The sequence below is a fragment of the Emys orbicularis genome, chromosome 1 (assembly GCF_028017835.1).
Source record: "Emys orbicularis isolate rEmyOrb1 chromosome 1, rEmyOrb1.hap1, whole genome shotgun sequence".
Lineage (NCBI taxonomy): Eukaryota > Metazoa > Chordata > Testudines > Emydidae > Emys > Emys orbicularis.
In genome coordinates, this window is record NC_088683.1 from 152,138,834 (window position 1) to 152,278,852 (window position 140,019).

At 51.1% G+C, this 140,019-nt stretch overlaps 6 protein-coding genes across 12 annotated transcripts; 1 reads left to right on the plus strand and 5 right to left on the minus strand.

The window, feature by feature from the left end:
• Nucleotides 1–10,704: 10,704 nt before the first annotated feature.
• TPI1 (triosephosphate isomerase 1) lies at nucleotides 10,705–18,063 on the minus strand. Its single transcript, XM_065407553.1, has 7 exons — nucleotides 17,865–18,063; nucleotides 13,158–13,281; nucleotides 12,969–13,053; nucleotides 12,713–12,845; nucleotides 12,299–12,384; nucleotides 12,085–12,172; nucleotides 10,705–11,375 (listed from the first exon to the last, which is right to left on the minus strand). The coding sequence occupies exons 1-7, from the start codon at nucleotides 17,974–17,976 to the stop codon at nucleotides 11,257–11,259; spliced, it is 747 nt and encodes a 248-aa protein (XP_065263625.1). The 5' UTR covers nucleotides 17,977–18,063; the 3' UTR covers nucleotides 10,705–11,256.
• A 2,036-nt stretch (nucleotides 18,064–20,099) lies between these two features.
• Nucleotides 20,100–44,632, minus strand: USP5 (ubiquitin specific peptidase 5). Of its 5 annotated transcripts, none has more exons than XM_065397410.1 (20): nucleotides 44,438–44,632; nucleotides 41,676–41,801; nucleotides 41,298–41,364; nucleotides 35,623–35,756; nucleotides 35,250–35,395; nucleotides 34,709–34,893; nucleotides 33,334–33,428; nucleotides 31,840–32,033; nucleotides 28,996–29,067; nucleotides 26,681–26,768; nucleotides 26,358–26,483; nucleotides 25,697–25,850; nucleotides 25,068–25,242; nucleotides 23,622–23,710; nucleotides 23,240–23,362; nucleotides 22,461–22,604; nucleotides 22,159–22,304; nucleotides 21,872–22,025; nucleotides 20,917–21,001; nucleotides 20,100–20,691 (listed from the first exon to the last, which is right to left on the minus strand). In XM_065397410.1, the coding sequence occupies exons 1-20, from the start codon at nucleotides 44,543–44,545 to the stop codon at nucleotides 20,598–20,600; spliced, it is 2,505 nt and encodes an 834-aa protein (XP_065253482.1). In that variant the 5' UTR covers nucleotides 44,546–44,632; the 3' UTR covers nucleotides 20,100–20,597. The 5 variants fall into 5 exon arrangements, with proteins under 5 accessions (XP_065253482.1, XP_065253481.1, XP_065253485.1 ...); XM_065397409.1 differs by having other exon boundaries at nucleotides 23,171–23,362; XM_065397413.1 differs by lacking the exon at nucleotides 41,676–41,801.
• Nucleotides 44,596–50,992, plus strand: CDCA3 (cell division cycle associated 3). The gene is made up of 6 exons (XM_065397417.1): nucleotides 44,596–44,656; nucleotides 45,543–45,722; nucleotides 45,992–46,127; nucleotides 46,619–46,903; nucleotides 49,827–49,948; nucleotides 50,535–50,992. The coding sequence occupies exons 2-6, from the start codon at nucleotides 45,603–45,605 to the stop codon at nucleotides 50,676–50,678; spliced, it is 807 nt and encodes a 268-aa protein (XP_065253489.1). The 5' UTR covers nucleotides 44,596–44,656; nucleotides 45,543–45,602; the 3' UTR covers nucleotides 50,679–50,992.
• A 1,663-nt stretch (nucleotides 50,993–52,655) lies between these two features.
• GNB3 (G protein subunit beta 3) lies at nucleotides 52,656–65,976 on the minus strand. 3 transcript variants are annotated; one of them, XM_065397415.1, is made up of 9 exons: nucleotides 65,920–65,976; nucleotides 64,742–64,780; nucleotides 64,436–64,542; nucleotides 64,103–64,166; nucleotides 54,943–55,105; nucleotides 54,767–54,830; nucleotides 53,734–53,935; nucleotides 53,139–53,355; nucleotides 52,656–52,762 (listed from the first exon to the last, which is right to left on the minus strand). In XM_065397415.1, the coding sequence occupies exons 1-9, from the start codon at nucleotides 65,974–65,976 to the stop codon at nucleotides 52,656–52,658; spliced, it is 1,020 nt and encodes a 339-aa protein (XP_065253487.1). The 3 variants fall into 3 exon arrangements, with proteins under 3 accessions (XP_065253487.1, XP_065253486.1, XP_065253488.1); XM_065397414.1 differs by having other exon boundaries at nucleotides 54,764–54,830; XM_065397416.1 differs by lacking the exon at nucleotides 64,742–64,780 and having other exon boundaries at nucleotides 54,764–54,830.
• Nucleotides 65,977–75,281: 9,305 nt separating this feature from the next.
• Nucleotides 75,282–103,322, minus strand: P3H3 (prolyl 3-hydroxylase 3). Its single transcript, XM_065408272.1, has 15 exons — nucleotides 102,891–103,322; nucleotides 98,006–98,158; nucleotides 97,051–97,234; nucleotides 96,767–96,898; nucleotides 95,391–95,524; nucleotides 95,026–95,115; nucleotides 94,535–94,587; nucleotides 94,207–94,265; nucleotides 93,256–93,380; nucleotides 92,038–92,133; nucleotides 91,221–91,371; nucleotides 90,866–90,983; nucleotides 77,054–77,129; nucleotides 76,390–76,530; nucleotides 75,282–75,500 (listed from the first exon to the last, which is right to left on the minus strand). Exons 1-15 carry the CDS (start codon nucleotides 103,320–103,322, stop codon nucleotides 75,282–75,284), a joined length of 2,163 nt encoding a protein of 720 aa, XP_065264344.1.
• A 3,334-nt stretch (nucleotides 103,323–106,656) lies between these two features.
• On the minus strand, nucleotides 106,657–111,112 carry GPR162 (G protein-coupled receptor 162). Its single transcript, XM_065408283.1, has 4 exons — nucleotides 110,246–111,112; nucleotides 108,872–109,061; nucleotides 107,435–107,586; nucleotides 106,657–107,187 (listed from the first exon to the last, which is right to left on the minus strand). Exons 1-4 carry the CDS (start codon nucleotides 111,110–111,112, stop codon nucleotides 106,657–106,659), a joined length of 1,740 nt encoding a protein of 579 aa, XP_065264355.1.
• Nucleotides 111,113–140,019: the final 28,907 nt, after the last annotated feature.

A 140,019-nucleotide genomic window follows, 5' to 3' on the forward strand; every position in this document is an offset into this window, starting at 1 on the left:
ATGAGGAAGATGAGGAGGAGGAGGAGGGTAGCGCACAGCAGGCAAGCGGAGAAAGCGTTCTCCCCGACAGCCAGGAACTGTTTATCACCTTGGAGCCAATACCCTCCCAATCCTCCCAAGGCGGGCTCCCGGACCTTGAAGGCGGAGAAGGCACCTCTGATGAGTATACCTTTGTAAATATAATACATGGTTTAAAAGCAAACATGATTAATCTGCCCTGAAGACTTGGGATGCATTCACGGCCAGTACAGCTACTGGAATGCATTCAAGCAACATCCGTTCTTTATCTCTCTGTGTTATCCTCAGGAGAGTGATATCATTCATGGTCACCTGGTTGAAATAGGGGAATTTTATTAAGGGGACATTCAGAGGCAAAATGCAACCTTGTACCGAAAGCACATGTGCTATGTAATGTTAACAGCTTAGTTCACGATGAAAGAGTTTACCCATTGTTCTCTAAAAAAATGTCTTTTTAAGTACTACTCTCCCTTTTTTTTCCTCCCGCAGATGCAAATGTTTCAACGCTCCCCCTATCATCTCTGTCCCAGAGGCTAGTGCAGATAAGAAGGTGAAAAAAACGCACTCGCGATGAAATGTTCTCTGAGCTCATTCAGTCCTCCCGCACTGAAAGAGTTCAGCAAAATGCGTGGAGGCAGACAATGTCAGAGTCCAGGAAAGCACAAAATGAACACGAGGACAGGAGGGATGCGCGAGAGGCGAGGTGGCGGGAGCAAGATGATGGGTGGCGGCAGCGTGATGAGAGGAGGCAGGATGCAATGCCGAGGCTACTGGAGGATCAAAATGATATGCTCCAGCGTATGGTTGAGCTGCAGGAAAGGCAGCAGGAGCACAGACCGCCGCTGCAGGCCCTGTGTAACCGACCGCCCTCCTCCCAAGTTCCATATCCTCTTCACCCAGGCGCCCAAGAACTCGGGGGGGGGGGGAGGGGCCTCAGTTTTGAAGTGCAGTGTGGCCTTGTCCTTCCCTTCTCCTCTCCTCCCCCACCTCTCCCGGGATACCTTGGCAGTTATCCCCCTATTTGTGTGATGAATTAATACAGAATGCATGAATTTGAAACAACAATGACTTTATTGCCTCTGCAAGCAGTGATCGAAGAGGGGAGGTCTCGGTTGGTTTACAGGAAAGTAGAGTGAACCAAGGGGACGGGTTTTCATCAAGGAGAAACAAACAGAACTTTCACACCGTAGCCTGGCCAGTCATGAAACTGGTTACACTGCTCTACGGCCAAAATGCTTCTGAAATAAATGTAGTCAAACGTTACTAATTCTGGGTCATTGAGAACAAAAATGATGCTTAAAATTGTTGATTGGCTCTAGTTTTCAAGATATGCTATTGGGTCAGTATATACGACCCTTGACTTGGGAATGGCGGAGGATAAGTGAGTTATAAAGGGAAGGGATCTCAAGTTAAACCAGAAATGACTAAAATACATCTTTGACTGGATCTATGAATAAATCTATGACTGGGTTTGGACAGTACTTGCTTTTTAGGCAAAACAATGAATGATGCAATCTGAAGCTGGTATTGCGTCATACATGATATGAATTGCATCATGTTATTCCTAGAAGTCATGGATGATGCAATCATAACGAAGCTTACATCACTCTGCTGAACAAATTGCCCTATATCAGCTCTAGAAATCATACAGTGTCGTGCTCTTATTTGTCAGTGTTTGATTTTGCAAAGGGACACATTTCTGTTTAGCCAAAGTGAGCAGAGATGCCTCGTACTTGTGTGAACAGTGCAGATAACTTCTGCTAGGTTTGTGGTGAAGTGACTTTTGCATCACAAAAGCGCAGTATAACCACTATGGAGAAAGCCTATCACCTTTATTTTGGCTGCAAAATTGGAGATCAGGACAAAAGGTGGGCCCCACACATATGCTGCAACACTTGTGCAACAAATCTTCGCCAGTGGTTGAACAGGAAAAGGAAATCTATGCCTTTTGCAGTGCCAATGATTTGGAGAGAGCCAACAGATCATACCAGCAATTGTTACTTCTGCATGGTGCCTCCAGTTGGGAAAGGTGTGTCAAAGAAGAAAAGGTGGACTGTGCATTATCCAAACATTCCATCAGCTATACGCCCAGTACCCCACGGAGGAGGACTGCCGGTTCCTGATGCACCAGAATCATTCTCACTTGGGTCAGACGAGGAAGAGGATGAAACTTCTGGTCCTGAACCATCAATGTCACAGGACCCACATTTTCTCCCATCCTCCTCCTCTGAACCACACCTCATAACACAAGGTGAACTGAATGACCTTGTCAGGGATTTGGAACTACCCAAGAGTAAGGCAGAGCTGTTGGGCTCCAGACTACAGCAGTGGAATCTCCTGGCAGGTGATGTTAGGGTTTCCATGTTCCGTGACCGTCAAAAGGATCTTGTCCCATTCTTCTTCATGGAAGGTGATCTTGTAGCCTACAACATCATCGATGGTGTGATGGCAGCCCTCAACATCGTTCACGATCCAGATGAGTGGAGACTGTTCACTGATTCATCGAAGACGAGTCTTAAAGCTGTTTTACTGCATAATGGCAATGTTTTGCCATCAATTCCAGTTGGTCATGCAGTCCATATGAAGGAAACCTATGACAACATGAAACAACTTTTGAGGTGCATAAACTATGACTAACATCAGTGGCAGCTTTGTGGTGATTTGAAGGTTGTCGCTCTCTTGCTTGGTCTGCAGACTGGATACACAAAGTACTGCTGTTTTCTCTGCGAATGGGATAGTTGTGCAAGAGATTCCCACTACATCAAGAAAGATTGGCCACTCCAACAGTCATTGGAGCCTGGGAGGAAAAGTGTTCAGCATCCACCACTTGTTGAATCAAGGAAGATTTTGTTACCACCCTTACACATCAAGCTGGGTCTGATGAAGAACTTTGTCAAGGCCATTGACAAAACACAAGCAGCTTTCAAGTACCTCCGTGGAAAATTTCCACGGTTAAGTGAAGCTAAGATAAAGGAAGGTGTCTTTGTTGGTCCTCAGATTTGTGAACTTCTTCGAGATGATGCATCTGACCATGCACTGCGTGGCAAGGAAAAGACGGCATGGAAAGCCTTCCAGTTAGTGGCAATAAATTTTCTCGGAAACAACAAGGCAGACAACTACAGGTTGTTGGTGGAAAACCTCCTCAAGGCATTCAAAAGCCTTGATTGCAACATGTCACTAAAGATACATTTTTTGCACTCTCATCTAGATTTTTTTCCACTGAACTGCGGAGCAGTGAGCGACGAGCACGGCGAGCGATTTCACCAGGACATTGCAACAATGGAGAAACGCTATCAGGGCAAATGGAGCCCATCAATGCTTGCAGACAATTGCTGGACAGTGACAAGAGATGCTCCATTTAATGAATACAAGAGACAAGCCAAGAAGCGCCGAGTAGACACTGAATAGGACTAAACTATGTACATAATAGTTTTTTGCCTTTTGTTTCATAATAAATTTTATTTATATAACCCTTTTGCTGATTTTTAAAGTGTTACATAAACAGGACAGGTGAAATATTATCATGTAAAGCAACCATAAACACATGAAAAGACCTAGGTTTACAATTTATGATTAAAACTCTACTATCTACACAATATACATAGACATAAAATGTAAAAACTTAAATATCTTAGAAACAGTAGCCAATCAGTTGTTTTGTCATATTTGAATTCAGCACATCAAAATACATAATAAATAGCACATTTTATCTCTGAAGCAGACGACTTCTCAAAAATTGTAGACCAGTGTTATCAAAGCTTCTTTGATGCGCAGCACACCCTGTTGTGCTCTTCTAACTGCTCTGGTGTCTGGCTGTGCGTAATCAGCGGCCAGGTGATTTGCCTCAACCTCCCACCCCACCATAAACGTCTTCCCCCTTACTCTCACAGATATTGTTGAGCACACAGCAAGCAGTAATAACAATGGGAATATTGGTTTCGATGAGGTCTAAGCGAGTCAGTAAACTGCGCCAGCGCGCTTTTAAACGTCCAAATGCACATTCTACCACCATTCTGCACTTGCTCAGCCTATAGTTGAACAGCTCCTGACTACTGTCCAGGGTGCCTGTGTATGGCTTCATGAACCATGGCATTAAGGGGTAGGCTGGGTCCCCAAGGATAACTATAGGCATTTCAACATCCCCAACGGTTATTTTCTGGTCTGGAAAGTAAGTCCCTTGCTGCAGCTGTTCAGACAGACCAGAGTTCCTGAAGATGCGAGCGCCATGTACCTTTCCCAGCCATCCCACGTTGATGTTGGTGAAATGTCCCTTGTGATCCATCAGTGCTTGCAGCACCATTGAAAAGTACCCCTTTCGGTTTATGTACTGGCTGCCAAGGTGGTCCAGTCCCAAGATAGGGATATGCGTTCCGTCTATCGCCCCACCACAGTTAGGGAATCCCATTGCAGCAAAGCCATCCACTATGACCTGCACATTTCCCAGAGTCACTATCCTTGATAGCAACAGCTCAGTGATTGCGTTGGCTACTTGGATCACAGCAGCCCCCACAGTAGATTTGCCCACTCCAAATCAATTCCCGACTGACCGGTAGCTGTCTGGCGTTGCAAGCTTCCAGAGGGCTATCGCCACTCGCTTGTGTACTGTGAGGGCTGCTCTCATCTTGGTATTCTTGTGCTTCAGGGCAGGGGAAAGCAAGTCATAAAGTTCCATGAAAGTGCCCTTATGCATGCAAAAGTTTCGCAGCCACTGGGAATCATCCCAGACTTGCAACACTATGCGGTCCCACCAGTCTGTGCTTGTTTTCCGGGCCCAGAATCAGCATTCCATGGCATGAGCCTGCCCAATTGCCACCAGGATGTCCAAATTGCCGGGGCCCGTACTTTGAGAGAAGTCTGTGTCCATGTCCTCATCACTCTTGTCACCGTGCTGCCGTCGCCTCCTCACCTGCTTTTGCAGATTCTGGTTCTGCACATACTGGAGGATAATGCGCAAGGTGTTTACAATGCTCATGACTGCTGCAGTGATCTGAGCGGGCTCCATGCTTGCAGTGGTATGGCGTCTGCAGGAGAGAAGAGTTGCAGCGGAAGCGGTGGATGACAGAATAGATATTTACGGAGATGCCACAATAATAGATATTTATAGACAACGACGAGAGGCCCTGTGAGGTGTATTCATGAGATCAGGAAAGCAGAATTGCAGTGGCGGCGGTGGATGACGATGGTCATATAGAGGACCTGCGAGGTGGATTCATGGCACCAGGAGAACAGAATGGCACCAGGAGAGCAGAATGGCAGCAGAATGGTTGGATGGCCAGTTTTGCCGACCTATTGCACCGTCTGCTGCCAGCAGCACCAGGACACAACAGCGGCGGTGTCCCTTAGCTGAGCTGAGTGGGCTGTACGCTTGCCGTGGTATGGCAAGACAAGAGCAGGAGAGCAGAGTTGCAGCAGATGCCACGAGAATAAATATTTATTCAGAATGACGAGAGGATCTGCAAGGTGGATTCATGGCACTAGGAGAGCAGAGTGGCAGCGGAAGCGGTTGTTCGATGACAACGGTTAGCAGTCCTACTGCACTGTCTGCTGAAAGCAGTATGGCTGTGTAGTGGGGCGGCTCCCCCACTCCAGCAGAAAAAGGGTTAAGTCAGCCCTGGGAGAAGGTTGTGGCTGAGAGCTGCTAAACTGGGCTGATTGGGGAAGCCGCTGCAGCTGGGCCACGCCCCAATCAGGCCACAGCTGGCCTGTATAAAAGGGCTGTGAGCCAGAGGCCCAAGAGAAGTCTCTCTCCAGACTGGAACAGAGCAGGGCCTGGCTGCCTGCAGAAAGGGTACTGGGAGTGCAGGGCCACCAAGAGCGGGTTCGGTCCCCGGTGAAAATTTTTTTTCGGGCCCCCCAGCAAGGGTGGACCGGCTAAACAGGGCTGACGAGAGGGGGGGAAGCTGGGCCCCCTTCCAGACCGCTGGGCCCCGGTAATTTGTACCGGCTTCCCTCCCGTCGGCCCTGTGGGAGTGAAGCAGGGCTGGGGAGAGCCAGAGGAGCAGGGGAGCTCCAGGCTGGCAACTCCCCAGGCTGCAGGGCCTGGTCCAAGGCCCATAGAAGTACTGGGACTCTGGGAGGCAGAGGAAGGCAGCAGGTCTGAACCCCCTTGCCTGTGATGAGTGGCTTTTACACTGCAGTCTGCCCCAGGGAGTGGGGGCTTGGTGATGACTGGCAGTAGCCCAGACTGAGGCATTAGAGGGGATTAGAGGGTTGGGGGTTTCCCAGAGAGGGGAGACCCATAGAGACTGGTGGGGGTATTGCCAGGGGGGCAGCCCTTGGGTAAAGGGGCACCAGGGTCCGAGAGGGACACGGGGCCAGCTACAAGCGGGACTCCGGCCTGCAGAGGGCGCCCAGGCTGGAAAAGAGCTAATTCCCTGAGACGACCAGCAGGAGGCACTGCAGGGGTGAGTCCCGCAACTTTACAAGTGCCCACATGGAAAAAAGACACAAAACGATTGTCTGCCATTGCTTTCACGGAGGGAGGGGTGACTGATGACATGTACCCAAAACCACCCGCGACAATGTTTTTGCCCCATCAGGCATTGGGAGCTCAACCCAGAATTCCAATGGGCAGCGGCGACTGTGGGAATTGTGGGATAGCTACCCACAGTGCAACGCTCCGAAAGTCGCCGCTAGCATCGGTACTGTGGACGCACTCCGCCGACTTAATGCGCTTAGTGGGGACACACACAATTGACTGTATAAAATCGTTTCCTAAAAAATCAACTTCTATAAATTCGACCTAATTTCGTAGTGTAGACATATCCTCAGCCATAACTACATTTTAACTTAGATTTTGCCTGGGATTTCTCTATCAGTGGTTGTCATTTTTCCTCTCCAGAAAGGCCATTCATTGTGTTGGTTACTAAAAAGAGGAATAAAACTTTTCTTCAGCATTCCCACTCCCCCCAATTTCCCTCTTGAACCAGCTGTAGTGCGCAGTGATAAAGGGCCCAAGTCTGCAAGCTGCTGAATGCCATCAGTTCTCATTAAAAACTGCGGGAGTTGAAGATGCTGAATATCCCTGGGGTGCGTTTCTGAACAGTCCAGCAAGCAAAGACATTTTCTTTGTAGATTTAGAGAGAGCAGAATGCAAAGGGAAGGCCTGAGCCAGCTGGGTGAAGCTGACTCTGTCTATTCATAGAATCATAGAATAGAATCATAGAATCATAGAATATCAGGGTTGGAAGGGACCTCAGGAGGTCATCTAGTCCAACCCCCTGCTCAAAGCAGGACCAATTCCCAACTAAATCATCCCAGCCAGGGCTTTGTCAAGCCGGGCCTTAAAAACCTCCAAGGAAGGAGACTCCACCACCTCCCTAGGTAACGCATTCCAGTGCTTCACCACCCTCCTAGTGAAATAGTGTTTCCTAATATCCAACCTAGATCTCCCCCACTGCAACTTGAGACCATTGCTCCTTGTTCTGTCATCTGCCACCATTGAGAACAGCCGAGTTCCATCCTCTTTGGAACCCCCCTTCAGGTAGTTGAAGGCTGCTATCAAATCCCCCCTCATTCTTCTCTTCTGGAGACTAAACAATCCCAGTTCCCTCAGCCTCTCCTCATAAGTCATGCGCTCCAGACCCCTAATCATTTTTGTTGCCCTCCGCTGGACTCTTTCCAATTTTTCCACATCCTTCTTGTAGTGTGGGGCCCAAAACTGGACACAGTACTCCAGATGAGGCCTCACCAATGTCGAATAAAGGGGAACGATCACGTCCCTCGATCTGCTGGCAATGCCCCTACTTATACAGCCCAAAATGCCGTTAGCCTTCTTGGCAACAAGAGCACACTGTTGACTCATATCCAGCTTCTCGTCCACTGTGACCCCTAGGTCGTTTTCTGCAGAACTGCTACCTAGCCATTCGGTCCCTAGTCTGTAGCTGTGCAAGGGATTCTTCCGTCCTAAGTGCAGGACTCTGCACTTGTCCTTGTTGAACCTCATCAGGTTTCTTTTGGCCCAATCCTCTAATTTGTCTAGGTCCCTCTGTATCCGATCCCTACCCTCTAGTGTATCTACCACGCCTCCTAGTTTAGTGTCATCGGCAAACTTGCTGAGAGTGCAGTCCACACCATCCTCCAGATCATTAATAAAGATATTAAACAAAACCGGCCCCAGGACCGACCCTTGGGGCACTCCGCTTGAAACTGGCTGCCAACTAGACATGGAGCCATTGATCACTACCCGTTGAGCCCGACGATCTAGCCAGCTTTCTATCCACCTTACAGTCCATTCATCCAGCCCATACTTCTTTAACTTGGCAGCAAGAATACTGTGGGAGACTGTATCAAAAGCTTTGCTAAAGTCAAGGAATAACACATCCACTGCTTTCCCCTCATCCACAGAGCCAGTTATCTCCTCATAGAAGGCAATTAGGTTAGTCAGGCACGACTTCCCCTTGGTGAATCCATGCTGACTGTTCCTGATCACTTTCCTCTCCTCTAAGTGTTTCATAATTGATTCCTTGAGGACCTGCTCCATGATTTTTCCAGGGACTGAGGTGAGGCTGACTGGCCTGTAGTTCCCCGGATCCTCCTTCTTCCCTTTTTTAAAGATGGGCACTACATTAGCCTTTTTCCAGTCATCCGGGACCTCCCCCGATCGCCATGAGTTTTCAAAAATAATGGCTAATGGCTCTGCAATCTTATCCGCCAACTCCTTTAGCACCCTCGGATGCAGCGCATCCGGCCCCATGGACTTGTGCACGTCCAGTTTTTCTAAATAGTCCCGAACCACTTCTTTCTCCACAGAGGGCTGGTCACCTTCTCCCCATATTGTGCTGCCCAGTGCAGCAGTCTGGGAGCTGACCTTGCAGTGTTACTCCCTGTGAAGCCCAGAGCTCTGTTGCTTCTGGAATCATGTTTTTGGATTGAATTGGAGCTTTACACTGAGATTCGTGTTCAGGCCCTACCATCCATGTGGAAAGAAAGGCAAGGGGCACAAAACCTCCTAGGTAGAAGTCACAAACAGGTCTCAGTTACTGCCTCATTGTTGGCTCATGACCAAGGGGAAGCTAAAGAACTGTATGTGGGGAGCCCAGCACTGGGTCACAAATGGGTATGAATCAGACACTACCTGCTTTGTGGCAGAGGGGGATGGGTATAGAATATATGAAATTTGCTTTGTCTGCTTATTGGCCAGCCAAGGGCGCTCCAAGACAGGCAATCATCAGCCAGTTTAGGTCCAGACTGGAGAGCCCATAAAATGGGGAGTGAATATAAAGATGCAGCCTGTGTACGTACTGCATTCCCAGCCCCTATTGAGCGGGCTGGGGAATGGGACGTATGTCTCTGACATGGCAGCACAGTCTCCTAACCCCCAGGTGGGAGATCCAGCTTCTCAGGGAATAAGAGACCAGGACAGGGAATGGAACCTGGGTGTCCTGCACAGCAGAGCAGAATACCAGCCTCAAGGAGTGCTGGGTCAAACCACTGCAGCACGCCCAGCCCCCAGCTAGCAAGAGCCTGGGACAAGGGATGGAACTGGGGTTTCTTGCATGCTTCTGGGCATAAATACCCTCTTTCAAAAAGACCCATTGGGGTGGGGTAGGGAAGGGGGAAATCTTATTGAATCGTGTCAAAACCTTGAAGATTTAAGTAGACACCCCTTGTGGAAATGCAGATGGCAGCAAGAAGAGAATCAGAAGAGGGTGAAGGAGCATACAGAGGTTTCACATCAATCCTGACCCACAGAACTGCCTCCTATTCCAGGCCTGGGCTTCCTCCCACCTCTGCTAAAGCCCCCAGCCCTGCCCTGCAGCCCCAGATGCAGCTAGTGACTCCTCTTAACATAATGGTGCCTTCAGGATCTGCCACCAAAATGCCGCCGAAGACCCGGAGTGAGTGAAGGACCCGCCGCTGAAGTGCTGACAAAGACCTGGAGCGCCGCCGGGTGAGTACAAGCAGGCGCAGCGGGTGGCGCCTTTTTTTTTGTCTGCCCCTCCCTGTTCAGAGTAAAAATTAAAAAGGCGCCACTTGTGCTCAGTGGGGGAGTGGCTGCTCCCCCTGCTCCCCCCCTAGCTACGCTACTGGGTGCCTTCCAAATTCAGAGACAAGTCCAAATCTTTTACTGAGGGCTTGACTACACTACAGGTTATAGCAGTATAACACATGTGGTGATCAGAGACAGGAGGTGGCACCAGAGGAGCCGGGGGTGAGTGCAGGGCTGGGGGCATCCCACAGGCTGGGACCTCCCAGCCCCATCTCATGGGGGGTCAGTGCTGCCTTCCTGGGGTCCCCAGCCCAGGCTGCTGGCAGCAAGGTCACGGGAAGGCCCCAGCTCAGGGATCCTGAGAGAGGCCCCTTCATGGCTGGTTATATCTGTGTGGGGCTGGTCCGGCCCACCGGGCCCTGGCTCATGAGCTCCCGGAGGGGTGTGGAGCGGCTCAGGCACTGGCCCCCACCTAGGGGATCCATGCACAGCTCAGACGGGTGCCTGAGCTTCCCCAACAGCTGTGTCTCACCCAGTGGCAGTTCCAGCACTGGACACTTCTCACAGCAGTGCCTAGCTCACTGGGGAAGGAATGCAAGGGTGTATGAAAGAGCTCAGCACACTGTCCCTACCACATTCATCCTGCAGGAAGCCCACCCCCTGAGCTGTGGCCTGCCTGAGGGAGGCACTCCATTTCTGCTGCACACTCCTTACTCACCCCCCATCACCACAGTAATAACTGCACTGGGACACAATCCGGTGCCACATGTTTATTTCTATTCAGTGTTTGTTAAGGGACATGGAAAAGCTACAATGTCTCACAGGGATGTCAGCTGCCAGGCACTCCCTCCCATCCGGTCAAACCACAGGCTGCCTGGTGCAAGAGGCAGCCTTTCCTCCTCTCCTCTCCCCAGCCCAAGTGACCTCCTTATTGCAGCACTGGCACCACTGCAAAGGAAGATGGATGGAAGGGAGGGACAGAGACAGGCCATGGACTCTGATTGGTTTACCAGGCACATGGGCACAGCCAGCCAGACCCACCCACAAGCTTACACTGAATTTTGCCCACTTAAGAGGGTGGGAGGGTAGGCAAGAGGTGGAGACTAATAAAACCCTGCCTCTGGAAAAAGGCTCTCTGCCAATCAGAATCCAGCAGGGTGACAGCAGCTAGCAGCAGGAACAGTTACAGTGAATGGGGGGAGAGGAGTCATGGGTGAAGGGGCAAGGGGTGAGCTTCCTTATAGTTTCTTTATTTCTCCTTCCTTCCCCTCCATGACAGTTTTCCCTTTTGGGATCTATGGATCGGTTCAGTGTTTTGCGTTGATAATGTCCAGGAATTCAGGCTTGAGGGAGGCGCCACCAACGAGGAAGCCGTCTATGTCATGCTGGGAGGCCAGTTCCTTGCAGGTACCACCTGTGACTGAACCTACAAAGGTGGGAATGATTCCAAACAAGGGTTAAACACTCATGGTCAACACTGGGGGTGGGATGGGGAAAGGGACTGGTTAGCTAGGGGGATGGGGCATAGGTAAAAGCTCTTGTATCCTATCTATAGGGCACCAGGCTGAGTGGCTAGTTCACTGCTGCCCCCCCTTACCCAAAAGAGGGGTCTTGCAGATCAGAACAAGAATGGGGGGGTGGGAGTGGGGAAGGGAAGCATTTTCCTATCATTGCAGTTCAATGGAAAGCTAGTTGAGATATTGAAGAGTCCTTCAAAGAACAGGGGGGCAGTTAATGATACAAGCTGGACTCAGAGTGTGCACTAATATGTAATAATAATAATATCCCTACCAAGCTTGACTGCACTTTTCATCTGTATATCTCAAGTGCTTTCTAGAGGCAACAAGTTTCATTATCCCATTGTGCACATGGGGAAGCTGAGGCATGGGGTGAAGTGACCTGCCCAAGGTGACCCAACAGACCAGTGGCAGAGTGAGGAATTGAACCCAGGTCTCCTGAGTCCTAGACCCTCTGTTTACTAGGCCACACTACCTCAAGCAGCACAGTGGCCCCATCGGCCTGGCAGAGAACAAGAGAACAGCTGTACAAGTGAAGGAACAAAAGGCAGAAACGAGCAGGGGGAAGAGGGGGAATGACCAATGTTATGCACTGGAAAGGTGCCAGGGGCTGTTTACCTCCATAGATGATCCGAGTGGACTGAGCGACAGCTTCAGACACATGACTTTTTAGCCACCCCCTCAGCTTCTCATGAACTTCCTGAGCCTGTAATGAAACCAGAGCTGCATTACTGGAACACCAACCCAATTGAGGGAAGAGTGGTTTTTAGTTAGAGACCCTCTGAAAGGGGATGAGAGAGATGGACACCTGGCTCCTTAACCCTGTTCATACCTGCTGGGGAGTTGCAGTTTTACCGGTTCCAATTGCCCAAACTGGCTCATAGGCAAGAACCACCTTGCTCCAGTCCTTCACGTTATCTGGGGTGGGGAGAAAGAAGCAAGTGTTATTTGGGAGATGAGACATAGCACCACCTACTGGGGAGGGCAGAGCAGGGAGGCTATCCAGCACATACAGAGCTGTCTGTTATTGGAGGAACAGTTGGGTATTCAGACACATCTGATGGTGTTCACACAGGCCCCCAAACAAGCGCACACAAAGCCAGCTCTGTTGCCCTCCTGGAATAAGTTACCAAGGAATAATAATATACTTCCCAGGATATACTTCCTTCTGAAGCAGAGGGAAAAGCGACAGAAAAAAATATTTGGTTCCCCTGTGAACCAAAGGGAAAACCCCCACCACTCTTACCAGCAATCACTTTGGTCTGTTCAAAAACCACCTTCTCTGTGATGCCAGCTTCTCTCTCATCCAGTTTCTCGCCAATGCAGGCGATGACACCAAGACCCTCAGCCAGGGCATGGGCCACCTTCTGCCCAATCAGCTGGAAGGGGGGAGGGGAAGAGTTAGCCAGACACTCACAGGCCCACCTTGGAGCTCAGTCCCCCACCATGGGAATGTTAAAACCACTAAAACTGGTTTTTCCCTAAATCCCAAAGTAGCCCACCTCATCAGACTCCCCAAAAACATGTCTTCGCTCTGAGTGGCCCAGGATCACCCAGGTGGCTCCAATGTCTTTTATCATTGCTGGGCTGGAAGGGGAGAAAAGAGCAAGATTAGGGCCTTGTCCCTGTCCTGGGAAGAGCCCCTAAGGACTCTAGGTTCATTTAGCTCCCTCACCCCATGGTGGGCTCACCTGATCTCTCCCGTGAAAGCTCCCTTTGGCACCTTATAACAGTTTTGTGCTGCAACCGCAATCTTTGCATCAAGCTTCTGACGCGTGAAATCAAGGTAAATGGAGGGGGCTCCGCAAATAACCTCTGGAGGGCAAGAGAGGGCATTAACCTCATGGGGGTGGAGCAGATGTCACACGTGTTCCTCTCCCAACTGCTGAATCTTCTCTTCCCCCCCTTCATCCCCGATCCTTCCCTCTCCCTCAACTCCACCCCACCCTAAGTGCTCTGCCTAGCTGTAGGAACCCTTCCAAAAAAAAATAAATAAATAAATAAATATCACCCTTACTGAAACTTGGGGACCCACCAACACAGCAGGGACGTTTCCACTCTAGTTTAATCTTCTCTTAAGGGACCCATGGTGAGTATCATCAGAGGAAACTCAGTTCATTGTTTGTATAGACTAGAGGGGAGGGCACAGCTCCGGGGTTCTACACCATAGTACAAAAGCAGAGCAAGGACCCCACGGAACTTTCAGACTGAGAAATTGGACATGGATTCTGTTCTTGTTGGAGCAAATTTAGATTAGCTGGGAATGAGAGGGGAGCAGCAAATTAACTGAGTTTGTAACTGGGTAGGGCGCAAGGTAGGCCAATGCAATTCTGTGGACTGCAGACCCAGAGGCCAATTCCCACCTCACATGATGTACTCAGCTCTGGGCTCCTCACTCCCAGAGAAGAGCCACAGAAATGCTTAGGGGGCTGCAAAGATTAAGCCTTAGGCTGTGTCTACACTAGACCTTATAGCAGCACAGCTGCACCACTGTAAGGTCTCCTGTGTAGCCACTCTATTGCTTTTGTTGGTGAAAATTGTGTTGGTCAGGAGTGAGGTTTTTTTTCACACCACCGACTGACAAAAATTTTTTCCAAACAAAAGTGCTAGCTTAGACAAAGCCTTAGGGCAGTAGTCCCCAAACTTTTCAGGGTCATGCCCCCCTCCTTACCCGTCTGCACCCCAGAGCCAGGGTTCATGGGAGGACGGGAGGAATGTGGGCAGGGGTAAGGGAACTGAGGCCGGGGCCACAGCTGGGCCACGGTCAGGGGCTGAGCGCAGGGCTGGGAGCAGAGCGCAGCTGAGTGGCGCTCCCTCCCCACCCCCCATGGGGGCTTGCTCAAGCCCTGCCGCCCCCTACCCCAAAACGTTCCTCTGTCACCCCCTAGGGGGGCACGCTCCACAGTTTGGGGACCTCTGCCTTGGGGTAGATTCAAAGAGCTAAATCTACCAAGTTCATAAAACCCACTACTGGGTTGTGTGTGCACGTGAGAAATTCATGAAGTGTCTGAGAAGGCAAGAGACACAGTGAGGAGGGGGATTGTTTAGGAGGAGCCGTGATAGAGACAACTAGGGAGACAAAGGAAAGTTGCTCAGGTGCTATTCCCCAGCACTGAGAGGTCTGGGAGCCTGGGGGTAATTTCCCCATGAAAAGGACTTGGAATGCCACTAAGATCACCAAGAACTAGGGACCCAGCGTATTGGCCCCTAGGGAATAGATTAGAGAGAACCTTGTTAGGCTACTTCACCAATCTTATAATTATAGGAGGTATCCACCATGGTGATGTGACAAGATACTGAGGAAATCAGCCTGGGAGCATCCTAGGCATCAACTGAGGGCTTGTCTACACTACGGGGGCTACAGTGCCACTGTGGCTCCATAGCTTAGATGCTTCCTAAAGTGATGGAAGTTTCTCCCATCACTGTGGTTAATCCACCTCTCTGAGCAGCAGTAGCTATGCCAATAGAAGCATTCTTCTGTTGACCTAGCCACAGCTACACCGGGGGTTAGGTCATCATAGCTACAGCTCCCAGTGGTATTACACTGCTGAGCAACCGTAGCTAGGTCAATCTAAATTCTAAGTGTAGCCCTCAGACACACTCAGTTCTGGGCATCCTCTGCACCCATCCTAGGCAGCTTGCCTGCCTGCCTGTCTGTCTCTGTCTTGGGCATGGCCAAGATAAGGAAGTGAGGGGACAAAAGTGATGCTGCCAAGTGAAGGAAAAACATGTAGAGATTAGGTGCAAACCAAGGCTGCTGCTTCCATTGAGCAGGTCTGGTCACGTCCACTAAATGTACAGGCTTCCAAGCACCATTCCAGGCAGCTTAATCTATAAAGCCCTAGGGACCTGGATGCAGTAACCACATCATAAGAGCCTTTATGAACACACTCTAGGGCCCTGCCATCCTATTTGTGCATTGGGACTAGGTGAGAGACCCCTCCTGGAGGGAGACTTTGCAGTCTAGCTAATGGCCTCCATTTGGAAGGGTACAGGACAATTTTAAGTCAAGAGGTTTATTTAGTTTGTTCATTTATCTGGTTAATGATTATGTGGGAAGAATTGTTGCATACTTGGTATGTGTGTGTTACTGAAGCTTTACCCTCTCTGCAGCAGGGAGCATTGTGACAGCAGAGGGGAAGAAGCCTGCAGCTGCCTAGTCTTGCCTCCCCAGAAGGGGCCACTGTTGTAGCTACTGGTACTCTCCCCTGCACATAATAATTATCCCATGACCTGGAGCTAAACAGGGATATATATGTGTGTGGGGTGGGGGGGGGGCGGGCGGCACAGAGGGGCTGCCACCAGCACCCCTCCTCTCCAAGGCCAACCCCTTGATCTTTAGTAGCCAAGGGAGATCTGGTTTCCAAAACCAAGTACAGTAACTGGTATTTTTAGCCCAGTCACCACTGGATATATTTAGGTCTCAGCCTCCTGAGAGACCTTTGACATTTCTTCAGAGCACTTCCCCCAAAATAGCAGTTCCCCCTCCCACCTGCAGGACCTTCCTAGCCCTTTCTGAGGAGATGGGCAGCAGAAGATCCAGAGGCAGAGGATATTTCAATGGTGGTGGTGGCCAAAGGACAGCAAGGAGATGATGGTGGAAGAGACCAGCTAAGCTGCTGCTGGAGTACACAGATACCAGCTGAAGCTGCCACAAAGGGAAGTTGGTGAACATGAGATCCATCTGTAGGAGTACAAACTCTGAGGCAAGGAGAGATAACAAGGGCCTGGTCTGCCCAAACAAAAAGCTACACCAGCTAAAATAAAAGTGTGATTTTAAACTAGTGTGTATCTCATGTTAAGTCATGTTAAGCCTAGTTTAACTCAACTTGTGCAGCGCCCTTTCTTTTTCATCAGTTTTTAAACCTACAAGTTAAACCAGTGCAACTTGTGTGTTTAGACAAGCCCAAGGGGAAACTAAGCCACCAGAAAGGAGCTCAGGGTCCATATCCTAGTACCTAGGTTCAGAGGTGCCTAGAAGTCATTTCACCTAATGACTGACTTGGAGGCCTACTGCTTGGAACCTAGGAGCTTCAGGGAATGGATAGAGGTGTCTTCCTCTGCTGTCTGGCTCAGGTGGGGTGGAAGACCTCAGGTTACCCCCTCCAGGTTCCAGCTGGGAATCTCAGGAGGAAGGATCTCAGGGACTGTCACTTGCTCTGCCCCCCCCCCGTTGGGGAGTAGCCATAATACACACAAACTTGACCTTTCATACTCACCAGTGGGGAGCAGAACTGAGACAGAAGAAGCCTGGTGGCAGACCAAGCAGTGGGGAGCACAAATGGGACAAGTGAAGCTTGGGAGACTAGATGGAGGCAGCATGTGGGTGGGGGGGGTCACTTGCCAGGATTACTTGAGTATACCTCACTTAATCACATCCCTGTCATTGCGGGGGGCCTCGAGGCATTAGCGCACCTCAGTCCCTCCATGTGGCATACAATAGTCCTGTCTCCTGAGCGCTGTAATGCTTTGATCTCATTTCGGTGCTGGGTGGCGCTAGTGGCCCATGATACCCCGGAGGGCAGAGTAGATCTGGTGGGTTCTGACTCAGGGGAGAGGGAAGAGATGCAAGGGCTCTAACAAATTTCCCACCCCACTGTCTGGGCTCCTCAGACAAACTCCTCTCCCATTTCTGTTGTCTCCCTCCTTCCCTTCCTTGGTGCCTCGGGAAGTAATCTGCACCCCATGGCCTCACCACGCGAGCAGCCACCTCTCCCCCCTCCTTCCAGCGAGGCGGGGATCCCAGGCTGCAGCAGCCGCCCCATCCACATGACGCTTCCCGCTCGGCAAACGCAGGCAGCAGCAGGAGGAAACGAGTCATTAGGTACGTGCGGGCGGGCACAACGGGGGGGGGGGGGGGGGAGGGAGGGGGAGATGAGCGGGGAGTGCGGGCAAACGACACCCGCCGAGGGCTCCCAAAGCCCTGTCCTAGGCGTGTGGCGCCTCCTACCCCCACCCCCCGAGCCGCTAACATCTCAGACGGCTCCACATGCGACTCCGCGTACCTGGGCGGCCTGTGGGGCTGCTGCAGAACAGCCTCTCGTTGCCCCGTCCCCTAGCTTCCCCCACTTTGGTTAGCGGATTAACTCAGCAGCCGCTTGTCCCCGCTCCTATAGCCTTAGCACGTCAGAGTCCGGGGTATCGGAGGGGTCGGGCAGGTGGGGGCACGTGGCTGCCGTAGTCAAACAGTATGCGCTAGCGGGGGAGGAGAGGGGGGCACTATGCTCAGGGCTGAGCCAGGCTCCCACAACCTCCCTCATACAGATACCAACTAGGACAGCCAATAGCAATGTCCACAGCAGGCAGAGACCCCGGAACAACCCCATGGAGACACTCTCCTACCAGCCTACCTCCCACTCCTCCAGTCCCGGTCTACACCCTTGCCCCCCTCCCCTCACCAGTGTCCACCGGGATCTTGCCGCTGTTTAGGGTGTGGATCAGCTCGCCTAGGCTCTTCTTATCCCCGTTCATCTTCCAGTTCCCCCCCACGAAGAACTTCCTTGGTGCCATGATGGGACGAGTACTGCTCTCTAGCGCAGACCCGAAGGAGACTGAAAGGTCAGTACGTCAGTGCGCGCAGCCCCCAGCTGAAGCCTCTTTATAGAGAAGTGAGCCGGAGACACGCCCACATCTGTCTGAACGTTCCACATGCTCCGCCCCTAGAAGCGTCTCCGCGTTGCACTTGCTCCACCTCATGGAGTGACAACGTTCCTCTAGCTACACCCCTCTATGTGTCACCGTTCTGTTGGTAGCGGGTCAAAGGGGGGAGGTCAAAACCGCAGTTGCGCTACCTTTACCCTCGCACCGCCAGGGGTAAAGGGACAGAGCAAGGCCACAATTGTCACTATCCTCCATGACGCTAATAGGGAGGGCAAATAAATACCTAATTATCTTCAATACCTGGCACCAGAAAGGGTCACAGCTGTAGGGTGACCAGACAGCAAATGTCAAAAATCGGGACGGGGGTGGGGGGTAATAGGAGCCTATATAAGAAAAAGACCCAAAAATCGGGACTGTCCCTATAAAATCGGGACATCTGGTCACCCTACACAGCTGCCAAATATAACTTGCCATAGGGCCACCTACTGCCTGCTATTCCCCAGGTAGCCATGGTGAAGGGGCTGAGTAAGAAAGGACAGCCTTCCCCATCCCACCCTTTGTAAAGGAGCCTCCCATGAATTAAGAGAGAGAGGTGAGGGACAGGAAAGGGGGCTCCTTAACTTCCATCATTAAAGCAGCCATGGATATTGGGAAGTTAAGGGGGGCTAAGAGGTTAGGGCAGGGAACCCAGCATCCAGGCTTGGATTCTGCACTCAGCTCTACTACTGCCTTGCACTAGTCCGGGTCTGTTTCCACCACTGTGAAGGAGGACAATGACACGGTCCCTGTCACGCTTATTACCCCAGCTAGAAAGGCTTAATTATTTCAGAATTAAAAATATTTGAGCTGCTGTGTTCCACAGGCCCTGGAGCACTATCACCTCCAATGGAGCTCATGTTCCCTAAGGATGGAAGAGCAAGGAGGGTATCTTAGAGCAGATTAAGAGACTGTGATTTATGATCAGCTGCCTTAGCAATTCTTGCTGGGAAGCTGGTCTTTCCCTTGATGCCATGATTAGAATCCAGAGAGTGGAATTAATCCCAACTCTGATCCCAGCCATTTGCCTGCAACATAGAGAACAGGTCCCAATCTGCAGGAGATAAACAGCCTCTGTCTCTGCTCAGTGGGGCGTACACAAGAGGGCACAATGCCAGGAAGGAGAGGATAGCCTCATGTGACTTCCACAAGGACAAGAAACCATCCAGTATGTACTAGGCCGGTAGACCCATGACATTACGGGTAAGTAGAACACAGGAGTCCAGAACAAGTTCCCAGCTCCAAGTGCCTAGACCTCACGCCCAAAAAAGTAACCTGACTTTTTTTGTACTTTATTACGTGCACGCACCAGCACACAGATAGCGCTTTCATCCTGTAAAAGGAGGAACAAAACAATCATGTACCACCCCCAGCAACTGGTCAAGGAAGGGAAAGGGAATTGTTCAGGCCCATCACATATAGGACTTTAAATGAGAACAGAGGTTGACCTGGACCCTTTTCACTATCGCACCACTACAGAAAACAAAACCAGAGCTGTGTTCACCAGAAAGGCTGCTGCATTGTGCACCCAGTAATTTCTTAAGGGAACGCATTGTTACACCAATAATCAAGTGTGGAAAACATAAGTGAGTGGATCATCATAGCCAGAGCCACATAGGGTGGTTAGGCATGAACAACCCTAAGAGTTGCAAACTCACTGAACAATCCAGGGGCAGATACCTCCAGTTGATGGGATATTTATTAGGCACAGGTAGCACAGCCATCTTTAACCTCTGCTTTAACAGATACATCTCCTGCATCAACGTCACTGTCCACATGCTAGGACAACAGGTGCTGACACAGACAGGAGAGCATCTAGCTTTACAGTGAGGTCTCCCATCCAAGCTTCTTAGCACAAGGGCTCATATGCCAAAGTAGAGGAGAACTGCCATTGGCAGGGTTACACTGATCACTGCATTAGATGAGGAAAGAGTTCAGATACCCCCGCTGACAGGGCCCTCCACTAACATATGGGACAGACAGAAGCCAGGGGGTATTTAGATTTTTATTTTATCCTTCGTGTATTTTGGCATTTAAGGGGCACACAAGGAGGAAGTGGTGCTACTTATGGCCCACATTATTTCCTGCACGGCCCCCTTGTTTGGGAGGGGGCACAAGGGAGAGAAGCCACCCACCCATGATACACGAAGCCACACACACACGCACGCACGTCCCCCCCTTCTCCCCTTTCAGCTTGAAAGGGGATGGTATAATTACACCAAGCAGCAAAGCACTAGAGGCTGTGCCTTGGAGTAGGGAGTATTGAAACAAATCCATCTGCCCACCCCTCTTCACTCATGTCCATGGGGGCCCCAGCCCCCAGTTTTATTAACCAAGGAACGCCTGCCCCCAGAGTTACAGCAGTGGCACAGGTGGAGACACAGTGGGGAGTGGGGTGAAAGAATGTGCACTGCTTCTCTGTATTTATTGTCACTGCCTCCCCCTCCTCATGCCAGCAGCCTGCTTCCCCCCTCCGCACACAGTAGGAGGGGGTTCTAGCTGGGAATCCGCTGATAGAAGTAGATGTAACCGAGATCCTTGGGTGGCTTCTCAGAGGCGCAGACTTTCTGGTCATTGTAAATCACCCACCTGAAACAGAGAGGGAGAGATAAGGGCCACCAGCTTGCAGCTGACCTAAAAGTCTGTCCCCACCATGTGGCACAGTGGCCTGTTCCTCTCTTTTCCCTCCCCCCGTGACAATGGGTCCAGAGGGAGAATGACACTAGACCACTGAAGTAAAGGGGGAATTATACTGGTTTAATCTTAGAAGCTGCTGCCTTTAGGCTACTTCTTGTCCCCTCAAGCCCTTCTTACCTGCCATCCTTCTTGATGTGGCAGACATAATGGCCACACATGGTGGAAGTGCCCATGTGGCTGATGAAGGCAAAGAGCTGATACTCTGAGGGAGAGAGGAAAAAAGAGGTGGTCAGAGAGAGACAGAGGTAGAGGTAGGGAGGGTTACATACCCTTGGATAACCCCATCCCCCTGAAGAGCTCTCTAGAGAGGAGCTATTGTCCCATGACTCCCCTAGAGAGGCCTTCAGGGGTCTGGGCCCCAATAATGGCTGAGAAGACATGTTTCATGGTGGAGTAGGTGGAACAAGGCAGCTGCCTAATCACAAGGCCAAGAGAATTTTAGATCCAAGCTCTGTGGAGATACTGGTGAAGCAAACAGGAGGAGAGATGATCGCTCCTTTAAGGCGGCCCTACCTGCTGCCTACCTCCCAGAGCTTGACGGGGGAAGTAGATGAGTGAGGAGGCCCTGGTTCACACATCTGCTGTGTGGGGCTTTCCACATTACAGCAAGTAGTGTAGCAGCTTGGGCATGAATTCCCACAAAGATTTAGCTGGCTAGAGCCAGGTGTTTTGATAGGGAGACCAGAAAAGAACAATCTCCGAGGCAACACAGAGATGGGGTTCCAAAGAATGGGAGCAAAGCCCTCCTTACCTCCCTGGCAGGACACCCTTATTCCTCTCCTCCATCTGACTAGACACCACATCCCATTCATCCCTCTGATGATTCCCAGTGGGCACAGACCCTTTCCCCTTCCTCTCTGTTACATTGCCCCAGCAGCCAGATCAACTCTTGGGAGGTGCTAGAATCTCACGGATCAGTGAGAGACCTGAGAGTTTAGGGAGGCTAAAGCTCTGGGGAAGGCTGGGGCCCAATTGGTTAGAAACCACCACCACCACCATCCCCGGGAACTAAGCTGCCTCTACAGAAACCAGAGGAGGGCAGAACTCATGCCCTCCAGTGTCTGGGACTCACTTCCAGGCCCATCACGCACTTTGGGACCCACAGGGACAGATTCAGAGATGGACTCAGCCGCCGAGCGCCCCTCTGAGATGTCCATGGCAGCCTCTGCGTCCAGGTCATCAATGTGACTGAAGATCCAGTCCACAGCCCGCTCCAGACTGTTACTCTGCAGGGAGAGGAGGAAACTGTCAGGTCAGGAACCCCTCATCAATCTAAGCACCTCCCTTCCCTGAGGATGCCATTCCCAGCACAGCCCTATAAGGCTGCAATCCAACTGTAATCTCATCCTTGCTCCTCACCGTGGCTCTTAGGGCTTTCATAGCCTGATCTCGGGAGAAGCCCATGGAGACAATGGTGGCCACGCTGTCTTCTGAAGGGGGGTCTGGACAGATGATGGTGGAACCTGGCCCACTAGATCCAGAAAGAACCAGAGGGTTGGCAAAATCTGTAGCAGAAAACAGAACATAGTTCAGAGGAGCTAGCTCTGGTGGTGGGGAAACATTTTAAGGTCTCAGCCCTGGCTTCTCCAGCAGGCAGCGCTGTAGCGTATAGCACATTGAACTGGGTGGGAGGGCTTTGTCATGGTCATGTGTTCTCATACCTGGATCATCCATGTGCGACATGATCCAGTTCATGGCAGCCTCAGCCCCGCTGTTCCCTGTGTAGTACACAGCTTTGCGGCAGGCATCCATGGGAAAGCCCATCTCCACCAGCTGGATAATCACCGATTCATCCAACATGGGGGCTGTGGGGGGACAGAGATTAGAGGAGCCTTGGCAGCCCTGCTCCCACCCACCCCTTTAGTGTGATTTCTGTCCCCTCCCTCCCACACAACCTTATGCAAACCTCAAGCCTCCCTCCCTGGCTGAATCTCATGTGAGCCTTGCCCCTCCCTTGGCTAAGTCCTTACCCCCATAGCACGCAGGCCTCATGCAGGGGGTGGAGAGATGAAAGTCATGAGCCAGGCACTCCCTAGCAATGGCTCAGGAGCTTTGTCTCCTCTTCACCTCTCACCATGCCGCCAATCTTTGTGCACCAAACCTCTCTCCCAGCTAGACATTCTGGATCCATTGTGCATACCCCACTTCCCACTCCTTCCTAATATGGGCCCACACAAACCTACAGCTGAAAGAGCTACTGGGGTCAGCAACATCCTCGCACAATGAGCATGCAAGGGGGCACAGTCACTGGCAGAGGGACAGGAAGCGAGAGACTGAATGAGGAGGAAATCATTAGCCAGGGAGACAAGTCATGAGGAGAGTGAGGGAGTGAGTCAGGCACTAGGAGGAGGAGAGGAGAAGAGTCACTAACATGTTGGAGAGGAGAAGTGAGGGGAGCAGAAGGAGTCGTCGTCCTCGTTGCCATAGAACCCCAGGCTACCTTTGGGCTCGTCTGGCGTCACCAGTGGAGGCGCAATGTCTGGCATCTCCTCCTCACCAGCTTGCAGCCCTGTCCCCTGCAGCGCAGAGATGTCCAGCTCCTCTGGCATTTCGATAGAGACATCTGTAAAAGAGTCTGGATCAGACCCTCAGGGACGTGTTCAGTGAGCTCAAAGAGTGTGGATGAGTGGCCCTCAAAGATAAGCCGTTTGGGGTAGAGAATGCACATGGGATGTTCTGCAGCAGCAGTATAGCAACGCAGTATGGAATGCTCTCCCCTGTCAGTAGTGACCCCAATGCCTAAGCATGGGGGCGGTGCTACACAGAGCAGCATTGGGGACTCATTGATCCCGATGCTTCGTGCTTCACCTCACTCTCCTTACCGAGCTTTTTGGGTACCCAATCCAGGCCAAAAGTGAATTTCTTGATCTGGATCACCAGATAGTCTGGGAAGGAGGCAAACCGGGTTGTCCTGAAAGAGAGTGACACGTCATGTCTGGACAGGTTACCCTGTTGCTTTGTTAATGGGGGAGGGGGAGGAGGAGGGCTAGGGGAGACTGGCTGGCTCGGGGAGAAATCAAGGAAGGGGATGTGGAGTCTTGCACATTCCAGAGCTACTGCTGGAATACAGAGGGAATAGTCTGTATGGCTCTGGGTCTCCCCACTGTACTCAGCACTGAGCCTGCCAAACCCTGAACAATTCCCAGAGGAAGTGCTCTGACTGGAGGACAGCTTAACCTAGCATTTCCCAAACTTTTAAGGGTGGAGACCACCTCCAGGAAAATCAAACACTCCTCCCTCCCCTGCAAACCCTGCCATGTGGTACAGGCCACCAGAGATTTTAGAATTCTAATTAAATACAGGTAAAACAAACACGTATGGATGCATTTTAAACTATAGTTGAAGGAATGAGGTATATTCAGCATTGGATGTGAGGAAAGGTTTGACTATAAGTCATTACTCCAAACTGCAGTAGAATGTTAATAATGTCAACTTGAAAAGCAACATTTCTTTAGACCTGTTATTGCTAAGGGGTATCTTTCCGTTTTTCTGTAACAAAATATCTCCCCTCATGGGCTCTGCTAGGCTTCTTGGGCTTGAGTCCTTCTTGACTGGGAAAGGAATGCCAGTGGCAGCAGAACAAACAGCCACTCAGCAGACATTGTAGCTCTTCATTACTGCCTTGAGTTACTATGATCTGTGTTTTGGACAGTGAAACAGTTAATAAATCTGACATTCAAAGTATCACGACTGGCATTCGAGTTAGCCCTGCTGAAGTGACTGGGGCAGCTCATCCTTCACAACTATTGTTTCAGTCTTTCTGTAAACTCAAGGAAACTTTGGTGCACCGGTTGCGCTCAATTCATGTTTTGAAAGTTTTGTTCAACTTTAATAACTAGAGACTTCTTTTAAAACGAAAGTTAGGGCTGGAGAGAACAACAGAGTGCTGTCCACATCTCCCTCCTAGGCTAGGGAGTTAAAACATAACTCAAATTAAGAATGTCAGAACGCTGATAATGGGGCATCAACACCACTGCCAATTTTTCTGGATTTCCATTGCTTTGTTTTCTGTACCACCACAGAATGCAGTGTTGAGGACCCCACAGCCACCTTAACTCTGCCCACTGTAATCCCCATGGAAAATGGGACAAGACTGAGCCTAGAGGCTCAGGAACCACCCCCCAGGGCTGACAAGTCATGGATTTCTAATTGGGGAACTAGCAGCCCTAGGAAACATCCCTGCCCAGCGTACTGTAGGAAAGGGGTTCCCAAGAGGGCTTTTCACACTCTGATCTCTATCCTAGATAGCGCCTCCAAACCACACTCACTTGAGAGCCACAGACTTGGCCTGCAAGGCTGTGCTCCAGAAGTCATCCACCTGCTCTGGAGCCCCGTAGGCCTCTAGACAGGAGCTGAAAGGCACCTTGGCTCGGACCAGCTCAGGCAGCGGCTGCTTCTCCTCTTCTGCCTGGTGCTTCCTCTCCTCATATTCCATCAGCTCATCTGGGGACAAGGCAGAGGAGTCAGGTCCAGATTCCGGGCGCTCACAAGGCACCTGCTGTTGGCTACCTCCAGAGGCAGGACACCAGGCTAGATGGGCCCATCGGGACATGTTCCCTAGAGTGGTGCATAGGGCACACAATCTCCTCCAGCCATCAGGATGGTTTCATTATGCTGAAGTCCCACAGGCTAAGTCACAACCCTTGCCTTGGGTGAGGCAGGGGAAAGGTTTGATCCCTAACTTGAGTGACTGATACCTGTCCACAGCATCTCTGAGTAAATCCACCCTGCCCAGCTCCATGGGGTGATGAAGGAGAAGGATTTGGCTCCAGAACACCTTGCGTCTTCAGGTCCTTGAGGGATCCCCTCAACCCCAGTAAAGGAGCACAGTAGGTAGAGTTTCCTCACTGATCCCAGTGCCTGCTGCCCCTTCCTCAGTCACCATCAGGCCACTGACCTTTGTTGAGTGCAGCATCCATGGGCACGGGCAGCTGCATAATGTAGTCCACACGCTGGGTGTATTTCACCTTCTCTGTGGCCAGGCACTTGAGCTTCTCCTCCACCAGGAAACGGAAGACCTCATTGGGATTTTCTGAGCTGCGGCAGTTCCTCTGGGAAGGGCAACATGGTGAAAATGTGTCATATCAAGGTGGCCAGATCAACCAATCACAGGAGCAGCAGCCCCATGTGCGACACAGACAAAGAACTGTCTCCACTGTCCCTGGTCCAAGTGTAGAAGCTGGAGCCCTTCAATCAGCACCACCAGTCTCCAGAAACCAATCCCATTCCCACCCCAAAGGAGAGGGTTCCATTTTTAGGGGGAGCTCTGGGTAACTCCAAGCTCCCCCAAAGTTTACACACAGCAATTTCACAGGAGCTGGGGGTGAGCCCCGAACAAAAGGCCCTGCAGTTGGGCGCCCTCATCCCCTTCTCCCGAAGTGGTCACTCACTGGTATCCCGAACGGTTAGTTCTGGTGAACCTGGTGCTTCAAAATACCTGCATGCTGGCCCCCTCCCTGCATTTCCATCCAGCCTAGGTGCCAACCCCCCACTTGCTGGAGCTCAGAACAGGAGCTGCCCCCTTCCCAGGATTTCAGAAAGTGTGGATCAGTCATTACCTCCACCATGTTGATGAAATGCAGGAAGAACTCCTGGGCGTCTTGCTGCCTGTTGGTGGAGAATTCCGGGTGCCCTTTGCCAATGAGAGATTTAAACATGCGTGGAGCAATGCCATCCTGCATGCCCTAGAAGAAAGTAGGGAGGAGAGGAAGGAGTGAGCATGGCCTCCCAACAACTCCGCCCTGGGGTATATCTTTCCAAACCCTGCCTCTATTTAGGGTCAACGCCCTGGACAGTGTCTCCATAGAGGATCCCCCACACCATGACAGACATGCTTTAGTGCATTCCCTCCCCATGAGGGTAGTGGGGCCCCAGTCCTCACCTTCTGGTTCTGGTCCGGTTGCTGTTCCCCGTCTCCAGAGGCTGGCTTCGAATACTCCCCAGAGAGTAGCCCATGGCCCAGCTTGGCTCTGGAATAGCAGAGGATTCACCATCAAAGCTGTACCAAGCTGCTTCCAACCCAAACACTCCTGTCACTCCAGGAGCCAGTTCAATCACTCCAGCTTTGAAACTCACGTTGACTTGCCCCAGCTGACCTCAGCTCCCTCTTCCTACCCAGCCCCGACTCCTCTGTCTCATCCTGCTCTGCTGCCCCCAGCCCTGTCTGATATCTTCCATTTGAACACCTCACAGAACTTCAGAACTGAGCCTCAGCTCCTCCCTAGCCAACGGGGAAGGATTGTGGAGGGACAGCCTCAGCCATTCACAGAAAGGCAGCCAGCACTGGGCTGCGACAGTCGTTTACCAGCCACATCTCGCAGCAGCTTGGCACAGGAAGTGAAGCCCCGCAAGTGACTCTATACAGGAGTCTGAGGGAGGCAGAATGCAATCCCTCCAAATTAGTGATGGCTGCAGCCCAAGTCATGGGATAGCAGGAAGCAGACTACACCCCATTCCCACCAGCAGGTTGAACAGATTTTCCAAAGTGAGAGACAGACACTTTACTGCCCAGGGCGGGCAGGAGATAACATGAGATACCCACTATCAACCCTTCACTGTGCTCTCTTGGGCCCAACTTCTCCCCCACCACCTTCCTCTACTCCCATCTCCCCCACGCTCACATTCACACAGCCTCAGTCACCAATTCACTCCCATTCCCTTGCACACAACCCTGCCAACCCAAGCCAGCACATCCCCCTCTCATTTTAGCAATTGACCCAATCCCCACCTGCTCAGAAACATCCACATACCTATTCCTCCTCACCCCTAGATGGAGAACCTCTCCAGAGCTCACTCACCCCCTCCCCTGCCCCCCACAGCCTTTGAGGCTCCTACTCAAGACTGGGCTCAAGAATCACTTTTAATTGTTGCTGGCTCTGGAAAAGCAGAGGACACGTGCATACAATTAAAATATTCCCAGATAAGTCTGTATTCCCTGCTCCTCACACAGTATGCAGCCTCTGTGGGACTAGCCCAGCGTTTCTCAAATGCGGCCACCAAGGGGTTTTCCTGCAGCCACGACAGCCTCCTGGGCAGAGATGGGGGAGGGGGCAAAGCAGCGGCCGCTCCCTGCAGCCCTCTGCCCCCAGCTTCAGCTGCGGGACTCCGGTGGCAGGTTTCAGTCCAGGGTGGCGGGGCTTCAGGAGGGCTGGCTTTGCTGGGTGCGGTGGTCAAGAGGCAAGGAGCGGGATGAGCTTGGGGTGCGAGGCTGCAAAAGGGAGCTTAGAGCAATGGCGTGGAGCAGCAGGGCCCAGGGACAGTGGGGGTCTGGGGAAGGCAGCAGGGGCTACAGGCGATGGGGGGAGGAAGCAGGGGCCAGATGCACCAAAATACAATTGTACATGATTTTTATTACTGAATCTGAAAAAAGCGCCCTACGTAAATCAATGACAATGATTTGAATGTGCGTATATGCATATTTATTTGTTTTTCCTAAAGTTAGTTAAGTATTTCAGAAAAATTTGTCAGTTGGTGGCCGCACTCTCAGGCCACCACAATTTTTGTTATGAGAACCCCTAGACTACCCCCACCTAAACCGGTATACTCTTCTCTCAGGCTAGGTCTACACTACCCGCCTGAATCGGCGGGTAGAAATCGATCTCTTGGGGATCGACTTATCGCGTCTCGTCAGGACGCAACAATCGATCCCCGAATCGACGCGCTTACTCCACCAGCGGAGGTGGGAGTAAGCGCCGTCGACTGGGAGCCGCGGCAGTCGATTTTGCCGCCATCCTCACAACAGGGTAAGTCGGATCTGATACGTCGAATTCAGCTACGCTATTCGCGTAGCTGAATTTGCGTATCTTAAATCGACCCCCCCCCTGTAGTGTAGATGTAGCCTCAGACACCTCTCTCTGGCTGGAAGTCTGTGCTGCAGAGCCAGACACCCTCTGCTGACAGCTAGGGGTACTACACCCACCAGTGGCAGAATGTCCCTGCAGGACATTTGCCACTCTATACAGTTGTGAGATTGAGGCTGGGGCTTAGACCCTTTAGCCCATCAAGCCCAATCTCCTGGTCAAACCTCAACTCTTGGAAAGTTCCAGAGATCTTTAATGACTACAAGGGATTGGAATCTCAGAAGAAGTGGGACCTACTTGCAACACAATGCAATTTAAGAATGGGGTGGGACATGGGGCCCCCTACTGGAACACCCCAAATCTATACCACATCCCCTTTCTTCAGAGCACTACATACACTTGGGTGCTGAAGTCCTGTGTGGGGTCTGAGGGAGCACTTTGGAATATCTTCTCCAGCTTGTCCACATACCTGCAAAGCAAACCAGAGAGGCAAAGAGAGCTGCAGACAGAGCACCAGGCTGCATCCACAAAAGTTAAGCAGGATCTGGCCCTGTGTTTGTAAACTGGAAATTTAAGGATAGGTACAATATTTGTCATACATCAGTAAATAACTTTTAATAATTTTATGTTTTATTTTACCATCTGTACCTATTGGGCTTCAGGAAGTGGGCGGGCATAAGCCCGCCCACTGCTAAAGGATCCCCCCCTCCCAGCCTAAGGGGAGGACCCACAGGGCCTAAAACCCAAATGATTACGGGGGACAACTAACGTAAAAACAGGGACAGGAGTGCGGTCAAAAGAAGGGAACCTGACTGGGACACCGAGCAGAGAACCCCGGACAGCGCCCACTGCTCCTCAAAGGTGTCAAGGGAGCCAGTGGACGCCGCCCAGAGGAACTCTGCCCGGATACGTGAACGGACAGAGGATCGGAAACAGGCCCCACAGTCACAGGAACCTCCATCGGCCAACCTCCTCTCCCTGGTTTTATAGATGGCCTGTTTAGCCAGGGCCAAGAGGAAGTTGACCAGGAGGTCCCGTGACTTTGTGGGGCCACGGATAGGGAGTGCATAAATGAGAAGGTGAGGGGAAAAGTGTAACCAAAAACGCAACATAATGTCGGTGAGGAGCCGGTGTAGGGGCTGCAACCTGGCACACTCTAAGTAAACGTGAGCCAGGGTCTCCCTCATGCCGCAGAAAGGACAGGTGTCTGGGACAGGGGTAAACCGCGCCAAGTACACGCCCGTGCTCACGGCCCCATGAAGGAGCCGCCAGCTGATATCCCCGGCGGGCCTCGGGACCAGGGTGGAATAGAGGCTGGCCCACCGGGGCTTCTCACCCTCAACAGGTGTCAGGAGGTCCCGCCACTTCGTATCGGGGTGGGACACGAGGGTGAGGAAGTGAAGAGTGTGGAGCACGAGCGTGTATAGATGTTTCCTTGGCGCGGTCAGGAAACGAACCGGCTGCAAGTCGTGTAGCCGGCTCACGGAGAAGGGGCGGAGGGGCCGGTTGGGTCCACGGGGCAGGGGCCCGATAAAAAGGTCCGGAGGACCAGGGGTGGAGGGTGGGCGGGGCATGCCCTCGCGCAGGACCTGGTCGAGGTAGACCCGAGCAGCGGGCGGCAAAGCGGCCCTCACCTCCTGAAGTACGCGCTGGGGAGTACAAGGCCTGGAGAGCCCCATGCACCGAGCGAGTGTCAGGGGATCCAGCCAGACTCCCCGGTCGTAGTCCAGGAGGTCTCCGACTCTAGTGAAGGTAACTGGCTTATACAAGCAGCAAAGAGTCCCGTGGCACCTTATAGACTAACAGACGTATTGGAGCATGAGCTTTCGTGGGTGAATACCCACTTCTTCGGATGCATGTAGTGGAAATTTCCAGAGGCAGGTATAAATATGCAAGCAAGAGTGAGTCAGGCTAGAGATAATGAGGTTAGTTCAATCAGGGAGGATGAGGCCCTCTTCTAGCAGTTGAGGTGTGAACACCAAGGGAGGAGAAACTGCTTTTGTAGTTGGCTAGCCGTTCACAGTCTTTGTTTAATCCTGAGCTGATGGTGTCGAATTTGCAGATGAACTGAAGCTCAGCAGTTTCTCTTTGAAGTCTGGTCCTGAAATTTTTTTGCTGCAGGATGGCTACCTTTAAATCTGCTATTGTGTGTCCAGGGAGGTTGAAGTGTTCTCCTACAGGTTTTTGTATATTGCTATTCCTAGTATCTGATTTGTGTCCACTTATCCTTTTACGTAGGGACTGTCCAGTCTGGCTGATGTACATAGCAGAGGGGCATTGCTGGCGTATATTACATTGGTGGACGTGCAGGTGAATGAACCGGTGATGGTGTGGCTGATCTGGTTAGGTCCTGTGATGGTGTCGCTGGTGTAGATATGTGCCCACATATCACAGGACCTAACCAGATCAGCCACACCATCACCGGTTCATTCACCTGCACGTCCACCAATGTAATATACGCCATCATATGCCAGCAATGCCCCTCTGCTATGTACATCGGCCAAACTGGACAGTCCCTACGTAAAAGGATAAATGGACACAAATCAGATATTAGGAATAGCAATATACAAAAACCTGTAGGAGAACACTTCAACCTCCCTGGACACACAATAGCAGATTTAAAGGTAGCCATCCTGCAGCAAAAAAATTTCAGGACCAGACTTCAAAGAGAAACTGCTGAGCTTCAGTTCATCTGCAAATTTGACACCATCAGCTCAGGATTAAACAAAGACTGTGAACGGCTAGCCAACTACAAAAGCAGTTTCTCCTCCCTTGGTGTTCACACCTCAACTGCTAGAAGAGGGCCTCATCCTCCCTGATTGAACTAACCTCGTTATCTCTAGCCTGACTCACTCTTGCTTGCATATTTATACCTGCCTCTGGAAATTTCCACTACATGCATCCGAAGAAGTGGGTATTCACCCACGAAAGCTCATGCTCCAATACGTCTGTTAGTCTATAAGGTGCCACAGGACTCTTTGCTTTTACAAATCCAGACTAACACGGCTACCCCTTTGATACTTGGCTTATACAAGGCTCCCAACCCCAGAAGGTAAGATCCCAGCATTAGGGATCTTTCATGCTGATCCCTGGCACCCCACAAAGGATGGAGTGAATTAATTCCTCTCAGAGTTCAGGTAGGATTGGGGCAATTGGGATGGAGACCAGGACTAAATGGCCTAAGTAACCCACAATCCTGGAGCAGTGGTAAGTGGAGGGGACCTTCCCTTAGCTCACTTACTTTCTCTGGAAGTCAGGAATGCTGAACAGCACCTGCACCACAGAATTGAGGTAGCAACTATTGCCCAGGTTTCGGATGCCAGTGTAACCAGGGCCATAGAGGGGTTTGAGCTGCACCCCAGACTCCTGGATCAGCTCCCACTCCCCAATGCGCTGATTCATGTCAATCTCCAGCTCGGTCATTGTCTTGTCTGTCTGTGGAGAGAAGAGATGGACCGGGGGAGCTCAGAGAAGAGCCACAGATACACTCTGGGCCATCCTGTTTGGTGAAAACTATGATGGGGGGGGGGGGGGGGGGAAGAGAGAGAGAGAAAGATATGGAAAGGATGTGCAAATGTCTAAGGGATTCCAGTTCCGAGGGGAGAAATATTTTTGGGCGGTGGGGGGGAAGAAGGGGAACAGGGCAAGTCTGAGCCAAGGAAAAGGAGCTCAGGAACCATCCCCCAGCACTGAGGTGTCAGAGTCTGAGGAACCATCTCCCCAAGGGAGGTCCCGTTGCTTGGAGTACAAATAGGAGCCACAAGGGAATGAATCTGGGGGGGTGGAGGAGAAGAGAGGGAAAGAAGTCAGCTCTCTGCTTGAGAGGAAGTGGGGGCTGTGTACCCAATGACCACTGCATAGTAACTGAGTTACAGCCCCACCCTGGTTGGTGACTGGAGACTCGGATCCAGCTGAGGACTCAGTGTGATAGAGGACAAATGCCTGCAATATCCTAAACAAACCTTATTGAATTAGGTTTAATACATTTGGGGGGGTCCATTGTATTAAAAATGTAATTGATAGTGTGTTATTGTAGGATTGTCTGTAGCTTGGGGAAACATTAGGAACTTCAAAGAACTGTTTTGGACAATATGTGAGAAGTGGGTTTTCTAAAAGGTACTTGGGTGTAGCTTCAAAAAATCTCCCTAGGGAGAAAAAAACCATTGTCTGCTGATTACCTACTCCTTGAAACTCAGAGACCTCTGAACCGTATAAAGGCTGGACTAAATTTTTCACGAGTGTGCTAGTTCTGAGCTGAGGTTGTTAAGAACTTGTGACCACAGATGAGACCCCTCTGCTAGGTCTGAAGGGCTAATCACTGCCAGAACCCATGTCAGAGTTGGGATGATCTCTGGTAAGCTTATTAGCCTGCGTACTGCTTCTTTTAGTGTTTTCTGAGTAATGCTTTAGCCCTAAGAATAAATAAGCTTGCATAGAAAGAGCTTTGTGGTATCTTAAATGGGGCAGTCACATTTATTAGTCTCTGAAGAGAAACCAAGCAGGTCTGCTCAAGCAGTTTGTTTTATGCTGGGAATAACACAGTGAAGGCAGGGAACTGTTCAGCCTGGAGATACCCTAGTCAGCAGGGAGAGAGACACGCATCTCCACCCAAGAGAGGTGACAGCTGGGGAGCCGGAACCCTGAGAGTGGTGCCCTTGCTGAACACCTGAGGGGAAATACAGGTGCAATTGTGACATTCAGACCCCCTTGTTTTGATTGGGAGTTTCCCTCTCACCTTCTGCATCTTGAGCATGTCAATCCCAAAGTGAGCCAGGTGTTCAGCCAGGCTGGGATCCAGCACCATATCATCCTCATCATAGGAGTAAACGTCTGTGGGAAAACAGACAGGAAAGGGAAAGAAACTAGCTTATACCCCAACCACTCCCAGATCCCACCAACACCCACCTGTTCTTCCTCAAACAACCTGCTGCTAGGGGGAGGGAGCAACATAAAGTTCTCAGAGCTTTAAGGTCTAACAGACTAACTGTCTGAGCCAGTAATTTTCAAACTGCAGGTCGCAACCCAATACTGGGTTGCGGTGGCTCTGGTCAGCATCGCCGACCGGGCTGTTAAAAGACCCGGTCGGCGGTGCTGCCCGGCTAAGGCAGACTAGTTCCTACCTGTTCTGACACCGTGCTGGGCCCTGGAAGCGGCCAGCAGCAGGTCCGGCTCCTAGGTGGGGGGCCATGGGGCTCTGCGTGCTGCCCCCACCCTGAGCACAGGCCAATGGGAGCTGGGGGTGGGGAGCAGTGCCTGCGAACGAGAGCCGCGTGGAGCCGCTTGCGCACCTCTGCCTAGGAGCCAGACCTCCTGCTGGCCGTTTCTGGGGCGCAGCATGGTCCACGGTGCCAGGACAGGCAGGAAGCCTGCCTTAGCACCCCCGCTGCACCGCTGACTGGGAGCCATCTGAGATAACCCCATGCCCCAACCCCCTGCCCCAGCCCTGAGCCCCCCCCCGAAACCCAGAGCCCTTCCTGCACCCGAAGCCCCTCATCCCTGGCCCCACCCCAGAGCCTGAACCCCCAGCCAAGAGCCCTGACCCCCTCCTACACCCCTCATCCCCAGCTCCGTTGGGTCACGGTCATTAACAATTTTCTTCAACTGGGTCGCCAGAAAAAAAGTTTGAAAACCACTGGTCTGAGCAGTACTGTCCTAAGGTGGAAAGAATGGGGGACCCAAGTTCCCCAGAAGTGTGGGGTAAAGAAGAGGAGCAAACAACTTTGCCTTGGATTCTAGTACAAAGGCCCTGTGTGCCTGGCTAACAGAAGGGTGTTGCGCCATCCACCCCCCTTCCCTGTCCCAGACCACTAAAACAATGAGCACCCCCCATCCCAGGCTGGAGGGAAGAGGGAATACAGATAGCCCTTTCAAAGGCCCTCAAATTCCAAGGAAGGGGGCAGGGGAAGCACAGGGTTTCAGCAATTAGCTCATTGCCCCCTCCCCACAGGAAAGCCCAGTTGGTGGTGGCGGCAGCTAGTTGGTGGATGTCCTAGGCCACAGCATTGGCACACCCCAAAATCCCCCTCACTTGTTCTGTCAGGGGACCATGGTGCTCAGATTCAACCCATTCAGACGCCTGGCATCTGCAACTCCAGAGTCCCCCATCTCACCAGCCCCATCGGGGGTGATAGTTCCCAGTTTCACAGCCAGCGGGTAGCCAGTCTCCCGATAATGCTCAACTGCGTGGTTGTTGCCGCCACTGCCGTCGAAGTAGCGCCGGCCACACAGGATGGATCCATCAGTCATGTTGAGCCACAAGTTCTCACGCATGTCGCACTTGTTGCACTTCCAGCCACTGCCAGTAGGGGGAGAGAAAAGGAGCAGTCTATTCCCTGAAAGTACTCGCCCACCATGGCACAAGTAAAGGCTTTCGGGATTCCACCCCCCTCCTACTCCAGGAAGCAGAGGACCCGGGGAGACCTATAAGGCAGGAGTCAGTTGCAGTCAACCCCCCAGCCACAGAGTATCCAGGAATTTACCAGCTTGTATCACGGGCCACACCTTGATCAGGGAGAGGCCCACAGGAGAAACCCCCTCCACTGACAGAGCAACAGTCCCATCACAGCCCCAGAGAGGAAAGTTGTGTTGTGAAGTGTCCAGGGTGAGAGGGAACATGGCCAGGCTTGGTGCCAGACTTGGTGCCAGACTCACCACGGAGGGATGCGGACGCTGTTCTGTAGCTGGTGCAAAGAGAAAGCATGTTTGGAAACACGTCGAACTTCTCCATCCCATGCCTGTACCTCCTGCTTTCGCGAGGCTGAATCTGCTGTCAGGATAGCCTCAACCGCACTGGCAATCTGGAATTGGGGAGCAGGAGAAATAGGGGGATAAGAGCTCCACAACACCTACCCTTGCTATTCCAGACTTGGGCTCCCCACAAGGCTCTGCTAATGCCACTCCATTCTGCCCAGCCACCCCCTGCTATTCCAGTCCAGTCCCACAACATTACTGGATCCAATTTACAAAGTAGGAGAGTTCTACTCCATAAAAGCGCGCTTCCTGCAGACAGAAAATAAAGACCTACCCTGTCTTGGACCATGTCTGGCAGCCCCTCCAGCCCATCCCGTGGGATCTCCAGGTGCTCTGGGAAAATAACTATTTTTACGTCTTCATCATATTCAAACTTCTCCTCTGGGATGTCAAACCCACCTTCTATGCCTACAAGAGAAGGAACACTGCAGTAAGGAAAAGGCAAAGAATCTATAACCTAGCCAGCTTTCTTGCCTTATGGATGACAACCTGAGGGACGGGCTTTCCAGCCTTGATATTATGTGAACTAAGGAACTGTAGAGCTGTGACTAGCTCTGTCTAAGTCTATAGCAGTGGTTCCCAAACTGGGGTTCATGAACCCTTGAGGATTCACGAAATGTTACAGGGGGTTCTCGGGAAAAAATTCCCTAATGGCGGACAGAGCTGTCCCTAGGGACCCCGGGCAGCACGGGGCCAGCAGCCCAGAGCCCCTGGACTTCCAAAAGCTAAGCAGATCAAAGCAAGCACATCACACTGAGGAGATTTAAACTTCAAGATGCCTTATAAGAAATGGAAAGGAATGTAAAATTAAATAGGCAGCTAGTATTGTTTTTAAAATTATTATGAAGAACAAATTGAAGCTTTGTTGTAACGTGCGTTGTTTGCCTGGACTGCTCAAGGCCTGAATGCTTGTGTAGGAGGAACTCTTTGGCTTCTTAAATACCTTCATGCTGTTTCACATCTGATACTCTTTGATGAAACATAGGAGCCTTGTCTTATAACAGGCTTATTCAAAGTGATACAAGCTACAAAAGTGAGATCTTGGAAGAGTGTTGCCATTTTCATAATGTAATAAAAATACTGTAATGATAAATAATAATTAATAATAAATAGTGTGTAATAAGCATGTCATAAAACAAACTTTATTTCCAAGATCACTGCTTTTATAATTTATACTCAGGTAAAGGAGAAAATTCCTGGAAATATTCATTTTTAGGAGGGGTTTCACAAGACTTGACATTTTAGTGAAAGGGGTTTACAGGTTGTTAAAGTTTGGGAACCACTGGTCTATAGTGACATTAGCTAGGACAGAACCACTGGGGGGCATTCCTGCTCCTGATTCACGGATGTAAGGACCACTAACTGTAATTGGGGGACACAGTAAGAAATCCTTCCAAACCCAAGGGCCAGTGCACTCACTACCACTTCCAAAACACTTGGGTAAGGCAGAGTGCTCACTGCTCCTTGCACCTGCCACAAAGGGAGGCTTCCTGCTGTTCCAGTGTTTGAGGGCAGGATGTGGAAGTGCTTAGTTCAGGTCTCCCCCAGAAACGTTAGAGTTAGAAGAAGAAACCTCACAGACTTAGAGAAACTGGGAAATGCACAGTTCAAGTAGTTTCCCACACCCTCCCCTTTACTCCGTCCCCTTTGACATGTCAGCAGACAGGCACAGGCACTCTGCATAATGGAGACTCCAGTGTTACTTTCGAGCAGTCACTATCCACATATCAAAGAACAATGTTTGTGTGACTGAAAGCACCCCTGTATTCACCTTACACACTACTGTAATAATCTTTGTACAAAATATGCCCTGAGATATTTAAAAACTAGTAACACACTGATCATCAATATTCTTATGTAATGTATGTACAAAATGCATATTAAGAGTTATGCACATAAGCTGAAATTATGACTACAATGTGTTTACCAGACAAGTTGGGGGAGGGGGGCAAACTGGTTTCTCTAAGGACAAGATGATGCTTCTAGCCAGTTGTCATCAAAGTTGACTGGCAATCACTTGTCAACTGACCATTCTTTGGGGGCCAGGAACAGATTGATCTGCATTATAGCAAACAACATGGAACCTCTTACACCACGAGACTCCATGTCTCTGTCCACACAGCTGGAATGAACTTTATCTAGGAGTAACTGCAAGAAAATATTTTTCAAAGAGTGACTGGACTATAAAAGTGAGGGGCAAAAACACCCTGTGTGTGTGCACATTTTTTCTCTCTCCCCTCCCGCCCCCCAAGATGACAAAGGAACCAGCCCTTTGACTTTTTTGGGGGGGGGGGGGGGGAAAGAGAGAAGAGAGCCTGACTTGAGGATTTGGTCAGCTGTGTTGCTGGGAACCTGTGGTACAGATTTTACCTTGAACCAATTCTAGCTTGTTAAGTTTTAGCTAGGAAGCGTTTTATCTGTGTCTTTTGTAACCATTTCTGACTTTAATACTTTATAGCTGTATTCACTTAAAATCTCTCTTTGTAATTTAATAAACTTGTTTCTAATCTAAACCAATCCGGTGCTGTGTTTAAACTCAACTGTTTGGTAACGCCAGTTAAAGTAGCAAACTGTTGAATATTGACCCTTTACAGGGGCAACGGACCTTTAATATCTGAACTGCCCAAGAAAGGGCTGGCCAAACACTTTTGGGAAAATTCAGGACTGGTAGTGTGTTTGCGTCACCTGCAATTAGTAACCAAGGCTGGTGGAAGCCAGAGTGCTGACAGGCTGCTGGGGTCAGACCCACTGGATCAGGACTGCAGCTATACACAGACACTCAGGGTGTGACCTGCATGCAGTTAGGCTGTTTGTGAGCAGCCCAGGTTGGGAGCTACAACAGCAAAGCATTATGAGGCACCCATGGTTGCAGGGCACACAGTGACAACTCCTTACTGGTCTGAACTGCACCCTGGAATGTGACAGTTTGTTATGGAAAGATCAGATAGCCAAACTTTGACCTCAGCCCCCATGGGACTGTCATGAGGAATGTGCAGTTTGGACAAGGGTGGTGTAAGGGAGAAGTCACCCTAACTGAGCATTTCCTGGTTTTCTAACATTGGAGTTTGGGGATCTAAAGTCCTACATTCCCGAAGGGTACAGGGAGCAGACAGCACTTGGTTCAGGAACAACCTTAACCTGACCTTTTTTTGTAAGTGAATTTCCTTTGTTGTTGTTGTTTTTTTTAAAAGGCAAATGGTCAGGTTTCTAATGTCTCTCTCTGTCTCAACACAATGGTTCACTCTATTGTGGCAGGGGTGTCTAGTCTTTGCAGTCAATACTAGTTGTTACTTTGCTTGCCAGCAGGTTCAACTTCGCATCATCCTTGACCAGGACGGATTGATACAAAAAAAATCAAAGTGATTTAAATCAGCAAGCAGAAAACCTTGGTTGAAAATCATCCATTTTAATCTTGTTTTTACATTTGTATTTTTTAGTTAATTTCCTAAAGAAAGATTGATTCTCATTGATTGGTAACCATTAGAAATATGTTCATTTGTAACTAAATATAACCTTTACCCTGAATTTGATACTTCTTTTTGCTAACCAAGAGAATACACTGTATCTATACATGTTTATTTAAGCAGTTATATAGCTTAACAGTTATTCAGAGTCTTAATTTTTACATTATGCATCATTCACCATTTTTAGCTTCTCTTTTTTGGTAGATTACTTTTTTGCTTGTGATTTCTGTCAAGCTGCATTTGGATGGAAGTTGGAATTCAATTTAATGGGTACAAAACCAGCATTTTAAAACTATTTTATGCTAGTTAAATACAATTACCTTAAATGGATATATAAGAAAAAATAGGAAGTTTATCATAACACACTTTGCCTTTAAAACTGATTAAAGAAAGGAAGGATTATCTGTAGTTAATGAATTGAATGGACTGTTTTTGGTCGCCATGTATAAGATTTTAGAACTAGTAGATCTCATAGACTTTAAGGCCAGAAGGGACCATCATGATCATCTAGTCTGACCTCCTGCACATCACAGGCCAGAGAACCTCACCCATCCACTCCTGCAATAGGCCCATAACTTCCGACAGAAATACTGAAGTCCTCATATCTTGATTTAAAGACTTCAAGTTACAGAGAATCCGCCATTTGCTCTTATTCAAACCAACAAGTGACCCACCGTGCCCCATGCTGCAGATGTAGGTGAAAAATCCCCAGGACATCTACCAATCAGACCTGGGGGAAAATTCCTTCCCAACCTCAAATGTCCTCTCACACCACATTTTTATTCGTAGATTGGAAGAGAGGAAACAAATTTTCTTGCTTTTTCAACTCACAATCAGTTTTTAAACTTTACATGAAGTAGTTATTGAACTGGACTAGTTGAATAAATTGAAATAAAGAAAAAATTCTCTCTGCACCTGCAGAAGAGGCTACCGTGTCAAAAGCTGGTTTAGCACTTCAGCAAACTCTGGTCTAGGTGCTTAGCCAGTGACTTTCTCCAGTTCAGTGGTACGACTTTCTTTAAAACTTCAGCAACAAATACACAGTGCTTGAATATTTTTGTAATTTGAATTAATTTAAAAGATTATCGTACATTTAAGTCTTAACATAGGTTGCCAATTTAAAATTTAATTTGTAATAGGCATATTTTTTAAAATAACAAAATATTTAAATAAAAATCTGATTTTTTTTTTTAAATCATCCATTTTTACCCACCCTGTGGGGCAGGCCCTTTTACCCAGTGTTCTAGAAACAGCCACTATCTAAAAGAGCCTCCATTCCACAGCGCTTCCAAGAGCCATCGCCTGATTAAACAGAAGAGCCTAATCACTACTGACAATCAAAAATATACATTACAGTACACCAAGCACAATGCTTTCTCGCCCTCCACCTCCTCCAAATACCCCCTGAATGCAATGATATGATGATGCTGTTACACCAGCATAGTGACAGAGAGCTACAAACCTTGGTGGGTTCAGAAATACCAGGAACATAGTCAACTGAAAAACACAAGTCAGCACACTATCCCCAGGCTCTCCACATTCGCAAACATGCCTTCTCAGTATCTCTCCTGATGTATCCTTAGGGCTCCCAGTCCCTACAGAGAGTGCCATGCTCTTCCCCCACAAGGAGCGATTGGGAATGGGGAATCCCCAGAGCATTAGAAGTCCCTGAACCCTAAAACAAAATAGGCTACTAGGGTTTCAGGGTGGCCTTTCAGAGCTTCCTAAAGCTCTGATGGGGTGGTGGACCCCCCCTGTGAGCCTCAGGCTCGACAGGTGGGAGTGGCCCTCCAACAGCGTACCACAGGGATCCCAGTGATCTACTGAGGTGCTTATAAGCCCCCACTTCAGTACTGAACACCTCATAAACACTGATGGAATTATCCTACCCCCACTCCGTGAGGTAGAGAAGTCCTGTTGTCCCCCTGTAACAGATGGGGAATAGAGGCACAGAGACTAAGGCCTTGTCTACACTACAGGGGGGGGAAATCAATCTAAATTACTCAACTTCAGCTACGTGAATAACGTAGCTGAAGTCGACGTACTTAGATCTGCTTACTGTGGGGTCCATACTACGCTATGTCGATGGGAGACACTCACCCGTCGACTCCCCTTGCGCTTCTTGTTCAGAAAACCTTTTAATCAAGCGACCTCAAGGTTTCCCCAAACTCTACCCTAGCCCCTAACCTTGCATAGCAGTGTTCAAGCTGATCTATGTATGCAGACTTTAGAGAGGATGCAAATTCCAACTGTCAACAGAACTCCATTGTTACAGACTTGAACATAAAGCAACTCTCATCACTGCAGCAGGTTTTTAAACAGCTATCCTTCTTGGCCATTCCCGGATACGTGGACATTGGACTAGATGGGTCTCATCCAACACAGGGGCATGAAAGGAGAGAGTGAATGGCCGCCGGGCTAGACAGCTGTAGAGGTCTGATCTGGCACAGCAGGGAAACTGGGCTAGATGGAGTTGTTTTCTTACCAATAGCCAAGCGGGTGGGTTTCTTCCTGGGGGGGTCTCCAGCACTGGAGCTACTGTCTTCCTCCTTCTGTTTTAGAGGCAAGGAGAGAGAGGAGACAGTCAATAAGGAGGCCCAGCAGTATGAGGGTAGCCCAAAGCCTGTGGAACTGAGGCAGATACTGCAGGTGGAGAGAGATGGGGCAGGCAGCCAATACAATAACTAATTGAGTCAGAGCTCCAGAGTTGGGGTCCCATCGGGGGGGGACGGGACACCAGGTTGTGTTTCAGATGAGGGAAAGCCTCAGGTCTGAATGAACATGGAGCTGGATCCCTCTTCTCAGACTCAGAGCAGGTTTGGCAATGCAGTGTGTCCCCCAGCTCCAAGCACCCCATTCTTACCAGCTTGCGTGTTCTCTTGAGGTGCAGATAGACCCGATGGCCTGTTTTCCCATAGTACTTCTCTACATATTGCTTCCCGAAGCCCAGGAACGTGTTCATACAAATATACAGGCCCCCATCTGACTCCTAGGGGAGAAAGACAGACTGATAGGGAGACACGTCTCAGAGGGGCCAAAGGAAGGTGTTCAACAGAACAGAATAGACTTTTATCTTTAGTACGCTGGTTCTAATCCAGCTCCATTCAATGACTGCAAATCATGCCCATGTGTTAGCCATTCAGTGGCTGGTCTGAAAGGAGTTGTCAAGTCTCACTCTAGTTGCCAGCAAGATACGTATCTCCCACCACTATGAATGATTTGAAAATCCACTTGCCTGTTTATCCATAGTAGGAAGCTGAATCAGGCCAGACCCATAAACTTCTGAGGAGCTGTAGCCTCATTTAAAAAAGACTTTAGCACTTACAGTTGCAAAATATGACCCAGGCAAAACTGATGCAGCTACATCAACCTGTCTCTGCAGCTAGACGGATCTAGCGCTACTAATCTAGCTTTGCCAAATTGTTGCAGAGTGAAAGTTAACTAGAATCTTGTTTTTGGAACCTTGTGGGCAGCTGTGAAACAGACCAGGACAAGAATCAGGTCAGTCTCACGCTGCTGTGCTTGGCAACCTCCCAGCACCTACAGCACTGACGCTATTTAAAAGTGGTGGGCGAGGGCATGAGAGACACCTAAACATGGAGGCCAGGAAAGAGACAGAATAGCAGAGAATACCCAATCTGTGTCTCAGCAATCAGAAGGCTGAAATGGAGATAGAGACAAAAAATGGGATTCCCAAACAGAATTCAAATGCAGGGCTTGTGGAGGAAAAGAAGAGTCTTTCATTTCCTATTGCCTTGGACAGTGGGACCCAAAATCTTTTCATGTCTGTCTTTGATTAGTAGGTCTAATTCTTGTAGTGAAGTGAAGAGAAAAATAGACACTGAAGACAACATAAAAAGATCTAATTATATGAAAAAAAAGTGGAGTGAAGTCAGGAAGAGAGAAAAAAGGTAAAACAAAGTGAGAGACTGGCAGTAAGTTACATGTTAAGGGTGTTAGAAAATTGGTTGACAATGTTACAATTTGATACAAGAAAACATATCATACAACTGTACTCATCCATAGAAACTGCAATGACAGTGGCAATGCAGGTATTTTTCATCCTGGTTAGTAGGCTTAGCTCTTGACCAGTGGTGTCAAGTAATTTTTGAAGCCCTGATAGTGGGCACAAGTAAGCCTTATAGCTGGAAGCCTCAACAGTGAGTGTAAGGATTGAATGGACCACAGAGGCTGAACTCCCCTCCCCAGGAAGTGTTTAGCACTTTATCAGGGTGTGTACAGGGAGAGAAACTTGTTCTACTGCTACTCGGGCTGTCCCCAGTCAGGTGGGATAGAGACCTCCAATTCCCAGGGGCTGCCAATCAAGCACTTTAACCAACACTAACTTCCCAATGAAAAAATTGAACCATGTTTAAAAATGCCTGAGGCTGTAACTCCATTGGGTGAATGTGGCTGGAGGGAAAGGGAGGGGGAGAAGGGACACTGTTCTTTTAATCAAGTATCAGAGGGGTAGCCGTGTTAGTCTGAATCTGTAAAAAGCAACAGAGGGTCCTGTGGCACCTTTAAGACTAACAGAAGTATTGGGAGCATAAGCTTTCGTGGGTAAGAACCTCACTTCTCCCAATACTTCTGTTAGTCTTAAAGGTGCCACAGGACCCTCTGTTGCTTTGTTCTTTTAATGACACGGTACGGGGGTATCCCCCAGCTTTTGGGGCCAGGGAGAACTTTGTGTTCCAACCTAAGAGGATATAGGGTCCCTAAGACAACGTGAGCCCAGGGAGGTTCTGAGGGACTTTTAATTTTGGACCTTAGGGCTGGTTCAAACCCTTCAATTGCCTGGATGTATGTTCCACACCCTGGGGAAAGGGCTGGTTGTGCCCCCAGGAGATGATGGAGACCTCCCCCGCAAAGTGGGCCGGGGGTGTGGGTGTAAGGAACAGCAATAACTTCCTCCCCTCAAATCCCAGGAAGGAGAGCGTGCGCGTTCAAACCCGGCCTCCAGAGGGTGGGCAAGGGGATCAAGAATGAGGTCACCCCCTGTGGATGTTTCCGGGCCTGCGGGGTGGGGAGTGCTGGCAGACCAGCCGGGCTACGCCCACCAGCATGCACCGCGAGCAGCTCGGCCCGCCAGAGATGCCAACAGGGCAGCGGGGCGAGGAGCCCTCCGCGCCGCTTGTGGAGCGACTCTAGTCTCGGGGGCTGCAGCGCGGCTGGGCGGGCCCCTCGGACTCGCTCTGGGGAAGGGGTCAGCCGACTACAGTTCCCAGCATGCTCCGCACAGGAGAGCCGGCTCGGGTCTGCGCTCCCCAGCCCAGCGGGCGCTGAGGGAGCCGGGACGCCCCGCGGTGAGTCAGCAGGAGAAGCCCGCGTAGCCGCTGCCGGGGCGGCAGAAAGGCAGAACTCCGCGGGCAGCACTGGAGCGGAGAGAACTACAGCCCCCAGCACACCTCGCCCACGAACGGGGCCAGGACCCAGGGCTGGCTGGGAGTTGTAGTCCTCGCAGCCGCACTCAATTGAGCCGAACAGAGCTCTCATCCATGGAAGACTTCATGTCCCAGCATGCCCCACGCGGGCCGGTCCCTAGGGCCCAGGCGCGCTGAGGATCAGGCCGGAGAGCAGGCGGCCTCATGGGTGAAGGGGAGAACAGATGCCGGGAGCGCTTACCGGTGTATCGAAGGAAAAGGCGCATTCCTCCTTATGGACCCGGTCCCCAGCCTTGGGCACGCGGATAGCCGGCAGTACCGATAGCAACGCCTCACTCAGCTCCGCCATGACAGCGGCTCCCTGCAGCACCGCCCGCAGCCCCACCCTGACCAATCACAGACCTTCGTTGTCAGAGACTAGTTAGCCAATCCCATTCCACGCAGGCGCACAAGCAGAGAGGTAGGGCTACCGTTAACCGCTCCGCCCCCTTCGTTCCAAGGCCAGCCCTGCTCACCCTATCAAAATTGCCCTTTGTATACGGACAGCCACCTGGGACAATCTAGGTAGAGACGTCTAAACCTCCAGCCAATGCAAGCGCAAGAGTCACTTGGGGTGGAGTCGCTTGGAGATTGACGGAGGGAAAGCCAATGAGCCCCGGAAGCCTAACGACCCCGCCAATAGAAAATGATAAAGTGCTAGGCCAGTAAATAGCCAATCAGATTGGAAAAAAATAAATTCCAGCGAATAGGAAACAGAGAGGGAGGAAATATGGTCTTTATGAATGATGTTGCGCTAAGGTTTTGGCTGTCCCACCAATGGGAGGTTAAGAGGTGGGATTACGGAGTGATTGGCAATAAGATTGGCCAATGAGCGCGCATCACAGGAAGCCTGGTGTATATTGGGGGCGGGAGTGCTCCACCTTCGGGAGGGAGCGAACGGCAGCTGTTGGGGCCAATGGGGGTGCGGGGCCGGGCGCGGCTAGGGCGGGAGATTTGAATCACGGCGGAGACAGGGCCCGAGGTGAGGTGAGGTGAGGCGAGGCGGGCGTCGCCGGCGGAGTGTCAGCTCTTCCCGGGCTGTGTGCGGGCCCCCGCGGCGCTAGCGAGGGGAGGGGCCAGGCCGGCCGGCCGGCCCCCAGCAGCGGGGTCAGCCCCAGGGCCCGGCTGCTGCTGCCCGGCGTCCCTGCCGCAGGGTGGTGAGGGGAGATGCGGGAAGCCAGCCCTACCCAGCACCTGAGCAGGCGGAGGGCCGCCTCCAGCTCCCCTGCTCAGCAGCGGAGGGGTTGGTGTATCGGTGCCGCGGGTGGTGCCTGCGGGTAACTCCGCAGCATTTCCATTTTCCTCAGGGCTCCCTGCTGAAGGCGGACTCGGGCGTGGAGGACTCGTCACTCCTGGTGCCCGCAGCCATGGGGGCTGCTGAGAGCTTCCCTGTTACACCCACTTCGAAACCCTTCCTCAACAAACACCTGGCACACGTCAGCGACCCCCGGTCCCCCACACCTGGGATCCTGAGGACCCCCATTGAGGTAAGAGGCGATCAGGTTCATCCTGCCTCCCCCAGCCCCAGTCTGACTAAAAACAGGACTATCCAGTCTGGTGTCCTTCCCCTCCCTGCCCATCTCACTCAGTATGTCTCACCCAGACCAGTGGGCCTGTCTAGTCCTCTGCTTTTCATCTGAGAAGGATCTGAACATCACAGTTCTGCTTTGTCTTTGCCCACTGTGCATCTGTCTCCCTGCTCTGGTCACAGTTTGTGAGCTATGTCCATTTGTGCCTGGCTCCATCTCTTTCTCAGGTGGAGAGCTCCCCTCAGAGAAGCCCCTTGGCTGAGTCCAAGGAAGCGGTGAGGGCAACTGAACAGATCCAGAGTTGGGACCCTCGATCGCCAACCCTCGGCATCTCACGCACCCCTATGAAGTCTGTGATGGCTGGTAAGTATATGTCTTCTCTTGGAATGTGGCTTGTTGTATGGACAGATCAGGGTTTCGGGCAGAATCATACTCTTCAGTCCATTTCTTGGGGGATCTGTACCTTTTCCTTATGGAGACCACTCCCCAGACTCCCAGATCCCTCAGGACTGGAGATGGTTCCTGAGCTCCTTTCCTTGGTTCAGTGTACCCTGTTCACATCCTGCCTCCTAACCACCACAATTCCCTCAGGTTTTGTGCCCTTCAGATATTTACAGATGATTCTTCTTTTATTCTTGGCTCTGGTGAGCTGGGTGAACTTAGCTCTTGAGGTCTCCCACCAGAATTTCACCACTCTGGCTCCCTGAGCATTTCTTAATTCTTCTCTGAGCACACTTCAGTTTGTCACTATCTTTCTGAGATTGTAGGCTCCAGAGCTGAGTACAGTATCTCAGGTGGGGTCTTGCCCCCTCCCCAGGGTCTGATAAGGTGTCTTATCCTCGCCTTCTCCCTAGACACCATAAATTGTTTGGTGAAGCAGCTCAGCGAGGCCTTTGGGGCAGAGACCATGGAGCACGAGTCACTGCTGGAAAAGCCATTAGACCAGGGGCCAAATCTTGGAGCTGCCTGTGTTCCAGGGGAGGAGACAAATGGAAAGAACCCTCAGGGGGAAGGCTCTGCCAGGGTTGTGTCTCAGGAAAAGATCCCAATGCGGGGTGAGGAGAAGCAGCCACCTTCCAACACTTGTGCTCAGCCTGTAATGAGACCAGCTCGCTTCACTGACCCACCCCGCACCTCTGGTAAGTGTATGGGTTTGGGGCCTCCCCTGGTGTGGGGATTGGTGGTTCTGGGGAACTGACAGGGGCCTCTGTTGTGGTCACCCAATGGGGAATATGATTAAGGAGGTGAGAGGGGCCAGGATGTGAAGAGGGCCTCAGTGTGGGGTGAGGGGGGTCTAGAGCAAGTGTGAGGGATCTCCCTTAAAGGTCATAAAGGGAAGTAGTGTGTTTGCGTGTGTCCTCAGGAAAAGTGAGTTAATCCTAGAAAGCAGCAGCATTGGCCCCCTCTTGCAGGCTGTGAGGGGCACAGGGAGTATGTGGGCAAGGAAATGAACTTAAGGTTCAGCTGGAATAGTGGAATCTTGCAGAGATGTAAGAGTGGAAAACCCCAGGGTCCTAGTCTAGTTCTGAAAGGGGAGAACATGTGGACAGACAGACTAGTCCTGGACCCAACTCCCCCAGCCACCTCCCCAGAGCCTTTCTGGTTTGCTTCTCCATAACAGTTTTGTGCATCTCATCCTGTCCTACAGACGTCAGTTGCTGTCTTCATCACCCTACCCCTGCTTCCTTCCACCCCTTTATATTCCGGATGAAGCACACCCACTGTCTCCTTTCCCTGTCACCAGCTCCCTGCTGTTAATTCCCTGCCTCCCCCCCTCTCTGTTGTGTTTTAATTGGCTGTTAAGTCACCAGGACCAGATGGTATTCACCCAAGAGTTCCAAGGGAACTCAAATGTGAAATTGCAGAACTACTAATTGTGGTTTGTAACCCATCATTTAAATCAACTTTTGAACCGAATGACTTGAGGATAGCTAATGTAATGCCAATTTTTTAAAAGGGCTCCAGAGGTGATCCTGGTAATTACAGGGGAGTAAGCCTGGCTTCAGTGCCGGGTAAAGTGGTTGAAACTATAGTAAAGAACAAAATTGTCAGACACATAGATGAACATAATTTGTTGGGGAAGAATCAACATAGTTTTTGTGAGACATGATTTCCCTTTACCAATCTACTAAAATTCTTTGAGGGGGTCAACAAGCATGTGGATAAGGGGGATCCAGTGGATATAGTGTACTTAAATTTTCAGAAAGCCTTTGACAAGGTCCCTCACCAAAGGCTCTTAAGCAAAGTAAGATGTCATGGGATAAGAGGGAAGGTCCTCTCATGGATTAGTAACTGGTTAAAAGATAGGAAACAAAGGGTAAAAATGAATGGTCAGTTTTCAGAATGGAGAGAGGTAAATAGTGGTGTCTCGCAAGGATCTGAACTGGGACCAGTACTATTCAATATATTCATAAATAATCTGGAAAAAGGGGTAAACAGAGAGGTGGCAAAATTTGCAGATGATACAAAACTACTCAAGATACTAGACTTCTGTCCAAAGCAGACTGTGAAGTGCTACAAAGGGAACTCACAAAACTGTGTGACTGGGCAACAAAATGGAAGATGAAATTCAATGTTGATAAATGCAACGTAATGGACATTGGAAAACACAATCCCAACTATACATATAAAATGATGGGGTCTAAATTAGCTGTTACCAATCAAGAAAGAGATCTTAGAGTCATTGTGGATAGTTCTCTGAAAACATCCACTCAATGTGCAGCGGCAGTCAAAAAAGCGAATAGAATGTTGGGAAACCTTAAGAAAGGGATTGATAAGACAGAAAATATAATATTGCCTCTATATAAATCCACGGTATGCCCACATCTCAAATACTACGTACAGATGTGGTTGCCCCATCTCAAAAAAGAGATATTGGAATTGGAAAAGGTTCAGAAAAGGGCAATAAAAATGATTTGGGGTATGGAACAGCTGCCATATGAGGAGAGATTAATAAGACTGGGACTTTTTAGCTTGGAAAAGAGACAACTAAAGGAGGATATGATAGAGGTCTATAAAATCATGACTGATGTGGAGAAAGTAAATAACTAAGTGTTATTTACTCCTTCTCATAACACAAGAACTAGGGGTCACCAAATGAAATGAATAGGCAGCAGGTTTAAAACAAACGGAAGTATTTTTTTTTCACACAGTCAACCTGTGGAACTCTTTGCTAGAGGATGTTGTGAAGACCAAGACTATAACAAGGTTAAAAAAAGAACTAGATAAGTTCATGGAGGATAGGTCCATCAATGGCTACTAGCGAGGATGGACAAGGATAGTGTCCCTAGCCTCTGTTTGCCAGAAGCTGGGAATGGGCAACAGAGAATGGATCACTCAATGATTGCCTGTTCTGTTCATTTCCTCTGGGACATCTGGCATTGGCCACTGTTGGAAGACAGAATACTGGGCTAGATGGGCCTTTGGTCTGACCCAGCATGGCTGTTATGTTGGAGAAAAGGGGAAAGATGCATGATAAAAAGCATTGCTTGTTTTAAGTGGAGGGCATTTAACTGGTAAGGTTGATCAACTGCTACTGGGTTGAGAGGCACGGTTTGTGGTGTGCCTCAGCCAGAGATGGCAGTTTGCCCAAGGGAATGTCTATGGGGTGAGAGGTGAAGGGCCTGTAATATGGGAGCACAGTTTGGAGAGGATGTTTCTTCTATGTGTGGCAGGACCTGTGTCCTTGCTTATGAGCATGGGGAGAAGCTCTAGCAGGTGGCAATCACAGAGCAGAGGGACCCCATAGCCCTCAGGAGGGGAGAGTAGCAAAGGATTGGCGCATGTGGGAGATGACAGTGAGATTATTTAACCATTGGACCAATTTACCTATATGTGGGGTGGATTTGAGTCTTTTAAAACAGGATTGAGCTCTTTCTAAATAAGATGCTCTAGTTCACTCACAAGTCATTGGGTGGTGCAGGAGTCACTTGCAGAAATTCTCTGGCCTGTGCTATGCAGGAGGTCAGACTAGATTATCATAAAGGGCGGAAAGGACTATAAAACTGCTGAACCTCTAACTGAATTGCAGCTGCTATTGATTGCATCTTTCTCTCTCTCCAGGGGGCAAACCCACAAGACGCAAGGCCAGCAACAAAGTCTTGGCAGTCTCTGGTGGTACCGGGCGCTCTCCCCTCAGCATCCTACAAGACGACAATTCCCCGAGTACTCTCACTCCTCGCCAGGTGATGCTTAGTGGGAGTCTTGCGGGATGAGGCATTAGGACCCCATAAGGGGCAGAGTGGGGGTGGAGCCCCTTCAGGTTCTAAACACCTCATGAGCTCAGTTCAGAATTGTTTTCCCAAACAATGGGGCTCCAGGCCCTTTGGAGAGATGATTTGGGCTCACAAACCCCTCAGTGCTGAGGGTTGGTTTCTAAGTTCCTTTTCAGTCTTATCCTCTTAACCTGCCAAGCCCCCATCCCTCACCCCCCAGATTTGAGCCTCCTCAGACACTTGCAGATGATCCTCTCACCATATCATGGCTTTGCCATGCTGGGTATACCTTCCTCTTTGAATCTCTCCCCAGACCCTGGCAAGGAGGTGATTGCTAGCCCCTGTGGGATGTATCAAGATGCAGGTGCAGCCAGGGGGATTTTAAAATGTTTGTTTACCGCATGACCCCTGCATATTCCTGAGCTCTGCCTACCTTTAAAGGACTGAGGGGCCTAGAGCTGGGTGCAGTATCTCATGTAGGGTCTCATCAGAGCCCCAGAGAGGAACACTTCAGACTAACTTGCCTTTGCACTAAGTAATTTTCTCTCCTCTCCAGGGTAAGAGGCACCCATTGCTGGCAGAGAACCTGGGGGAGTGGAAGGAGGTGGCAGCAGATCCAGGGTGCAGCCTCAAATCAGGGGGCCGTGACTGGAATGATTTGAACAAAGAGAATCAACACTGTCATTTGGTGGAGAATTAAAGGGTTTGGGGGGTCCCCTTTCCCTTGGACTCCTGACAATAACCCTTTCTTCTATCTGTGCTTCTGGAATGGAGCCTTCTAAGGACAAAGGATCCTGCTCTTTTGGGTAGGGACACCCTGGGCCTGTAGTCTCTTCTCACCCAATCTTTTCAGGCGGAGAGGATGAACAGTACTTCCTTTTCTCTCCCCTAATTTTATGCATATCTCTTTTCACATACAGGCTTCTGTGCTATGTGGCTGTTGGTCTCTGAAACCTCACTTGCACTGCCTCAATTTATAAGCCCATGCATGTGGTTAATAAACACACTTTAAAGACCATCTGGCTGCACCAGTGTCTTGCTGCATCCTGCCTGGGCTAGCAGTCACCTCCTTGCCCAGTGCCTGTCCAGTTCAGCTGTTGCTGAATCTTGGGCCCAAAACAATTTGGTTCGTATGGCAGAAATCCCCCACCAACCCTGAAGAGAAGCAGAGACTGATCTCCAGCATTCAATGGCATATGCCATTTAAGCCAGGGTCTGTGACGTGCTAAGAGCGGTAGTCACTAGTGGGAGCTACACCTACTTTGAAGTGAGAAGAGCTATTCTGGGGCTGGGGGGTACCTCCCTCTGGGACGAGAATATGGCATGCTGGGAGTTGTACCCCTCCACTCGTGAGCATTGCATGCTGGGTGTTGTCTCTTTGGTATGCTAGTTTCTGTTGTAAGTGTGGTCATAACCTCTTTATTGCTGCCTCTGGCATCTCATATGGTTAGGTCCTTTCTTAGCTACAACAAACTGGGACCCCAGGAAGGTGTCGGCTGGCTGGCTCAGAATTTCCTGAGCTTGATGGAGGGGCCTTCCCAAATCCTCAGCTCCCTGAGAGGCTTTCAGTGGCTGACGGTAGCAAATCTCAATCTCCTGCTCCCAACTTGATCCCTTGTGTACTCCAGAGGGAGCAACCAAGTGTTTGGCATGGGGTGGAAGTAGGTGGGAGACTGCATAGTCCTCCCAGGGTACCAAGAGAGGGGGAGGCCCTTGACTTCTCCCTCCCCTGGGGCCTGCCTCTGGGAGTGAGGGGCTAGAGCTGAGTGCAGTAGACATGTAGGAGTTCCCAGATGATTATCCCCTGTGTTCCCAAGCATTATTTGCAGTAGCCTAGTCCAGTGTCTGTCTCAAATGATGCAGCACATGCATCTCACTTGATCTTTTTATTTTGCCTGAAACTCCTGTATGATAGTTACATCTTGAAAGTAGGGGCTGAGGTGGTCTACAAGCTAATGCAAGTGCAATACACGGCACATGTGGATGAGGGGAGGGGGACAGCTACAGGAATATAAATAAAAATAAATTAACATTTCCCTGTCCTTGATGCCCTAGATGGGGCAGTGAACTCCCCTCCCCCATTTGATGCATAGATAAAACTGGGCTAACTGGTGGGGGGAGGGAGTCCCACAGAAATTAGCCCCTCTTAGCAAAGCTCAATGCAGAGTCCTAGCTGGCTAAAATCTCTTCTCTCTACCCCCGTGTGCAAGGAGGAGGGTTTCTCTCTTTGGGAGGATTAGGGGAGGTGTGTCTGGAGCAATGGTTGTAGTTATATAGTGGAGGGGGGTCCCTGCCTCAAGGTAGAGGTCTTTTTCAGGGAACGGTGTTTGTCTTTCTGGTGGGTGATTGGGGTGGGGGGACAATGTAGGGATAAAATGGTGTGGAGTCAGTTGGGGGAGGAATGGGTGTCATTGGGTGTGCAATGCAAGGTCCTAAAGCTTGTGAAACAGTCTCACTTATCTGGGGTCCTACAACCTGTCCCAGGCTGAAAGCCTTATGGCATATTTAGGAATTGGGTTGGGGGGAACAGCTAATGGAGGGCTCCTTTCCCTCAGAGAGAGACTCAGAGAGAGACATGCCTGTGACTAACAGGTAGAAATACCAATTGTGCTCAACTGACAATGTGTTTGTTGTAAACACCCTCCTCCCAATAATCTCCCTCTCCCGATCATCCTCTTCAGTTCCAAATCTTGAGGAAGCTGTCCCAGGAGCCAGTAGCCACGGCCATGCCATCTGCTGTCACCCCCAGACAGCTCACCCTGTTGTCATGACCGGAGAGGATCCCTGAAGGGGAGAGAGAGCAGACATCATCAAAAGAGGAGGGCGGGGGGAGACGTGCTACAGTGTCTGTGGGAATGTGGCCTACATGCCCGTACACCACTATGCACCACGCCAGCTGTGCATGTCATCCTAGCAAGCATCTTCTGCATACCTTAATGCCAAGAGGAGGCATTTCCCTCAGCAGGACTGTAACCTGCCCTTCCTAGGAAAAGGGTAACTTACATTCCACAACGGAGTGCCTCTGGGAGAATTGACTCCCCGGCTACTAACCTGCCCCTCCTAGAAAAGGGGGCTTTGTCTCCTATGGAGTGACTTGCTGGGGTTCCCAGGCCTCCATTGCAGTAGGTAGCCTTAACAGGCAACTCCAGGACCCACTCACCCACACGCTCCCCCTTCAGCGAGTCCCAGATGTTGCAGTTGAAGTCATCATATCCAGCCAGCATGAGACGCCCGCTGCGGGAGAAGGCGACTGAGGTGATTCCACAGATGATGCTCTCGTGAGAATAGACGATGAGCTCCTGGTCCGCCCGCAGGTCAAAGAGGCGGCAGGTGGCATCATCTGAACCGGTGCAGATGGCCTCACCGTTGGGGAAGAACTGAAGAGGGAGATGGCACCATTCATACAAGGGACCATAATCCTGCCCCACAGCACCTACTGCACCAGCCTGCCCCCCACCCCAGCTCTGTCAACGCCCCTGCCATTCCAGCCCAGAGCCCTTGTAAATGTTAGTGGTTTTACATCCCAGCGAGGTAGGGCAATGCTACTGTCCCCTTTACAGTTGGGGACTGAGGTACAGAGAGACTGAGGAGCTTGCTCTAGGGCAGGGAACAAAACCCAGATCTTCCAAGTCCCACGTTAGCACCCAGATGGGTGGCTCCCCACACACAACTATGACAGTGCCCCTATGATTGTTTCAGTCCTGGGCCTAAAACACACATATTTGCTGCTCCCCCAGGCTGGACAGGGTACGTACACAGATGGCATTGATGTCCGACTCATGCCCTGTGAATGTCTGACGGCAGGTTCCCTCCCGTACATCCCACAGCTTGGCAGTGGCATCGCAGGCCCCAGAGATAAAGAGTTTGAAGTCTGGGGAGACGGCCAGGCTCATGCAGTCTCCAGTGTGACCCATAAACACAGTCTTCTGCTGTCCTGTTTCAATATCCCAGAGTGCGCTGTAAGGGGAGGAGAGAAGAGTCCTCAGGGCTACAGCAACAGAAGTGCTAGAGTCTTGTGGCCACGGGAGATGGACCAGCCTTAAGGCTACATTGGGAAGTTTACCCTATTTTAAAAGAAGGGGTGGAAACTACGGCCTAGGCTACTTGATGGAAAAAGATGTTTTTACCAATCAAGTCAGCTTAACGCAACTGGAGCCTTCTTATCACATTGTGTCAATACAGCTTAACACCTATACAACCAGGCTACTGGTGGTGGTGTAGCCTAAGAGTAAGGGCTTGAGCTAACTCTGGCTAGGTCTATGTTAGAAACTTTTGGTAGCACAGCAATGTTGCCTAGGGGGTGATTATTGTAATTTTACTGGCATTGTTTGTCTGTGTAGCTTATTTTGCTCACTAAAGTGCTGTAAACTGTACCAGCTATACTAGCAAACTTTCTAGTGTAGACCTGGCCTCAGCTGGAAAGAAAAATACCAAGTTTATTATACAGAAGGAGAGAGGAATCATCCTCCTCTTTGTAGCCCTCCCATACTTCTCTATGCCTCAGAATTGCCACTCCAAGCATTCAAAAATCGAGTCACGAGTTTCAAACATAAAAAACTTTGGGTTTGTTTTTGTTGTCATCTGGTTTTTGAGCCTTTAAGATGCACTGGGGTCACATTTTCCAGTTTTCTCTGCAACCATCAGGGCTAAAAACGGAGATTCTGCCCTAATCCCATGACTCCTGGGGATGGAGCTTTAAGATAAATGCCACATATTGGGGACTTGCAATAAAATCATTAGTTAGTAACACCAATGTCTGGTGAGAGGATGAAGGGAATCACTCACCACGTGGTGTCTCCGGAGCTCGTCACGATATTATTGTCATCCAGGAATCGGCAGCAGGAGAGGTAACCTGAGGGGCAGGAATAATAGATGATGAGAATAATGGGGGCAATGGCGGGGGCAGGAGAGTGAGGCTCAGGGGCAGGGATGCCCTGGGCTGCAGAGGTGGGGAGGGTACTCACCTGTGTGGGCCGAGAGCTCCCTGCTCACTTTGACGTTGCCTTCACGAGTCTTGAGATTGTAGATAGAGCACATGTTGTCGAGACCCCCACAGGCCACAAAATTCCCTGAGGGTGCATAGGCACAGGTCATGACCCAGGACGAGCGGAGAGGGATGGCATGAACCTGGGGAGAAATGAAACAGTCCTGGACTCTCCCAGCAAGAGAAACTGAAGGGCACAGGGCAAGAGTGCTGCCTGTTAGGGGAGCCACTCCAGTCAGCCTCTCCCAGCAGGAGGCACCGTAGGAGTCAGGGTGAGTAAGCTGGCTGTAGGGGAAACTCCCAGTTTCAGCCTATCCCAGCAGGAGGAGCTTGTGGGTAATTGTACCTTTAAGAGGCTCATATTATGTAACTCGGAGGCAGTTGAAACTGAGATTGTGAATGAAGCAGATCTCTGTAAAGCATTTTGAGTGATCACTGAACACCACGTGGTGCTAGGAGTGAAAACACACTTAGGGCTGGTCCACACTACCCGCCTAATTCGGCGGGTAGAGATCGATCTTCTGGGATCGATTTATCGGGTCTCATCTGGATGCGATAGATCGATCCCAGAAGCGCTCCCCCGTCGACTGCGGAACTCCTGCTTGCCGAGAGGAGGAAGCGCTGTCGACGGGGGAGCCTGCCTGCGCCGCGTGGACCCGAAGTAAGTACTTTTAGTTCGATATAGGAAACGTCGACTTCAGCTACGCTATTCTCGTAGCTGAAGTTGCGTTTCCTATATCGATCCCCCGCTCCAGTGTGGACCAGCCCTAAGACAATACCCTGAGTGGAAGAATGGAGTGGTTAAAAGCCCCCACCAGAGCTGAACTGCTCTGGAATTTGGAAGACAACTGGAGAAGGTTCACACAGCCCTTCACTCCACATCTACAAGCCATGGGTGCCAATAGAAAGGAAACAGTCAGAAAGAAGCCTCATTTCTGACAATAGCTGGTTCTGAAGTACTGGATGTGTTGAATAGTTTTCAGTTAAGTCAGGCAGAGGAGGCTAACTATGAAATCATAGTACCGGCAGTGGCATTTGAGTACTGCACTCCACCTAAAAATGAGACGTACGAGAGATGTTTTTAATCAGAGAGAAGGGAACAAAAGGAAGATGAAACTATAGAAGATTTTGTGTCTGATCTAAGGCTAAAGAGCCAATCATGCAGTTTTGGGAGCTTACCTGAGTCCCTCGTAAGAGACCAGGTCGTGTTTGGGATTTGGAACAAAACACTTACAGACAGAGACTACTAGGAGACCAAGCAATTAGAATTTGCCAAGTAACAGATGTCACCCAGTCCAGATTGAAGCTCTGACACTGTAGACATGATAGAGAATCCAAAATACTGCAAGAAAAAAGACCTGAGGCCTAGAGGCATGCAGAACCCACAGTCCAAGTCAGAAACAAGAGATCAAAGCTAGCTCAGGCACGTCCACGTGCTGCAGTCATACCTCCCGACACCCTTAGCATCAGTACACTCAAATAGAGGAGGCGGCTTTGGCCTGAGTCTATGGGGGTAAAAAGTTTCATGTCTTTATTTATGGGAGGCCAGTTTTAACCGAAACTGACCTTAAACCATTTATTGCCATTGTGAAAAGGGCCTGGCAACCCTCTTGCCTGACCCCCAAGAATACAGAGATTATTTTTTCAAATTGATTTGCAAATGGAATACAAACCTGGGAGAGATTTGGTGCTTGCAGACACTTTCTAGAGCATTTGGCTAAACTGGAGCTAGATTTTGAACATGGCTGATAAAAAAAAAACTTGCCTGGATGAAATGTGGCCAGTGATTGCGAGAGCCACTGCTCAGCATGAGCCCCTGCAGAAGGGGATTAAGGCTATTAGCACAGGGTGCCTGGGATAGCATATGCCCAGATCCCCTATTATCAATTTAAAAATGTAAACATTTAATAAGTGGGCACTGGAGGCTGGAATCATGGGCAAGTGTCGGTATAATGACACTGAATGAGAGGTGATAGGTAGGGTGGGGATTGATGGTGAAGGGCCTTGAAAGCAGCTTATGTTTGATGTGCTAGAGAACGGGGAGCAAGTGGAGGGATTCAAAGAGAGGAGTGACATCAGAGTGATGGGTTAGGAAAATTAGGGTTACCATACGTCCGGATTTTCCTGGACATGTCCGGCTTTTGGGGCCTCAAATCCCCGTCCGGGAGGAAATCCCAAAAAGCCGGACATGTCCGGGAAAATAGGGAGGGAGGGCCCGGTGGTGCTCGGCCGGGGGCCAGGGCTGGTGGTGCGGGGGCCGGGGCCGGCGGTGCGGGGCCGGGGCCGGGCCGGGGGCCGGCGGTGCTCGGCCGGGGGCCGGCGGTGCGGGGCTGGGGCCGGGGCCGGCGGTGCTCGGCCGGGGGCTGGCGCCCCAGGGCCCAAGCCGAGCCAGGCGGGAGACGGCAGAGTTGGGGCGGGGCTGGGGGCGGGGAAGGGGCGGAGTTGGGCAGGGCCGGGGGCCCGTGGAGTGTCCTCCTTTTTAAAAACTAAAATATGGTAACCGTAGGAAAATGATCAATGCAGCAGCATTCTGGATGGATGTGGGTGGGGCAAGATTGCATTTGTCAAGGCCAGAGAGAAGGATGTTGCAGTAATCAAGGCACAAGATGATGAGAGTTGGGTGGATAGATAGGAAAAGCCGTATCTTAGGGCACGGCTACACTACAGCGGGGATGGACGCTATGAGATCAATCCACCAGCGGTCGATTTAGCGGGTCTAGTAAAGACCTGCCAAATCGACTGCAGATCGCTTTCCAGTCGACCCCTGTACTCTACCCCTGACGAGAGGAGTAAGGTAAGTCGACGGGAGATTTTCTCCCGTCGACCCCCCGCGGTGTAGACCCCGCGGTAACTCGACGTAAGGTGCGTTGACTTCAGCTACATTATTCACGTAGCTGGAGTTGCGTAGCATAGGTCGACTTACCGCAGTAGTGTAGGCATAGCCTTAGAGATGTTATGCAGAAAGAATCAGCAAGATTTAGACATAGCCTGGATGTGAGGACCTAGAGAGAGGTCTGTCACGGATCCACAGGTCCAGTGCTCTGGAACAGTCCCTGGGAGGACCCCTTCTGTGTGTCAGCCCCCTTAGGGTGACACTGTCACTGGGGTAGGCCTCTTGGCTTCACTGCCTCCAGGCAGGGCCATGCTTACCCATACGCAAAGTACGCAGCTGCGTAGGGCACCAGGGAATTTGGGGCACCACATTTCCTGGTGCCCTGCACAGCTGCGTGCTGCTCCAGCCCCTGCTCCGCCTCTTCCCCATGGCCCCCACCCCTGCTCTGCCCCAGCCCCGCCCCCACTCCCCTGAGGACTGCTGCAGGGGATGGGCCTGCACTCACTGCATGGTAAATGGAGCGACCTGGCCCCAGCCTACTCCGCTCCCCTGGCTCCCAGCCGTGCCACTGGCGAGTGCTGGTGGGCGGTTTCCCCCCTGCCCCCCAAGGCTGGGGGTCAGGGGAGCAGAGCGGAGCAGGCTGGGGCCAGGAAGCGGTTTCTCCCGTTCTCCCCAGCCCTTTCCCCATGGAGGCCTGGGGCCAGCCCCTCCCCCCCTGGAGGCCTGGGGCCCCCCACAGCCCCCCCACAGGGGGGCTGCATAGGGCACCGAAATAGCTAGGGACGGCCCTGCCTCCAGGGACTCAACCTTGGAGCCTTCAGCACCCCTGCTTCCCACCGTGAGCTCCCCTCAGCAAGTCCACCTGAACTGGACACCTGGGAAAGACTTGCACACCCAAATGGAACAATGCACCCCCGACTTCCTGACTGCAGTGACTCTCAGCCAGTGCTGAGTAAAAGCAGACGGGTTTATTAGCTGTCTGGAACACAGCATAGAAAGTCCTTAGTTAACACTGACACTGGCTCTCAACCTTCCTAGACCACTGTACCCCTTTCAGGAGTCTGATTTGTCTCATGTATCCCCAAGATTCACTTCACTTAAAAACTCCTTGCTTCCACAATGAGACATAAAAATACAGAAGTGTCACAGCACACTAGTACTGAAAAATTGCTGACTTTATCATTTTTACCATATAATTATAAAATAAATTAATTGTAGTATAAATATTGTACTTAAATTTCAGTGTATGATATATAGAGCAATATAAACAAGTTATTGTTTAGTTTGTACTAACTTTGCTAGTGCTTTTTATGTAGCCTGTTGTAAAACTAGGCAAATATCTAGAAGAGTTGATGTACTCCCTGGAAGACCTCTGAATACCCTCATGGGTACGAGTACCTCTGGTTGAGAAGCACTGACAAAATGGAAAGTTACAGCAGAGTCCATCTGGGCCAATTCAGAGCTCAGAGCCCTCTGACCCCTTTGTAATCCGATTCTAGAAACTTCCCTCTGCCTCCAGCAGCCCTCACAATACAAACCCCCCCCCCCCACCCCTCCCCAGTCCTTTGTTCTTCAGTCCGTTGCACCCAGCTGGCTTCCTATGGAGGGTGGGCGATCCATGGTCATTTGTTGCTAGGTGCCAAAAGTCCAGGCAATTGGAGTGGCCAGTGTCTTCTGGGACTCTCCACGGGCATGGGCCCCAGGCATTGGTCCTGCCTGTATCTCTGGGTCACTGCAAAGAGTACACAACCTTTCCCCCCCCACCTATTTAACTATGCACCACACAGGGGAAACAGAGGCACACACAGTAGTCATCCAAAATTAAAAATATGAAAAATTCCCACTCCATCACGTCTTCCCCCTTCGAGACAAACTGAATGGGGGACACTTCAGCCAGTGACCTGGCGAAGTTGGAACCCACCAATGTTACCCATAGGCAGGGCTGTCCCTAGACATTGTGGTACCCTATCCAGCACCCCCGCGGAGTGGGGGGGGCTGGCCGTAGGCCTCCGTGGGGGAGGGGTGCGCCCAAGGACTGTGGGGGGCAGGAGCAGGCTTGGGGAGCAGGGGGGAAACCGCCCCCCAGCACGAGCCGGTGGAGCAGAGAGGGTTGGGGCCAGGTCGCTCCACTTCCTGCCACCCGGTGATTGCAGGGCGGGCCCGACCTCGCACTCACGGGACGGTGCGAAGTGGAGTGACCCGGCCCCACCCGCTCTGCTTTGCTTCCCTGGCTCTCAGCCTTGGGACTTGGGCGGCAGGGGGGACCGTCACCTGACCCCCAGCACTCACTGCCTGTGCGGAGCGGGCTGGGGCCAGGTTGCTCTACTTCCCGCTGTCCGGTGAGTGCAGGGCACGCCCAACCCCCAGCTGCAGTTCCCCAGGATGTAGCTCAGGAGAAGGGGTGGGAAGAGGTGGGGCGGGGGCAGAGCAGGGGTGAGGGCTATGGGGAAGGGGTGGAGTGGGGGTGGGGCAGAGCAGGGGTGGGAAGAGGTGGGGCAGGGGCAGAGCGGGGGCAGGGGCTTTGGGGAAGGGGTGGAGTGGGGGCGGGGCTGGGGTGGGGTGGAGCAGGGGTGGGAAGAGGCGGGGTGGGGGTGGAGCAGGGGCTATTGGGAAGGGGTGGAGTGGGCGTGGAGCTGGAGTGGGGGCAGCTTTCCTGGCCGGCTCAGCCGGACGGGGGATCGGGCTGGCCGCTGGAGCAGCACACAGCTGCGTAGGGCACCAGTGCCCTGCACAGCTGCATAGTTTGCATATGGGTAAGGACGGCCCTGCCCATAGGTGCCACAGCATCTTTCCCAGTTCCTTGGCGGTTGTTCTATCAGGCACATCCGTGATCCTTTTAGCACCCTACTAATCCATAGCACTTACTGCTTCCAACACCCAGCTCAGAGCAGTTTCACATCCTCCCTTAGGACTGGTCTGTTTGATGGCACTCATAGGGTGCCCATGAGGAGCTGTCATGTGGCCCTCAGCCCTTTTGCCACCCCAAAACCTTTGGGTTTGAAACTGGGCTGGGATCCTGCCACTGCCTCCCCCCCTCATCTGCCAGGGAGTGAGGAGCACAGTGATCCCACATTCCTCTGTGTGTCAGCTGTCTTGGCCGCAGCCTGGGGTGTCCTTACCCTTGATTGGAACCTGTTTACATTGGTTATTAACCCAGTCACAACTCTGTGGCTCTGGTGTCCCAGCGTCTGGTGAGGGATGCAGGATGCTTCTGCACATTGGCAGGCCCCCTCTGGAGTTCTGTCCCAACCTCAGCGCTGTGTAAATACAAGGAGCCCATCTCCCATCCCAGGGTCAACCCAAGTCTGAGTCCTCTCCCAGCCCCCTTTCATGGAGGGCTGTAATTTGGGCAGTGGCGCTGTTCTTCCTCATGCTTCTGCTGCTTCTCCCGGTCCTCTAGCTTCTGTTGCTCCAGCTGCAGCTCTTTTGCTCTCAGCTCCAACGACTTCAAATCTACCGATGGGAAACCAGGTCGTGAAGACCCGCCTGCTGGATGGGGAACCGGGTCTGGTGGGCACGCTGCTGCTGCCTCTGCTGCTCCCAGACCCTCTTGAAGCCCCACTTGGGCCTGGAACCTGCTTCTTAGACTGGTCATCCTTCACCAGCTGTGCAATCAGCTGCGCCTTGTTGAGCTTCCCAACGCTTAGCCCGCTCTCCCTGCACAGGTTTGCAATATTCTTCTTAGGGAGATGGTTATACACCATTTCCTCCCTGTTTTCTTTAACTTCTCTTGTTTTACCGCTGCCAACACTTCTGGTGCCTTCAGCAGCCAACTGTCTACTGGGTGCATTCGCCAACCATCCTCTGCTACCACCTGTCATGAATCCACAGGTCCGATGCTCTTGAATGGCTCTGGAACAGTCCTTTCGAGGACCCCTTCTGTGTGTCAGCCCCCTTAGGGTCACACTGTCACTAGGGTAGGCCTCTTAGCTTCACTGCCTCCAGGGACCCAACCTCGGAGCCTTCAGCATCCCTGCTTCTCACCGTGAGCTCCCCTCAGTCAGTCCACCTGAATTGGACACCTGGGGAAGACTTGCACACCCAAAAGGAGCAATGCATCCTTGACTTCCTGATCTGCAGTGACTCTCAGCCAGTGTTGTAAAAGCAGAAGGGTTTAATAGCTGTCTGGAACGCAGTATAGAAAGTCCTTAGTTAACATAGGAAAGTTACAGCAAAGTCCACCTGGGTCAGTCCTGAGCCCTCTGACCGCCTCTTTAGTCCCAGACTAGAAGTTTCCCTCTACTTCCAGCAGCCCACACAATACAATACCCCTGTCCTGCCGCCCTGCCACTCCCCACTCCCCAGTCCTTTGTTCTCCAGCTGGATTCCTAAGGAGAATGAGCCATCCATGGTCATTTGTTGCTAGGTGCCAAATGTCCAGGCAATTGGAGCGACCATTGTCTTCTGGGACTCTCCACGGGCATGAGCCCCAGGCAGCTAAGCGTCGGACTCACCTGTATCTCTGGGTCACTCCAAAGAGTAAAGGACCTTTCCCCTAGTTAACTATGCACCACACAGGGGAAATTGAGGCACACACAATAGTTATCCAAAATATTATGAAAAATTACCCTCCGTCACAAGCTCCAAATCAAAGATGACACCTGGGTTACAGGCCTGAGTGACAGGCAGGATGGTGGTATTGTCCACAGTGATCAAGACAGGAGGTAGCAGGAGGACTATTATTCTCACTTCCCTGAGATAGCTTTACTAGACTGAGTATATCAAATCTATTCTTAAAACACATGGTGTACCTAACCTCATGATATCTGACAATGGGCCACAGATTAGTGGGCATAAGAGTAAGCAGTTTCAGTGAAGTATTTATTTAGACATAACTGCTAGTCCCCATCATCCCCATTCCAATGGGTTGGTGGGAAACAGAGTCAAAATAATAAAGTATCTACTGAAAAACGCTGAGGAGTCAGATTCTGATCCATATTTAACACTATTAAATTACAGAATGCCACCAATAAAGCACAAGTTGTTACCTGTTGACATTTATTTCACAGAAAACAGAACCAGAATGCCTGTAATGATAGAAGCTGATGTCAGAGAAACTGGGGACTTGCAGATGTATAAAGAGACAGAAAAGGCCAAACCAAAAAAAAAAAATCATTATGACCTAGGAGCTGCCAACACTTCAAGAAAATGACACCATGCATATCTATCATGGGAAACAATAGCTACAAATAGCAGTGGTTTCACCTGAGGTTGCCTCCCCAGACAGACACTTACTGAAGAAGAATAGGCAACACCTTCTCCAACTTCCACAAGAGAGGGAGATAAGGGGCACTGAGTTTGCCATTTTGCCCAAGGAGGTCTCAGACAAGTAACAAGCACAGCAGGTTAAGACAGATGAGCCCGAGCACTTAGCACTGACAGAATAAATGGACTCTGCCTTCTGACAATAGCAGTACTGATATTTCAAGGCAGACCTGCAAGTCCAAGCAGTGGTGCAAAGCATCTCAGAGATTAATTGCACATCGTTAGTAAATTCAGTCAGTAGATGGACTGTAAGTATTGGGAATTGTATGTTATGTAAATATTGATTGTAAATTGTTATCTTTAAATCTGGCTGGGAAAGGGAGATGTGGGGAACTGTATCTTTAAGAGGCTCATGTTATGTAATGCAGAGGCAGCTGGAACTGAACCATTGAATGAAGCAGATCACTGAACACCCAGCATCACTTGGGGGAGGGGGCGGAAGCCAGAAAGAGGCGGGGCGGGGGCTTGGGAGAAGGGGTGTAATGGGGGTAGGGAGGGGGCAGAGCAGGGCAGGGTTGGGACTGGGTCACTCGCTGCTGCCGGTGCCTGGCCCCCCCGCTAGTCCCCCAGGCCGCCCTGGACCCAGAGCCGTCCCGTCCATAGGACAGACTGGGGCAACTGTCCTTGGCCCCATGCTATGGGGTGCCCTGCACTTCGGGGAGATGTGGGGTCCAGGGCGGCCTGGAGAGTTAGCTGGGAGCCTGGCGCTGGCAGCAGAGAGCAACCCAGCCCCCTCCCTGCCCCCATTCCACCCCTTCCCCCAAGCCCTGCCCCGCCTCTTTCCGGCTTCCTCCCCCTCCCCCAAGCGATGTCAGGAGCCGGTGGGGTGGAGTAGAGTGGGGTGGGCCGGCTCCCTGAAGCACTGGGGCCCCCAAAGTACAGCGACCCCAAACATTGGTGTAGCCGGGCCCACGTTCCTAAAAATTGGTAGAGCACGGGCACCACAGGCCCGTATAACTCGCCGCCTATGCTCCCAGCTACTCCACTCCTGGCCTCCCCTAGCAGGTGATTCTGGCTACTGGTGTGTGCTCCCGACTCTTACCTTATTGGTTGTGTAAGTGTCCCACACAATCAGTTTCCCATCTTGGGAGGCACTGACCAGGAGTCTAGGAGAGAGGAAGCAGGCCCTGTTAGTGTCACCTATCCCACTGGGCCACTCCCACCAGCATCCCCCTCCCCTCCCTGTCACTGCACCAGCTCACATTCCCTAAATAAGCAGCAGGGATAGGGTGACCAGATGTCCCGATTTTATAGGGATAGTCCCGATTTTGGGGTCTTTTTCTTATATAGGCTCCTATTACTCCCCACCCCCGTCCCGATTTTTCACACTTGCTGTCTGGTCACCCTAAGCAGGGGCAGCCAGCGTTTCACTCACTTGGAGTCCGTGCACCAGTGCATTGCATAGATCTTGGCCAGGTGCCCACGCAGGGTCCTCCGCGTACGCATCTGAATGCGTCCAACTACCTCCACCCCGGACACAATCTAGGGGGGTGGGAGATTCCCCCAAGGAGAGAGAGAGTTAAACCTCAGCCAGCAGGGAAGGGGGCTCTCCAACCCCCCACATTGCCACATGGCTCCATCCCTCATTCCCTCTCCAGGCTGTTCTGGGAAGCGCAGCCTGGGGGTTGTGGCTGATTTGCACAGCCACACCCGGCTGAGGTTGGCTAACACCATCTCCTACCTGAGCAAGTGTAGTGTCAGCACAGGCTTTCCGTGCATCCTGCAGGGAGAGAGGGAATGGCAAGAGACAGAGCGAGCATGAGAGATGGGAGGCAAGGGCAAGAGAGGCTCAGGTACAGGATTTGAAAACCTCTTTAGATTTACTTCCATTGTAAGCTCCTTGGGCCAGGGACCGTCATTTTGTTCTGTTTGTACAGCACCCAGTGCAACAGGCTCCTGGGCCGTGGCTAGGGCTCCTGGGCACTATGGTAATAACACAAATAATCATAAAGAATAAGTTGGGGCACAACCCCCACCTCCTCCCCCACCCCAGGCCATAGGCGCCGACTTCTGCTCCCGCCGGTGAGTGCTCAACCCCCCTCTGCCCCCGGCACCGCCCCCACTCCACCCCTTCCCCCAAGTTCCCACCCCCACCCTGCCTCTTCCCACCCCTGCTCTGCCTCCACCCTTCCCCCATTCCACCCCCTTCCCCAAGTTCCCGCCCCACCTCTTCCCCCCAAGGGCGCTGTGTCCCTGCTCCTCCCCCTCTCTCCCAGAGCATCCTGAGCACCACCAAACAGCTGTTTGGCAGCGGGCAGAAGTGCTGGGAGGGAGGGGGAGGAGCAAGAACATGGCGCACTCAAAGGAAGAGGTGGGGAAGAGGCAGGGGGAGCTTGGCTGCCGGTGGGTATTGAGCACCCGCTAATTTTTCCCCGTGGGTGCTCCAGCCCCAGAGCATCCATGCAGTTGGTGCCTATGCCACAGGCTATACATCTACTTTTCTCCACACTAAGCCCCTCCACTGGGATGCACCCCACGCACACCCCAAAGGACAGGGAGATTAAATCCTGGGGAGGAGAGGAAGGAATCAAATTCTATGATGTGACACTCCTTCCCTGGCCTCGCAGACCACCCACCACCTGCCACCCATCCCTACCACATGCCATACACATTTCTTTCTTACTGGTGGGGAGGGGAGGGAGGTTTAGTAGTTGCCTTCTTAGTAGGGGCTCTTGGGATTAAGGCAGGAGAGAGCTGAGCTCTCTCTGGATGGGAATTCCCTGCTGTGGAGGGAGGGGCTCCTTCAGGATAGGATTATTTTGGGCGGAGTGGAGCAGCTCCCTTGGGCTGGTATTCCCCTGAGCAGATGGGAGGGGGGAGAAAGTGGGGCGCATGGACTGGTTCCATCTCCAGTGTTACCGCAATCTGCTTCTTCAGCTGCTCGGCCTCCTGCCTCATCTGTTCCATTTCACCCATCTCGATCCGCTAGTAATGGGTCCTCCACTTGGGATAGCCTGAGTCCTGGAGAGACCAAAATGGGGGGGGGGGGGGCTGTCAGAGGCCACTAGTTAGAAGGTCTCACCTTTCCCTCACACCTCCCATTGCTCAGCATCCCAAAGGGCTTTACACACTCCATGTGCACATGGAACACTTTACCCACCTGCTGAGATGCAGCATTCTATGGGGTGGGACTTGGCAGCCATTTAACAGCTGCATTACAGGGCACTTTGGGACAGGAAGTGGAGTGCTGTATCTGGTTGAACCTGTGTGAGGACTATAGGAAGGAGGAATGGACTCATCTCAGTTGAGGTTTGGCCAAGAAAATGCAGTTCATTGCGCAACTCATGGGGAGAGTGACAAATCTCAGGCAATCAGGACTCTAATTTCATATTTTCTCTAAAAACATCTCTAGCATCACACAACACTGGGACCTGTGCTAACTCGGAGCGGAGAGGGAGTCAGCCACACAGCTCTCTGAAATCTACTTAAAATGTTCAGTTTTCCCCAGTGACTCTAGCTCCTCCCCCAGTCTGCAGACCCCATCCTGTCTCCCACACACCTGCTCTTTGTTAGTTCAACATTTCCCCGGTGATGGTGTCAGATTCCCGGATGGGCCCCATGTGATTTGCATCTCACCTGTTTGTCGGCAGAGATCAGCTCCCAGGTTTGGAGTTTCTTTAGGCCCAGCCAGCCCTGAGGTTAGTGACAGACCCTTCGCCAGGACCACAGCTTCCCAGGCGAGGAAACACGATGGGCTGTACATGCAGGATTTCTCCTTCCAGCACCTGAGGGGTTACTTTGGCCATTCCCACCAGGTAGGCAGGGGTTGCCTTAGCCCTGTTTGAGGGAATCCTTTCTTTCCACAGTCTGTGCTCTATCCATCCCTAGATCCCAGTTTCCCTGCCCTTGGGGAGACAGCTCCCTGGGCTCACGGACCCCTCAGCACTGGGGAGATAGCTCCTGAGCTCCTTTCCCTTGGCTCAGTCTCAGCCCCTTCCTTGTGGTTGCTCCTGCTCAGGCACATGCAGACAATTCCCAAGTCTCTCCTTTTATTCCTGGCTTTGCCAAGCCAGCTGGATTTAGCTCTTTGACTCTCTCCCCAGAACTCAACTCCACCACCCCTTGAGCGTTTCTGTGGCTGTTCCTTGAGTCCCCCCAACCCGAGCCACACTTCAAGGTTCTCAAAGCCCTGTTCGGGGGCACTTTGAGATGCAATGCAGAATCTCAGCTTTCATTACACACAAGTTGGTTTCTTGCTCTTTTTCTTGCAAAGAGCCTTACAAATGCAATACAAGGATCGACAGGGGAGTTGTTCCTGGATTTCCCTAAAGCTTCCCCAGGGCAGCCTCTGGAGTCCAGGAAAGCCAAGGTCACAAGCCCTTGGATTTTTGGGATGGCCCATGGCTGCATTTGTGAGAGTCAGTGACCCTTGGGCTGGCCCTGACGCTTGTAGGGGTGAGCCAAGGCTCCTCTCTGCTAGTTGCCTGTGGCTGAGTGGTCAGGGTCACCTGTGGCCACCCAGAGGGGCAGCTCAGTAGCATTAGAGGCAGCATATTCTAGTGGACTAAGTGGAGTATGGCCAGCAAATCAATAATCTCAACACTGATCCCAGCTTCCTCTGTGGCTGTACCCCAGGTCCCCCAGTTATGAAATGAGGTTAATAAGCATGACCCACCACGTGGTGGGGCTGAGACAACCAGCTGATGTTTGGTAGGTGAGGCACTAAAATCCCCCAGAATTCACACGGAGGACTGGCTGCTTCCCCCCAGCTCCCAGCCTGCTTGGAGAATTGTTCCTCTAGTAAAAGTTGGCGACATGTTCCCTGTTCTCCTGCAGCAGCTGACTGAGTGGAGACAGGACCTAAAGATCCCTCCCAGCCCCAGCCCCACTAGTTCAAAAATCATGAGTCAGGCCCGAAGATCATGAGATTTAAACCAAAAATATATGTGCCTCCTTGTTTCTTTGCTGTCTGGTTTCTGGGCCTTCTGGATGCGCTTAGGTCCCGTTTCCCAGCTCTTCTCCCCAGCAGCGAGGGCTAGAGCTGTATCTTGTTAAAATGAAAGCTGAGATTCTCAGGTAGTTACAGAATCAGGAGCAGGGGCTTTAGGAAAAACATCAAATATCATGAGATGTGATAAAATCATGAGAGTTGGCAATACTACCAGACACACTTTTTATAGTTTTCAGAGTAGCAGCCGTGTTAGTCTGTATCCGCAAAAAGAACAGGAGTACTTGTGGCACCTTAGAGACTAACATCCTGTTCTTTTTACTTTTTATAGTGAAGAAGTGGGTTTTTTACCCACAAAAGCTTATGCCCAAATAAATCTGTTAGTCTTTAAGGTGCCACCGGACTCCTTGTTGTTTTTGTGGATACAGACTAACACGGCTACCTCCTGATACTTAAGTTCAGGGTGTATCCCATACAGCCATCCCCAGCCCTGCAAATCCTCAGGCCAGACTGCTGAAGAACAATAGAGTCCCCCATAATCAGGAATCAATTACCTTTCAGGCATCGGAGGTAATCTTTCTGGACTCTGTTCTTCACCCTGCGTCCACCCTCCCGTGCATCAGCAATGTCCTGGAGACTGTGCCCAGCTCTGTTCAGCTGCCTCCACTCACATCAAACCAGATCATTTCCCTCTCACCTTGCATGGACCCTGTGCTACACTCCTTCCATTAGTTCTCGGTACCTCCTCACTGTCACCTCTGGGTAGTCCTCAAGCTGCACCTACCATCTTGCAGTGCGTTTCTCTCTGGCTCATCTCCTCCAGCCTCTGCTCCTGAAATCCAGGCCCCTCTTCTGAAATCCTCATCTCAGGCTCCATCTCCTCTGGCCTGGACAATTGCAGCTTCCTCGCATCCAGCCTCCCTACAGCTGTTTGGCTGTGACACCCCTCCAGAAGCTTGCTTAAGTTGACTTCACAGACTTCTCTCTCCCCCCTTTCCACCATGCGGGGCTGAGAACATCCTGCTACTTTGCAGCTCCTGCCACATTTGGAGCAGCCTCCTTGGATCCTCCACCTTACCTACTATCCATCCCATTTCCAGCCTCACCCACACATGCCTTTCCTCCCTTGGCCTATTCAGTTCTTTCTCCCTCTCCTTGGCTGTGTTTTTAAACTCTGGAATTGGTTTGGGGGGCCAGAGTTGTAGGAAGCTGCTACATGGAATGAAGTTGCAGAAGATGAGGGGTTTACAGAGCTGGTAGGAGGATCAAAAAGATAGAGGCACACTGTTAAGGAGGGATAGAAAAGCTAAATATAGAGGGAGTGAGAGAAGCTATGGCTCAGCCTCAGGTCTCCATCAGAACCCTTAAATCCCTTTGAGGAAACAATCTAAATGAAGTTTGGGAATTGTTTCCAGCCTCAGACGGACAAGGAGCCACAGCTGAGAGATAAGAATAACTCTACCTTCCCCATAGCCTCCACTGTGCCTCATCCCAAAGTGATTTGCAGAGAGTGAGTCACCTCCCAGCTCTAAAATGCAGCTGCCTCTGGGGAAGGACATGGCAGGTGCTTAAGAGTGATACTGCATGAAAATTTAGGACAGGAAGTGGAGGAGAATCCAGTCTCAGAATTGAATCAGCAAAGAAAACTAAAGGAAGCAGAATGGAACTACCCCAAGCTCAGTGGTTCTCAAACTTTTGTACTGGTGACCCCCTTTCACACAGCAAGCCTCTGAGTGGAATTCCCCCCCTTATAAATTTTTTTATTTTTTTATTTTTAACAGTATTATAAATGCTGGAGGTGAAGCAGGGTTGGGATGGAGGCGGACAGCTCCTGATCCCCACGTAATAACCTCCCCAGTTTGAGAACCCCTGCCCAAGCTGGAGATTGGCCCAGGACATGGGAGTTAACACCCTGACTTTGGGGAAAATACCCATGGATCTATCAAACCTAGCATAGATGAAGGGCCTATATTCTCAGAAGCAGCTAGTGATTCTGGGTACCTCCATTTTTGGGTGCTCAACCTCAGATACCTTAAAGGGACCTGGTTTTCAGAGGGCAGGTGGCTCATCACTTTCCAAAAGTCAAGCCCCTTTAAGGTGTCTCAAGGTGGGTTCCCAAAAACTGAGGAACCCCAAGCCACTAGTACCTTTTGACAATATAGGTCAGTCTATTGATTAATGACTCAGCTGGAAGCTGATACCTTGAACAGCACAGCAACCCCTACCACTGTGCTAGGGCATCGGGGTCAGGAGTGATTTGGGGGAGATGATGCCCCCTACTGAGTCACCCAGGCCACTGCAGCACAGCACCCCTAGCAACATGCTGGGGTATTGGAGCTAGTCTGCCCCCTTCGCTGAATCCCTCCGTTGGCTTCCCTCATTATACTCAAGTTTCTTGTCTTCTCCACAGCTCTGCTCTTCCTGGTTTAACAGCTCTTGTCACGTTTCCCCTCCTCACCCCTGCGGCTCCAATGAAATCAACGAACTTTCCTGTGCCTCTTCCCAGGCTGCTCCTTAGCCATGAAAAGCCTCCAGCTAGGGGTGCTGGAACAATTTGCATAGTGGGGGTGCTGAGAGCCTTGAACCAACTGTAGATCCTGTACATGATGGCAACCACTTCAAGCCAGGGGCTGCGGCAGCACCCCTAGTTCCAGCACCTTTGCCTCCAACTGATCTTCCTCTGCTATAAGCAAACAGTCAAATCCCAGCAAGCATTTGATCTATTTATAATAAACTAATCAAATGTATCTTTGTTTATAAAAAATGGGTCTATTCAATTATCTTCATGCCCTGCCCCCTTCATGTATCACTCATGTTCCTGGCCTGTAAGCTCTTCTGGCCAGGGCCTGTGTCTTTGTATGCGTTAGTACAGCACTTAGCACCCCTGACTGGGTATCTGGGTGCCACTGGAACAGGCATATTAAACATATCATAAACCAACTGTAATGGCTGAGTGGAGAGCGCCCCCCAGCCCTGCAGCACAGCCCCCCAGTACCACATTGGGGCACTGGGGGTCAGCGCTGACTCCGAGGGGTAAGAACGCCTAGGGTGTCACCCACATCACCTCATCCTGTTTGAATGAGAAATGGAGAAAATCGTTGGGCAGGGGTGGCTGCGAGGGTGGGGGTTGAACCCTCTGGTTTATATCAGCCCATGTGGCCTCACCCATTTTGGAAAGGGGGCTGCAGCTCAGCTGGGGCTGGGGAGCCTTAAATAGAAAAGCGAAAGGCACGGAAGGGCTGAGGATTAACAAGGGATGTCATGGTCCCTGTGTAATCCCTAGGCAGGTGCTGTGTACTTGCCCCGGTAACCCTGAGCATCTTCAGAGCTGGATAGAGAGATGATCCTCTTCCTCTGCTACGGAGATCAAAGGGCAAGGATAAAATTACCCTGATCTCGCTCTTTTTCTTGAAATGGGATAGGAGCTTGTTGCAAAGAGCCGGGTGGGGAGCACAATGAGTGTGTGGGGTCCTATTGGAGAGTCTGACTTCCAGTTCCCTACAAGGGGGGTTATACACCCCTGTGACATGCTGGAAACTGCTGTGATTTTGCCCTGCTGGGAAGGGGTGTCTGCATCCCATGTGCAATAGAGACAAGTTGATTTTAACCCCAACCTTCCTCCTATAGAAATATCCCCTTCCACGGTCTACACATCTATGTACAAAGTGAGACCCACACCCAGGGCCCCCCCAGACCTGCAGAGAAGGTCACATAAGGCATCTAGGACCCACTTGGGCATACAGAACCCCCCAAATGCCAAGGAGAGGGAGATAGGCATAAGGCAAGCAGCAGCAAAGGAATGTCCTTACCGTGGTCTGTGGGGAGAGGTGGTTGCTGTCCCCTCCTGGTTGGCACTCCCTTGGTCCCCTGGGGATTTAGTCCCCCGTCAGGATGGGAGCCCCCTGGTCACGCTGTGATCCCCCTCAGTCCTTCCCGTCCTGGCACCAGCTATCCACACACTGTGTCCCTCTCTCACTCTTGGTGTGTCAGCCTCTCCCAAGACTGATCTCCCCATTGGGAGCTGGGAGGCTGTGTGTCGGGGGGTGGGGGGAGAGGTGGGTTGGGGAGGGCTGATTCTAGGAGCAGCGTCAGGCAAATTAAATCAGACACCAGAGAGTTGGGGAAATCGGATTGGGACTTAATGCAAAGCAGGTGGTATGGGAGGGGATGGAGGGACAGGAGAGTGTGCGCTGCTTCTGAAGGGAAAAACACAGCACAAAGATTTGACTCCCTTTGTTTGTTAGTAACAAAGTAATCAGATGAAGATTAGGCAGAAAGAGCTAGGATCATAAAATGGGGGGGGGGGGCTGTGCCAGACACTGGATCCCAACACTCTCCTGAGAAAAAGACCCTCATTGGGATAGGGCTCAGGTCGTAACCCGACAGGCAGGGGAAGAAAGGCCTGTGCCCCTTGTGGTATCCTGGCCACCCCCAGATAGAAACCCTCGTGTATGGGGGCAGGGCTGGGATCATGGCCCCAGGGGGATGCAGAGGTGGGATGGGGAATGGTATTGGGTGGGCTGGCAAAAGCATTTGCTTGAAGGCCTTTTGGCAGCTGCTTTTGCGGGATGCTGCTGCGGGGGATTATCTTGGCCTCAATCTCTTTTAATCTCTCCTGCAGCTTTGGCCCAATCCTGAGATAAATACCTTTTAACGGATCTCATCTGACGTCAGGAAGCATCAATCTAATCACCCGGGCCACCTCTGGGCCAGAGCTAGCCACCACAGCATTGCAGTGCCTGGTCACCTCAGACAGGACTATGGAGGCTGGTGAGAACAATCTGTCCCACAAGCGGTTTCCAAGTCCTCTCTGAATACAGGGAAGAAATTATATAGGAGAGATGTGACACTGCCAATGGATGGAGAGTGGGAACCTGAAACACACACAGTGATTTTTTTTCTCTCAGCTCCTGGTCATAAAGTGAGAGTAATGGATAAAACAAGATGGGATGTTGCCAGGCGTGGTGGGGAATGAACAACTGGTTTCAGTAGATATGCATCAGAGCAACTCCTCAATGTCATTAGAGTGTAAAAGGTGTGGTAGCATCAGCTCAACCTTCTCATCCTCCAAAGCTCACTGGGATGAGATTAACCATACACAGCAGCTCTGACTGAACAGAGTCTGGGAGCCAATGGCCGTGTATGGAACAACCCAATCATTATATTACACTTGTATTTCTGTCCTGGGCTTCCCACACAGCTCTGCCAATGTCCCTCAGTCCTGCCCTGAAGCTCCCTGCTATTAGACTGTCTCTGCCTTAGGCCTGTGCATTTCATGTAGCCTGGATTGTTCTCTGGTTCTAATCCCTCCCAGAAATGGGGTTATTGCTCTTTTCAATACTCCCGCTCTCTCAGCTCCATATAATCCCATCTCTGAATGCTAATACCCCGGGCAGTGACAGCACATTGTTCTTATCCCAGCCTGGACAATGCTAAACGATACAACAGCCCTGCTCCTCCCATAAGTATTTGTGTGTGTGTGAGAAAGATGGTGGAGACCTTGTTTCAGGGCAGCAAGTTCCCTAGAGGAGATCCTCAACCTCACAAGGGTCAGGCCCAGGCCTAGCAGAGCATGGCTCTCCCTCCTGTCCACCATGTGTAACTGTTGGGAGGGGAGTGAGTCTTTGGAGCCTGGTTTGTTTTCCCTCTTTCAGGACTCAGTCTCTCTCCATCATTTGTTAATTAAATCCAGGGCTGGTGCAAGGATGTTTCGCGCCATAGGCGAAACTTCCACCTTGCGTGCCCCTCCCCGAGCCCTGCGGCAGCTCCCCGCCCCCCCCATCCTGAGGCGCCCCCCCCGCAGCAGCTCCCCACCCCCCCTCTGCACTGAGGCGCCCTCCCCACGGCAGCTCCCCACCCCCCCGCCCTGAGGTGCCCCCCCCGCGGCAGCTCCCCCCTCGCCCGGGGAGCCGTGCGGCAGCTTCCCACCCCAGCTCACCTCTGCTCCACCCCCTCCCCGAGCCCTGCGGCAGCTCCCCACCCCCCCTCCGCCCTGAGGCACCTCCCCTGTGGCAGCTCCCCCCTCGCCCGGGGAGCCGTGCGGCAGCTTCCCACCCCAGCTCACCTCTGCTCCATCCCCTCCCCGAGCCCTGCGGCAGCTCCCCACCCCCCCTCCGCCCTCAGGCGCCTCCCCTGTGGCAGCTCCCCCCTTGCCCGGGGAGCCGTGCGGCAGCTTCCCACCCCAGCTCACCTCTGCTCCACCCCCTCCTCGAGCCTTGCGGCAGCTCCCCAGCCCCCCCCCTGCCCTGAGGCACCCCCCCCACAGCAGCTCCCCACCCCCCCTCCGCCCTGAGGTGCCCCTCCCGTGGCAGCTCCCCACCCCGCCCGGGGAGCCATGCGGCAGCTCCCCACCCCAGCTCACCTCTGCTCCGCCTCCTCCCCGAGCATGCCGTTGCTGTTCCAGTTCTCCCGCCTCCCAGGCTTGCGGCGCCAATCAGCTGTTTGGCACCGCAAGCCTGGGAGGGAGAAAAGCAGAGTGGGGCGGCGTGCTCAGGGGAGGAGGCGGAGCAGAGGTGAGCTGGGATGGGGAGTTCCCCTGCATGCCGTCCCCCCCCTTACTTGCTGCAGGCGGCCCTCCCCGCGCCTCCCTGCCCCAGCTCCCTCTGCCTAAATGCTGGCGGCGACCGGGGCGGCTGAAGATCCGGCCGCTGAGGTTGCCGCCGAAGAAAATGCCGCCTCCCAAATCCTAGTGCCCTAGGCGACCGCCTAGGTTGCCTAATAGGTTGCACCGGCCCTGATTAAATCTCCATTCCTTTCCCATCCACCAGGCAGATGACTCTTCTCTCTCTCTCCAAATAGGCCCACAACTCCTGTCAGTCTCTGATTGTTCATTCATCCTTTATTTCCTGCAGTCACACCCCTGACTCTCCTTCTCCCCATCTTGATCTTGGGACTCTCTGGTCTAGGGGGAGGAGGATGGCAGGTGCTTGGCCAGGGAATTCCAGATGCTTCTCTCATTCTCAACCAATCTCTGAAGAGTAAGAAAATCCCCAACCCAAAAAGGTCCCAAGAACCCTCCTTCCCCTGCTTTGCTCCTATATTAATATGGATAGTTCCACTGAAAGAAAGGACATGGGGGGAGCCTGGCTTGTTACTTCTGAGTGACTAAATAATTCTCAGGTCAAGGGAGTGAATACGGAGCTGGGCGCCAGGGCCCTTCCTGTTTTGCTCATGATGCCATCATTTCGTTTGTGACGTCACTGAGAAGCAAGCTGCATCCCTCCCCCTGTTTTGGGGGCGAGTGCACTAATAAATTGCCCTAAAGACCTCCACCCCATGTCCCGAAGCTACCAGGCCAGTGTGTGTGGCCCTGCCTCCTGCTGTCACGCCTTGCTCAGAACTCATCCCTGGCTCGCAGCTTCTGGGGTTGCTGCCCAGACTCTGAGCCTGACGTACGTCTCTGGCTTGTGGATCTGGCTCTTCCCTTGGGCACGGGGGGCTCTGGTGAGGCCCCACCACTGTGGTCAGTCCCCATATGCTCCTTGACATCTGTGTGTGACAGTTCCTGCTCCATGTCCCCCTGTCTCATCAGGTCCTCAGCCTCCATCCGCTCCTGCAACCAGAGAGTGAGAGGGATTTGGTACAACCCCTTTCCAATTGAGGTCTCCACCCTGCACCTCAGCACACATCCCTGCAATGGGACCAGGTACACTGTTCTCCCCAGTAGGACCCCAGCCCTATCCTGCAGGACTCACATATTGCCACCCTCAAGAGATCAAAAATCACGAGTTAGACCCTTAAAAATCATGAGATTTGCACACACACAAAAACCCAACCTCACAAAAACCCAAATCATAAAATTTTTAAAATATTTATTACATTGTGTTTTTTCGGTCTTTTTGTTCTCTGCCTGCCCATTCCTGTGTGCGTGTGTCACAAGCCGTGCTGCTCATTTCCCCACACGGATTGGGTTTTATCCCCTGCTGCAGGAGCTCTCACCCACACATCGGCTCATCCCCTCTCAGCAATTAACACTGTCTCCCACCGCACTCGGTTTAGCCTCCTTAGTCCCCATCAGTTCAGTCCCCGCAGCCTCACCTGTGCTCCTCCTGGGGTTCTTCACTTCCCCTTCCAGGCCTGGAGCTGCAGCAGGGTCCCCCTCCCCCTTCCCAGGCTGTGGGGGAGGCTCTTCAACCCCCCCCACACACCTTCCAAGGCTGGTTCTTTGGGGGTTGGGGGAGAGGCATCGGCCTGTCCTGCTGCTCCCTTCCCTGGGATTCCTACTGAGCTTGATAGGGCAATCCCTCTCCACTGCTCTCCCCAGTGGAACCTCACCCAGCCCTGGTGGGAGCCCTCACACACTGCTCCCAGCACTAGGCCCTGCTCGGGTGGAGGGGTGCGCTCACAAGCCATTCTCCACCATGGGACCTGACCCTGTCCTGGTGCAATCCCCCCAGGCTTCTCCCTCCATGGGCCCCTGACTATCCAAGGGGCGGCATTACCTGCTCTGCATGTTCCGGAGAAAGGGTGTACCAGAGCGCAATGGCACAGCGCCTCCCATGGGTCACTGCCCATATGCCATGGGGATTCTCCCTTCCAGAGCTGAAGGCCACCAGCTTCCCACATTTGGGGCGCACCTGAGCCTGCCACAGAGAGGAGGAAGTGATAAATCCAGGGGTCTGACAGGCTACCTCCCTAGCCCTGTGAATGACCCTCCCCCCATCAGCAATTCACCTGGGAGGCTGAACTGGGGTATGGCTCCTGTAGCATTAAGGAAGTGGGCTTTGAGAGGGACTCTAACTTCAACCAAAAGCTGCCCATGGACAAGATGGGCAGCAGGGAGGGGTAGAAAGGGAGAGAAAGAGGAAAAGGAAGAAAGAAAAGAGTGTTTGGGACAGAAAGAGAAAGACAGACACACAGAGGCTGGCAGAGGATGGGATACGGCAGCCAGGAAGGTGTTAACGTCTCCCCGTCCTGAGATTTTCCTAAATTTGCCTTTGGCTGCCCCAATTTGAATCTGCTGAGTTGCTAGGGCTTTATAGGGATTATTTTGGAGTGGGTGGAGGGGCCTAGCACACAACTGGCTCCCCCTCCCCAGTGTCTGCCCTCAGGGCTAATTCGCATCCCTTCAGCCACTCTCCTACCCTGGGCCAGGCTCAGACTTACCGTAACGGTCACTGCATCCACTTCAGTGAAGAACAGGTCCCCACCGTGGAAGTCATCATTGAGGTAGAGGATTCCACTGTGGAAAGGAGGAGACAGCGGCTGGATAGTGGAGAGTCCTCATTCCCCAAATCTCCTGACCTGGCAAGGGGCTCCCTGCTGGGCTCAAACCTCCCACTCTCCAAAAAGGCTCTCGGGGTGATTGTGGAATTACAGCCCAGTGAGCTTTATGGCTCTGCCAAGGCAAACTGGTTGAAACAATAATTAAAAACAATAAGAAAACTCCTTGAAGTTCATGATCTGGTGGGGTGCAACTTGCATGGATTCTACAAAGGAAAATTTTATCTCATTGATCTCTCAGAAATCTTTGAATGTGTCAGTAAAACAAAGGAGAATCAATGGACATAATTTATTTAGACTTTCAAAAAGCTTTGATAAAGTTCCACATAAGAAGCTACTGAAGAAGTGAAGTCACAGGATGAGAGGCAGTGTTATCATGGAGCGAAAATTGGCTCCAGTATAGAAAATAAAGAGTAGGAATAAATGGTCAGTTTTCATCCTGCCTAAGGATTAAGACCAGGGGCCTCAAGGGTCTGTACTAGGTTTAATGTATTTATTAATGATCTGGAAAGGGCCCTGGGTAAGCAATGAGGAAGCAAAATCTGCAGATGACACAGCGTTATTTGGGTCAGTGAGTACCAGAGGGGACTGGGAGAAACGTCAGAGACACCTAAACACACTAGGGGAATGAGTAACATGGTGGCAAATGAAATTCAGCATTGATGAATGCAAAGCAACACACAGTGAAGGAAAATAATTAAATGACTTGTACACCTTGTATGGTTCTAAATTTACTGTATCACAGCTGAGTGACAACCTTTCCTCAATGAGGAGCTGTGGTCAAAAAAGCAACCAAGATGCTAGGATGCATAAGGAATGGGATGGGTAATGACATGGAGAATACCATAATGCCTTTATATACATCACTAGTGCATCCTCACCTGGATACTCAGCACTGATCACCCCATCGCCAAAGGATACTGCAGAACTAAAGTAGTTCAGAGAAGAGCAATGAGAATGATCAAGGGCTTGGAAAAACCATTGCATGAAGAGAGACTGAACAGACTGGAATCACTTGGGAGAGTTGCCTTAGAAAAGGGGGGGAATAAAAGGGGACTGGGATGGGGTGCATTCACCTCTTGCGAGCGCCCCCTGGTCGAGTGTGTGCGTGCCTGCACTTTTTTCTCAATTTCCTTTGCTCACAGTGCCCCCTGTCAGCCACTGCACTTGTCAGCCAGTTCTTTGGTGATTCAGCCCTCTGGCCAAGTCACACTCTGTCCATGTGTGAAACAAACAAACCCCTTCTGGGGTACACAATCCAAAAGTCCCCAGTGTCCTGCAGCCCTCCCTGGGCTCAGTCTTTATGCTCAGTCCAACAGGGCCCATCATGGTACCCTAGGTCGGTCCAGCCAGGTTGAAAGGCTCCTACTCTAGAACAGAACAGCGTCCTGAGGGCTTCTTCCCTGGGGACTCCTTGCCTCTACTTGAGTCTTCAGTGACCCCAGCCTTCCTGCTGAGCCAGCTCTCTTGGACTCAGTTCGCTGACCACAGCTCCCTGCTGAGTCAGTCCCAGTAGTGCAGCCCCCTTCCCTGGGATGCCATAGTTCTAATTCCCTTCCTTGGGGCATAGCCACTTCCCGCCAGTGGCTGTTGGGGGGGACCCAGTCCTACCCACTACTCCAGGTCCCGACCCAAGGCCCCTTTAAGTATATCAGCCCTGTGGTGCGTCCCTTTACTAATTGCTGCTCTATGTTTCCCTGGACCACTTCCCTGTAGCCTATCTTAGTTGAGTCCCAGCAGCCAACCACAAGCTCCTGCCTCACTATCCTGGTTCCTGCCAGTAACTACCTGCTTTGGCCCCTGCAGCCAGCCAGGAGCACCTCATGCTCCCCCCGTCCCTGTAATCAGACTGAACTCATTATGGCCCTGCAGCTCCTTTTATACGTGTCTGCTGGGCCCTCACTGGCAGCTCCCTTCAGCCCCTTTCCTGATTGGCTGCATCCCATGCAGCCACGCTAGTCAGTTTGGAGGTCCTTTCTATTGCTCTTTTTTAGGGCGAGGTGTGGCAAGGCTGCGAGGCCTCCAGCAGGGGGCCTCAGGGCCTAGTTCACCCCCTCACAGGAACATTATGAAAGTCGATTCAATAGTGACTGGTCTAGTGAAGAGAGATTGAAAACTTCTGTTCTTCCTGTCTTGGAACGCAAGAACAAGGGGACTGTGATGGTGTGTATAAACTTGGTGGAAAATGCGGGCATTTGTTCTGGGTCTGCTGTAAGACCTTGGGGAAAAAAATGGACATCAACAAATTGTTGTGCTGATGGACAGCCAACAACAGTGGGCGGCCCAACAAAAGCAGCAGTAGAACTAGCTGTTCCAGCAAACGGCTGCCCAACAACAAGAGCAGGCAGCCCAAGGGAAGGTGCCGGCTTCCTTCGGGCCCAGGGGATGCTCAACCCCCGCTCCACCCCAGGCCTCGCCCCCACCCGACCTCTTCCCCCAAACCCTGACCTCTTCCCGTCCAGTTCTGCCCCCCCCTGCATGCTCCATCCCCATTCCTTCCTCTCCCTCGCAGAGCCTCCTGCATGTTGCAAAACAGCTGATCGCAGCGGGCAGAAGGTGCTGGGAGGGAGGGGCAGGTGCTAATTGGTGGGGCTGCAGGCAGGCGGGAGGAGTTGGGCGGGGGAAGGAGGGACACTTGGCTGCCCATGGATGCTAAGCTCCCACTCATTTTTTTCCATGGGTGCTCCAGCCCTGGAGCACCCACGGAGTTGGCACCTATGAGCCCAACAACACCACCAGCAACATCAGCTCATCTGGGAGCTGGTGGCGTAACAGCAGGAACAGCAACAACACTTGGTTCAACAGGTGGCAGCCATTTTACAACCCCACTGGGCAAGTGGGTGGCAACCATTTTACAACCCCACTGGGCAAGTGGGTGGCAACCTGGACAGCAATGACCATGAGATAGTCGAGTTCAGGATCCTGACACAAGGAAGAAAGGAGAGCAGCTACAGTTGGTGGACTTCAAAAAAGCAGACTTTGACTCCCTCAGGGAACTGATGGGCAGGATCTCCTGGGAAGCTAATATGAGGGGGAAAGGAGTCCAGGACAGCTAGCTGTATTTTAAAGAAGCCTTATTGACGGCACAGAAACAAACCATCCCAATGTGCAGAAAGAATAGCAAATATGGCAGATGACCAGCTTGGCTTAACAGAGAAATCTTGGGTGAGCTTAAACACAAAAAGGAAGCTTACAAGAAGTGGAAATTTGGACAGATGACTAGGGAGGAGTATAAAATTGCTCAAGCAGATAGAGGTGTAATCAGGAAGGCCAAAGCACAACTGGAGTTGCAGCTAGCAAGGGATGTGAAGGGTAACAAGAAGGGTTTCTACAGGTATGTTAGCAACAAGAAGGTCAGGGAAAGTGTGGGACTCTTACTGAATGGGGGAGGCAACCTAGTAACAGATGAGGTGGAAAAAGCTGAAGTACTCAATGCTTTTTTTGCCTCGGTCTTCACAGACAAGGTCAGCTCCCAGACTGCTGCACTGGGCAGCACAGTATGGGGAAGAGGTGAGCAGCCCTCAGTGGTGAAAGAACAGGGTAAGGACTATTTAGAAAAGCTGGACATGCACAAATCCATGGGGCCGAATCTAATGCATCCGAGGGTGCTGAAGGAGTTGGCTGATGTGATTGCAGAGCCATTGGCCATTATCTTTGAAAACTCTTGGCTATTGGGGGAGGTCCCGGACGATTGGAAAAAGGCAAATATAGTGCCAATCTTTAAAAAAGGGAAGAAGGAGAATCCGGGGAACTAAAGACCGGTCAGCCTCACTTCAGTCCCTGGAAAAATCATGGAGCAGGTCCTCAAGAAATCCATTCTGAGGCACCTGAAGGGGCAGAAGGTGATCAGGAACAGTCAACATGAATTCACCAAGGGCAAGTAATGCCTGACCAACCTGATTGCCTTCTATGATGAGATAACTGGCTCTTTGGATATGGGAAAAGTGGTGGATGTGATATATGTTGACTTTAGCAAAGCTTTTGATATAGTCTCTCACAGTATTCTTGCCAGCAAGTTAAAAAAAAGTATGGATTGGATGAATGGACTATAAGGTGGATAGAAAACTGGCTAGATTGTCGGGCTCAATGGGTAGTGATCAATGGCTTGATGTCTAGTTAGCAGCCAATATCAAGCGGAGTGACCCAGGGGTCTGTCCTGGGGCCAGTTTTGTTCAACATCTTCATTAATGATCTGGATGATGGGATGGATTGCACCCTCAGCAAGTTCGCGGATGTCACTACACTGGGGGGAGAGGTAGATATGCTGGAGGATAGGGATAGGGTCCAGAGTGACCTAGACAAATTGGAGGATTGGGCTAAAAGAAATCTGATGAGGTTCAACAAGGACAAGTGCAGAGTCCTGCACTTAGGACAGAAGAATCCCATGCACTGCTACTGGCTGGGGACTGACTGGCTAAGCAGAAAAAGACCTGGGGATTACAGTGGATGAGAAGCTGGATATGAGTCAACAGTGTACCCTTGTTGCCAAGAAGGCTAATGGCATATTGGGCTGCATTAGTAGGAGCATTGCCAGCAGATCGAGGGAAGTGATTATTCCCGTCTATTCTGCACTGGTGAGGCCACATCTGGAATATTGTGTCCAGTTTTGGGCCCCTCACTACAGAAAGGATGTGGACAAATTGGAGAGAGTTCAGCGGAGGGCAACGAAAATGATTAGAGGGCTGGGGCACATCACTTATGAGGAGAGGCTGAGGGAACTGGGCTTATTTAGTCTGCAGAAGAGAAGAGTGAGGGGGGATTTGATAGCAGCCTTCAACTACCTGAAGGGGGTTCCAAGGAGGATGGAGCTTGGCTATTCTCGGTGGTAGCAGATGACAGAACAAAGAGCAATGGTCTCAAGTTGCAGTGCAGGAGGTCTAGATTTGATATTAGGAAATAGCTATTTCACTAAGAGGCTGGTGAAGCACTGGAATGGGTTACCTAGGGAGGTGGTGGAATCTCCATCCTTAGAGGTTTTTAAGGTCCAGCTTGATAAAGCCCTGGCTGGAATGATTTAGTTGGAGTTGGTCCTGCTTTGAGCAGGGGGTTGGACTAGATGACCTCTTGAGGCCTCTTCCAACCCTGATATTCTATGATTCTATGATAAGTGTGAACCTAGTTGCTGGGACCTTGAGCCTCACCATGACTATGAACCTCCCAGTCAAACTCATGAAGATGGGGCCAGGCGATGACCCTGAAGCTCTCCTAGTCACTTTTGAGAGGGTTGCCACAGCAGCTCGATGGCCAGCTGAACACTGGTCTGTTTTGCTGGCACCAAATCTTACCAGGACAGCTCAAGTTGCATATCAGAAGCTTGGCGCCACTGATGCCCAGGACTATGCCTACGTCAAGGCGGCTATCTTGGATATTTTTGATAGCACGGTAGAAACCCACTGATAGCACTTTCACCAGGAAAGATTTCCCCAGGGGGTCCTGCCCTGAGCAGTGCCCCAGAGTGTTTAAGGAACATTGGTACCAGTGGCTCCAGCTTGAAAAGCAGACTGGGGAACAGGTGACCAAACAAGTGGCGCTGGGACAGTTAATGCAGATTCTCCCAGCTGGGGGGTCAGAGTGGCTGTTGTGAAACTGGCCCAAGACGTTGGCTGAAGTCATCAGGCTGTCCGAAAATTATTTAGCAGCTGCGGGCCTGATGGCAGGAACATCCAAGACAGAAAATGTTCGCCCCAGGGGATCAATGACTGCAGACCACAGTGTCCGCTGTGGGGGCACCCTCCAGGGAACCAAATGCCAGGTCCTCCCCAACAGGCGAGCAGCATTATGACAAAACCCCATAAGCCTGGCCCCAAGGGGAGGAAAGTGGGGGAGCCCAGTCCCAAAGAAAGGCCCTCCCACAGGCATCCAATTTCCCCAGAGCAGGCCAGGGGTGGAAAAATCCCCTCAGCCAGGAGTTGCTTCTCATGTGGACAATGAGGTTATTTCAGCCACGACAGCACCTTCATGGATTGCTCCTATAGGTAGGCATTGCCAGCAGTCACCCGGGCTATAGAAAGAGGCTCAGCCAAGATGTTAGTCTCTATATGGATCAATGGAGTAGAAGTGCCAGCCCTAACAGACTTGGGGTGCAGCCACACACTGATCACAGAGCAATTAGCAGGACTCAGAGATAACCCAGGGGAAACCATCTCCCTCCAGTGCGTGCACAGCGATATCTGCTCATGTTCCACGAGGGAGGTACAACTCACAATAGGAAGCCACACAGGAAATGTATGGGCAGGGGTAGCCTACCCAGTGATTTTAGGCAGGGACTGGGAATTCTTCCAGGAGGTCAAAAAATTATGAGGTAATAAACTCCTGAAAGGGAAATGTAGTAGAAATAGAGAGCCTGAGACATGAGGCCTTGTATAAGGGTCCCTGGTATAAGGCGTAAGGCCTGAACTAAAGTCAGGCCCCGTTACAAAACATGCCTACTTGCAAGTTCACTGAACGTGGCAAGAACAGGGCTAGTATTGCAAAAACACAAACACTGGAAGAAGTGCTAGGTTCAGGACACTTGCATAAACATATTCCAGAAGGATTGTACCAGAACATCCCGATACCAAGTTAAGGTATAAACACTCTCCCCAAAGATGATACAGGGACACAGTGACCCCTCCTAAAGATAAAGTCAGGATGACAGGGTGATGAATAGAGATGTTTTGATAGAACCAACATGTAAAAGGTAAAGGGTGGTAACTAACCATGACAGAGGGGCAATACGTAACTTGTATGTATCAGTGTAGAAAAGAGGGGTCACAGAGGGTGTGTCTTTGTCCAGCCAAGGAGGGAATGGAAAGTCCCACTGCTCCCTAAGCTGGTCCACTGTAATGGGCATACATGTGTTAGTGTCCTGTAGAGTCTACAGGATATTAGGACTGTGCTTCATTGACAATAAGTAGCCTTCGCTACTGAACCGAGTCTGTGGTCTTCTTGGGCAGTTCAATCAGAGCCTGCTATATGGGCTATCTGGCCAGAGCCAGTGCAGCACACAGACAGAACATACACCAGCCACTGACTGGCTACAGGAATGACCCTCAGGGAGGGGCCCTCGAACCTCAAAAACCTGAAAATCTAGCCAGAGTTGGGGAGATGGAAGATCCTGGTGAAGGGACTCAGACTCATAGACTTTAATGTCAGAAGGGTCCATCGTGATCATCTAGTCTGATTGTCTGCACAGTGCAGGCCACAGAACCTCGCCCACTCACTCCTGTGATAGACCCCTAACCTCTGGCTGAGTTACTGATGTCCTCAAATAATGATTTAAAGACTTCAAGTTACAGAGAATCCACCATTTACAGTAGTTTAAACCTGCAAGTGACCCGAGACCTAGGCTGCACAGCAAGGCAACCCTCCATCCCCCCCGGTCCCTGCCAATCTGACTAGGGGAAAATTCCTTCCCAACCCCACAAATGGCGATCAGTTAGACCCTGAGCCTGCGGGCAAGACTCACCAGCCAGACACCTGGCAAAGAATTCTCTGTAATAACTCAGAGCCCTCCCCATTAGTGTCCCATCTCTGGCCGTTGAGGATATTTGCTACTAGCAATCACAGATTGGCCACATACCATTGTAGGCAGTCTCATCATACCATCCCCTCCATAAACTTATCAAGCTCAGTCTTGAAGCCAGTTAGATTTTTTGCCTACAGTGCTCCCCTTGGAAGGCTGTTTCAGAATAGAAACTTTTGTCTAATTTCAAGCCTAAACTTGTTGATGGCCAGTTTATATCCATTTGTTCTTGTGTCAGCATTAGCTCTTAAATAACTTCTCTCCCTCCCTGGTATTTTTCCCTCTGATGTATTTATAGAGAGCAATCATATCCCCCCTCAGCCTTCTTTGGTTAGGCTAAACAAGCCAAGCTCTTTGAGTCTCCTCTCATAAGGTAGGTTTTCCATTCCTTGGATCATCTTAGTAGCCCTTCTCTGCACCTGTTCCAGTTAGAATTAATCTTTCTTAAACATGGGAGACCAGAATTGCATCCACTATTCCAGATGAGGTCTCACCAGTGCCTTGTATAATGGTACTAACACTTCCTTGTCTCTACTGGAAATACTTCATCTGATGCATCCTAGGACTGCATTAGCCTTTTTCACAGCTGCACCACATTGGCAGCTCATAGTCTGTGATCAATCAATATACTCAGGTCTTTCTCCTCCTCTGTCACTTCCAACTGATACATCCCCAGCGTACAGCAAAAATTCTTGTTGTTAGTCCCTAAATGCATAACCTTGCACTTCGCACTATTAAATTTCATCCCATTTCTATTACTCCAATTTACAAGGTCATCCAGATCTTATATGGTATTCCGGTCCTCCTCCATACTGGTAATACCTCCCAACTTTGTATTGTCTGCAAATTTTATCTGGGATATTTATTATCATACTTTTTGTGCCAAGGTCAGTAATAAAAATGTTAAATAAGATTGGTCCCAAGACTGATCCCTGTGGAACTCCACTAGTAACCTCCCTCCAGTCTGACTGTTCACCTTTCGGTATGACCCGTTGTAGTTCCCCCTTTAACCAGTTCCTTATTCACCTTTCAATTCTCATATTAATCCCCATCTTCTCCAATTTAACTAATAATTTCCCATGTGGAACTGAATCAAATGTCTTACTGAAATCCAGGTAGATTAGATCTACTGTATTTCCTTTGTCTAAAAAAATCAGTTATGTTCTCAAAGAAGGAGAACAGGTTGGTCTGGCATGATCTACCTTTTGTAAAACCATGTTGTATTTTATCCCAATTCATCTCTATGTCCTTAACTACTTTCCCTTTCAAAATTTGTTCCAAGACCTTACATACAACTGAGATTAAACTAAAAGGCCTGTAGTTTCCTGAATCACCTTTTCCCCCTTCTTAAAAATAGGAATATATTAGCAATTCTCCAGTCATAGGGTATGACTCCCAAGTTTACAGATTTGTTAAAAATCCTTGCTATTGGGCTTGCAATTTCCTGTGCCAGTTCCTTTAATATTCTTGGATGGACCTCCTGACAGGAACAATGGCCCCCCGCAAAAACAGGGGAAATAGACAACGTCACTATCTCAAGATGAAGACTTATTAACGGCTAATGTAGATTTCATAAGTGAATAAAAAGATGACCTGACCCTGAGCAGGGCATATGGACAACTTGCCAACATCAATGGAGAGGTGGTAGATCTGCAACGGTCCTGGTCTGAACTCATGGAAGAGAGACTGCACCAGCTGGCCAAAGATTATCAAACCAGAGAAGTAAGAGTACAACTTTTAGTCCCAAAGAAAATCCAAGGGACCGTATTACAGCAGGCACATGCGGTAGGTTGTTGGAGACACTTAGGGCGAGAAAAAAACCTTGAAAGATTTTACTGACTGGGAATACATAGTGAGGTCAAGGACTACTGCACATTGTGCCCAGAATGCCAATGGACAGGACCCCAAAAGACCCCAAAGGCTCCGTTAGTCCTCCTCCTGGTGGCTGGAGTACCCGTCGAGAAGATTGGTATGGACCTGGTGGAATCCCTGGAAAAGGGTGCATCCAGTACCAGTACATTCTGGTGATAATGGACTATGCCATGTGATATCCAGAGGCCATCCCCCTTTGTTCAACCACTGCAGTAACAGTGCTACCAAACTGATGAAGGTTTTTGCACGGGTAGGGATACCAAAAGAGACACTGACTGACCAGAGGGCTAACTTTATGTCAAGATTAATGGGGGAATTATGCAACCTTTTGAAGATCAAGGCCTCAAAGATGTCTGTCTATCACCCTCAGACTGATGGGCTGGTGGAGCGCTTCAATAAAACACTGAAAGAGATGTTTAGAAAATTTGTGGTCTCAGACACCTGTCATTGGGATCAGCTACTCCCACCCCTCCTTTTGCCATCTGTGAGGAGCCCCAAGCATCAGCCGGGTTCTCCCCATTCAAACTATTACATGGGAGACAATCAAATGGGATCCTAGACCTCCTTTGCGAGACATGGGAGAAGAGCCCCTGAAAAACCAATGTGGTGCAGTATGTGATCTGCCTAAGGGAGAAGCTGGTGACACTGCTTTTGCTGGATTGGTATCCATGGTGAAGAACTACAGCCTGAACAAAAATAACAGTTACTATGGCTGATGGAAGCTTTCCCCCAGTCTTCTCAGCATTGCCAGGATGCACCCACCTGGCCTACACATCATATGGACACCCAACAAGGAAAAAAGTTCCAAGAGAGCCTCCAATCCCTGCCACAGAAGATGTGGGAGATGGTTCCCCAAGAACTACAGGCCATGTTAGACTTAGGGGTGGTTGAGGAGTCCCATAGCGAGTGGTGGAGCCCCCTCGTGTCGGTGCTGAAATCTGACTCGTCAACCTGATTCTGTGTCAATTTCCAGAGAGTAAATGCTATATTGATGTTCAATGTGTATCCTATGCCTAAAGTAGATAACTTGCTAGACAGGCCTGGGGCTGCCAAGTACATATCCACTCTTGACCTTATGAAGGGTTACTGGCAGATACTTCTGACAACCATCGCACAAGAGAAGACAGCATTCTATACACCGTTTGGTCTCTACCAATTTCAGATCATGCCCTTCATCCTTCATAGAGCCATGGCCACCTTCCAACACCTGATGGACCATGTACTTTGACCACATGGGCAGTGTGCCTTGGCGTACATCGACAACATCGTCATTTATAGTTACGACTGGAATGATCACTGAAGACACCTCACCACGATACTGCGATCCCTCAAAGAGGCAGGGCTAATGGCCAACCCAGCCAAGTGCAGACTGCCAGCCAAGAGGTGATTTTCCACAGCTATCTGGTATGGGGTGGACATCTGAAGCTGCTAGTGGGTAAAGTACAAGCCTTGGAGCAATGCCCCATACAAAAAAGCAGGTGCGTCAATTCCTGGGCCTTGCTCGGTACTACAGACGCTTTGTACCAGGGTTTGCCACCATTGCAGATCCCCGGATAGACATGATAAAGTACGTGAGCCCTAAGAAAATTTGATGGTCTGAAGCCTGCGACAAGGCATTTAAGCTGAAAGAACAGCTAAGCCGAGAACCAGCGCTCTCACTCCTGGACTTTTCCAGATGATTCACTTTGCAGACAGATGCCTCAGATGTAGGTCTTGGGGCAGTATTTCCATAGGCGTTGATGGAGGAGAACACCCCATCCTATACCTCAGCCAGAAGCTGTTTGATTGAAAAATATCCTACTTCGTCATCGAGAAAGAAGCCCTGGCTATGAAACGGGCTGTCGACGCATTATGATATTATTTGTTGGGGAATCCTTTTAGTGACAGATCATGCTCCCCTTCTCTGGCTGAACTCAGTGAAGGATATCAACCGAATGATCATGTGGTGGTACCTTTGCTTGCAGCCCTATCGTTTTCAAGTACTTCACTGAGAGGGAGGGACCATAAGAATGAAGATTTTTTTCACAGACAGAGGGAAAATGAGAACCACCGGGGAGTACCCCAGCACCAAACTTGAGGGGGAAGGTGTGTGATGGGGTGTATAACTCCTTCATTTTCAAGAGCAACTCTGGGCCCAAATGACCCCACGCTGGCGCACTTGCAGAGCATGCTCCACTTGGAGGAGGGAGCTTAAAAGGAAGCCAGACAGCTTAGAAGGGGGCCTACCAGGCAGGGGGAAGGACCTGCCTTGGGAGCCCCTGAGAAGGGGCGCTACAGGAGCCTTCTGTGACATTCTATACCTTGGGGGAGCGTACTGTAACTCCCATATTCCTCATGTTCATATAATCACAATCTTACATATAAAAAGCATGCCTTGTAAGATATCAGGGGAAAGGTTATGATCTGCTGAAAGTCATTTCTCTATCCATATATGTGTATCATTAATGCATATGAAGTTATGAGAATTGTGTTGTATGGTGGTCACTAAAACATGCTGTAAGTTGGGGAATCAGCCAGATATTAGCTCCCCAGAGGCAACAGCAAGGAAAGTAACCAACGCCCAGGCGGGGTGTCAAACAACCCATCAACAGCCATTGTCCAGCAAGGGAGCTAAAATGCAATGACTCACCTGCATGAGGCCACACCAGGGGAATTGCTCAACTGCTTGGAGAGATTCAGCAATGCCCCCCAGACATGCCTGGACTTGTGCTCCCCAAGCACATGGACTGAGGGTATAAAACAGACAGAGCGGACACATACTGGGCCCGTCTCCTGCCCCCATCTATGCTGCAAGCAACCAAGACACTGAGACGAAGACAAGACTCCAATACAGGAGACTGGCCCAGGTTTAAGGAAAAAACTTGTATATAAAGGACTGCAATATCCAGTGGGGTGAGAAAAACTGCTTAATCTAGTTGCTGCCCAGTCTAATAGGGTTGAGAGTTTAGACTGCGTGCTTATATTTTATTTCTTTTGGTAATTAACTCTTGACTTTTTGCCTATCACTTAATATCACTTAAAATCTACCTTTTATAGTCAATAAATTTGTTTAATTGTTTATCTTTACCAGTGAGTTTGCCTGAAGTGTGTGGCAAATCTGCTCAGGTTTGCAAAGGCTGGTGTATATCCACTTTCCATTGTTGAAGTGGTGAACCAATTAATAAATTTGCACTGCCCATCTTGAGCAGTGCAAGACGGTATATTCCTGAGGTACAGTACTGGGAGCTGGGGGGATTTGACTCTGGTGCCTTTCTCTGTGTGATTCATGAGTAGCTCTGGGAGCATTCATGCAATATAGCTGGGTGTGGGGCTTCATATGCGGTTGTGCTGAGTGATCACAGCACCTGGAGGGGCTTGCTGCTGGTCACTAGCAAGGCATTGTGAGAGACAGCCCAGGCTGGAGACAGTTAAGGGGGCACAGCGGTCCCACAGTCCCAGGCTGCACCCCGGGGATCCCGTCACACCTTCCTCTGGAAAAGAGGAGCCTAACTGCTCGGCCCAGACAGACTGAAGGTGCTGTTAGTACCTTTCTCTGTTACCTGCTCACAGCAGACTGCAAAACTTGGACTAGACAGTGGGTGGTAGGAAGTGGCCCAGGGAGGGCGGCCTTAAGGTGGTGGGTTTGTGGTAACCTTTCCTGGGTTCTGGGTTGGATCCCGATGGAATGGAAGGCCAGGGCTCCCCTACCAACCCCTCTCCACAGTAAGGAGAGCATGGCCCAGTAACCATTAGGCAATGCTTCCAACAAGCACTGACCATCACAGGGACACTGTGACACTGAAAGGTGGGAAATTCAGAGCTACAAGAGGAAATGCTTTCCTGCCCAATTTGGGATTACACCGTGGAAATCACTGCCCCAGGAAGTTGGTGAGGCTATGCACTTAGCAAGATTCAGAAAGAGACTGGACATTCCTATGGATAACAAGGCTATCCAGAGTTGTCATAGTTAATGACCACAAACATTTTGGAAGGGATGTTAAACCTCATGCTTCAGGGCTTACACCAATCCCTAACAATTAGAGACCAGGGTGAGACCTAACATGGAGGGCAGATTATCCCACATCTGCCTATGGGGTGTTCCGCTCTTTCCTCTGAAGAAGTTGGTCCTGGCTACAGTCACAGACAGGACACTGGACTAGTCAGATTCATAGATTCCAAGGCCAGAAGGGACCAGATGTCAGGTCTGCTCCAGTCTGGCAATCCCTCTGTTCCTATGTAACTCTGGGGTCCCTCTCCCCCTGCAGTGACAGTGCTCTCTGGAGCTGGGGAGATATTCTCACCCCCCACATTCTCAGCTCTGGGTTCCCCTCTAGTCTTACCTAAAGTCCCTGTACATGTAGGCAGGTGGTTCTCTCCAGCATTCTTTCCCCTCAGGATCCAAGAGACAGTTATCAGCGTGAACTGGGTGACTGAGATCCATGCGACCATCCTGTTCCCCTAAAACGGGACATTGCAGGGGAACATTCGCATCTTAGGAGGATACAGCAGGCAAAGTGCACCCTGAGTGTGAGGGGAGGGGACACCGCTGGGATTAGGGGTGAGCAGGAGCACGGAGACTGAGCGTGAGGGGAAGGGACACAGCTGGGATTTGGGGTGAGCAGGGACAGGGGGATCCTGAATGTGAGGGGAGGGGATTCTCTAGGGGGAATATGGCTGGGATTGGGCTTTCTTTACCCTCTACAGCTGTGCGGCACACGAGGTGTGTGAATGAGAAATGGAGCCTTTTCCCAGGGGTGAAATAGGACTCTACTATTTTCCGGGATTTCTCGCTGGCATGCAGGAGCAGTGTGGCATCTCTCCAGTTCACGGTCCCATCTTGTGCCAGCTGGAAGGTAAAAACAAGCTTGTGAGAAACCTCAAGCGTAAAGAACATATCTGTGAGAAACAACATGTGTCTGCAAGGGAGCAGCATGCCTGTGAGAAATCCTGTGTTCATACACATGCATAAGCAAGGATATGAGTGCGAAACTCCTGTGATTGTGCACTTGCAGGAGAGAAAAAAGCCATGAGAAATATCACCTCCATGCAGGTGTATACAATGGAGAAACGGCCATGAAAAACACCCACCTGTGTGCCAGTGGGAAAGAAGCACTCTGGGAAACAACAGAGGAAACAAAGCCACTGAGACAGCCACCTGCAGAAGCAGGATAGAAACATACACCTGTGCCTGTGTGAAACAGTGCTTCCACAGAAACAGCCTGACTGTGCTCACGGGAGTGTAAGGAGACCAAGAGAGGCGCCCCAAACGGACCCGTGGGAGGGGAGCGTACATGTGAGAGAAATGTGCCCTGGGAACCCCTCACCCCCACATGTAAGAGAGCAGGCCTGTGAGACAGCACATGGACATGGGCCAGAATCAGGAGAACACTCCTGTGAACTCTCACCCACCAACAGGCAAGTGAGCAAGCAGCTGGAGCCCTAGAAACTCCCTGAGACAAGCCATGCCCATGGGATGGGACCCTAACACATGCAGAGGCACTAAGCCATTTACCTGCAAAGCCTTTAACACTGTTAACCCTTCAAATCTCTCATGGGGGGTGTGAGGGGACTGTCTGCCTCGGTAACCATCTCCCGTACCGCCAGCTGCCTGAAATAGATTGGAAGGTAGTTTCAAACCTGGTGTCCCTCCTTCTCCCCTCCACCCTGATGATGTAGCATCTCTGCTGAGGATGGCAGCACTGGGCTAGTGCCCCTGTAGGCTCCAGGGGCGGTGAGTTATATGGGCCCATGTTGTCCAGGCTCCAACAATATTCAGGGCCCGGGGGCCCACCTCCACCAACGTTTGGGGCCCAGATCCGGCCCCATCTGCCGCCCCTGCACGCTCCCCCACGGGTCCCCCAGCCCACACTTGTTGCCCCCACATACCTCCCCCGGGTCCCGGAGCATCCCTGCCTCAAGCCGGTGGCTGCAGCTCCTGGCATCAACTACCACCACAGGGTCCTAGCGCCCCCCCATCCACTAGTGCCAGGGCAGGCTGACCCTAACCCTGCCCTTCTGCCTGGGACCCTTCCGTTTTCCGGTGGGACCCTCCACCAGCACAGGGGGCCGCCCCGCCCAGTCACCATTCCTGCCCCACGCTGGGCAAGGGGCAGCCCCACCCCCAGTGAGACTACAGTGAGGGGCAGCAGCAGGGGAGGAGGCGCACGTGATGACAGACACCCCCCCCCAACACCCACCACAAGGGAGGCAAGGGGGCTTCCTGGACCTGAGAGGGGCCCTAGGAGCACATGCAGTGACAGTGGTGCGAGGTGAGTGTGCTGCCGGGAGGGAGAGGGGGGCCCCTCCTCCGGAGCTCGCTGCTGCTGGCAGGGAGAGGGCTGGGGGGAGTCCTCCTCTCTGGCCTGCCTCATCCCCTCATCCGCAGCCCTGCCCCACCCCAGAGCCCGCAACCCCAACCAGAACCCTCACGCCCCCACACCCCAACCCTCTGCCCTAGCCCTGTGCCCCCTCCTGCACCGTGAACCCCTCATCCCCGGCCCCACCCCGCAGCCCTCACCCCTGCACCCCAACCCTCTGCCCTAGCCCTGAGCCTCCTCCCACACCCCAAAACCCTCATCACCATCCCCACTCCAGAACTCTCACATTTTTACATTATTTAAAAAAAATACATTGGCTTACAAGGCAGGTGTGGGGGGCGGGACTTGGACTTGTTCTGGGCACCACCAAAAATTATACAAACCTGCCACCCCTTGTAGGCTCCTGTCCTCACCTTTGCCAGCCGGAGAATGTCCTTACATTCGGAATCAGTCAGGACTCTGTCAAAGACTACCCGCTGGGATCCATTCAGCTGGTGAGAATCCATGGCGACGGTGATGCCCTCAAAAGTGAATGGACCTGGGCGGGGGGGAGGGAGAATGGGCTCAGCCTCCTTGTGGGTTCTGCCTGGATCTGCAGAAGCAGCTGAAAATCCAATAAGGTCCCTAGACTACACCGCAAGGAACAAAATCTAGAAAACACTTAAATCACTCTCAGATCTTGTCCCTACCTCCTACTCCTAGAAACACTGTGTTACTGATTTCTGTTAGTAGTTTGCAGGGTCGGGGGGGAGGGGGGCCTTGTTTCAGAGTTATCAGCCCCCTTCACGCCACATATCTGATCTCCGGACAGGAGGAATTATAAACATGCCCAAGCCTGGGCAAGATCTCTTGTATGTTACCACAGAGCATCCTCGGTAGCCAGGCCTGGCCCAGACTGAGCCCTGTAGGAGCTGGGAATACAGGAGTCTGTGCTGGGCAGCTTACAGCTGTAGTAATGTAATAATATATTTCCAAGCTTAGCAAAGCCTCTATCTCCTCTTCTCTCCCCCCTGCAGAACTGATCCATCTGTAACTGAGCCTGTTGGACTGACGTGGCTTAAGCTCAAACGATTCAACAGGTCCACACTAGCTGCTGAATCATGACAGGTTTGCTCTACAACTACATTCGCACTGTGCTAAGTTGTTCCAGCTGCAATGCCCTCAGGGCTCCTACTCCACAGTTCCCAGAAGGAGTGTATACTTGGAGATTGGTAACCTGTGCACTGTTGGGTAGTGATGGGAGGCAGTTAGTCTGCATCCCCACTGGCATTAAAATCATTGAGCCTGGAACAGTAGAGGCTGGGGTAGTATTTAGCCCTGCCTTTCAGTGGTCTCTGTCTCCCATTCCAGGCTCTTTTACTCACCCCTCTGCTCCTGCTCTCCCACATCCAGATTCTCCAGCCTCTGCTTCTCCCGATTCTCCCTCGGGAGCAAAGAAGAGACACAGACAGGGGCTGTCAGTATCCAGAGATATAGTCCCTGGCTCCCTCCTCAGTCAGACACTCAGTAATAAGTTAGAGTCATAGATTCCAAGGCCAGAAGGGACCATTGTGATAATTTAGTCAGACCTCCTGTAGAACACAAGTAATACACCCCCATCTCTGCTAGTTCACCCCTTTCCCTTCCAGGCATCATCACTCCCATACTCAGTACGCCTCCAACTCAGTCCCAGTAGGCTGGTTTGGCTCTTACCTGTGTTTCTGCTTCAGACTTCCAGGAATCAGCTCATCAGGGGTCCAAGGGTCCTAAAGAAACAAAACCAGGGACTCAGTCACCCAGCAAACCACTCCCATGCTGGATCAGACAAATGGACCTGCCTAGTTCAGTGCCCCATTTCTGCCCAGGACAGATTAGACCACTGGGCCTGTCTAGTCTGTGACCCTGCCTCTGATGCTGCTCAAAGGGATGCATAAAGTCCCAATATTGCTCCACATGGGAATTCCTTCCTGCTCCTTCACCCACAGCTGGGGCTTATCTCAGGTCCCAGGAGCAGGAAAAAGGAGGGCTTTGAGGATCTTCTTTTCACCTCGGAGGTCATTCTCACTCACATCAATGTCTAACCCTTACAGTGCCAGGATAATACCTTGCTGTAATGAGTTCCACAGATTAATGAGCAATAAATTGCCCTCATGAGACTAGGACAGGGAGAACTCAGCCCTCTGAAAGAAGATGCAGCTACTTACAGGGTCATTAAAAGTTCCTCCCAGATGCTCCACTGCATAGTAAATCAACTTCTTCTCCATCAGAGACCTCTGCACATAGCGTTGAATATTCTGGAGATGCACACAACTGTCAAACAACCATCCCACAAAGGGGATCCAACCCTACCCTGGGGAGACCCACATCCATACCCCAACCCCACACAAGCATGCTGATTCTGCCCTGATGATCTGTATGTGGGGGAGTCACTCTCCATCTTCATTCAGCCCTGGGCTCTGCACACCCACACATAGAGGCATCTCTCCCCAATAGGACCGCAACGATGGCCCAGCCATAGGGGGTGAGAGGAAATTCAGAGAAAGCAGAATTGGAGGAGTGTTGCTGGTACCTCTCTGGCTGTCATTGATGCTCCCTCTCCCAGCTCCGCCTGATACCTTTTCATCTTCTCCAGCATCAGTTCATCCGAAGGATAGAAGAGCAAGTAAGAAGCAGCACATTCAGCAGCCAGTGCCTGGTTCCCAACTGGGGCAGAGGCAGAGAAGGAGATGGGCATAGTAAGGCTCTGCAACTATGGCTCAGATCCTCAAAGGTATTTAGGCATTTAACTCCTATTGAGATCAATGGCCATTAGGCACTTACATACCTCTGAAGATCTGGGACTATGAAGCTATTGTTATTAGTAAATATTTTATAAAATGGCAGCGTCCAGAGGGCCCAGTCAGGATCAGGGCCCCATTGTGCCAGCCGCTGCAGATGCACAAAAAGACACTCCCTGCCCTGACAGGCTTATGATCTAAAGGCAGAAACTGACGAAGGGTGGGCGACGGGGCTACAACAGACAAGCAGTGAGCCTGGGGAAGAACTGGCTCAGTTTGCTAGCTCCAAGGAGCTTTCACAGTGGGGTTAGAAGGTTGTGGGGGGGGGGGGGAGGACAGGAGAAGGGAAGGATGGGAAAAGAGACTGCCACAGCTTGTCACCTGCCTGGCTGTGATCAGCAGGCTGGGTTTGGGAGGCCTCATGGCATGGGTCAGGGGACTGGAGGAGGATGAGGCAGTGGCTGTTTGGATTTTACCCGGGTGTTTTCCCCATGCACAGGGGGCAGCATGGGAGGGAGCATGCAGGGCTGAAGGGAGAAACTGACTGGTGGTGGTGGGAATACTGGCAAAGTGACCATGGGGATCAGTCTCACTAGATCAGCCAGGCAGGGCAGAGTTAATTCACAAAGGGCCTTACTGGGAAAGCCAAGGGGTTTGTATCTGACGGGGAGATGTAGGGGGAGCCGGCAGAGGGAGGCTGACATGGTCAGAGCCCCGAGAAGGTGATTTTAACAGCAGCGTTCTAAACAGACTTGAAAGGAGGAAGGGCTGGAGAAGAAGAGGTCACCATAGTCAAGATGTGAAATGGGGGGGGGGGCGCGAGAGTTTTGGCCATGGGGACAGAGAGGAAAGCCCAGATTTTAGAGAAAAGGGGCCAGATTAAAAATGATCTGAACATGTGAGTCCAGTGAGAGCGGTAATTCAAAGACGGACCCTGGCTTACGGGCCTCAATGCCTGGGAGGATGGTGAGGCTGTCCATGGTGATGGAGAAAAGGAGCAATGGGGATGGGCTTGGAGGAGAAGAATCAAGAGCTGAGTTAGGCTTGCCCCATCCACCTGGTATCACACTGCCCCAGCTGGGTACAGCAGAGCTGGGCAGCTGCAGGGGCTCGCTCTCTCTACTCGCTAGTGTCACAGCACCACCTGCTGGCCTGTGTCTCGGCTTACCTTGATCATAAGCAAACTGCAATAAAACCAAATGGGATGGTATGAAATCGTCTGTGGCTGAAACCCGTCCTGGCTTGGTGGCAACTTCAAGGACACAGTGCTGCCTGCACTTCAGGACCTGAATATAATGGGCTGAAACGGAAAGAGAGGGAATGAAGGGCAGCACCTCCAGCAGTATAATAGTTCCCCCTCTGCCAGGCCAGGATGCTGGGAGATGGAATGTGTCCAGAGTAGGAAGAATGACATGTCCAGCAACACAGCACCCCTCAGTGCCTCTACATTACCTGCGATGGCTTCATAAAGGCCAGGTTGCATCTCCTCCTCTGTGCCATCCTCCTGGGGCCCCTCGCACAGAGCTCGACAATCCTCCAGTGCCAATAGTACCTCTTTGAGTGACTCCTCCAGCTTCACAGCAGCCTGCAGGTAGTCTTCCACATTGTACTGCTGCACCCCAGTCTCGTATGCCTCCTGCAAGGACAGGGCCGGCTCTAGGATTTTTGCCGCCCAAAGCAAAAACAATTTTGGCCGCTCCCCCCCCCCCGTTTTTTAATTACCCCACCCCCGGCCCCGCCTCAACTCCGCCCCTTCCCCAAATCCCCAGCCCTGCCTCCTCCCCCCAGGCTCTCAAGCCTAGGAGGGAGGGAGGGGGAGAAGCGGCGCCCGCACTGCGGCCGCTCGGGATCTCCCCCTCCCTCCCAGGTTTGAGAGCCTGGGAGGGAGGGGGAGACGCCGAGTGGCCGCGGCGCGTGAAACAGCCGATTCTTGAGAGCCTGGGAGGGAGGGCGAGTAGCCGCGCGCGAAACAGCTGATTCGTGCGCCATGGTGCGCAAGCGGCAGCAGCAGTGGAGGTGAGCTAGGGCGGCCGGGGCACATTTTTAGGGGCAGCATTCTGGCGCCGGCCATGCCGCCCTAAAAATGTGCCGCCCCAAGCACCAGCTTGTTTTGCTGGTGCCTAGAGCCGGCCCTGTGCAAGGAACAGTGCCGTGTCCTCTGGTTAATGTCTGGGCTCCACCCTTCTTGCTCAGTTGGTAATGGTTACCCAGGACTTTGGATCACTCAGAGGGCAGCGCTGCCATCTAGGGGCTATGGAAACCCCCAGGTCTCAGGCTGTGACCCCTGTGGGGAGATGGAGCAGGGGTGGGGAAGCCAGGCTTTATCTTGGGCCCTGACCACTAGGAGTAATTTGGCAGGCTTTGCTGAGGTGTTCCCCAGGTGTACAGATCTCCATGAGGATCTCACCCAGTATAGTGTGGCCTGCAGGTCTCGGAAACTCTCTAGCTTCACCCCTGCCATGCGCTGATATTTCTCCATGTCCTCACGCATCTGTAGGTGCTGAGGATTGGCCACGAAAAACGTGTGAGCTGCTGACACCGCTTCATCCAGCTTCTTCAGCTGCAAAGACAAGACAGTCCAGACAGAGCAATTGCCATGTCCTGGGCAGACCCTTCTCATATCTAAAAAACCCACCCCACCAACCCCTTCCCACATGCCTTTAGCTGTCCTTGCATTGGAACTGTTTTTGTAGAATCAAGGTGCCATGTTGAACCCTTTGGATATGATGAGATGCGAACTCATCCACATACCTCCCTCATTTCCCCATCTGCCTGCCTGAGCCTCCCACCCTATTTTGTGCCCCATCCATCTTCCATGTCCGGCATTGTAGCTATTATTGTAGGACCTAATTATAAACAGTGTCATGCTGTCCCTTGCTAGACGTGATGGGATGAAACCTCTACTCTGGTGTTCCCACCCATTCCTGATTTTCTTTCACTCTTCCCCAGCTGATTGCCTAATTCTGGAGGATCTACACACAAACAATACACTATCCTGCTTGCTGGGTGAGTGGTGGTGGGCCAGGCACAGGCTGTTCCCATTGTCAGATTGGTGTCTCTTTGCTGGGTAGCCTAAAAATCACAGGGGGCAGGTGTGGGAATGCAAGAGTCACTAACACCTGTGCATATGCACAACCCTAGCTTGACAGTGGCACTAGGGCTGGAAGCTGGAGAAGTAGAGCCAAGACTCCAGGGTTTTCCCCAGGAATTGAAATTAGGGGGGGGGGGGGGGTTTGAATTTACAGGGAGGGGGTCAGGGCCGATGAGGGGTGAGACCGTGAGGGTGAAGGTGGGCTGTATGGCACCATAGTAAGAACTGAAAACTGTTTCATGACCATTTTATTAGATTTAACTCATGTTTTGAAATTATCACACAAATTAAAGTTGGCTACTCAAGCATTCTATGAAGCATGACATCTACATCCTTCTTGGTTTCTTGTTATAATTTTGTACAACTCTGTTAATGAACTTCTTGAATGCAACGTGTTCATCTTTGGTGGCTTCTCGTGTGTCCAGTACTTCCATTCCTTCAATTGATATGCTCGTTAGTTCATTCACATGATCAGGCAGAAGGTGACTTCTTTCAGAACACAAAATTCTATTCAATGATGAAAGAGAACACGCAACTGTAGCTGTTGTGACTGGGAGTAGCAAGAGATGAATTCCTACTTCTTTCATCCCAGGAAACATAGCATAAAGATCGAGTCAAGCCACTAGTGATGATAAAAAAGAAGTTGAAGTCAAATCTTCATTCATTCGTCATATGATATTCCACTCTGTGTTCAAATTTTCTATTCTGTCCTGAGCACATGGCAGCCTCATTGCTGGTAGTGCCTCACTTCACTCAACTGTCAGTGTTTTATAGGACAGGGATCTGTAAAAGCTACGTAGAGGTTGAGTAGAATCTAGAAGTCGCTGTTGTAGATTTTTAAGAATAAAGTCTGTGTACTTTTTCAGTTGTCTTAAACACTTCTTGTCCTCTTCACTTAAGGATTCAATATAAATGCCTTCATTAGTCAACTTCTGGACTGAAGTCTTTGCTTCTTCCAGTACTTTTTCAATGGATAGATCTCTGATTGATTCAAATGTAGCTTCTATTGCTGGTGTCAAGGCTGTATCCCCACTTTGAACTTTAGGGTACAAGTGTGGGGGCCTGCATGAAGACTTCTAAGCTTAACTACCAGCTTAGATCTGGTCCGCTGCCACCATTCCCACAAGCTAATTCCCTTCCCTGGGAAGCTTTGAGAAACCTTTCACCAATTCCCTGGTGAATACAGATCCAAACCCCTTGGATCTTAAGACAAGGAGAAATTAACCATCCCCTCCTTTCTCCCACCAACTCCTGGTGAATACAGATCCAAACTCCTTGGATCTTAAAACAAGGAGAAATTGACCCTTCCCCCCTCCTTCCTTTCACCAACTCCTGGTGAATACAGATCCAACTCCCTTGGATCTAAAAACAAGGAAAAATCAATCAGGTTCTTAAAAAGAAGGCTTTTAATTAAAGAAAAAGGTAAAAATCATCTCTGTAAAATCAGTATGGAAAATAACTTTACAGGGTAATCAAACTTAAAGAGCTCAGAGGACTCCCCTCTAGTCTTAGGTTCAAAGTACAGCAAACAAAGATAAACACTCTAGTAAAAGGTACATTTACAAGTTGAGAAAACAAAGTAAAACTAAGATGCCTTGCCTGGCTTTTTACTTACACATTTGAAATATGAAATACTTGTTTAGAAAGATGGGGAGAACCTGGATTGATGTCTGGTCCCTCTCAGTCCCAAGAGCGAACAACCCCTTAAACAAAGAGCACAAACAAAAGCCTTCCCCCCCCCAAGATTTGAAAGTATCTTGTCCCCTTATTGGTCCTTTGGGTCAGGTGTCAGCCAGGTTACCCGAGCTTCTTAACCCTTTACAGGTAAAAGGATTTTGGAGTCTCTGGCCAGGAGGGATTTTATAGTACTGTACACAGGAGAGCTGTTACCCTTCCCTTTATAGTTATGACAGCTGGACAAAGATCTACTATTGTTGTAGCAGATGCCTGGATGGCTTTGTTTAATGACCCAAGTGGTTTCAACAGTAGACTTACAGGAGAGAGAATGACAATAGTCTTCTCTGAACATAGTAGCAAAAGTAATCCACCAGCCTCACTACTTAGATCCATCCCATCTTGGTAGATACTTTCCAAAGCCAGTAATAACGGCTGGAGTAATTTTAAGACAACAGCCAAGGATCGCTCATGAGAAAGCCAGCGGGTTTTCCCAGGTTGGAATAATTTGAACTTCAGTCCCAGTGTATCTTCTATATTTTCCAAGATATTCAGTCTTTTTGGACTCTTGCTGAAAAAAGAATATAATTAAGACATTAAATTTATAGCTTTAAAAATGTCTTTTGAAGAGTCTGCAGCTTGTACTAGTGCAGTGTGTATAGGAGAGATTAGGGTTACACTTTTCTCTGAGCAAAATTTGTACTCCACCATGTCTTCCAGAGAAGTTTGCAGCTCCATCAAATGCACAAGCAGCCATCTGTTTGGGGTCCAATTGACAAGCATTTAACTCTTCTAAGATGTGGGTTGTCACAGAGGCAGCCAATGTGTCTTCTATAACTTGAACATCTAGAAATGCATCTACTGGCCTACCACGGACATCAAGATAATGTACACAATGACTTAATACTTGCCCATTTGCATCGGTGCATTCATCAGCCATGTATGCAAATTTTTTGAATGTGGTGAGCGAGGTCTTCACTTTTTCAACTGTTGAGTCTTTCACTGTTGCACCATATGCTTCTAGCCAGTCAGTTGAGTTTCTTGCAGAAAGATAGTGAACATTTGCTGGTCTTGTTCGGAACCAGTGTTCAACTTCAGGATGAACAAGTGACAATGCACTTAACATTGGCCTCCAGTTTGTAATGTGTGGTATCTCTTGCTTAAATAGAAAGTATGATGCCACACCCATGTTTGTTCGCATGTCTCTTGAGGTTCCACCCAGCTCACAGTGATTTCAGCTGAGCTCTCAGTGGGGGAACCTTGCTGCTAGTGCAGACTGGACCCTCTCTTCCACTTAGACCTGATTAGTGATTTCAGCTGTAGTGGTCACTTAACAAAACAAAAGACTATCTATGGAGCCTAATCAGCTCTGTCTTTAAACAGTGGAGAGGGGCAGGTCAAATAGTACTTGTGACTAGGCAGGGCCGGCTTTAGGCCGATTCCCCCGATTCCCCGGAATCGTGCCCCACGGGTAAGAGGGCCCCGCGCCCATGCCTAAGAGGGCCCCGTGCCTTAGGCTCACCTGGCGGCAGTCCGCTCTGGTGGCATTTCGGCGGGGGGGGGGGGTGTCCGCTACGGGGTCTTCGGCGGCATTTCGGCGGTGGGGGCTCCTTCAGTGCCGTGGAAGACCCCCCCGCTGCCGAAGTGCCGCCGAAGACTCAGACCGCCGCCGGGTATTCGAATCGGGCACCACAGGTCCTAAAGCCGGCCCTGGACTCAGGCAGACCATCAAGCAAAACACCTGTCCCCAACCTCTCTCTTGATGCCCTCAATCAGCACAGGCTAAGTACAGTTCTACTGCCCTTTACTCATACAATAAGAATAACATTTCATTCCCCCCCCCCCACATTCAAGTGATTTGTAACCCAACCCCAGCCAAAATCTTTCACTTGGGCAACACAGCTCCGTTTGCTGGATACCTAGGTAGGTGTGACTGTACATACAATCTGGTCCTGAAGCCTTTCCCCCCAGCCCCCAGCTCATCACTAGCTGTCAGGGAGAGCTCATTTAGACTTTGCTTACAAATCATAATTTGGCCAACATCACCGAAATGAATGCACTGACATCGTCATAAAAACAAAAGCTGTATAAGGAAGCTAGTCTATGTTCATACTTTTCAAATCTATTATACTTTTTCAGATACACATTTTATCATACACTTTATATGCTTATAAAGTATGTATTAATGTTTCAATTTCAATTCAAATTTCCAAACAATCCCTAAATTGGCAACACTGCATGTAACTAATTCACAAAAGGGGGGGGGGGCAGCGTGTTGGGGAAATTCAGTGTGTGTGTGGGGGGAGGGGTGTAGGAAAATCCCTGCAAGACCCTGACTGTACCTGGGAGGCATGGGGACTCTGGTTCCTCCCAGGGACGTTCCCCAAGCCTTCCTGTCACAGCGGCAGCCCTCCCACTGGGCCCTTCCCCAGCAGAGGGGTGCAGTCGGGGGAAGGAAACTGGGAGATAGAAGGATGTCGTGTAGCCACATCAGCAGCGGGGATAGGACCTTGCTCCCTCCCCTCACCTGGAATAAGGCCACCTGGAGGTAGTTGTAGGGCTCCCTCTGCTCGAAGTCCTCCTGGATCTCCCTGCTGGCCCTGTGAAGGGAGGGCTCCGAGCCCAGCCGGCGCCCCAGGCACTCCCCCAGGCACTCCGCGCGCTGCAGGATCCTGTCGAAGAAGCGGGTCTCCCAGGAGGGAGCGGCCGGTGGGCCCGCGAAGCCGGCCTCTTCCCTGCATCTGCCCTGGCAGCCGCGCCGCGCCACCAGCAGCTGCGAATAGCTGTGCAGGGCGCGCTGCAGCAGCTCGGCCGCCCGAGGCCAGTCCCGCGCGAAATAGGCCCGGACCCCATCAGCGTAGAGCAGATCGTAGGGGAGCAGACGCCCCGAACCTGGAGAGAAGAGGGACGTGCCCGGGGCAGAGAGGGCGAGGAGGAGGAGGAGGAGGAGGGAGGCCATGACAGAGCAGGGGGAGGGGGCTGCAAAGGGCTGGCCGAGTGCAGGGGAGAGAGAGAAGACGCACCTAAAGGAAAGGGCTCGGGGCAGAGGGACCCCACCGCGGGGCTCGCTGGAAGAAGGAGGCGGAGGCGCTGCTCTCGATGCTGTTTGGCTCGGATGGGAGAGGGGAAGTTGGATACAGAGACCAGGGAGGCGCTAGGGGATAGAAATTCTTCCCAGAGCTTCCCAAGTGGCGAGCCAAGGCAGCGGAGCGGGGCCTGGGCCGTGTGCGTGGCTTGTTTGGAGGGAAGAAGTCTGTAGAAAGGGGCAGATGGTAAGGAGGAGATAGCCAGACACGCACAAAGCCATACACCCCAGTAAACGTGGCTGCTGTCAGGGATTCCCCTCCCTGCTGGTCCCTTACACCCCGCCGGCAGGAATCAAATCTGGATCGAGCGGGGTCAAGCAGAGGGGGCATTTTAGCGTTCGCACCCAACCCACTGTAATGTGTAAACCATCGCCCCTCTCTCCCCTGGACCTCCCACTCCCAAATCCCCTGCCTGGAGCAGTGGTTAAAGGCTGGCAGCCAAGCAATTACGCGGACACTGGTGTCTTGATTTGCAAAGGTACCAAGTGTCTGCAGCACCATTGACTGCAGTAAAGGTTGGCTCAGCACCTCTGAAAATCAGGCCAGCTCCATACTGTTGCCACCCCTCAATTTTATTCTGAGTCTGGGATGTTTGGGGCGTTTCTCAAATCCCCAGCTCCTTGAGTCATGTGACAACAGGAGACTCAACTTTCATTTTAAAAAATGAGTAAATTTCTAGCCTTCATAGGCATGGAGAAAAGCTTGAAAATATGACCCTGAAGCCTCAAACCCCAACATTTATTATTTGTTTAAACTCTCATGTTTTGGGGTCCTAACTCATGATTTTTTTAATGCTTGGGGTTAGCAATCTACTATGACCTGATGATCTTGTGGATGCTCAGGCCAACCCAATCCCCACTCTGTATGGACCAGCAGACCTACAACACTCCCTCCTTCCCCAACTTGATTGTGTCTCGTGATCACATCCCAATATTGTATTTACCATGGTGCAGCCTGGCTTAGCAGCCATAAACTCATGGGCAGCTGGTGAATGAGCATTTGGGGGAGGCTAGCCCCTAGCCCCTTCCCGTCTGCCCAAGGCCCTGCCCCTCCACTTCTACACCCCTCCCGCACTGGAGCCCAGAGCACACACACCCCCATGGCCACCCTCCCCCCGCCCCCCGCACACTCTCAGCCCCAGGCAGGCGGTGCGGCCAGAGCACGCCCTGCTCCAGAGCCCTGGGCGGGCAGAGTGGTCCAATGCCAGGCGGGTGGATGGGTGGGCAGGCAGCACAGCATGGCCCCAACCCCGGGCCTTTTGCACACTGGCTGCAGCCGACCTGCCCCAGCCTCTTGGCCACAGAAGAGCGGGAAGGGAATTGGAAGCAGACAGGAGGGGGTCTGGGGGCAGAGTGTGGGTGGGGCCACGCAAGACTGTTTGGGGAGGCACAGCCTATGCTACCCACTGCCTATGCTACCCACTGCCCATGAATAAACTAGACCAGATCTGTAAGGCAACCGCTTCTCAGGCTGATGCCCCTTTTGTCTGAACTGATGCCCCATGTTCATTCTCTCAGAATACACCTGAGAGACCGTCTAAGCTGTTACTGGTTAACATACTCTTTGGATTCCACCGCTGGAAGCAGTGCCCCAGGGATAAAGGGCCCTGTATCCTATTCCCCAGTCCCTCTGGGCCAGCCAGTCTCTTCAACCTGGGGCAGAATTGGAATGGTGTCCTACAGGTGAAAGGCTCCATGAACATAAGAACGGCCATACTGGGGCAGACCAACAGTCCATCTAGCCCAGTATCCTGTCTTCTGACAGTAGCCAATGCCAGGTGCCCCAGAGGGAATGAACAGAGCCGATAATCATCAAGTGATCCATCCCCTGTCACCCATTCCCTTTGATCCATTGACAGACATACTAGTCCACCTTTCAGAGTTTGGTATGAAGGGGAAACCAGCCATGGTGTGTTATGGTTTCCATCATGGATGAAGTTCAGCAAGTGCTGTCCCTGGGGTCTGCATACAGTAGAGGCTTCTTTGTGCTCCTCTCCAGGATATCCTTGTTCTGTTCCTGAATCTGGGAGAAAAGCATTGGCAACTCTGTGAAGTGGGAAGGTCTGCAGCAGGTGCTCTACAGGCAGTGGGTGAGGGTCAGCTGGATGGATGGGATTTTGGTGTCAGGGTTCAATTCTAAAGCCAGGTTGCATTATACGCCTAGGACAGCTCCTGCTGCTAACCCCCATCTTTGAACCTCCTTACCTGTCTGTCCTTCCCTAATGTCCCCTGAACACCTCAATCTAATGCTGCCATGACAGTATCTTTACTCATTCCTGGGGGCTGAGAGTCCAGGCAGCCAAGATTAATCCTAATGCCTGTAAACAGGCTCCATAAGCAAAATATTTTTTCCTTGTCTTCATTCTCATCATCTCCAGCAGATTTAACCACTCTCTGGAACAGGACTGGTACAAGGTGGTGGTTTTTATTCTAGTTGAGATATAAAAACACAAGCAGCCACCGGTGCCTTTTTACACTAACACTCCCATTCTTGGTACCCTGGTGAAACTGAACCAGTGGTAGAAAGGGTGGAAATTTTAGGAACAAAGTCTAGTGTGGATACAGCCCAAGTCACCCCTGAGACTGACAAAAGAACTAGCCCTCCTGTGTCCTGAAAATCCTCCCTGGTACAGGACTCTCCTTCACTTCCTGCCCTGTTGCTGTTAAATATCTGCTGCCTCCCACTCTAATCTGCTGCACTGTTAAGATGGGTGGCAGTGGGAGCTTTGCCTGTTCCTTATGTCCCTCCCCGGCAGCATGGGAAACTTCATTAAACATTTTGTCAATCACTTTGTTGCCATGGAAATGAGGTTATTATTAATACAGCACTTTAAAAACACACACATTTGACACTCCAAATATAGAATTTTAATACTATTCTGTCCCCACCTCTGCTCTCAGGGGCATTTTCAGTGATGGGTGGAGCTAATGAGAGCGTGGACCTAACAAGGGGTGGAGCTAACAGAGGGCAACCCCCAAGTCATATTTATAACCTGTGAGCAGGCACAGGCTGCTCATGTCCCTGGCTCCTTCGTGCAGACCTGTTGCACTTGTCCCCCAACCACCGCAGCATACATGGAGGGTGCCTTGTTTCTGCCAGCTGTTGAGAAATATGAGAACATAAATTATCCACTGGGTCCCAGGAGCAGGGGGACATTGAAAGTTTCATTTAAGAATCCCAGTGGCAGTGTATGTCTTTGATGCAATCTCATAGGTTGAGCTCCCTGAAGGTATGTGCCTCACAGGCTTCAAGGGTCCTTTCATGTGCCTGCTGTCTGTCCTGCAGATGCCAGTCTTCACTGCCAGACAGTGAGCAGCGTCGTGCCCGATCAGGGCCCTCTTCCTCCTCCTCAGCACCCCCAAGGGAGAGGCGGCGGTCCCGGCGCAATGTGAGTGGGAGGCGGGAGTGGCGTGGACTGCAGGCTGGGGAGGGTAGAGGTGTCTCGTCGATGAATGTGGTGATCTCATCCCTGAAGAAGCAGGCGCTGGAGCTGGATCCTCTGGGGAGCAGCCCCCCCTCAAGAAACTGCCGGAGAGTTGTTAGCTCATTTTCAGGGGGCCGCCGGCGGTGGTGGTAGTCACGCAGTTCAGGAGGAAGGAAGCCAGGGCCCCCAGGCTTGCGGGGAGTGGCGACTCGGATGTCATCAGATGATGACCACTTGTGAAGAAAGGATGGAGTGGAACGGTGGGAGGAGAAGATGTTAGTCTCATCGTGGGACATTCTCCGGGAGATGGGGACCTGAAAGAAGGTAAGAGGAGATGAAGGTGAGGGGAAGGGAGATACTGCGAGGCTTGGGGAAAGCCTCAGAGATAGAGTGAAAGAAGGTAAGAGTTTCAGAGAGGGGAATCCATGGGTTATACACATATGGGAGGCTAGTGACCCCTTAAGACCCCAATAGAGTTCCAGGGAGGGGAATATCTGGGTGCGACACACAAGGGAGATGGGACTGGAGGGTACGGTGCCCCTTGCAGTCCCTACAACTCACCTGCAGATAGTGCACCCTGTCGTGGGGCAGCAGCATGTGATTCATGGGCAGCAGCTTGACGTCCCTGGGATCCCGTTTCACAGCCGCAGCGCCGTTGGCATCGAATCGCACCTTACAGATCCGCCCATCGCCGTAATCCTCACAGGCCCCATCTTGATGGGGAGAAATGGTGCACAACACTGTCAGCTGGGAATCTCCTGTCACTGCATGTTCAGGGAGCCTGCATACCCTCCTTTCACATGCCCTTGTTTTCAATGTGTCCCATAGCTCCTGCTGTCTGCCCTCTTCCCACATGACAAACCCCTCTTTCCAGTTATCCCCCTCCTCATTGGTCTAGGGAGTATTGGGTCTACCCTGTCCCAGCTCACATCCCCAAATGTCTTGCCACCAGAACGGAGAGAAATATGGATGCTCGGATCACAATGTTGGGGGGAGGAGGGGTCTGTGGCAGGGCAGAGACTCACCAGCATGGCACCTCCTGCTGGTTGTCCAGGGAATTAGCTCTTTTCCAGCCCAGAGCGCCCTCTGCAGACCGGTGTCTCGCCTGCCGCTGGCCCCCGTGTCCCTTCTGGACCCCAGTGCCCTTTGCCCAGGGGTTCTGCCCTCTGCAGAAACCCACAATCTGGGTCTCCCCACCCCAGGGAACCCCCAATCCCCTATCCCCACCTTGCCTCAGTGGCTACTGCCAGTCTCCATTTAGCCCCCGCTCACTGGGACAGACGGCAGTCTGTAAACCACTCATCATCGGCAAGGGGGGTTGGATCAGCTGCCTCTGCCTATTCCTGGGCTGCCCCTCTGCAGCCCTACTACCCTCTCATGGCCCTTAACTCGGCCTGCAGCGTGGGGCTTTTCTAGGCTGGAGCTCCCCAGCTCCCTCTGCCCTTCCCCAGCACTGCTCCACCCTAGGTACCCTGCTCAGCTCCCCAGGCAGCCAGGTCCTTCTCTCTCTGAAATCTAGAGAGAAATATTTTTCTTCCTGGCCCACCGCCCTCTTATAAGGGCAGGCTGGGCCCTGATTGCACTGGCTACAGCTGTGGTTGCTTTCCCAATCAGCCCAGCTTTTCCCCTGCCACAGCCCTCTCCCAGGGCTGTTTTAAGCCCTTCTGGGCAGGAGTGGGGTAACCACCCTGCTACAGGGTCCCACTGTGATTTGGAGGTTTACATCCTGTGTCTTGCCCCACCATCATAATTTGGGTGTCTGAGTAATTCTGTTCATCCTTTGGTTAGTGTGGGAGGGTGCATGTATTGCTCCAGCCCCCACAAAAGGTGCTGTCCCTTTCCCATTTGTAGAACCCCAGCTACAACCCTGAATACATCCTAGCCCTGCCAAAAGTACTCTGGCCGGACACTCAGTGTTGCCAGGCTCCCCACTTTGCTGTCTGTCCCAGGGGCAGGGTTTGTTATTAGGGAGATGGTGGGAATATTGGGGGGGCTCACCATCATCCCCTTCTTCCTCTGTCATGATGGCGACACACTGCTCCCACACGGTGCGGACATCAGCTCGGTAGCGCTCACAGGACCAGATGAAGGAGGGGAGCAGCAAGGTCTGCACCATGGAGCACCAGAGCACTGCCAGCACCATCCAGGTGGGGGCGGTATCGTAGCGCAGGCTGAAAAAACTCACCACCTTGGGGGTAGGAAGGAAACAGACAGTGAGTGGGAGAGAGACATACATGGTCACAGAAAGAGAGAGGGGGAAGAGACAGACGGCATGAGAGTGAACTGTGCAGTCAAATGACTGATTGGCAAAGGGTTCTTAAAATAATTGGTTTTGGGTTTTTGTTTTTTCAAAGCCTCCTTGTTTTGTCCCTTACAGATGTCATGAATGTGAAGGCTGGGCTGCCCTGGGTTTGCGGGAGGACATGGGGGCTCTGAGAGCACCTATTCTGCACTCTCACACGTTAACTGAAGGTGTGAGCCCTATAACAGCCATCCTTTCTCAACAGTGCTCATTATGCACTGGAGTTAAATAGGTGTCTACAAAGAACACAGAATTTGAAACACTCCCTTCTCTTAATTGCTCCCTTTCAGTTGTGTGAATTTCAGCAGTTTGTCACCTGTCCATAGAATCTTCCAGGATAGACCAGAACTGAATTTCTACTAAGAAAATACATTCAGATGGAAGAAACCAACCCAACCCAAAAACAAACCTTCAACCCCCCTAGCAACTTTCAGGCCTTTTGTATCATCTATACATGAGCAAACAATGGACACAAACCCTGGTATTTATTCCTGTGCAGGTCACCTTTAAGTTTGCAGCACAGTTTCTATTCCAGCCCCTTGGTCTCGGTAATTCAGAGCTTTGCAAGCCTTTCAATTGTGGGGTTAGCACTTCTTAAAAAAAGTTTGAGCAAAAAATAGCTTGTCCATTTTGAGAATAAGGCAAACATATTCCTGCTGCAGAAGAAGCAAATTCCTGCACCCTGAATGCCTTTAGAAACTACACAGGGCCAAATATAGAGACCTCTTGTTTGGGGAGGGAAGGCAGGTGAGAGAGTCTCTTATCTAAAGTCTCAAGCAATAAGGAAGCTGGATTAATCGTACACTGATCTCAGTGTGGAGCTAAAGGGACACAGAAAGGGGCTTCCACATCCCTTCTCCAGTGGCACTCAGACTAGGGCTAAACCACTCCAAAGAATGCAGCCTGCAGTGGGGCAGACTGAAGGGGCTAGCTGAGCACCGCACTGAGCTGGAGACCTCTTTACTACATTCTCCACCCTGTCTTGGCCACACCCACCAATCCCTTGAGAAGAGGATTGGGGAGTGAGTTGGTGGCCTACTGGGGTGGAGAAGGGGCAGCCTGCTCCTTACCAAGATGGGTACCCCGGTGAGTGTGTCATACAGGAAGACAATGGCGCTGATGAGGTTGGTCATCTGCATGGAGGTCTTGGCTGACTCCGAGCCATCCAGCGATGACCTCCTCTTGCCCCTGACATCCTCTACAACGATGGCCGGCACATTGAAGGTATTGTGTGTTGAGGCGGGGAAGGAGGAGGAAGCTTCCTCTGTCTGCCGGTGACGACATCTCTGGTGCCTTTGGTGCGCCCACAGGGTCTGGTAGAAGGTGATGCCCACACACACCAAGCCCATGACGATTCCTCCCAGGAGCAGGAGGCTGAAGCAGACACCAAATCCCAGCCCAATCTTGCTGACGATGAACTGGCAGCCACGGGCATAATAGCGCTCACCATTGTTGTGCCAGCCAATGGAGGGCAGAGTGGAGAGGATGAATGATACCATCCAGATGCCCATCACTGCATGCAGAGCCTGCTTCTTGGCATTACTCAGCCGGTAGTTTACTGGCCACCTCACCATCCACATACGGTGATAGGACAAGGAAGCCACTGTGAAGCAGGTGGCCAGGGCGAGGGTATAGTATGTGGAGACAAAGACCTTGCAGATGCTCTCGTTCCAGTCATAATCGGAGGACTCGCGCCGCAGCTGCACCACGGCGTAGGTGGTGAGGGGTACAGCTGCCATGAGGATGTGGGTCCCAGCTAGGAAGCACAGCAGCAGCTCCAGGGGTTTGTGCTTCTGCTGCTTAGCTGTGATGCTCAGGATAATCCAGGAGTTGGCCAGCAGGGCTAGCAGCCCACATGCCAGCCACCACAATGAATTGTTGTGCAGGGTCGACTCTGACAGGTCACCCACGCTGCTGCCCCCGCCACGATGCATCATGCCTCCCACCTTGGGAGCTGGAGACAGGGTAGGAGGATCAAGCACAGGGACCCCGTACAGGGGCAGACAACTCTCACATCATCTGCTCCAGACAGGAAGCAAACGGCATGCACAGAAGGGGTCACCAAGAAACATTGCTACAGGGCATATGGGAAGAGCTCCCTCTTTTTCTCTATCCCTTTCTTTGTGCAACCCTTTCAATCCGTCGCTCCTTCCCTCTTTTGCTCTCTTGTTATGTTTCTTTCACTCTTTTGATCACTTCCAATTCTTATTCGCTCCCTTGTTCTCTTTCCTTTCTCTTTCTTTTCTTTCTGTCTCCCTCCTTTTCTCTGTCTTTCTCACAATCACTTGTTAGAGCTTCCCCTCTCTCTCCCACACATGCTTTCTTTTATTTCTTCTCCCTGTTTCATCCTCTCTCCCCCTTTACTCCCTCCGAGATGGATCCCCTGCCTCATGCTCCATCCATATATGCCCCATCTCTGAGTGAGACCTGCTTTTTCCTGGGGCCTGTGAGGGCTACACCAAGGCAAACAGGTGTCTCTGGGGCTCAGACCTGTCCAGATATTTCAGTGGGATGCAACTATGTGCCAGATCTTGGCATCTCAGTTCTGGTGTCTTAAGGGTTGGTGAGGGGGCTAACAGAGGGGTTCAGAGAGTCTGTGGGTGTAATGGTGGGGTTGGCACATGCACAGTGCACAATCCCCCAGTCACCAAACACCACAGTCTCAGGGAGCTAATGATTTCTGCCCCCCAGCCCTGCTGAAGCTGTAAAAGGGTGGGGGGAAGGAGAGGCAATGATCTAATCTGTCCAGGATGCCCCAACCACCAGGCCTGCACAGTGTCCTTTCTGCCACTCCCGGAGCTTGTTCTGTTCCTACAAGCCCCCTCCTCTGGACTAGGTGCAGGGCTCAACCAGTGAACAACTGGGGGACAGTGAGAAGGGAAGATCCTTTTCTCAGACTCCCTTGGAGATTCAGGGATCAAGATTCACTGCAGAAGGGGGAGAAAAGAGAAAAGGCAATTTAAGATATATCCATCTCTCCAACTCTCTCAACACTCACACACACAAATAGAGCATTCTGATCTAGGCTATGCAGGGTTCTCCCCAGTGACTTTAGATAATAGACTATCCAGATGCATGCCTGTCCTGACCTGCAGCCCCCGTAGATCCAGGTTTGGCTCCCCTGTACCCGCTCTCAGTTCTGCTGACTCCTGACCTGCTGCATCCCTCAGCCCCTGCCATCCTGGTACTGGATCCCCACACACAACATTTCTGCTGACACACCTCATTCCTGATCCCTAAGCCCCTGCCCTGTGCTTCCAGTTGTGAACTCTTTTGTACAAAGCTGTAAAGCACCTCAAGTATGTCTTAAAAACCCTCTCCCTCCTGGATTTCAGGCCTCAGATCCTCACATCTCTGCAGGTGCACTTCTGTCGTGATCCACAGGACCTATGCTATTTCAGACTTGGGTTCTCCACCCAAAGCTTTGCTAATGCCCCTCATTTGAGATGTATCCTCCCATCCCCCTAATATTCCAGTTCTGGGTCCAGCTATGCCAGTGCCCTCCTGACCCACAGACATCCTGCTGTTCAAGTCTTAGCCCAACACATTTCTGCCATGGCACCTCAATTCTGATTACTAGCTATTCCAGGAGGCCTGGACCCTCACACAAAGCTCTACTCATGGCCCTCAATCCTGACCTGGAGGACCCACAGCTATTCCTATCCTTAGTTCCCTGCATATCTCTTATGGTGGCCCCCGGTCCTGCTCTGCACTAGCCTCATACTATTCCAGCCCTGGGCTCCCCACAAAGCCCTGCCAATGCCTCTCTGTCCTGCCCTGCAGCCCCCCTGCTATTCCAGTCCTTAGATCGCATTATTTCTCTGCCAATATCCCCAAATCTTAATCCACAGTCCACTGTACCATCTCTGTTCACCTCACAGAGTTCTTATGATGCATTTAAATCTTGACCCACACATCTTAAATTCAAGTCCTAAGACAATATACACAGCTCAGCTAGTGCACCTCAATCCTGACCTGCATCCACTTGCTATGCAAGTCCTAGACTCCTGATACACAGCTCTACTGATGCACCACAATCCTGACCTGCAGCACCCACAGCTATATCAGTCCTGGATTATCTGCACATCTCTGCTGCTGCCCCTCAATTCTGACCCACACAAACGCCTGCAGTGCCATTCCAGGCCTGGCCTCCCACATTGCCCTGCCAATGCCCCTCACTCCTGTCCTGCAACCCCCCTGGTATTGCAATGCTGGGCTCCCCACACAGCTCTGCCAATGCCTCTCAATCCTGACCTATTCAGATCTGCTTTTCCAGTTCTTAGTTCTGCGGATGCTCCTCAATTCCTGACCTGCAGCCTCTCTTTTTATCCTCAGCCTTACGTTTCACCCTCCACTCTTGCAATCTGAGGCCCTGTAGCTCCTTTCACTCTGCCAAGGGGCTGAGGCATGTTACTGGACCAGCCTGTCCTCCATGACTAGATTTAAAGAGCCCCAACTCTGCCCCACTTTGTGGGCTTTTTTTAACATACCATCACCCTTGCAGTTAGGCCTGTGGCCTTTGGAGACAGTTATGAAACTAAAGACCCCCTAGTAATCCAAGGAGACAGTATTGTATTGGAGGGGGAATTCCCAGCCCCTACTGTCTCACGCACCCACCCACACCTGTCACTAAACCAGCCAGGACCCCTCCTGTTTTCCGTGGGGTCCAAATCTGCTCCCAGGCACTGGGTGGGTGGCTCATGGTGTCTGGGTCTCAGAAGCTTTCTGCTGGCAGATCCCTACCCCTGTCCCTTCGCCTGCCTGGGCTTCCTGTCAAAAGGCCACCCTCCCACCATCCATCCTGCCAGCTGGGAAGTTCAGCTCATGGACTCGTGACTCAGGGAAAGGCAGAAGAGGAAAAGGTCTGAGATGAAGATGACCCAAAAGGAAAGAGAGCGAGTGAGAGAGCCCTAAAGCCTAACAGAGATGGAGCAAGGGGGAGTATCTGTCTGGCTGCGCTGCCTGGGCTAGGGGAGGAAAGGTGCAAGGGCTGGAGCTGCAGGGCCTCTTCCACCCACCTTGTTCTTTTGTCTCCTGTCCGAGGCACAGAAACTGGAAAGGGTTACAAAGAAGTTGCCATGGTTATTGCTAAGCAGTGGAGGGGTACTGGGGGCAAGGGATGAAGGGAGCAGTGTGGGGACAGGGCAAGCTGGTTTCCTTTTCCCCTTGCCTTGCTGTGTGGGCAGGGGGCAAAGCCATAAGGCAGAGGGACGCAGGGGGGAGCACTAAGGAAAAGAAGGAAAAAGTGGTGGCTGAATAGAATAAGAGCCAGGGAAAGAAGGATAGAGAGGGATAGGGACAAGGTGCAGAGGGCCCCATGGCCAGCAGAATGCTGACCAAAAGAGTGATAAGGCCTTAGAGCACAAGCCTCTGTGTGTGGAGGTGACAGTCACCTCCAGGGCAGGAGATGCATCCCTATGGGCTGAGAGGGAGACGGGGGAGAGGGGGGAGTTGGGGGGGGGGCGACACTTATTGATCGCTAGAGAAGAGGGAAGGCCGAAACATGGGGAAAGTAGGAAAAGGCGAAATGCAGCGAAGGGCCAGCCCCCTCCCCCTGGCCATACACTGGCGTCTGGAGCTGAAGGGACCCATCTTACCTCTCGCTGGTGCTGGCGCTGCCATGGCGACCGGAGCATCTCTGCTTGTGTGTGCGTGCGGCTCTGCCGTCGCCCGCCTTGCTCCCTCAGCCCACATGCCCCAGCCACAGGGCGCCGCAGGCAGCGGGGATCGGCCCCGCCAGCCGGAGTGACAGTAAGCGAGCGCGAGATGGAGGGAGAGAGGCAGGGAGGGAGCAGAGAGCAGCCCGGAGCGCTGGCTCCGGATCAATGGCGCTGGGATCTCTTGTGCTCAGCAGTGGGGGGCGGGTGGCGGGGCGAGGAGATAAAGGGCCCAGGCTTAATGGCTGAATCGATCGTCTATTAGTGTGTGTGTGTGTGTGTGTGTGTGTGTGTGTCCCTCCCCTCCGCACTCCCCGAGGCGGGTGTTGTTCTGCTGGGCTTCCGAGCGATTTGTTTCCTGTTGGGAGTAGGAGGAGTGTGTGTGTAGGGTGCTGTGTGTGCGCGTTAGCCTGGGAGAGGCCAGGCTGGTGTCTGTGTGCCCTGCAGGTGTGAGGGCATGTCTAGGTTACGGAGCAGACAGGCTGATGCGTTACAAGTGTCAGTTGTGTGTGTACTCAGAGAGAGTAGGCGGGTGTGTATTAGAGGTGTGAGATCTGTGCATGTGTGTAAGGGAGAGGGAAGACTGGCCTGTGTGGGTGACAGGTGTGTGTGTGAGGCAGAGGGTATACTGGGTGTGAGTGGGGCATGTGGACAGGAGAGGGCAGGCTGGGGTGTGTATGTGTGTATAGGCTGGGGTGTATGTGTTACAGCTACAGAGCAGGGTCCAGCCCTGGTTTCTGAGCTGGTTCTGGGCACGGTTCAGCTGTAAGGGTAGCTAAGGACAGGCTGGGTTCAGCACTCATTCAGTTGCAAATACTGCTGACACCCACTGTCAGCAGCAGGTAATTTCCCAGGTGCAGCCAAAGCATCCCAGTCTGGATGGTGGGGTCAGTCAGCTGGTCTGGGGCCTTCCCCCACCATCATTCAGCAGCCTGGTTCCAGGTCAGGGGTATGGGGAATGCTGGGATAGAGGGGGACTGGGGCAATGCCCAGTCAATGTCACCTCTCAGACCAGAAGTGCGAAGCTCCAGGCCCCATTGAATCCAGTGGGACTAGAAGGTTTTCCCAGGACAATGGACACCCACAACTCCCTCCTCAATGTGAGGGCCCCTTACTGAGGTGACTGCACCAGCCAGAGTCCTCATGTATGCTATTTTTAGAAGCTGGCATCTCCCTCTATTAGAATTATTATTATTTATGCAGGGTATTTCCAAGACACCAATTTAACCATAAATTCCTTTATTAAATCCAATGGCTGAACTGTATTTATACATTTGCTCTAAATATGCCTCAAAAGCCTAAATAATAAGCAATTTATTACATCCAAACAGCAACAAAACATTGATAAGCATTTGATCAAGATACTTTAAAATGGGCTAAAGCAAGTGGTGTTTAGACCCATATTGGTCAGCTCCAACTTGGCCAGGCAGCTATTACCAATGAACCTTTTAAGAGTTTATTTTTTTATACCCTTTAGCAAACAAGTGAAATCATTGCCAATTATCAGACCTTAACTAAGGCCAGATAAAGAAGTGTCTTAGATAGCCAGTTATTTACTACACCTGGTAGATAGACAGAGACAAACACCTACAGAATCTCCTACAAATACCAGACAGAGACAAACACCTACAGAATTTCTATCAAGCGTTCTTAAAACTGCAATACCCACCTAGTGAAGTGAAGAAACAGATTGACAGAGCCAGAAGGGTACTGAGAAGTCACCTACTACAAGACAGGCCCAACAAAGAAAGTAACAGAACGCCACTAGCCGTCACCTACAACCCCCAACTAAAACATCTCCAACGCATCATCAAGGATCTACAACCTATCCTGAAGGATGATCCCTCACTCTCACAGACCTTGGGAGACAAGCCAGTCTTTTCTTACAGACAGCCCCCCAATCTGAAGCAAATACTCATCAGCAACTACACACCACACAACAAAAACACCAACCCAGGAACCAAACCCTGCTACAAACCCCGGTGCTAACTCTGTCCACGTATCTATTCAAGGGATACCATCATAGGACCCAACCATATCAGCCACACCATCCGGGGCTTGTTCACCTGCACATCTACCAATGTGATATATGCCATCATGTGCCAGCAATGCCCCTCTGCCATGTACATTGGGCAAACTGGACAGTCTCTACGCAAAAGAATAAATGGACACAAATCTGACATCAGGAATCATAACATTCAAAATCCAGAAGGAGAACACTTCAATCTCACTGGTCACTCAATAACAGACCTCAAAGTGGCAATTCTTCAACAACAAAAATTCAAAAACAGACTCCAATGTGAAGCTGCAGAACTGGAATTAATTTGCAAACTAGACACTATCAGATTAGGCCTGAATAAAGACTAGGAGTGGTTGGGTCATTACAAAACCTAAACTTAATTTTCCCAATACTAATTTCTCCCTACTGTTACTCACACCTTTTTGTCAACTGTCTGTAGTGGGCCACTCTCTTACCACTTCAAAAGTTATTTTTCTTCCCTTGGTATCCTGCTGTTAATTGATTTATCTTGTTAGACTGATTTAACACTTGGTAAAGCACCCCACATCCTTTCGTGTATTTATACCTGCTCCTGTATCTTTCACTTCATACATCTGATGAAGTGGGTTTTAGCCCATGAAAGCTTATGCCCAAATAAAGTTGTTGGTCTCTAAGGTGCCACAAGGACTCCTCGGTTTTTGTTGTTGCTGATACAGACTAACACGGCTATCACTGAAACCTGTCACCTGGTACCCAGTTAACCATGTTTTATTTCTGTTACTTTAGACCAAACCTTAAAAAGATAACACTGGTATTTTGAAGGGTCCCTACAAGTTTAACACAACTCTTCTTTCTCGTGATCTCATTCTTTCTGGTTCCATGCTTTTAGTTTATATGCTCATGCTAATATTGGAACTAAATTTAAAACTATAATTCGCCCATATCTAATGAGGGCCTATATGTCTACATCCTTCCTCCATCTGGGCTAAGGATGGGATGGGAGTCAAGGGTTCAAGATACATAGAGATCCTGTGGTCCTCCCAGCTTTGCTGTGCTAATTCAAAATGCAGTGCTCATGCCTGACATGAGACCAGGGCACCAAGGGATTTCATCTGAGCTCGACTGACTGGGGAGGGGTTGGGTCCCAGATATAGCCATCTGCTGTGCTGTGGAACCTTGTGGCTCTTGGTGGTGTAGAGTGATGAAACAGCAAGTTAGGGGAGGCGGGGCTGGTAATTTCATAAGAACCAAAGAGATCCACTCTCAATCAAGGCATTTTTGCATCTCATTAGCGCCTGGGAATGTGGCCCATTTCAGAGGACGTGAGCAGATATAGGACAATATCAAGGTAAAAATGGCTTCACGTCAGGCAGAGAGACATAGACAGAGTGAGATGAGCAGGGATAGAGGGCCCACTTCATTCCTACCCTTTACTCCAAAGAGTCTGTCCTGGTTCCTGGCTTGATACCAGGTTTTCTCAGTTGGCATTGGCAAAAGGGATGTGCTAGGGGCATTCCCAAAATGTGAGAGTGGCCACAAGGCCACTGTGCTCTAGTCATTTCTAGGGACATAGGAATTGCCAGACTGGATTAGTCCAGAGTGGTCCATCTAGTCCAGTCTCTGACAATGTTCTGTAGCAGATGCTTCAGAGGAAGGGTCAAGAAACCCTGCGGGGACAATTTATGGAATAACCTGCCCCTGGGATTAATTTTTTCCCAGTTGCTGTCACTTAGTGGTTGGTTTATGCCTTGAATTAGGAGGATTTGTATCCATAGTTGCCAACTTGTGTGCAGATCTATTTGTAACATTTAAAAAAATTCTTTAATGAGACAATTTGCATAATTTCAAATAATTTGCATATAACCATATACTTCATCATAAAAATATGTGTGTGCTTAGTGCTGGTGAAAGGTGTTGGCTTGACTGTTCTGTGGAACGAAAGCCTGTTTATCTACAGGATATCAGCAGGGGAAGCTTTCCACCCACACTGCCTTGCCAGCCTACCTCAACTCTCATCTGGGGTAACTTCCTCTAGGGGTAATGAGTATTTCATGGTCCATGCAGCTTTTGGCCTTGCTGCTGTGCCTGCTAATCAATGCAAAGCGTAGTGGTAAGGAGAGCTGGGCAGGGAAAGGTCATGCTGTTTCACGGAGAATTCTGATATTTCCAAGTATGATTTTGTTCCCATTTGGAATGGAACCGCACAATTTCAAAATGCTCTGTGAACGGGAAGGGAGTTCCAACTCCAAGGCAGTGTGCCTGGCAGGCTGCCCTGGAACCCTGAGCTCTGTAGCAGCCTGATGGCTGAGCTGCCAAGGAGCTAGGCAGGTGAGCTGGCAGGAAATAGGCAGGTTTCTAATGGGACCTGGCTGGCAGGCCGGAACCCTGCCTGGATTCCAGAGGAACATGGCCAAAATTGAATCATCTCCACACAATGTTTTGATTTCAATGAATTGGCAAATTCTGATAAAAAATATTTCATCAGCATTTTTCCGACCAGCTCCAGTTGAGTTTGTAACAGGAGAGCTGGAAGTCAGCTCCTTCAAACTCATCTCCTAGAGGGGCCACCAAACATCTGTTAGTTAGGAACAACTTAATTCCTACTGAGCTGGGCTGGGTTCAAGTTGATGATTTAGATGCAAAAGGCTCTGTAGCTCATTAGCAATGCCTAGAGACATCCAGTCCCCCAGTAAGTGTTCATGTTACACTTTCAGGGATAAAGCTTGCTTTCTGGAAAAAGAAGCATCTTAGTTCTGACTTTTCGGGAACTGACACAAAGGGTATGTCTGCACTGTGATAAAAAACCTGAGGGTCTCAGTGCCCAGGTCAGCTGATTCAGGCTTGGAGGGCTGGTGCTCGGGGCTAAAAATTGCAATGTTGATGTTCAGATTCAGGCTGGAGCCCAAGCTCTGAAACCCTTCTCTCTTGCGGGATCTCAGGGTATGTCTACACTACGAAATTAGGTCGAATTTATAGAAGCCGGTTTTATAGAAATCGGTTGTATACAGCCGATTGTGTGTGTCCCCACATAAAATTCTCTAAGTGCTCTAGTCGGCGGACCGCGTCCACAGTACCGAGGCTAGCGTCGACTTCCGGAGCATTGCACTATGGGTAGCTATCCCACAGTTCCCGCAGTCTCCGCCGCCCATTGGAATTCTGGGTTGAGATCCCAATGCCTGAATGATGCAAAACAGTGTCACGGGGGGTTCTGGGTACATGTCGTCAGGCCCCTCCCCCTCCGTCAGAGCAACGGCAGACAATAGATTCACGCCTTTTTACCTGGGTTACCTGTGCAGACAACATACCACGGCAAGCATGGAGCCCGCTCAGCTCAGCTCACCGTCACCATATGTCATCTGGGTGCCGGCAGACGTGGTACTGCATTGCTACACAGCAGCAGCAGCTAACTGCCTTTTGGCGGTAGACGGTGCAGCATGACTGGTAGCCTTCATCGGCGATCTGGGTGCTGGCAGCCGTGGGGCTGCATTGCACCAGCCCCTTGCCTTTTGGCAGTAGATGGCGTATTACGACTGGTAACCGTCGTCGTCGTACAGCAGTGGCTGGAACTCCGTATGTCCCCCAGTCCCCCATCCCTCCAGTCATATTCTGCTGCCTTCACAATGACGATGATGGCTATCAGTCGTAGTATGCCATTTTCTGCCAAGCGCCCAGTATTTTCTGCTAAGCACCCAGAAGAGGCCGAGGGCGATCTGGGTGCTGGCAGACGTGGGGCTGCATTGCACACAGCAGCAGCCCCTTGCCTTTTGGTAGAAGATGGTATATTAAGACTGGTATCCATCATCATCATATTGCAGTCGCTGTCGATCAGGGGCACCTGGGCAGACATGCTCAGTCCTAGCGAACAGTCTTGACGATGATGATGGCTATCAATCGTAGTATGCTATTTTCTGCCAAGCGCCCAGTATTTTCTGCCAAGCACCCAGAAGATGCCGAGGGCTATCAGTCATGCTGCACCGTCGTCTGCCAGCTTAAGATGTAAAAAATATATTTGTTCTGTATTCATTTGCTTCCCCCTCCCTCCGCGAAATCAACGGCCTGCTAAACCCAGGGTTTTGAGTTCAATCTTTGGGGGGGGCCATTCTGTGTGACAGTTGTTTGTGTTTCTCCCTGATGCACAGCCACCTTTGTTGATTTTAATTTCCTGTACCTGTACGCCATGTTGTCACTCGCCCCTCCCTCCCTCCCTCCGTCCGACAGATACTAGTTTCGCGCCTTTTTTCAGACCAGACGCCATAGCTAGCACTGGGATCATGGAGCCCGCTCAGATCACCGCGGCAATTATGAGCACTATGAACAGCACGCGCATTGTCCTGGAGTATATGCAGAGCCAGGACATGCCAAAGCAAAACCAGGACCAGCCGAGGAGGCGATTGCAGTGCGGCAACGAGAGTGATGAGGAAATTGACATGGACATAGACCTCTCACAAGGCACAGGCCCCAGCAATGTGGAAATCATGGTGTTACTGGGGCAGGTTCATGCCGTGGAACGCCGATTCTGGGCCCGGGAAACAAGCACAGACTGGTGGGACCGCATCGTGTTGCAGGTGTGGGACGATTCCCAGTGGCTGCGAAACTTTTGCATGCGTAAGGGCACTTTCATGGAACTTTGTGACTTGCTTTCCCCTGCCCTGAAGTGCCAGAATACCAGGATGAGAGCAGCCCTCACAGTTGAGAAGCGAGTGGCGATAGCCCTGTGGAAGCTTGCAGCGCCAGACAGCTACCGGTCAGTCGGGAATCAATTTGGAGTGGGCAAATCTACTGTGGGGGCTGCTGTGATCCAAGTTGCCAGGGCAATCAAAGACCTGGTGATATCAAGGGTAGTGACTCTGGGAAACATGCAGGCCATAGTGGATGGCTTTGCTGCAATGGGATTCCCAAACTGCGGTGGGGCGATAGACGGAACCCATATCCTTATCTTGTCACCGGAGCACCAAGCCACCGAGTACATAAACCGCAAGGGGTACTTTTCAATGCTGCTGCAAGCCCTGGTGGATCACAAGGGACGTTTCACCAACATCAACGTGGGATGGCCGGGAAAGGTACATGATGCTCGCATCTTCAGGCACTCTGGTCTGTTTCGAAAGCTGGAGGAAGGGACTTTCTTCCCGGACCAGAAAATAACCATTGGGGATGTTGAAATGCCTATCGTGATCCTTGGGGACCCAGCTTACCCCTTAGTGCCATGGCTCATGAAGCCGTACACAGGCAGCCTGGACAGTAGTCAGGACCTGTTCAACTACAGGCTGAGCAAGTGCCGAATGGTGGTGGAATGTGCATTTGGACGTTTAAAAGCGCGCTGGCGCAGCTTACTGACTTGCTCAGACCTCAGCGAAAAGAATATCCCCATTGTTATTGCTGCTTGCTGTGCGCTCCACAATATCTGTGAGAGTAAGGGGGAGACATTTATGGCGGGGTGGGAGTTTGAGGCAAATTGCCTGGCCGCTGATTACGCGCAGCCAGACACCAGGGCGGTTAGAAGAGCACAGCAGGGCGCGGTGCGCATCAGAGAAGCTTTGAAAACGAGTTTTGTGACTGGCCAGGCCACGGTGTGAAACTTCTGTTTGTTTCTCCTTGATGAACCCTCCGCCCCCCCCCACCCGGTTCACTCTACTTCCCTGTAAACCAACCACCCCACCCTCCCCTCCCCCCTTCGAGCACCGCTTGCAGAGGCAATAAAGTCATTGTTACTTCACATTTATGCATTCTTTATTAATTCATCACACAACTAGGGGGATAACTGCCAAGGTAGCCCGGGATGGGTGGGGGAGGAGGGAAGGAAAAGGACACACTGCAGTTTAAAACTTTAACTCTTATTGAAGGCCAGCCTTCTGATGCTCGGGCAATCATCTGGGGTGGAGTGACTGGGTGGCCGGAGGCCCCCCCACCGTGTTCTTGGGCATCTGGGTGAGGAGGCTATGGAACTTGGGGAGGAGGGCTGTTGGTTACACAGGGGCTGTAGCGGCGGTCTCTGCTCCTGCTGCCTTTCCTGCAGCTCAACCATACACTGGAGCATATCAGTTTGATGCTCCAGCAGCCGGAGCATCGACTCTTGCCTTCTGTCTGCAAGCTGACGCCACCTATCCTCTTCAGCCCGTCCCTTGCTCTTTTCATCCCGCGATTCAGCCCGCCACCTCTCCTCTCGTTCATACTGTGCTTTTCTGTAGTCTGACATTGACTGCCTCCACGCATTCTGCTGTGCTCTGTCAGCGTGGGAGGACATCTGGAGCTCCGTGAACATATCATCCCGCGTCCGCCGTTTTCTCCTTCTAATCTTCACTAGCCTCTGTGAAGGAGAAACATTTGCAGCTGGTGGAGGAGAAGGGAGAGGTGGTTAAAAAAGACACATTTTAGAGAACAATGGGTACACTCTTTCACGTTAAATTTTGCTGTTCACATTACACAGCACATGTGCTTTCGTTACAAGGTCGCATTTTTCCTCTTATATTGAGGGCCTGCCGGTTTGGTGTGAGAGATCACTCACGCAGTGCCAGGCAACAGATTTCGGCTTGCAGGCAGCCATGGTAAGCCACAGTCTTTTGGCTTTTTTAACCTTCTTAACATGTGGGAATGGTTTCAAACAGTAGCGCTCTCATTTCCCATATCAAGCACCCATTGGGTTGGCCATTTAAAATGGGTTTGCAATGTAAAAGGAGGGGCTGCGGTTTCCGGGTTAACATGCAGCACAAACCCAACTAACCCCCCTCCCCCCCACACCCAATTTTCTGGGATGATCACTTCACCCCTCCCCCCACCGCGTGGCTAACAGCGGGGAACATTTCTGTTCAGCAGAGCAGGAACGGGCACCTCTGAATAAAATGTCCCCTTAATAAAATCGCCCCATTTCAACCAGGTGACCGTGAATGATATCACTCTCCTGAGGATAACAAAGAGCGATAAGGAATGGATGTTGTCTGCATGCCAGCAAACACCGGGACCATACGCTGCCATGCTTTGTTATGCAATGATTCCAGACTACGTGCTACTGGCCTGGCGTGGTAAAGTGTCCTACCATGGCGGACGGGATAAGGCAGCCCTCCCCAGAAACCTTTTGCAAAGGCTTTGGGAGTACATGAAGGAGAGCTTTCTGGAGATGTCCCTGGAGGAGTTCCGCTCCATCCCCATACACGTTAACAGACTTTTCCAGTAGCTGTACTGGCCACGATTGCCAGGGCAAATTAATGATTAATCATTAAACACGCTTGCTTTTAAACCATGTGTAATATTTACAAAGGTACACTCACCAGAGGTCCCCTGTGTGCCCTCAGGGTCTCGGAGCACGCCTTGGGTGAGTTCGGGGGTTACTGGTTCCAGGTCCAGGGTGATAAACATATCCTGGCTGTTGGGGAAACCGGTTTCTCCGCTTCCTTGCTGCTGTGAGCTATCTACATTATCTCCATCCTCATCTTCCTCGTACCCCGAACCCGCTTCCCTGTGTGTTTCTCCAGTGACGGAGTCATAGCACACGGTTGGGGTAGTGGTGGCTGCACCCCCTAGAATGGCATGCAGCTCCGCGTAGAAGCGGCATGTTTGCAGCTCTGCCCCGGACCTTCCGTTTGCTTCTCTGGCTTTGTGGTAGGCTTGCCTTAGCTCCTTAATTTTCACGCGGCACTGCTGTGCGTCCCTGTTATGGCCTCTGTCCTTCATGGCCTTGGAGACCTTTTCTAATATTTTGCCTTTTCGTTTACTGCTACGGAGTTCAGCTAACACTGATTCATCTCCCCATATGGCGAGCAGATCCCGTACCTCCCGTTCGGTCCATGATGGAGCTCTTTTGCGATCCTGGGACTCCATCACGGTTACCTGTGCTGATGAGCTCTGCGTGGTCACCTGTGCTCTCCACGCTGAGCAAACAGGAAATGAAATTCAAACGTTCGCGGGGCTTTTCCTGTCTACCTGGTCAGTGCATCTGAGTTGAGAGTGCTGTCCAGAGCGGTCACAATGAAGCACTGTGGGATAGCTCCCGGAGGCCAATAACGTCGAATTCCGTCCACACTACCCCAATTCCGACCCGCTAAGGCCGATTTTATCGCTAATCCCCTCGTCGGAGGTGGAGTAAAGAAACCGGTTTAAAGGGCCCTTGAAGTCGAAAGAAAGGGCTTCGTCGTGTGAACGTGTCCAGGCTTAATTCGATTTAACGCTGCTAAAGTCGACCTAAACTCGTAGTGTAGACCAGGCCTCAGAGCCTGGGCTGCAGACAGAGCCCAAACATCTACACTGTAGTTTTATAGCTCTGCAACTTGAGCCATGTGCGCCTGAGTCAGGTGGCCCGGGCAGCTGTGGCTGTGCCACAGGTTATTGTGTCACACTGTTATTATCGCAGTGTAGATGTACCCACAGGCAAAATCTTCCACACACTGCTCTCAATCTCCTTCAAACACATGCTACTATGAAATGCCCCATCTTGTTCTTAAAGGGACAACTCCTATTAACAATTATACAAACATTAAAAATACAACAAATATTGATGCAACGTCCAAATTCACCTCTCAATATAATCTTTTGCTAAATAAAATAATTTTAATAATTCTCCAGGGCTCCCACACTAACTCAAAGAGGGTCATAGGTATAGCTATAGCCAAAAGTCATCAATAGGCCTTGAAGCCATGACCCTTCACTCCCCAGCACAGCTATCAGCTATTTGAACAACTGCTAATGGAAGCAGGCTATTAACTTCTTTGTGGAGCAGGTCACAGAGGTTCCCTACAACACACACTCTGGCAATGGATTACACAACTATTGTGAGACAGCACTAGGATGCTGAATATCAGGATTCCTGGGTTCTCTTTCTGCCTCTGTGAGCAGAGTGTGGTGTAATGGTTAGAGATAGCACAGACAAGCACGCGATTTGGCATGTTACTTCTAAAAGGCCGTGTAGCTATAATGTGGGCCTGTCGTATTAAAGATTGAGAGTTTATTCTCAGCTCTGTCTGAAGTGATTGAGTGAAGCCACTCATTTCTCTTATCTGAAAAAATGGATGAATGATAGCTGCATAAGGTAAGAGGACACAAGGCCTTGATTAATATGGGTTATTATGACCCACACAGAAATACTAACAGCAGGTAGTGGAAGAGTTAGAATTAAAACTTGCATATGCTTGGTTACAGGCTAACACACATTTTCTTAGACAACTGGGTACCTTATGAAAGAAAGATTTTCTCTTTCTCTCTCTTTTTCTCATATTATGTGTGTGACATTTTCCTTGAGATAGGGGAATGTACGACAGTCCTGACAAATGCGTGAGTGTACATGACATGTGGCAGATCTGTACTTCCCTCCTGCTTTTCTCCTGGTCTAATGTAATGATGGGGATGTTTTCATCCTTTTCTGAATCCTAGTAGCTCTTGACCCCGTGATATCCTGGAGCAGTGAGTTCCACAAGTCGGGTAATGGTTAAAGAATATTTCCTTTTAGCAATTTTCAATGTGTTCTGCTTTCAATTTCATTGAACAGCCTCTTGTTCTTGTATTAGTAAAAAGAGTAAATAGGAGCCCTTGATTTACCTTCTCTTGCTATCCATTATTTAGCATTCATTTCCTCTCTATACTGAATGAGTCTTTTCCCTGATTGGTTACAGTTAATGTAGCACCCAGTAAGGTGTAGGGGGAGTTCAGATTATTCCTTGCAATGTGCATCACCTTGTATTTGTCAGTCCAGAAATCTACCTGCCATTATGTTGTCCTAGAGGCGACACGGGGATGTAAGGGGGGTGGGAGGGGGAGATGGAGGTTTCAGGTGACTCAGCTTTTGGGAACACTGCTTACGACATTCTGGCACATGCAAAGTTGGTGGTGTGAGCATGTGGAGTGTTTTGATGGGGTAGTGTTTTATCTCCACTTTGCACAGGTGTAAATGACCAGGCAAGGCCCAAGACTGAGATTGCTCAGTAATTCATGAAGCTCTTTTATGTTTTCCTAGTGGAGCAGGAGCTGCAGATGTCAGGAAACAACCTCCTCTCTCCATTCTCCTTCCCTCTCCTTTGCCAGGACAACAGCTGTGCCCCTTGTCCCACTAAAGAACCTGCCGGAGGGGTGGAAGGTCCCTTAACTCCTCTCTGTTCTCTAAACCATCCCAGCCAGGGCTGGACTCTGGCCCTGGCCTTCCCCCACCACAATTCTACTTAGTGCAGAGACCCCCTCAGTGGTGTAGCCCTCACCATGCAAGCACTACTCTTATTCACTTCTCAGGCCACAAAGAGTTCCCACCCTGAGTTGCTTTGTTGGATGGAATCCCAGGCTTGGCCAGAGAATGATTCAGTTCCTTGCTAGCCTTTCAAGGGTCACCGTGGACTGTGAAACTAGGGCACAGGTACAAAATGGATCCTCCCAATCTGAACACGGCCTCTGGCAAGTTGGGGTCAGAGAAGGGACCTCATGAGTCCAGCGCAAAGAAAATTGGAGACCAGTTGGTCAATGGGTGATGAGTAAGGGAGCTGATATTCCTCCTCTTTCCCCTCTTGATTTACTCCTGAGGCAAGCTCTACCTCTGCCACCAGACCTTGCCCTCCCAGTTCTCTTGTCCTCTGTATCTTGAGGACCTCTGGAACTCAGCGCCTCTAGGCTCAGCTAAGCTGGTACAAAGTTAACAGCCATGACTGAGAAATTTGTTCCAATGCAAGGCCCAGCCCTTGCCTTGGGATTTAAAGCAGAGCACTTTCTAATGGTGAACAAGAGGAACAGCAAGAAAAGAGTGAGTGGAGAGCTCTAGAGAGAGGCCTCTCTGGGGCATACCTACAGGAGAGCTGGCAATCCTATAGAGAAGGGCTGAGAGCTCTGGAGCAGAGATTCCTTTAAAAATATACGCAAAGGGGATTTAGGGGTACTCAGAATGACAGGCTCCTACACCCCTATAGAGAGGGGCTTAAAGTTCCAGAGAAGAGACATCACTAATGATAATTGCAAAGCTTTGGGGAGCCCTGTTCCCCTCCCTCCGTTTGGGGGATACTAACAAATCAAGGGAGCAGAGGTACTGGAGCAGACAATGGAAACCTGTGTGGAGGAGCCCAGCTGTTCCAGATTCCCATAATCATGGGAAGAGGGTTGGATGCAAGCACACGTACAACCTGGGGGTTTTCCTAGCAAATCCCCATTTGCAGACATTCCCCATGATAGGTGTAAACCTTAAGAAAATAGCCAGGGCAGAGCTCCCTGTCTCATGCACCATCATGGTGTCCACTACCACTGTGGAGGCCAGAGCTGGGCAGCAGCAGGCTGCTCCTTCGTCACTGCTGAACTTGGCTGATGAGCCAGTAAAGTGGAAAGCAACAGCTGGAAACATTAAAATTTCTCTTTGAGATAAAGAGAAATGAAAAGAGGTGTTGGGTGCCTTCCCTCAGACCTCAGGAATGTAGGAAGAAATGAACAGGACCAGAGACACTGCTGAGGAACAGGACCTCTGCCTTGCACAGCCCTCAGGGAGGATGAGTCATGCTGGGCAACTGAGCAGATCAGGTCTGACAGACTCCACCAGAATCACAGCCTCACGCTGTTGAGTCGAGGGACAGAAATAAACTAGGACACAGAAGGGACCCAGAGAGATGTGACCATGAGCTGGGGTTATCTTGGCACACATATTTCTAGCTCAGCAGGGCTGGGCAGCACAGTCTAATCACAGAACGCACAGCACTGCCAGTGCCCCTAAAGCTCCTCCATGGTGTTCCAGCTCTCTCCATGTTTCCTTCTGGAGCTGAGGTGGGGCACAGTCTCTGGGGCCTCCCAGGTGATGTGGGATGGGTCCTGGGGCTTGACCCAGCCACTAGAGGAAGGGATATGAGTGTGTTTATGGAAATGCTGGTTTCTCACTACAGCCCAGGAGCGGCATCGATAAAATCCAAACAATTATGGAAAGCCTACAACACGTCCAGCTTTTTTTCAAAACCATTGCCTTTTGTGGTCATGTGCCATTGGGCAGCATTCTAGCTGTTGTAATTGTTTTTTCATTGCAGATACTGTTGTGCATTGTTTATTTGGGTCCTTTTGTGCAATTTCATATCAATGTGGTTTCATTTTGCTGTTATTCCTATTTTTTAGTGGTGTGTTATCAGTGTGGTGCCGTCATTCTGTGTGATGGTTCATAAATTGTGGTGGTTTGTCATTGTATGTTGCAGCTTTTCAGAGTTGGGTATAATGGTTGTTATCACTGTGTTTGTGGTTGTGTACTATTGTGGTGGTCTGTCAACTATTATACACAACTATTTTGCCATTGTATGTCAATTTGTTTGAGTTTTAGTGTGGATTATTATGGTTGTTTTAAACATTGTGTATTGTGTTTTTAATTTACTGTGGTTGTGTCATGTACTTTGGTGTAGTAACGTATATTTATGCTTGTGTTTAGTGTTGTGGTTGTTTAACATCACTATTATGGTTGTTAAGGTTGTAGCCAGATTTTCATTTTAACAGAGGTGAAAACATTCTATAAAATCTGTTTTTGGAGTTAGAGGAGCAATTTCAAATGCAACGTTGCAGTTTGAGAACTGCTGAATTTTCTAAGGAATCTTGAAAGGGGGGGGAAACCCAACATGAGATCATTTTGAGGTCAGTGTTAACCATTTCAAAAAGCACTATGTGACTAAAAATTTCCAATGTCTACCTTTTTAAAAAAAATCTTTTTACAACATACCAGAGCAGTCTGAGATATGAAGTTAAATACATTTGAGTTGGCTCTGAATAGTTGGGAAGAAAGTGAGTTAAAAGTCGCAACATATTTTGTATGTTTATAGAGGAAGGATTGGGGAGGTAGCTGGAAGCTTAGTTGAAATGGGTTCGATTCCCTGATCTGCCACATATTTCCTGTATGACCTTGGATGAATCATTTAGAGAAAATTTTCCAGAATGATTCAGGGTACAGCTACACTGCAAAAAAAAAAAAAAAAAAAAAAAAGACGTGTGTGAACTAATAAGGATGAATTATGTTCCAAATAATAGAATTTTATTCAGTAACAAGATCAGTGAAAAGAAAAATCTGTAAAATTTTAAAGCAAATAACATTTTTACTGTATTAAGTTTTTAATGTGTTATCTGGCATGTTGGGGGGATGGGGGATGCCAGTTAGTCAAAAGTTCCTGTTAACTAAGGGGGGTGAAGGCTTCAGCTGGGGGTGTGGGCTCTGGGGTGGGACCCGGGATGAGGGGTTTGGGGTGCAGGAGGGGGCTCCAGGCTGGGGCCGAGGGGTTCAGAATGTGGAAGGTGGTGCGGGATTTGGGCTCTGGGAGGGAGTTTGGGTGCAGGAGGGGGCGCAGGGCTGGGGGTTGGGGCACGGGAGGGGGTGCGAGGCGCAGGCTCTGGGAGGGAGTTGGAGTGTGGGAGAGGGCTTGGAACAGGGGATTGGGTCGCGGGAGGGGTTTTGGGGTACTGGATCCAGGCAGCGCTCACCTCGGGCAGCTCCCCATAAGCGGCAATATGTCCCTCGGCTCCTAGGCAGAAATGCGGCCAGGTGGCTCTGTGTGCTGCCTCTGCCCACAGGCGCTGCCCCCACAGCTTCCATTGGCCGTGGTTCCTGGCCAATGGGAGCTGTGGAGCCAGCACTCGGGGGGTGGGGGCAGTGCATGGAACCCCCGTGGCCGTTCCTCCACCTAGGAGCAGCAGGGACGTGTCACCACTTCTGGGGAGCCGCGCGGAGCCAGGTAGGGAGCCTGCTGGCCTGGCACCAACTAGACTTTTAATGGCCTGGTCAGCAGTGCTGACTGGAGCTGCCAGGGTCCCCTTTCAACCAGGTGTTCTGGTCGAAAACCGGACACCTGCCAACCCTATTGTATTGGGAGATATCAGAAATCCCCGTTTCTAGAGCTTTCCGGTGGGTAAAGTGCTGGATAATACAGCTTTTACTGTAAAATAACAGAACAGAATTATCAAGGGGAAAGAACATTCATGTCCAATTTAGCTACACGCACCCCAACCGTGGCTCTCGAAGGTCAGCATATGTGAAGCTGTGGTTGTCCTTAATGTCCCCCAGGGTGGAGTGTTAGGGGTAAGGCTGGCCCCTGATGCCACATGGTATATTGCTGGGGGTGTAGGGAGGTGCTGCAATGGCGTTCTCCATGGACTGCAAAGGATTGTTGAACTTGTAGGTCCACAAAGAGTCCCAGCACTTGTGTTTGCTGCCAGAGCTGCCCCATTACGTCCAGATGCATCTCCCTCTCCTTCTGGGACTCCTGGGCCTCTCTCTTGTCTGCTCTTTCCTTCTCCAGGCTGTCTGCAATGTTCACCCTCTAGGCTCTGTGCTCATGGGGGGGGGGGTAGGCTTTAAACTAGGTTCACCGGGGGAAGGAGACCAAAGCCCTGAGGTAAGTGGGAAAATGGGATCCTGGGAGGAAGCACGAGCAGGAGAGCGCAAGAGGGGAGGACTCCTGTCTCATACTGAGAAAGAGGGACGATCGATGAGTTATCTTAAGTGCCTATACACAAATGCAAGAAGCCTGGGAAACAAGCAGGGAGAACTGGAAGTCCTGGCACAGTCAGGGAACTATGATGCGATTGGAATAACAGAGACTTGGTGGGATAACTCACATGACTGAAGTACTGTCATGGATGGATATAAACCGTTCAGGAAGGACAGGCAGGGCAGAAAAGGTGGGGGAGTTGCGTTGTATGTAAGAGAGGAGTATGATTGCTCAGAGCTCCGGTATGAAACTGCAGAAAAACCTGAGAGTCTCTGGATAAAGTTTAGAAGTGTGAGCAACAAGGGTGATGTCGTGGTCGGAGTCTGCTATAGACCACCAGACCAGGGGGATGAGGTGGATGAGGCTTTCTTCCGGCAACTAACAGAAGTTGCTAGATCGCAGGCCCTGGTTCTCATGGGAGACTTTAATCACCCTGATATCTGCTGGGAGAGCAATACAGCGGTGCACAGACAATCCAGGAAGTTTTTGGAAAGTGTAGGGGACAATTTCCTGGTGCAAGTGCTGGAGGAACCAACTAGGGGCAGAGCTTTTCTTGACCTGCTGCTCACAAACAGGGAAGAATTAGTAGGGGAAGCAAAAGTGGATGGGAACCTGGGAGGCAGTGACCATGAGATGGTCGAGCACTGGAATGCGTTACCTAGAGAGGTGGTGGAGTCCCCTTCCTTGGAGGTTTTTAAGGCCCGGCTTGACAAAGCCCTGGCTGGGATGATTTAGTTGGGAATTGGTCCTGCTTTGAGCAGGGGGTTGGACTAGATGACCTCCTGAGGTCCCTTCCAACCCTGATATTCTATGATTCTATGATTCTATGGTCTGATGCAGCACTGCATCCCAAGTCCTCTTTTTTCTCTTCCTTGTCTGGCTCAGGCATTCCATGGGTGTGGAAACCCTCATGGCTGCAACAGCAGATGTAACACAGAGAGTGTCAGTATAGTCACAACAGAAAGCAAAACTTAAGATTCAGAAATCCCTTCTGCTGCTCCCCTAAAGTGTTAAACAAGACGTGCTTATTGACACTTCTGCTTCGGAGTGATTGTGCCTGGCACCACTCACAGCTCCACCTCCACCTGCCCCTGGAGGAAGGAGGACAGGCCCTGCAGAGGCTCCTTTATGGTGCAGGTAGTCCGGCATGGAGCGTACTGGTGCACACCTTCCTGCGCTGCTTCCGAGGGCTCTGATATGACTGGCAGCTCTTTTATCTCCATCCGAGAGGTCTTCCGCAAGACTTCTCCAGGCTGCCGGTCTTCTACCAGGACCTCCTCTGGACCTGGAAACTGGTTTCAGCAACCAGGTCCATGGTGGCCACCGAGGGGGTGGATCTCCTCGCGGAGCCCCTGCTACACAACCCCCAGCTCCGTGTGCAGGCAGTGGAGTCCCCCTTGGTGCGACAGAGGATGGTCCTGGCAGAAGTCACCAGACTCAGAGACCTCCTGGACTACGACCGGGGAGACTGGCTGGACCCCCTGACGCTTGCTTAGCGCATGGGGCTCTCCAGCCTTCATACTCCCCAGCGAGTACTTCAGGAAGTGAGGGCCGCATTACCGCCCACTGCCAGGGCAGGCCAGAGGATTCAGGGGGCCTGGGGAAAAGCAATTTCGGGGGCCCCTTCCATAAAAAAAAGTTGCAATACTATAGTAACATGTATTTGGAAATGTAAAAAATAACTAGTGAAATACATTCAAAAATTAATTTGTAATAATTTGAAAATACACTAAATACATTATTTAAAAACATTAAATGCTTTAATGGTATGTATACATTTGCATTTACATAATGGGCTGTTGCTGGGTGATGGTGATGGTTGGTGCCAATGGGCTGTCGCTGCCTGGGGGTGGTGCTGCTGTTGCCCAGGGCTGGGTGGGGAGCTGGGCTCTGGGTTGGGGGGTGCCCGGCTCAAAGGGGCTGGGCTCAGAGCTGGGGCTCAGGGCTGTGGGGAGCTGGGGTCAGGGGGGTGTCCGGCTCAGAGGGGCTGGGCTCGGAGCTAGGGGTCAGGGCTGTGGGGGGGATGGGGTCGGGGGTTGCCCGGCTCAGAGGGGCTGGGCTCGGAGCTGGGGGTCAGGGCTGTGGGGGGGATGGGGTCGGGGGGTGCCCGGCTCAGAGGGGCTGGGCTCAGAGCTGGGGGTCAGGGCTGTGGGGGGGGATGGGGTCGGGGGGTCTGGCTCAGAGGGGCTGGGCTCAGAACTGGGGGTCAGGGCTGGGGGGGGAGATGGGGTCCGGGGGTCCGGCTCAGAGGGGCTGGGCTCAGAGCTGGGGGTCAGGGCTGTGGCGGGGGATGGGGTCAGGGGGGTACCCAGCTCAGAGGGGCTGGGCTCGGAGCTGGGGTCAGGGCTGGGGGGGGGGGATGGGGTCAGGGGGTGTCCGGCTCAGAGGGGCTGGGCTCAGAGCTGGGGGTCAGGGCTGGGGGGGGGATGGGGTTGGGGGGTCCGGCTCAGAGGGGCTGGGCTCAGAGCTAGGGGTCAGGGCTGTGGGGGGGATGGGGTCGGGGGGTGCCCAGCTCAGAGGGGCTGGGCTCGGAGCTGGGGGTCAGGGCTGTGGGAGGGATGGGGTCGGGGGGGTGCCTGGCTCAGAGGGGCTGGGCTCAGAGCTGGGGGTCAGGGCTGGGGGGGGGATGGGGTCGGGGGGTCCGGATCAGAGGGGCTGGGCTCGGAGCTGGGGGGCAAGGCTGTGGGGGGGATGGGGTCTGGGGGTACCCAGCTCAGAGGGGCTGGGCTCGGAGCTGGGGGTCAGGGCTGTGGGAGGGATGGGGTCGGGGGGGTGCCTGGCTCAGAGGGGCTGGGCTCAGAGCTGGGGGTCAGGGCTGGGGGGGGGATGGGGTCGGGGGGTCCGGATCAGAGGGGCTGGGCTCGGAGCTGGGGGGCAAGGCTGTGGGGGGGATGGGGTCTGGGGGTACCCAGCTCAGAGGGGTTGGGTTCAGAGCTGGGGGGCAGGGCTGTGGGGGATGGGGTCGGGGGGGTGCCCGGCTCCGGCCCCTTGCCATGCTGCTTACCCACTCTCCCGGAGCCTCAGCACGCCGCGTCCAGCGCTGCAGCGGCGTGGTGTTTCCAGCAGAGCCTGAGCTCCTGCCGCTTGGCCGCAGCTCGCAGCCCCGCCCCCTTACCAGCTGAGATGCTGGGGGATGGGGGAAGACGGAGGCAGGGGGAGCCTCCGACATACTCGTGGGGGCCCCTGCGGTGTCCGGGACCTGGGGCAAATTGTCCCACTTGCACCCCCCCTCTGGGTGGCCCTGCCCACTGCTCGGGCCTACCTCGAACGGGTCCTGCGGAAGGGCGCCCCCCGCCCACCCTACACCCCAGGCCCTCCGGACCTTCTCATTGGGCCCCTGCCCCGTGGACCCACACGGCCATCCCATCCCTTCATGATTTGCAGCCAGCTCATTTCTGGAGCGTGCCAAGGAAACATCTGTACACGCTCGTGCGCCACATCCTTCACGTCCTCACTCTCATGTCCTGCCCTGACACGAAGAGGCAGGACCTCCTGCCACCTCTGGAGGGTGAGGAGCCTCAGTGGGCCAGCCTATACTCCACCCTGGCTCTGAGGCCTGGGTGTCAATTGGCGGCTCCTTCAAGGAGCCATGAGCACGGGCGAGTTCTTGGCACGGTTTGCCCCCATCCTGGCCACCTGCCCCTTTTGCAGCATGAGGGAGACCCTGGCGCACGTGTATCTGGAGTGCGCCAGGTTGCAGCCCCTGTTCTGGCTCCTCTTAGATATCCTATTGTGGTTTTGGCTGCACTTTTCCCCTCACCTCCTTATCTACGCATTCCCTATCCATGGACCCACAAAGTCGCGGGACCTCCTTGTCAACCTCCTCCTAGCGCTGGCCAAAATGACCATCTACAAGACCAGGGAGAGGAGGTTGGCTGACGGGGTTTCCTGCGACTGCAGGGCCTATTTCCGATCATCCGTCTGCTGACGCATCCGGGCAGAGTTCCTCTGGCCGGCATCCGCTGGCTCCCTTGACACCTTCAAGGAGCAGTGGGCGCTGTCCTGGGTTCTCTGCTTGGTGTCCCCTTCCGGTTCCCTTCATTTAGCCCTGTGAGCTCACTCCTGTCCCTGTTATATCTTTAGTTGTCCCCCGTAATTAATTGAGACCTCGGACCTTGTAGAGCCTCCCTTTAGGCTGGAGGAGGTCCTTTAGCAGTGGGTGGGCACAACAGGACCACTCACAGCTCCAGCCATGGTGAGTGTGGGCCACCAGGGGTGAGGGAAATGGAGAGAATTGCTTGGTTGCATGAAACTATGAGGATAGGGCACTGGCACTGTCATTTTCCACAGGCAGTGGTGATTTGTTATCTCACTGCTGAGGGTAACAAAGGCACAGAGAGCGCAGCTGCTGCTAGCGTCCCAAAGGTGCCCGGGCCTGTATGTTGCTGGCCTGTGTACTGCAATGGTGCCTGCTGAAGTTATCACTGAGTGGTGTGGGAAAGTGTCCTACTGTATAGGAAGAAATAAGGCTGCCATCCCTTTAAACCTTTGGGAGAAGATTGCAGAGTACCTCAGTGAAAGTTTCATCCAGATCTCTCAGAAGGATTCAGGGGACATCCCAGTGTACATAAACTGCCTCACATGGTCCCCCTTGCCTAGGGGAATGAAAAGCAGATAACAACGCTATCTCCCTTTGTTGTACTGCTACCTCTTCTAGCATGAGTAAATTAATGCAAAGTCGATAGCTGTGTCCAGTTAAATTGCGGGTGCCATCACTGTAATGAGAAATACATTTACACACTTACCTGAGGATCCTTCCCCTACACTGGGCTCATCTGTGCTTAGCTGCCAGGACTGACTGGGCTGTGGTGGAGTCTCAAACAGGTCCTGACTCACGGCATAGCTGGACCTTCCCTCCCCGGTTGCATGTCCCCTATCCTCCTCCTCCTCCTTGTCCTTGCTGTTCAGGTCAGAGATCTGTGGCTGGGGCTCACTAGAAGCAGGGGCGGCTCCAGCTTTTTTGCCGCCCCAAGCGGCGAAGAAAAAAAAAAAAAAGCCGCGATCGGCGGCACTTTGGCGGCAGCTTCATTCTTCGGTGGCAATTCGGCGGCCGGTCCTTTCCTCCAAGAGGGACTGAGGGACCCGCCACCGAATTGCCGAATTGCCGCCGAAGACCCGGATGTGCTGCCCCTTCCCATTGGCCGCCCCAAGCACCCATATGCTTATGAATGTATATATGATATAACGGGAATATGTTTTATGCTACATGTGCCATGTAACATATCTATGTAAAGGTTATGATCTACTGAATACATTCCTCCTATTTGTATGCATGTATCATTTTTGTACTTTAAGTTAGGAATATTGGCTGTATACTTGCTTAATAGCCTTAGTAAAGCATTTGGTCAGCTTCTTGAGAAAGGAATGTGCAAATTAAGTGCCCAATCAAGAACCACTTAAGCCAACAATGAACCTGAAGACACCAATTCACATCAGAGCTTTCCCAGGAATGTGGCTTGGCTGGTAAGAAACTCAGTCATGCATGGACATGTGGCTTGCCCACGTGACTTCAAGACTCCATCTTGGAGCTGGACTTTGCATAGGAGAGAGGAGGGGGTCTCCACCCACAAGAGAAGGTCTACTTAAACCCCTGGGAGACCCCTCCAGTTTGTCTTCAGCTGGCTAAAGAGATAGCCTCTCCACCCCCAAGGATACCTGAAAGAAACTGGAACAAAGGACAGTAACTACAGGGGGTGTGAGTGATTGCTGGACCCAGACTAGAAGGAGACTAGTCTGTAAAAGGAAGCTTACTGGGTGAGGTTTTTGTCTCTGTTCAGTTTTCTTAGACATAGATTTGCGTTTTTTATTTTATTTTATTGGTAATTCACTCCATTGGGAGTTGGGCATCTGAGTGTTAAAGATGGGAACACTTCTGTAAGTTGCTTTCAGTTAAGTCTGCAGCTTTGGGGCACATGGTTCAGACCCTGGGTCTGTGTTGGAGCCAGGGGCGGCTCCAGGCACCAGCGCACCAAGCGCGTGCCTGGGGCGGCAAGCCGTGGGGGGCGGCCTGCCGGTTGCTGTGAGGGAGGCTTCGGCGGCATCCCTGCAGGAGGTCCGCCGGTCCTGCGGCTTTGGCGGCAATTCGGCGGCGGGTACGCCGAAGCCGCGGGACCGGCGGACCTCCCGCAGGCATGCCGCCGAATCCGCGTTACCAGCGGACCTCCTGCAGGCGCGCCGCTGAAAGCCACCTGACTGCCATGCTTGGGGCGGCAAAATACATAGAGCCGCCCCTGGTTGGAGCAGACTGGCATGTCTGGCTCAACAAGACAGGGTGCTGGAGTCCCAGGCTGGCAGGGAAAGCAGGGGCAGAAGTAGTCTTGGCACATCAGTTGGCAGCTCCAACGGGGTTTCTGTGATCCAACCTGTCACAGGAGTTACCCAATCAATTCACAGCACTGGATTGGTTCTAATTAAAGAACAAAACAATTTTATTTAACTACAGAGAGATAGATTTTAAGTGAGTACAAGTAATGGGGCATTAAAGTCAGAAATGGTTACAAGAGAAATAAAAATAAAATGCGTTCTGAACTTAACAGACTAGACTTGGTTCAAAGTGAAATCCCTTACCACATGTTTTCAGTACATTGCTCAGGCCAGGATTTGTTCCCAAATTCCATAGGTTGTTTCTTTTGTCCTCTTTTGGGGGAAAGAGAGATAGATAGGCAGGGATCACTTTGGGGTGTTTTTGCACATGACTTTTATAGTTCAGTCACCTTTTGAAATGCATTTTCTTGAGCGTTACCTCTAGATAAAGTTCATTCCTTCTGTGAAGTTGGAGTCAAGGAGTCTGGTGGTGAAAGAAGTTCCATGCTGTTGTTTGCTAAGATGCAGATCTGTTTGTTCCTGCCTCCCTCCTTCCTTGCTAAAGAATGACCACTTGATAAGTGATTGCCCATCAGCTTTGATAACACCTGATTACACTGGTCTACAATTTTTGAGAAGTCATCTGCTTCAGAGATAAAATGTGCTATTTATTATGTATTTTGATGTGCTGAATTCAAATATGACAATTAAAACAACTGATTAGCTACTGTTCCTAAGATATTTAAGTTTTTACATTTTATGTCTATGTATATTGTGTAGATAGTAGAGTTTTAATCATAAATTGTAAACCTAGGTCTTTTCATCTGTTTATGGTTGCTTTACATGATAATATTTCACCTGTCTTGTTTATGTAACACTTTAAAAATCAGCAAAAGGGTTATATAAATAAAATTTATTATGAAACAAAAGGCAAAAAACTATTATGTACATAGTTTAGTCCTATTCAGTGTCTACTCGGCGCTTTTTGGCTTGTCTCTTGTATTCATTAAATGGAGCATCTCTTGTCACTGTCCAGCAATAGTCTGCAAGCATTGATGGGCTCCATTTGCCCTGATAGCGTTTCTCCATTGTTGCAATGTCCTGGTGAAATCGCTCGCCGTGCTCGTCACTCACTGCTCCGCAGTTCGGTGGAAAAAAATCTAGATGAGAGTGCAAAAAATGTATCTTTAGTGACATTTTGCAACCAAGGTTTTTGTATGCCTTGAGGAGGTTTTCCACCAACAACCTGTAGTTGTCTGCCTTGTTGTTTCCGAGAAAATTTATTGCCACTAACTGGAAGGCTTTCCATGCCGTCTTTTCCTTGCCACGCAGTGCATGGTCAAATGCATCATCTCGAAGAAGTTCACGAATCTGAGGACCAACAAAGACACCTTCCTTTATCTTAGCTTCACTTAACCTTGGAAATTTTCCACGGAGGTACTTGAAAGCTGCTTGTGTTTTGTCAATGGCCTTGACAAAGTTCTTCATCAGACCCAGCTTGATGTGTAAGGGTGGTAACAAAATCTTCCTTGATTCAACAAGTGGTGGATGCTGAACACTTTTCCTCCCAGGCTCCAGTGACTGTCAGAGTGGCCAATCTTTCTTGATGTAGTGGGAATCTCTTGCACGACTATCCCATTCGCAGAGAAAACAGCAGTACTTTGTGTATCCAGTCTGCAGACCAAGCAAGAGAGCAACAACCTTCAAATCACCACAAAACTGCCACTGATGTTGGTCATAGTTTATGCACCTCAAAAGTTGTTTCATGTTGTCATAGGTTTCCTTCATATGGACTGCATGACCAACTGGAATTGATGGCAAAACATTGCCATTATGCAGTAAAACAGCTTTAAGACTCGTCTTCGATGAATCAATGAACAGTCTCCACTCATCTGGATCGTGAACGATGTTGAGGGCTGCTATCACACCATTGATGTTGTTGCAGGCTACAAGATCACCTTCCATGAAGAAGAATGGGACAAGATCCTTTTGAGGGTCACGGAACATGGAAACCCTAACATCACCTGCCAGGAGATTCCACTGCTGTAGTCTGGAGCCCAACAGCTCTGCCTTACTCTTGGGTAGTTCCAAATCCCCGACAAGGTCATTCAGTTCACCTTGTGTTATGAGGTGTGGTTCAGAGGAGGAGGATGGGAGAAAATGTGGGTCCTGTGACATTGATGGTTCAGGACCAGAAGTTTCATCCTCTTCCTCATCTGACTCAAGTGAGAATGATTCTGGTGCATCAGGAACCGGCAGTCCTTCTCCGTGGGGTACTGGGCGTATAGCTGATGGAATGTTTGGATAATGCTCAGTCCACTTTTTCTTCTTTGACACACCTTTCCCAACTGGAGGCACCATGCAGAAGTAACAATTGCTGGTATGATCTGTTGGCTCTCTCCAAATCATTGGCACTGCAAAAGGCATAGATTTCCTTTTCCTGTTCAACCACTGGCGAAGATTTGTTGCACAAGCGTTGCAGCATATGT

Coding starts and splice junctions, on each gene's coding strand:
- P3H3 (XM_065408272.1), bottom strand. CDS start 103,322: ATGGCCTCCCTCCTCCTCCTCCTCCTCCTCGCCCTCTCTGCCCCGGGC. Junction 92,134..93,255: donor ACATTCTCCGGCTGGCAAAG/GTGAGGACAGGA, acceptor AATCTATTTCAG/GCAGCTGGCGGTACGGGAGA. Junction 91,372..92,037: donor CAGTGTTAAAGGCTTTGCAG/GTAAATGGCTTA, acceptor TTTACCTTCCAG/CTGGCACAAGATGGGACCGT.
- CDCA3 (XM_065397417.1), top strand. CDS start 45,603: ATGGGGGCTGCTGAGAGCTTCCCTGTTACACCCACTTCGAAACCCTTC. Junction 46,904..49,826: donor TGACCCACCCCGCACCTCTG/GTAAGTGTATGG, acceptor CTCTCTCTCCAG/GGGGCAAACCCACAAGACGC. Junction 49,949..50,534: donor GTACTCTCACTCCTCGCCAG/GTGATGCTTAGT, acceptor TCTCCTCTCCAG/GGTAAGAGGCACCCATTGCT.
- USP5 (XM_065397409.1), bottom strand. CDS start 44,545: ATGGCGGAGCTGAGTGAGGCGTTGCTATCGGTACTGCCGGCTATCCGC. Junction 32,034..33,333: donor ACATGCTCAAGATGCAGAAG/GTGAGAGGGAAA, acceptor TTCTCTCCACAG/ACAGACAAGACAATGACCGA. Junction 20,692..20,916: donor CACATCAAGAAGGATGGCAG/GTAAGAAGGGCT, acceptor TCTCTGTTTCAG/GTGGGTGATTTACAATGACC.
- TPI1 (XM_065407553.1), bottom strand. CDS start 17,976: ATGGCACCAAGGAAGTTCTTCGTGGGGGGGAACTGGAAGATGAACGGG. Junction 12,846..12,968: donor TTTTTGGGGAGTCTGATGAG/GTGGGCTACTTT, acceptor CCCCCCTTCCAG/CTGATTGGGCAGAAGGTGGC. Junction 11,376..12,084: donor CACTCGGATCATCTATGGAG/GTAAACAGCCCC, acceptor CCACCTTTGTAG/GTTCAGTCACAGGTGGTACC.
- GPR162 (XM_065408283.1), bottom strand. CDS start 111,112: ATGATGCATCGTGGCGGGGGCAGCAGCGTGGGTGACCTGTCAGAGTCG. Junction 109,062..110,245: donor TCACCGGGGTACCCATCTTG/GTAAGGAGCAGG, acceptor CCTACCCCCAAG/GTGGTGAGTTTTTTCAGCCT. Junction 107,188..107,434: donor ACAGGGTGCACTATCTGCAG/GTGAGTTGTAGG, acceptor ACCTTCTTTCAG/GTCCCCATCTCCCGGAGAAT.
- GNB3 (XM_065397414.1), bottom strand. CDS start 65,976: ATGGGTGAAATGGAACAGATGAGGCAGGAGGCCGAGCAGCTGAAGAAG. Junction 64,167..64,435: donor CACTGGTGCACGGACTCCAA/GTGAGTGAAACG, acceptor CCTCTCTCCTAG/ACTCCTGGTCAGTGCCTCCC. Junction 52,763..53,138: donor GCTGAAGGGGGAGCGTGTGG/GTGAGTGGGTCC, acceptor TCTCCCCTTCAG/GGATCCTCTCCGGTCATGAC.